The 144,179-nt window shown below is 36.6% G+C and overlaps 2 pseudogenes; both read right to left on the reverse strand.

The window, feature by feature from the left end:
• Positions 1-46,602: 46,602 nt before the first annotated feature.
• Positions 46,603-96,619, reverse strand: LOC102918987 (large ribosomal subunit protein eL38-like; annotated as a pseudogene).
• A 35,700-nt stretch (positions 96,620-132,319) lies between these two features.
• LOC102909509 (translation initiation factor eIF2B subunit beta pseudogene) lies at positions 132,320-133,362 on the reverse strand (annotated as a pseudogene).
• Between the last annotated feature and the right edge of the window lie 10,817 nt (positions 133,363-144,179).

Below are 144,179 nucleotides of genomic sequence, written 5' to 3' on the forward strand. Positions count from 1 at the left end.
AGTGTGCAAATTGCAGACTTGGCAGAGTGACTAGATCAAGATTGTGTCATCATACATGGTAAAATGACATTGTAAAGGAGAAGCCAGAGAGCTCATCTGGTGTGGATATTGCTCTGTATGCTGTGAATGTGTTGCTCTGATTGGTTGATAAATAAAATGCTGATTGGCCAGTAGCCAGGCAGGAAGTATAGGTGAGATAAGCAAACAAGGAGAATTCTGGGAAGAGGAAGGCTGAGTCAGTAGACATCAGCCCACCATCCAGGGAGCAGCATGTAATGGCACACAGGTAAAGACATGGAATATGTAGCAATATATACATTAACAGAAATGGGTTGAATTTAAGTATAAGAGCTAGTTAGTGGCAGGCCTGAGCTAATGGCCAAGCAGTTTTAATTAATATAAACTTCTGTGTGTTTACTTGGGTCAGAGCAACTGCAGATTGGGCAGTATACACACACACACCCCCCCCCCCACACACACACACACACAAAAAAAAAAAAACCTTCTAGCTACAGTTCATCAGTCCCCTTTATCTTGATGTTCTTTAACTTGCTTGTATCTTGATGTTCTTTAACTCCTGGGTCCCTAGTACTGAGGGATAAATTTCTGTTGTAATAAGCTTCCTGATGGATGACAGTTTGCTATATCAGCCTGAACAGAATAAGACAGATGGCAAGAGCAACCCCTCTAGAAATGGTTAAACATAAGTGGCACACCATATTTATTTCATGACACACAATTGTGAATACAGTTGTTTTAGACTGTTCTCTTCCAAACTGACATTTCAAGTTGCATCTGGAGAAAACTAAAAAGTGATGTCTAAATGGATAATGGTTCTATCCTCATTTGGGGTAAATAGACATTTACAAATTATAAAGTACTGACTTATTTAAACTCTGTGAAAGAAAAAATCAAAATTAACATGTACATTAATGAGTGAAGAATAGGCATCTAAGAAAAGAACTCTGCATGGTATTCTCCTAGAAGACACACATGAAACTGAGAAGCAGATTAATATTTTAGACTCAAACATTTCAAGCTTTTCGTTGTATCAATGACTCAAAACCATATCTTGCTCAGAGTAGTAGAAAATAGAGTGACCTCCACATTTTAAATTTTTCATACTTTTTGTTCTGGAAAACATTCATCTAGTCATGATATTTCTCTACTATTATATTAGAAAAAACAAATACAGTGAGTGAAAGAAAAATAAATCCATAAAAGCACCTTTTTTTTCTTGAGATATGCTTACATTCTCAGCACAGTTCTCAACAGTTTACTCACACTAAATGCTAAGATGAAGGACATTACAAATATTGTGTTTAGTTATTTGTAAAGGATATTATTAGACTCTTCCTTTCTACAGATACACAGTATTCTCACTAGACCTTTACCAAAACAGGGATTCATTTTATAGAAACTGAGATGTTTAATCTTTCAACTTAACTAGATATCAATATAACTGTGATGGTTTGAAAAAAAGGTGCCCCCCAAGAGAAGTAGCACTATTAGAGGTATGGTCTTGTAGGAGGAAGTGTGTCACTGTAAGAACCAACTTTAAGGTCTCTTTTCTCAACCTTCATTCACTCAGTGTGACAGCCAGTCGACTTCCTATTGCCTGCAAGATACAGCACTCTCAGCTCCAGAATCACATCTGCATGTTAGCTGTCATGTTCCCCTTCATTATCATAACTGACTGAACCTCTGAAACTGTAAGAGAGTCACCCTCAGTTCAATGTTTTATTTATAAGAGTTACCTTGAATAGGGAGAAACAGACTGCTAGGGAAGTTCCCAGGAATCCACAAGGATGACCCCATCTTAGACTATGGGCAATAGTCAAGAGGGTACCTGAATTGGCCTACTCTGGTGATCAGATGGCTGAATAACCTAACTGTCATCATAGAGCCCTCATCCAGTGACTGATGGAAGCAGATGCAGAGCTCTAGAAGTCCAGTTGATAAGAGAGAGTAGGGATTCTATGAGCAATGGACATCAAGACCATGATGGGAAAATGCACAGAAACGCCAAGCCAAACTAGTGGAAATGAATGAACTGTAGATAAACAGATGAGGAGCCCCTGTGGTACTAGACTGGCTCTCTGGATACGTGAGACAGTTGTTTAGCTTGAACTGTTTAGGGGACCCACAGGCAGTGGGATCGGGACCTGTCCTTAGTGCATGAGCTGGCTTTTTGGAGCCTGGTACCTGTGGTGAGACACTTTGCACAGGCTTGGTGCAGGGCAGAGGGCCTGGATCTGCCTCAGCTGAATGTACCAGGCTCTGCTGACTCCTTATGGGAGAATTTGCCTTGGAGGAGGTGGGAATGGGGATGGGTGGACTGGGTGGGGAGAAGGCTGGGTGTAGGAAGAGGAGAGGGGAAGCTGTGGTTGGTATGTGAAATGAATAGAAAATCTCTTAATAAAAAATGGGAAAGTAAAGAATTGCCTTGGTCATGATGTCTCTTTGCAGCACTAGTAACCCTAACCAAGACATAGCTAGGAGAAACTTTTGCAGAAAGGAATGTAGGGATGTGTTTATGAAGGAATAGCTGGTGGGGGGAGACCCTCTTTGAGTGGGTGACACTTTGTGTGAGTGGTTCCAAAGCAGAACAGTTCTGCTTTCCTACCTGCTTCTTGGTAGTGACTCTATTCTGATGTTATTGCTGCCGCTGCCATCCTTCACTGACATCCAGTTCAGCTTCTTTGGTCTTCCACCATGGAATGAAGAGTAACAGCTCTACAGGTATCATTCACTCCTTCTGCTCAGCCCTGAGGCTGCTGAGGCATACAGCCTTGCAGCATGAATAACTACAAAGTTCTCAGCTTCTTCAACATGCACATAGCTATTGTTGCATTACTCAGCCCCACTTGTGTAAGCCAATCTAACAATACCCTTTTGTGACATGCATTCATTCTGTCCATTCTGTGAGAACTCTGAATAATACTGTGCTCATGGAAGATTAGTTCTAGGCTTTCCCAGTTTTGTTGCCAAAATCTGAGAATTTTCAATTTCCTTATATGAAATGGCATGGTATTAGATTAAACTTATATACATTTTTTAAACTTTAAATCATGTCTAGACTATTTGCAATATATTGCCATGTAAATGCTATGTAAATAGTTTTTGCAGTGCATTATTTAGGAAAAGATGACAAGAAAAAATCATTACATATTCAGTACACAATCACCCTTAAAAGTACTTTGGTGCTGTTGGTTGGTTAGATCTGTGAATGTGGAAGTCTGATGTATAAGACGTGTGTGTGTGTGTGTGTGTGTGTGTGTGTGTGTGTGTGTGTGTGTGAAGACCAATATAAGATATGCTGCCTGATTCTATTTTCCTGTGCTTGGTAAAAAGGATAACAAAAGCAATGCCTTTGACTCTCTTTTCTGCAAGACTCAAGTCCCATCCCCACAAATTAGTTGAGTATCCTTTGTTACTTGCTCCTTTTCCCTGGCTCTTTGGATACTTATATTTGGCAATGATCTTTCACTTTGTTATTCCTTTGAGTGGTTCTTAATCTTGGGTGCATATTAAAATACTGATGCCTGAGTCACACCCCTGAACTTCAGATTTAATTACTATGCTATGCATCTGGGCATAAGCTATTTAAAGTTTCCCAGGTGTTTAAAATAAGAAGCACAGCTTGATTAACACTCACTTGCATCGTCTTTGCTGATAACTTGCTTGGAATTCTTTGTTCAGGCTTCATCTGTAATGACTATGCTAAGATTTAACTTTTAAATTTTCCACCTGGCCTAATGATCATTAATCATTCGAGGATACAGTCATTCACTCCAGACTTATATAGGAATATGATGCTATATAAGAAATTCTAATTTACAAACAAATATCAATAAATAGAGTGGACCCTCAGAGACATTACAAGATAGCAACTAATGGCTATTAGAAACTAAACGGGCAACTACAGAAGCAATGAGATCTTGCTCTTTTCCAAGGTGTTGAAATTGTCTAACTCTAGATTTCACAATTTTCCCATGTTTAACCCATGTTAAAATCTGTGGCCACATTTATTTTCATATTTTACAAAAAATAATTTGTCCATTGAGTGGTGATTTCCTCAAGTCCTTCATGTAGCATTTGTCTACTCCTACTACTACTAACTATTCACTTCTCATTTTTATTTTTTACTTTTTCCTTTTTCCATTTTTCTTTTCTTTTTTTAATTTTTTTCTGGGGGGAGGAATTGTTTTTTGTTGTTGTTTTTTGTTCATTAACGTCCTTTTTATTGGCAAAAATTTAAGTAAGATCAAATTTGTTGTCATATTTGGAATAAAAAGAGTTAAATGTTTTTCTAACCACTAAGAGCATAAATGTACATACAAGCTAGAAACCTCAGGTACACTATTCTTTTTTTTTCAAGTGGAGATTTTATCTTGGAAGTTATCTGTTCCTGCTTTCCTTCCCCTTCAGACTCCCAGCATTTCCACTAAGGTTAAGGCTCCACTGAGGAATCATTAAAAAAAAAAGGGACTCAAGACATTTTGCACCTAGGTAACCAACAAACCAACCAAGCCAAACAAAAGCCAACTGCACAAAAGAAAGAGAAAAGTTTCCCTACTAGTAGGGACAGGTTCTTCCCAGCACCTAGGCAGTTCAAAAGATGTGCAATGGATAAGTGTCAGACAGGACCCTGACAATATGTTTTTCACCTGGCAATGCTTCAGGAAGCCCAGAGTCTCTAGAGCATCACTCCTGGGTTCCACTTCAGTAGCTAGGGATGCTGTGCTTGCTCTTGCATGTCAATACTTTCACAGAGGTTAGTGGATACACTCCCAGCTCAGGCTGATCTCACAGAAGTTCTCCTGGGCAAACTTTAAGGGCTTTGAAGTACAGTCCACTGCTGGCGTGCTGGATGTGGTTCTTGTCTGCTTGCTCCTTGACTCTCTGAGGTCATCACACCTGCAGGGCTTGTCTTCTGTCTGGTATTGTTGGCCAGGCATAGTGTCAGCTGCTTGAGGGCACAAGTTTTCACCTTCTGGAAAATACTGTGTTTGTTAAGATGAGTCATGGCCAGGTTCTAATTGTAGCTGTGAGCCATCTTCCAAGGTGGCATATCGGCTTGCTTTCTAAGAACTCCACCTTCACCAAACTGACATAAAAGCAGGAGACACTGAAGCCTCAATGCAAGCCATAACCATGAGGACAATAAGGACAGGGTTGAGGACATGGGGGATCTCACATTTCAGGAAGAGGAATGGTTATATTGGGGATCATCATGACTTAAGCCCCCATGGTGACCCTTCCACAGGTGGACTCATTCTTCCCATTTCATAGTGAGGAGGAGTAATATTTTATTAAAGAAAAAGATTTTCTTTCCTTTTACATACCAATCCCTGTTTCCCCTCCCTCTTCTTCTCCAGCTCCCCCTACCTCCCGCCATCCCACCATCATCCACTCCTCATAGAGAGTAAGGCCTCTCTTAGATGGTCAACACAGGCTGTTACATTGTGTTGGGGCTATGGCTAGCACCTCCCTCCTGTATCAAGGCTAAGTAAGGCATCGCACCATAGGGAATGGGGTCTAAAATGTCAGTTTGTGTACCCGGGATAAGTCCTGGACCCATTGCCAGGGGACTCACAAACACATCAAGCCACACAATTTCCACCCACATTCAGAGGGCCTAGTTCAGTCCCATGCAGGCTCCCCAGCTGTCAGTCCAGAGTCCAGGAGCTCCCATTAAATTGGGTCAGCTATTTCTGTGTTTTTTTCCATAATGATTCTGACCCCTCCCACCTTGCTCTTATAATCCTTCCTCCCTTTCTTCAATTGAACTCCAGGATCTTGGCCAAGTGCTTGGCTGTGGGTCTCTGCATGTGCTTCCATCAGTCACTGGTTGTAGGATCTATGATGACAATTAGGGTAGTCACCAAGTGCAGGGGAAGGCTATTTCAAGAACCCTCTCCATCACTGCTGTGAGTCTTAGCTGGGGATAATCTTGTGAATTCCTGGGATTTTCTCTAGCTGCAGATTTCTCCCCATCCCCTAATGGTACACTCTGTCAAGACATGACTTTCATTGCTCTCCCTCCCTGTCTCTCCCTCATTTCCCACCTCCCATTCTCTCCCCTTTCCTCCCTTCTCCTTCCCTCCCCTCCCCTCCCCTCTATTTCCTCCTCTCAGTTTGCCCAGGAGATCTTAACCCTTTCCTCTTCCTGGGGCGATCCATGTGTGTCCCTCTTAGTGTCCTCCTCTTTACCTAGCTTCTCTGGGTTTGTGAATTGTAGCCTAGTTAGCCTTTGCTTTGCCTCTAACAGTCAGTTATGAGTGAGTACATATTGTGTTTGTCTTTCTTGTTCTGGGTTACCTCACTCAGGATGATTTTTTTTTTTTTAGTTCTATCCATTTGCCTACAAATTTTATGATGACACTTTTTTTTACCACTGCAGAATACTCCATTGTGAAGAGAAGAATTCTAACTGCTAATTTGTCAGGCTGCGAGATTCTTACCACCACCAATAGCCTGATTCACCTCTTCCTTCTCTGAAGGCCTACCTCTTCTCTGGGACCTGGCCAGTGCTGAGACTAGCTCCTGGCAACACATAGTAAGCACAAACCTAGAGCAGATGTGATGTTCTGGGCAGATGTTTTATTTAATGATTTAGTGAGTATTGAACTCAGGACACTGACCATTCTAAGCACATAGTCTATCATTGTGCTACACACTCCAGTCTCCATTTCCTTTCATTAAAGATTTTCTTCTATGGAAATTTCAGTGACCATCTACTAAGAATTGTGTCACTTGGTCTGTTTCTAATGCCAGGCCTTTATCATGTTAGCTTTTCATAATACTGAACAGTGATATATTCCATGTTCTATATATATTTAATTTTTATTACTTTTAATTAATTTTGGAGTGCACACAACTATATATGTGTAAAGGTAATAGGTCAATTATCAGGAGCTAAGTTTCTCCTACATATTGGTCACTCCAGGTGATGAAACTCAAGGTTTCAGTCTTGGTAGAATGTACTTTTATCTATTGAGTCATCTCTTTGGCCAGCAATATTTAAATTCTGAATAAATTAAACACACATTGTATCATGAGATATTATTGATAAAAAATAATTCTTTTTTATACCCACATCTCAGCATGGGTAAGTTGAGGTAGACTAAGTGGTACATAAATTGTTTACTAAAAACATAATGTAAGCTTGGATTTAGTTTATCTGATTCATGCTTTGATGAATCTATATACATTTTAGTTAGTCTATAGTATCTAAAACATTATTTCTATGTTAATGACCCTTTATAAACATTTTTCTTTATGTCCCACTTATAAATTGTTTATCTTAACTTATGATAATAGTGTTCTGTTCATAAAGTCTTTTCCTATCACAATGAATTCAAGACTATTCCCCATTTTCTCTTCTACTATGTTCAGTATATATTGTTTTAGGTTGAGATGTTTGATCCATTTATAGATGAGCATTGTACAAGTGATAACTATTATTTTGGATTATTTAACATGCAGACATCTAGTTTGAGCAGCAATATTTGTTAAAGAAGTTGTCTTATTTCCCGTGTGTTTATTTTGCCTCCTTATCAAAAATCAGATGTGCATAGGTCTGTGGATTTATGCCTGGGTCTTCAATTCCATTCCATTGATCAACATTTCTATTTTTGTTCCAATATCATGCTGTTTACATTATATTAGTTTTGTAGTATAACTTGAAATGCAGGATGGTGACATCTCCAGCACTTTTTTTTTAATTATTCGTGATTGTTTTAGATGATCTGGGTTTTTGTGTTTCTATAAGAAGCTGAAAATTGTCCTTTTAAGATTTGTGAGAAGTTGTGTTGGGATTTTGATTGAGATTCCATTGGATCTATACATGGTTTTTGGTAGGCTGATTATTTTTACTATGCTAACCCTTCTGATCCATTAGTATGGAAGAGCTTTCTATCTTCTGATATCTTGTTCAATTTCTTTCTTCAATGACTTGGAGTTTTTATCATACAAGTGTGGTGATATTCTGTTATTTTACAGGTGTGGTGATATTGTGTTCTCCAAAATATAGTGCACCCTAATAAACTTATCTGGGGTCAGAGAACAGAACGGCCACAGTATTAAACATAGAGGTTAGACAGTGGTTGCACATGCCTTTAATCCTAACATTCCAGAGGCAGAGATCTGCCTGGATCTCTGTGAGTTCAAGGCCACACTGGAAACAGCCAAGCCTGGTAACTCAAGCCTTTAATCCCAGGAAGTGATGGCAGGAGGCAGAAAGGTATTTAAGGAATGCAGATGAGGAACTATAGCCTGGGCTATTAGGTTGAGCAGCAGTTCAGCTGAGATTCATTCTGGATGAGGACTCAGAGGTTCCAGTCTAAGGAAACAGGATCAGCTTAGGAACTGGCAAGGTGAGGTGGCTGTGGCTTGTTCTGCTTCTCTGATCTTCCAGCATTCACCCCAATACCTGGCTTCAGGTTTGATTTTATGAATAAGACCATTTAAGATTCATGCTACGTACAGGCTTGGTTAGAAAAATCCCAAAATATTTTCTGTTATTTGAGGTTATTGGGAAAGGTATTGTTTTTCTGAGTTCTTGTGTCCCAATGAGTGAGAGTCTCTAGTACTTGTGCTTCTCTTGGGACCTTTCCTTCTCTTGCTTTGTCTACTCCAACTTTGATGTGATAGTTTCTTTTTTTTTTTTCTTTTTATTTTCTTTTTTATTATTATTATTATTATTATTATTATTATTATTTTACAACACCATTCAGTTCAACATAATAGCCACAGATTCCCCTGTTCTCCCCCTCTCGCCCACCCCTCCCCCCAGCCCACCCCCCATTCCCACCTCCTCCAGATCAAGGTCTCCCCCGAGGACCGGGGTTGACCTGGTAGACTCAGTCCAGGCAGGTCCATTCCCCCCTCCCAGACCGAGCCAAGTGTCCCTGCATAAGTCCCAGGATTCAAACAGCCAACTCATGCAACGAGCCCAGGACCTGGCACCAATGCACAGCTGCCTCCCAAACAGATCAAGCCAAATGACTGTCTCACCCGTTCAGGTGGCCTGATCCAGTTGGGGGCCCCTCAGCCTTTGGTTCATAGATCCTGTGCTTCCATTCTTTTGTAGAGCAAAGGATACGGTCAACAAGGCAAAGCGACAGCCTACAGAATGGGAAAAGATCTTCACCAACCCCACATCTGACAGAGGACTGATATCCAGAATATATAAGGAACTCAAGAAATTAGACATCAAAAGGACCAACAGTCCAATTGAGAAATGGGCTTTAGAACTAAACAGAGAATTCTCAACAGAGGAATCCCAAATGGCTGAAAGACATTTAAGGAATTGCTCAACTTCCCTAATCATCAGGGAAATACAAATCAAGACAACTCTGAGATACCACCTTACGCCTGTCAGAGTGGCTAAGATCAAAAACACTGAAGACACTTTATGCTGGAGAGGATGTGGAACTAGGGGAACTCTCCTCCACTGCTGGTGGGAATGCAAGCTTGTACAACCACTTTGGAAATCAATATGGCGCTTTCTTAGAAAATTGGGAATCAATCTCCCCCAAGATCCAGCTATACCACTCCTGGGCATATACCCAAGAAATGCTCAATCATACCACAAGAGCACTTGCTCAGCTATGTTGATGTGATAGTTTCTATATTGATGCATTTTTTAAAAAAATGAATGAATGAATGAATGAATGAATGACAATGTAGCCAGTAGGGTAAAGGCTAGCAACTGACCTGTCACTTATACCTGCTGAGAGGGAGAAAATCAGTTTTCCAAATAGAGTGACACTAGATATATCAACCACTCCAAGACAGGCCTCATGTTCAGTAGTTGTCCAACATACAATCAGACACCACAGGTTTTTTGGGTGTGTGCTTTTATTTGGTTACAGTTTGGCACTTTGGCCTGCTAGTTTTCTGGTTTTTTAGGGAGGATACTTTGTTTTCTTGGTTTTTGTTGTTGTATTGTGCTTTTGGTTATTTTTTGAGAAAGAACTTAAAGTTGTATGAGAAGGGAGGGAGAAAGTATCTAGAAAGACTTGGACAAGGAAAGAATATGATCAAAGTAGCTTTCAATTTAAAAATAGTTCTTAATAATAAAATAGTTCAAAAATAAGTATTTCTCCTATTGAACATCTCTAAATAAATCACTCTTTATCTTAATCTTATGTTTGACATGTTAGGTAGCTTCAAGGTAATCATAGCTCTAAGGAATGGATTTAAAAAAAAAACAAGAATTTCCTTTCTTCAAATGTACAATTCTCAACTCTGCATAGAAATTCTCTGTATGTAATTAATGTCCCTATTTTGCTGTAGTTCAACATACATTTGAGGCTATGATAAACCTAAGTAGAGAAGATTCTTTTACATGAACTTACAGCAACTTAAAATATTGAATCTCAATTATGCAGTAAAATAGGGTGTTTTTTTTTTTTGATGTCTTAAAGAAGAAAGAGGCCATGTCAGAGTTTTATGAGATAATCTGAGTTAGTAAGACAATCAAATGTGTTAGGAATTAAAGAGGAGAAGATCCTAAAATGCATCTCTCTAAGTAAACTACTGGAAGGAAGGAACAAGAAACTGTCATCAAGCAAAGTTTCTGGAAGGAAGAAACAGAACTTGGTAATCAAGTTATTTTGGGGGAAAAGAAACAAAGATGGACTGCAGGGCATCTGACTTAGCTTTCCAGCACAATGACCAAACACCAGACAGATTCAAACCATTCTGTACTTGTGCTTTCCTTTGGTCAACCAGCTCACAAATAACCACACAGAGATTTGTTATTAAAATTATGAAAGCTTGGCCTTAGCTTAGGATTTTTCCCAATGAGCTCTTAAAACTTATCTTAACCTGTAGCTAGAGTTTTCTTGCCTTGCCCACAGTCAGGACAAATCTTTGTCACCCGCCAGTCCCACAGCTGCTCAGACCCAACCAAGTAAACACAGAGACTTATATTGCTTACAAACTGTATGGCCATGGCAGGCTTCTTGCTAACTGTTCTTATAGCTTAAATTGATCCATTTCCATAGATCTATACCTTGCCACGTGGCTGGTGGCTTACCGGCGTCTTCACATGCTGCTGGTCATGGCGGCAGCTGGCAGTGTCTCTCTGCCTCAGCCTTCCGCTTCTCAGAATTCTCCTCTCTCCTTGTCCCACCTACTTCCTGCCTGGCCACTGGCCAATCAGTGTTTTATTTATTGACAAATCAGAGCAATTTGACATATAGACCATCCCACAGCATTAACCTGCTTTTATTAATCTACAGTCTGCCACATGGCTCGGTTACCTCTCCTTTACACCATATGTCCCGACTCCTCAGTGTAACCCTGGCATCTCTCACATGCCTAGATTCATTCTGAGTTCCTCTCTCTCCCCAGAAGTCCCTCCTACTCTCTCCTGCCAACCTACGGGCAACTCGGCTCTTTATTAAACCAATCACAGTGTCACATCTTCACACAATGTAAGCAAATATTCTGCAATACCATTATTATGAACAGTATGGCATGACATTTCCTATTGATCTTAAACTACACCATGATGACATACAAATTCAATCCTATCACTTGTTCCTCGGTTTCTCATGGCTAATACTTTGGTCAGTTATCCCTAAGATCTCCATGCATTTCAGGACACAATTTCCACAGAACTCTGAGGTAAGTCCTTCTGTATTGTGTAGAACAAACCTGAAGTTGATGAGGGAAATCTTCAGGTTTGTTATGTATCCCCTCTAGGAGAAAGTGGTTATTTTTCAGCTACAGTTTTAGAGCAGGTTGATGAAATGCAGTTTTCACAAATAAGGCTAATTTGATTTGGCATTCTATAATGTTTAAGATGATTAGTTGAGGAGAAATTGCTTACAAGGGTATTGCTAACTCTGTCACTTGGTAAGAATTATAAGGGGATAACCCAGGCCAGTTTTTCTTAGTGCTGGCACCCAAGTGTTCATACCCTATTTGCAATGCAGATCCCTAGACCCGGGACTGCACAGACAGTGCTGTGTTAAACTCAAGCTACTCTTCCCATGTTAGGGCCTCAGGGCATTCAAAGAGGTCCGATTTATCTAGAGCTCCAGCTCTAGTTCTAGCTTTGTTTACATACACCTGACAACTCTATGTAGTAATTAAGAGCCAAGGCACCTCATTAGTTCCAAGTTAAGTGAAATGGAGCAATCACACCATCCTGCTGTAACAATAAAGCTTGTCACTCGCTTGCAGTATAAATGCAAAGGCAGAGGCAGAAGCAAACCCTTGCTTTCTGACGTGTTGTTTTCCTTTCATTTTCTGGAGGATTATTCCAAGACACATTAAGCTTCCCGTGGAGGTCTTCGAGGTACAATAGCTGCTCAGAACCCTTCATAAGGAATGGACCTTTGGTTGACCATATTTTCTGTTTGTGTCTTAATCGTAAAAGCAGCACAAGAATGCTGGAAACTTCTGAAAGAATTAATTGTTATAGCAGGTCTGGGGGACTATTTAGTATCAATTAGATCAATGTATCTAATGTTAGCAATTCTGCTGTGGTGGCATTATTAAAAGTTAAAGCTAAAGGCTTCTTAGTAGTTACATTTCAAGATATTTTATTACAATTTAGCCATGGAACATTTTCTAAGTGCTTTTTATAGCCTGTGCTGTAATTACATTTTGACATGTTGCACTGCACCATACTTGGAAAACTATAAGTCCTGCAGCTAATTGATAATTCAAACCATTATTGAGCTAATGAAGCTGGTCTTAGACATCAGTTAGATGGTCATCTAATTAGCTTTTTAATATCTGTTTACCAGATGAGCGGAGAGTAGACTCAGGGTGATGGTGGGGCAGTGAAGTTAATAGGAGAGGAGATAAAGGGGATGAGGCATATTCCAGCAATAGATAAGGCTTCCTAATAAACCTCTGTAGCACTCGGAAAGGAGAATTTCTTCTTTTCCTTCCTCCATCCAGACTCAGCAAAGGGCAGTGGGTAAAGCCCAACCCTGGCAAATGATTCATCAATATTTACTACCTTGAATTGAGCAACTGGAGGCTGAAGGAAACTAGCACTGCAAAGTTTTATGAGGTGCAGATAAATCCAATACTGTATTTTTGCAACATTACCACTTTGGGCTGTGTGTTTGGGGGAATGACAAATAGTCTTTAGTGCCTTCGTTATTAAGTGTAACAATTATGATAATGGTGATAATGTTCAGTGAACATTTTCTATGTGCTCATGGCTGAGCTAACTGTCTCGACTGTGTTTGTTCATGGTGGTGTTATGGCAACTAAGTTAAGGGTTCTTGTTTATGTATAAATGAGGCAAGTTAGATTTGCAGCCTCGTACACAATAATCCAGATCTATGGAGCTAGAATGGGTGAGAGGTCATACCTGAACTATGAACCGTAAGTTTCTAAATTTACAAATCTGTGCCATGCTGCCTCCAGTTCTGAAATGGTCCATGAGCCAAACACTAATCAAAGTAGCTAACCCACTGCATACAGAAAACTCACTGCAATTTAATCAATTGTTCCATTTGTTGTGCCGAATACAAATATATTCAGCATAGTTAGATTTGGGCATTAGTCACATCACAATCACTCTATTTCTCTCTTCTATACGAGATAGCTGTGTAAAACACAAAGGATATCCTTTTATGATACTGGAAAAATGACAAATTGGCAGGTTTGTTCTAAATATAAGTCATTATTTGCCCTCAATGCCACAAACTTAGTTAAAATTCAGGTATTAGGCTAACAAAACAGTAGGAAATTTAAAACATCAAGGCTGATAACACCAAGCTTTATTATACGATTGTGTCAAATACCCAAATTGTATTTTAAAATTATATTATATTCAGTTCTAAAAGATATTGACACAATTCCATTACATAATATCATTCTGACTGGAGAAGGAAGCACACTTGTACCTTTATATTAGAAACTAATACACGGAGGATCATGAAAATAAGTAACTTTGTGAAAAGCATGACCAGACAGTGGAGGAATTCAGGTTTGCCACCAGCACTCCATCGATGATTCTGATCTTAGAGCTGTGCCATCTTTCTGTTGGAGAACTAGCGAACAGTAGAAAAGCAACTTGCACAGCATGCTATACTTCTCACTGAAGCCTGTATTTATTCTTGGTGGAATACTTTATAATTTACCTCAATGACATGAAAAAAAAAAAAAAAGCCTTCTTCCCCTGAGCTTTTTTTTTCATCCATCTTCTGGCTTCGTTCTCAATCTCTGATTCTCTTATCTTCTTCCCATCCTGTCAATAAATTACGGAGTCAGTTTTCCTGCATTTTGGGAATTTGTACAAGTCAAAAACATCTCAAGTGAAAAATACAGGAGCCTCACATGGAAAAACTATACCTTCTTGATCATTGCATACACCTGCTGCCTAAGTATAATAAATTTCCTTTTTCTGTTTTCTATTTATAGGAAAAAATGAGCAGAGGGCACAAATAACTCTTATGTAACAACTTTTCTCCCACCCAAGACATGTTTCATTACTATTATCATGTTGTATTAGTATAGTACATTATTGTTCACATTAATGTTACTTCGTAAGGGTCTGTGATTTATCTTTGCTGTGCACTATTGTATTTTCACAGAATCTGTGTTCATTACAATAATATCCCATTTTCTAACTCTGCTCCTGCTCTACTCTGGAGTCCCTAGACATATTGCCTGTCTTTATATTTCTGGTTTTCCTGTAGGAAGATCATATAGTTTGAACCATATAGTATGTGTATTTCATACATTCTCATTTTTTCTGAATATTTACTGAACATATGTATGTGTTTTTCTGTAGATTTCTCACTTTTTTAATCAATGAATAATGTTTGATATCTGAATATATCACTGTGAATGAATTTATTTTAGAATAACAGAACCAATAAGACTTGAGTTTTGGTTGGGAGAAGACAAAAATGCCAGGGAAAAGGAAGAGGGAAGAACATAGACTCAGGGAGAATTAGGGAGGTTGGTACTTAAGGAATAAACTCATGAGATTTTGAAGATGGACATGTTCAAAATCTCCAAACATTCTACTAACAGGTGAAGCCTCAGGGAAGTACTAAATTTGGAATCTGCATATGTTTTGGTAGCAGTTTCCTCTTTCTCCAGAAATACCAGAAGAATTTCTGTGGAAGCCTTTGGAAGACATAGTGATCATCCATGTTCTGGATCAGAATCTGTTTAATGACCCAGTCATGAAACAATCTTTTCTAGAATAATGACTGACAAAATGATATCGTTGTTCTTCGAGGTTAGTCTTGAGGTTGGCAATCAAACACTGTCCATTCACTCATAAAAGATACTTTTATTGCTTGTAGCTTTTGCAAATCATGAACAAACCAATAAATCATAAATACATGTGGTGTTTCTGTATTAAATTACATTTTCAGCTTAACTGAAAATGCACTCAGAAAGGTCCCTGCCAGATAATTTGATGATTGCTCTCTGGGAATGTTCTTTTTTATAAATGCATACAGGATCACTTCATATACTTACTACTTCTATAAATTTTATATGCAGACACATCATAGATAAAAACTTTTTGTTTTGTTTTATTTATCTCCTTTTTCATACATTTAGTACTGATTAGCATATTTTGAATACTCAAAGTTAATTGAGTAAATAATAAATGAATCAACTGAAAAAAAGGTAAAAATCTTCTAATTCATGGTGCAGTAGAATTTCATCTACATGTTATTGTTCTTAATTGCCACAAATACATTTAAAACCCAACTCAGAAGATAAACATCAGTTCCTCTTCTAATAGCTGTTTGCCTTTGTGAATCTTTGACTTGCCAATCTTTCTTCTTCTGTATAAATCATGGGAATTTGGTTTTTCCTTATGCCAATTGTCTTCTGCCACACATCTGCATTTCACTCTGAATAACATTCTTCAAAAGCCTTTTTATCTTTTGAGAGTATTCCCAAGATGCACCACGGAAAATTTAGTTAAGAGGCTCTCTGTTTATTTTTAACTTTATACCGACTTCTATCCACAAATGTGCAATCTTTTCCCTTGTCCTTGTGGCTTTTTCTTTACAATCCGATTAGGTGTATGAAAAGGTAAAATGCGTTTCAGAATAGTAAATAACATGACTTAAAGTAGATGTAAAATAACCCATTATTTCAGAATCAAGCAAATGAATTCTTCCTCTCCCTTCGATTGCTGGTTCATTTGGGAATTTATCTGAAGAGATTTGTCTGCAAGAAACAGAATAAGCTAGAAAGGGGATAAAATAAACTCTGGAAACCTTATTTCAGCATTTAAAAAAACTGTCATCACAAACTCATCCTAGGAGACACATTTCATTTCTTAGCAAGCCTTTTGGAAAGGAAAAAAGTAAATCAACACTTTACTCATTGTTTTTAAAACAAAGTTTCATGTTTATCATTGATCAGTGGGTAACAGTAATGAGTTTTAATCTTGCATTGTTTGCTCTGTTGAAGTATAGAGGACTTTCCAGTGTTCCTTTTTCTTTCTTTCTTTAAAAATATTTTTATTTCAGTTTTTAATATATATTTTGAACATATTTTCCCCTGCCCCAAGACCTTTCAGATCCTCTCCTGCTCCTTACCCTACCAACTTTGTTCTTTCTCAAAAAACAAAAACCCAAGAAACAACAAACCCCCTCCAAAGCCAAGAAAACAAAATAAAATCACACCCAAAAGGAAAACAAACAAACAAGCAAAAACCCCCACAAAATTGTAACCAAATAAAAGCAAGCAAGCAAGGGCACGCGCACACACACACACACACACACACACACACACACACACACACACGAAATAAAGAAAAAAGAAAGAAAGCAATACAAACAAAGGAAGAAAGAGAGAGATAGAGAGAGACAGAGAGAGCAAGGGAGAGAGGGAGGGAGGGAAGGAGGGAGGAAGGAAGGAAGGAAGGAAGGAAGGAAGGAAGGAAGGAAGGAAGGAAGGAAGGAAGGAAGGAAGGAAGGAAGGAAACCAAATAACAGCAACAGAAACACCTGTAGAGTCCATTATATGCTAGTCAACTACACCTGAACTTGAGGCCTGCCATGGAGTGGTGGATATACCACTGGTCACTCTATTGAATAAAATTGATTTTCCCTCTCCCAGCAGGTATAGGTTACAGTTTGGTTGCTAACCTTTACCTTAGTGGCTAGGTTCTCATTCATCATTCAATTCTTTAATAATACAAGATAAAAAAATAAAATGCTAGTAGTGGAGAAGCAGTGAGAGTTAGAGTTCTGGAAGCCCAGACATGGCCAAGTTGAGTCTAAAGCAAAACTCCATGACAATGACTTTCTATTTAGGAAACATCTATGGGCTATCTAAGGACCATGAGACCAGTGAACAGTGTATCAGAATCTATGGCTGATTCCTAATATGCATGTGGCCCTTCCAGAGCTTCAAGGAGCTGTGAGCCTAGTCTTTCTTGGGTCAAAGGCTTGCCATCACACTCCTTCCTCTAAAATACTATGGTTACAATGTTTCCCCCTCGTTTCTCACTGTATTAAAAGCACTCAAGAAATATTTGCAATTAAACTTGTAATCTTTGTTTAGACTTAAGTGATCTGGATTGATTATTACTAATGTAATTTTCTGGCTCATAAATCTAGACATCCTAATTCAGAAAAATAGAACACATTCTGATAAATAGTTTTCATGATTTCTGACATAGAAAACATAATAAAGATTGCACATCAAAATCATTTCTATTATTTCTGTCATAGATCTTACAAAGAGAAAATTATAAGATGGATTTCTGGGTTCAGAAACTGTGATGTATATATAGATGATAGATATGCAAAAATACTGCACATTACATGTCCACATATGAACTATTATATAGACTATCACTAATACTATTCTATTGCTGTAGTAATTTGTGAAAATGCAGTTAAATTTTGTTAGAATATATATATATATATATATATATTCACATATATGTATGTGTGAATGTGTGTATATATGCACATAATTCATGCTACAAATTTCCATTCATATATTTTTAAGTTTATAATTAATAGTTCTTATGTTATCTATATCTGTGCTTATCTTTATATATGTAACACCATGAAAGCAATTTGTGCTGAAGACATTTTGATATGACGTTTCAAGAGAAAGAATTCTAACTCAATTTCTAAGATGTTAAAACATACAAGATTATCATTGTTTCATATAATGAATAAAACATTAAAGGAAAGCTATTTCAACATATAGTTTAAGATCAACAAAGTTTGGGAGGAAACAAAGAACTAAGAAGTGATTTTACCTAATTTTTCTATATGTATAAAATCAACATTTAATAGGTAGGAATTTAGCATTTAAAACTCCTACTATAAGCCTGCTTATGTATTTTATGGTAAATTCCCATATTATTGATGATATCATATCTTGATTAATGTTGATTTTCATATTTAATCGGGGATGTTTCGACATTCCTGGGGTAGTAGAATCCAGATTACAGATGATATAATATACTTTACAGATATTTTTAAAGAAAACACAAGTGTCATGATTTGTATTTGTTTTCTGTTTGATGATTAAGACAAGAAAACTATGTAAGTGACAGTCAGAATGAAACACTGTCTATTGGCTTGATAAATATTATAAAATCTTCATTGCTCTGTTTTTATGCCAACTATAAGAACTGTAGTGTCATTTGATTGACAGAAATTATACTTTTAGGGCTGGAAAGAAGAATCTGGATGGAGGTAGGTAAGAGTATTTGCTGATCTTACAGAGGATGTAAGTTCAATTCCCAGCACACATGTTAGGGGGCACACCCCTACCTGTAACTCCAGCTTCAGGGGATATAACAATATCTTCTGGCTTTCTTGGGTACCCACACTACAAGGTATATAGTCATACAGAAACATACACATAAGTAAAATACAAATAAATCTTAAAATAAGAAAGCACAGTAACTTGGTCTTCATTTTTAAATCTTCCTTAATTAAGATGGAGTGGGGGTGGGTTAGGAGGGGGAGGCTTGGGGGAGTGGGAGGAGGGGGATCTTTGACTGGTGTGTAAAATGAATGAAAACATTTCTTAATAAAATATTTAAAAAATAAAATAATTCTAAAGGAAAAAAAGATGTTAATCAAAGCTACAACAGAAGATGGTATCCTAAAACATCTAATTTAACAATTTAAAATAATTCCACCTATTATTCTAGAATTTTTATCTATTATCCCAAAAAGGAACAACTCAAAAAGGATTGATTCTGTTCATACTAGTTTTATACTTATTTAGAAAGAAAAAATATAATTATTTTATTCCAGAAAAATTTCAATTTAGGCTACAAAAGGAGAAATCATTATGCATATAAAGAAAACATAATTCATCTGAGGAGAAAATTGTTTCTGTCACACTGAATTAACCTTAGCAATTTTGACAAAATCAATTTTTTGTAATATCACAAAACCTGTTATTACAAAGTAGAAGTTTCTCACAGCATGTAACTTAAAACTAGCTTTCCATATGTTTCATATGTTCAGATACCAAGTATTGTAAAACCTAGTAGAGAATTTCATCACCTCTGAATTTTACTGTTTCCAGCTTGTTTAATCTTTCTGTTACAATGTTACAGTAACTTCCAGTAACATAGTAGTCAAAATATATCAGTGTCTAATGTGTATCTAAAATGCTGTGAACTAAAATGCAAGCAAAGTACTGTTCTTAAAATACCCAACCCTCAGCTGGGCAGTGGTGGCACATGCCTTTAATCCCAGCACTTGGGAAGCAGAAGCAGGTGGATCTCTGTGAGTTCAAGGCCGGCCTGGGCTACCAAGTGAGTTCCAGGAAAAGGCGCAAAGCTACACAGAGAAACCCTGTCTCGAAAAAAAAAAAAAAAAAAAAAAAAAACCCAACTCTTACCTACATTAATTTTCCCCTTTTAGTAAAGACCTTTTATTTTTTAATGCATTTTTTGAGGCTTTGTCTCTTTAAATTTCCAAGGTAGATCTTAAACTTAAGATCAAGTACCCAAGTACCTAGGGCTACATTCCTATACTACTGACCAGATAGAAATCTTTCAATATAAAATAAACATGAACTACTTTTGAGAGCTTTCAAGACATTGATCAAAAGTAATGTAATTGTATTTCTCCCTTGTCCATCATAAAACCCATATAATTTAATCAAATCAGTTTTATCCCTACGTTACACTGCATTTTAAAACTGCAGACTTTATTTTTTTTCTCATTGATATGTACTCTATCCTATTTTCCATTGGTCAAAATTCTATTATTATTTAATAGCTTCTCTGAATATCAACCACTTTAGAATGATCTCTAGACATATATTTTCTATAACTCTTTTATACTTTTAAAACTCTATAGTTAATTTTGCAAATTCTATCTGCCTTTGTACTTATGTCAAGCAACAGTAGTATCTTTCAAAATTATTTAAGTAAAAAAGGAAATGTGTCAACTGACATTAATTAAAATACTCAAAGTACCTGCTTCTTTAACATAACCATTAACACTGAATTCTCATAACTATGAGTTCGTTTGTAAGATAAATTTATTGTTAATATTAATTACTAAATATTTCTGAATTATTTTGAAGTATTTTGTATATGTTGATAATCCAAATTATGGATTAGTCATTAAATTTAAGAGGATTAAATACAATGACTGAATATATATATATATATATATATATATATATATATATATATATATGAAATAAATAATATGGTACTGGTAGCCAAACAGTGTGGACACAGAGGAAAACAGTACAAGTCAACTTCTATTGCCCATATCTATAACTCAATGGTGTATTCAAACAACATCATATCAGGTACTTAGCTGATCTTGGAATTGTAGATTCTGCTTATTCAAGATACCTCCACTATACAAATTTCCCAGTTTTTCATATTTTTGAAATATAGGGCTTATTAAATTAAGTCCCAAGGTCAGAACAGCTAATATCATTGTTTTTTTTTTAATTCACTTGTTTGTACCAAATTTATGAAGTTAGATTGACTAAATGACATCAAAATGCCAAAGCATCAATCAAGGTGCAAGGATATCACTCTATCTGCAGTATGAATTCCTTTAGGATATGATGATATGATAACAACAGATGCATAATTGGAGATGAATCTCATCTACTGCAGACTGAATATTTTGGAGGAAAACACAAGATTATCATTAAAATGAAAGTGAGTGATTCCAGGAAAAATAGCTATAGTAGGGACCTCTTATCCATATATTGGTGAAATTATTATGGCCACTCCATGTAGTTAAAAGGAAGATTTATTTAGTGGGTAACTTACAAAAAAGGGAACAGTAGGTTGTGGGGTCTGGGGAAGGTGTATCGAAGTCCAGCGGTGTTCTCTGGAGCTCTGCTTGGTCCACCTCTACCTTCTAGGGTCCCAGAACAGAGCGAGAGCTCACCTATCCAGGTCTCAGGTCTCCAGGCGCCTTCCCTGGCCCCGCCTCATAGGCGTGACAGTTGCTAGAGTCTCATTAGGGGTTGGAACTTCCAGATCCAAGCTAGAGTGGCTACCCACTACATCCATATTTTAAACAATCTTCAAAATAAGAACTTGGTTAATGTGTTAGTTTAATGATTCTGCTGATAACGTCAAGTGCTACCAAGACTGGCAATGAGTTTGTTGTCAAGGACTTAGGTGGTGGAAGAATAGAGATTAATTTCCATAAATTGTCCTCTGACAGCTACTACTGCTCCATGGCACATGTGCCCACCACTAAAAAAAATTAAAAGCAACCATGATAGCATAGACTATAGCTTTCTAGTTCTGAAAACCTAGTGGATTTAAAACAGCATATAGTAGGGAGTATTTGTCTAGTTAATATTTGTGCAGAATACAATTTCCAATCCCTTCTTTCAATAAATACTGTAATTTTAACCATAGAATAAAATTCCCAAGGCTTGGTATGTACAGTACTTACACACACCACACAAACACATCTTTAGCTCCAGTGAGCTCATTTGCAAATGTGACTACAGAATAGAATTCCATAGGCATAGTATGTTCATACTTTCACACATCATGAGAACACATCCACAGGTTCAATGAGCACATTTCCAAATAAACAATAGTTTTGAACCCCCTACACATGTCGTGTGTGTGTGTGTGTGTGTGTGTGTGTGTGTGTGTGTGTGTGTGTTATGTGGTATATACTGGCGGTCATGCATAGTAAGGCCAGAAGACAGCATGTGCTATGCTGTACTGTGGTATGCTATCATCATCAGACTCATTCCTTTGAGATATAGTCATTTGCTGAATCTGAAGTAGGAGACATTTAAACTAAAGTTGTTGACCAGTTGGCTCCCAGAATTTCCCTATCTTCCTTCCAGTACTGGTGTTATAGGTACATAAATTATGCAATGCTTGTTGCTGTGGGATGGTCTGTATGTCAAATTGCTCTGAAAGGTCAATAAATAAAACACTGATTCGCCAGTGGCCAGGCAGGAAGTAGGTGGGACAAGGAGAGAGGAGAATTCTGGGACGCAGAAGGCTGAGGCAGAGAGACACTGCCAGCTGCCACCATGACAAGCTGCATGTGAAGACACCGGTAAGCCACCAGCCATGTGGCAAGGTATAGATTTATGGAAATTGATTAATTTAAGCTATAAGAACAGTTAACAAGAAGCCTGCCACGGCCATACAGTTTGTAAGCAATATAAGTCTCTGTGTTTACTTGGTTGGGTCTGAGCAGCTGTGGGACTGGCGGGTGACAAAGATTTGTCCTGACTGTGGGCAAGGCAGGAAAACTAGCTACAGCTTGTACTGTGTGCTGGGGATTTTAACTTAGATACTCATGGTTGTGCAGTATATGTTGTTGTTCACTGAGCAATCTTTCAGCTACCTTTTTATTTTTACTGTAAAGAATTGTGCAGCTTCTCACAATACTTATGTAATAAACTGAAACAATGTGAACTACCCTTTTTCTATCTTAGGGAATGTGAAGAGATATAATGTCCATCACAATTCCAAGCATCACATTAGCATTCATGACAGAACTGACCACAAAAAAAATCTGATTATATTTCATATATATAGCTTTCCCACATCCAGTTGTAGCTCTAGGAGAGATAAGAAAGTATATACGTCTCTTTTAAAAACCTGTGGGGAAATAGCAAAAGAGAGAAGAATGTTTAGGATGAAGAATTGTGAGGGATAATCTGTAGCTGAAAGTTTTCCTGTGTCCCACCTTGTCCGCAACTGCTCAGACCCAAGTAAACACATAGAGGCTTATATTAATTAAAACTGCTCATCCATTAGCTCAGGCCTACCACTGACTAGCTTTTACACTTAAACTCAGACCATTTCTGTTCATCTATATGTTGCCACATTTTTCATGGCTTTACATGTGTGCCATTACATGCTGCTTTCTGGATGGTGGACTGGCGTCTCCTGCTCAGCCTTCCCCTTCCCAGAATTCTCCTTGTTTCTTATCCAGCCTGTAATTCTTGCCTAGTTACTGGCCAATCAGCATTTTATTAAACCAGTGTAGGGAGATTTTAACTTTAGCATAGTAAAACTACATATAACAAACAAGAATTACGGTTACAATATGTAGTCTATTTGCATTTTGTAAAATTAAAGAAAATATTCTATTTATCCTAAATTTGTGAGTCTAAAGTTTCATATCTACCTTATCTTTTATCATAACCAAGGAAAATCATAATTATAACTATCTAGTCTTCAACTACATCAAAGACCTCAGAAGGATACAATATTACCTAAGTAAACAGGAAGAATATTGTAAGCAACTTTCAAAAATTTATAATGACAGAGACAGCTGTATGCCTAGACAGCCATCCAATGTTTTTCTGCAATGTTGGGGCATCCATCTTCAGCCTATAGGTCTAGAGTCTCTCAGTCACTTCTCTCTGTATAATATCCATCTTTATCTAGCTTATTTTTATATTACTTTTATTGTCTCTTTAAAGACTTTATTTTTTAAAACTTATTTCATATAACTGTCTATAATGATTTTCTTCTCTTTTCCAAGCCTGCGTACATTTTTACACATACTGTAAACCATTTAAAGTCTTGTTCCATCGGAATCTGCCTTATTATGAATCTATTTCTTAAAACTGCAGCATTACTAGGACTGAAATGGCAGCTTTGGTTGCTGGCTCCACCCACCTAAGCTTTTCAATATGGTGGTGGTATGTTTACTGCCAGCTCTGTGAGTCTAGTGTACCACCAACTCTCAGAAGCAGTGGGTCTATGCCTCCATTAAAGCAGCATGTAGCCCAGAAACCTCTTTATTTGTTTTTTTTTTTTTTTTTTTTTTTTTTTTTTTTTTTTTTTTTTTTTTTTTACTAGCAAAAGCTACATCTGACATGCAGCACTCTGTGAAGCTTGGAGACACCACTGTGTACCATGACATGCAGAACCCATCACAGAATAGCTCAAGCCTGCAGGCTATGGTTGGCCTGAGAGATACAACTAGGAAGCTGTTTTTAGATTCCTTTTAGAATCTTTTTAAAAGCTTTGTCTGGTTTTAGGTCCCACATTTTGGTGCCATTTGTAGTTGAAAGTTTTCTTGTGTCCCACCTGGTCTGCAGCTGCTCAGAACCAAGTAAACACACAGAAGCTTATATTAATTAAAACTGCTTGGCCATTAGCTCAGGCCTACCACTGACTACCTCTTACATTTAAACTCAGCCCATTTCTGTTCATCTATATGTTGCCACCTATTCCGTGGCTTTACCTGTGTGTCATTACATGCTGCTTCCTGGATGGTGGACTGGTGTCCCCTGCTCAGCCTTCCTCTTCCCAGAAATCTCCTTGTTTCTTACCCTATCTATACTTCCTGCCTGGCTACTGGCCAATCAGCATTTTATTAAACCAGTGTACAAAAGCATTATTCCACAGCAACAATCCTTATTGTCTACTTAATAGGATTTAGAATTACCAGGAAAACAAATCTCTGGGTATGACATTGAAGAGTTTTCTAACTAGGGTAATTGATGAATCAGAAAGATCCACCCTAAGTATTGGAAGCACCATCCCATAAGCTTCAGTCCTGCACTGAATAGCAAGAATGAAAAAGCCAAGCACCAGTGTCCATTACTGAATGTGAATGTAAGGTAATCAACAGTAGCCTCAAGCTCCTGCAACATCTCTATCAGGATGGACTATAAACTGGAACAATGGGCCATAACAATATTACTGGGTTTGTCCAAAAATGAGAAAGGTAATTGATAACTACCAAGTATAGCTTTGATTCTTCTTATCCATAAGAAGAGCTGCATTGGACTGTGGTAACATTTATAGTTACAGAATATGAGGAGGGAAGCTAGAATCGGAGGATAAAGTGGAGAGGGGAGGGGAGGGGATGATGGGAAAAAAGGAAGAAGTATGAGGAAAAACAGATAAAATAAGAGCCATTTGAGGGGTCGTATAGAATCTAATATAGTAGAAGCTGTCTAAAATAAATACATATAACATATATGGAGGCAATCTCAATTAAATTGCCAAATAATTTGGGAGACAGAGCCCTAACTGGACATCTCTTGTCATCCAATTAATCTTCCAATGCCAGGATCTGTTTATAAATGATTGAGATGTTGGACAAAGTATTCCTATTGAAACTCCCAAACCACCCAGGCTGTTACTAAAACAATAGGTTGCTCTTCTTAAACTAATGGCAAGGGGCCTTTGCTGAAGACATCTGCAATACAACTCATTGAACATGGAGAAGTAGAGCTGGTGCCTTCATAAACCCTTTACTCATATGTCCTTGTATCTTTGCTAATGGGAATTACTCTTCATGCTACCAAAGGAGAAATATAAGCACCAACCCAGTCACAAACCCTTTAATATGCAATGATATCCTGCCTGCAAGATATTCTAGGCTAATAGTAGCACAAAGCTGGGGTAATAACCAACCAATATCTCATTTGATTGTGACTGCAGGCTTATTTCATGAGATGGAATACATACTGACACTATGGGAACAATCAAGAACTAAGACTAAATAATCCTAGGACCTAGGGTAAAACCAAATACCAAATACTTCTGTTAAAAAATAAAGAAAAGAAAAAGGATCAATAAAATAACTCCTAATGACATTCTGCTATATTCATAGCTCAGTGCCTTGCTCAGATATCTTGAGAGAGCTTCCTACTGTAGCAGATGGAACAAATGCAGAGACCCATATCCAGACATTATACAAGAGTGAGAGAGCTTGAAACACCCAGGCCTAAATAATATGTCTTCACCAAATTCCTACCATCTGGCTCAGGGAAATATTGCAGGATATTTCATCACACTATGAGCCCTGAGATTGTGTTATTTACTGTTATCTTTCTAGGAGAATAAAAACATCCAACTAAGGAATCTGGAGACCACTGGACAAGTGAAACAGAAGGACAGATCATCATTAAAAAAAATTTCCCAATAAAAAGATTAAATTGGCCAAATGGTATCATTCACCTCCAGCTGACTGGCCTGAAATTCCAGCTCAGAGCCCTGACTAGCTCCAGCACCCATCCCACCATCTTGCCTGAGTTGTCCCTTCCTGCCACACAACCACCTGATGTGGTCCCGGGGCTGGACAATACCTGTGGAAGCTCCCTTCTTTCTTTCTGCCATGTAGCTGGCTCACCCATGGTGAGTTCCTAGATGCTGTCTCTGCTGTCCTCTATAGCTATCAGTATCAAATGGTCTTTTTGTGGTCCAGTTCAATTAAAAATCCAAGCTGGCTTTGGGGTTGGAGGTGGCTCTCTACTTCCCTAAATCCACACATGCTTGTTAAAGGAAAACCCAAAATCTCTATCTCATTATCAGAAGAGCCACCATGTCAGTGTCAGCTAAGTTCCTACAGCTTTTCTGCAGCTCACAGCAGTTACCATCAAAGATCACTTGGCTGCCCAAGATCTAGGACCATGTTAGTGTCTGAAGGCCACAGTGCCACTGGGGTTGTGCCTGCACTAAGTAGCCTGCACTGCCATCTGGGGCAATAGTGACATCCAGGCCCAGCTGATGCTGAGGACCATGTCTTGGTTCATGTTCCCACTGTAGCCAGAGGTTGGCCCACCCTGACATCTACCCCATCTACAACCTGCTGGAGTTCATGAAGGGACTGTGGAATGAAAACTGAAGGATCTTGTAGATGTAACCAACCGTCTTATTAAATAAGAAACACAGAAACAATGTAAAAGAGAAAGCCGAGAAGTCAGAGCTCAGAGCTAAAATCTCACCCTTCCTCCTGCTGTCCCAGCTTCGCGAAAAGAGACCTACTTCCTGTCGGTTCGTTTTTTTAAAATATGTTGTTCTGCCTTCTCATTGGTTGTAAACCCAAACACATGACTGCCTCGTCACTGTCTGAATGTACAGCCCCCTAGGTCTTAAAGGCATATGTCTCCAATGCTGGCTGTATCCCTGAACACACAGAGATCTTATGGGATTAAAGGCGTGTGCCACCACCGCCACACTCTTGCTATGGCTCTAATAGCTCTGACCCTGAACACACAGATATCTATGGGATTAAAGGCGTGTGCCACCACCGCCACACTCTTGCTATGGCTCTAATAGCTCTGACTCCCAGACAACTTTATTTATTAACATACAATCAAAATAATAATTCAGTACAATTAGATTATCACCACAGGATCTCCACAACTCAGAGCAGTAGTGGTATATCAGAGAGGAGTTTTGGTGCAGGTTCAATGATGAGTGTATACTAGAAACCACAGGCCTTGAAACAGACCAGTGACTCGTTGCAATGAATATTTGCAAGTAAAGCTGATTGGAAAAGGTGTATACTGTGTGACACCTTGGCTCCCAATACCACAAGGACTTAAAAAGAGATGTTGAAGAGCTAGGAAAGATGGTGGACCCAAGAGGTTTTTGTTATTTTGTTCTGTTTTGCCTTTGATTTTTTCCTTTTCTTTTTGTTTGTTTTGTTTTGTTTTGACTTTTTTTTTTGAGGGCCACTGAAGTTGGGATAGTAGGATATGGAGGGACTGGGAGGTGAACAGATTTCAGGTGCATGTTATGAAAATCCAGAAAATTCAATTAAAAATATGTTAAATATTTTAAAAAAAGTAAAAAATAAGCTGCTTTTAAACTATTTATGTATGTTATAATAGTATTCTGCAAGAGGACTAACTAGGTAAACCAAGCAATACCATTTTTCAAATGAAACCTGGGTGTGAATAATGCAACATTAATAGTGTCATAAGCTTGAAAATGGCATGTAACTTCTCTCTTTCTGCTGGTTAATTACTAAAATTTGAATCATGAGGCTGCCTTTAAAAAGTTATTGTAAAAATCCATTGGGATAATAAAATTCAAATGCAGCATCAGACAACACTCAACATACCATCAATTTTCTATAACTTACATATATCATTTTAAAGACAATCACAGAATATTTTAGTATGTACAAAGTTGAGTTTTCAAATTATATTTGTTTTTCCATGGCATTTTCAAAACTTCTGTAAAACTGAAGAAAGGGCAGAAGCAATTTGTAATTGATTTTTGCAAAAAATTTTACATAAATATTTAAATATTTTTGATTATTAACTTACTCTCTACTTTTAGGATTTTGTTGATTATTTTGAACTTATGTATGTTACTATTTATATTATGCAAGGCAGATTAATTTAGGCAAACAGACAACAGGTATTAACACAGGGATAAAAGAAGTTGCTGTATTCTTATTTTGCAAAAACTATTTGCTGCTTAAAAAATTCCAGCATACAATATTACTACAATTATTCTTTAGAAGCTGACTAACAGAATATGCATGTAATGGGCATAAAACTCTTTCAGAAAGCTGTGGGGGTTCAAGGGAGTTTAAAATGATATTAATCGCAGCACCATGAGTCTGTGAAGTGCTCTAAAGTTTGCAGAGCTATTGCGTATTAGATCTTACTTGACTGTCATTGAAGACTTAGGAAGCATGTAATGTATTCCTCCTCTTGCTCGTGGGGAAAAACAAGGTTCAGAAAGACTTTAAGCACTGATGAAGTTCACTAATATGAGAGCTGAGATTCTGTGGCTGAAACCCAGTGCATTAGAGGTTAAGTTAGCAGACCCATGACAGATCATCTGAACTACTCTGATTCTATATTTTATTGATAAAATTAGTATTATACTAAGACTAGCCTCAGAAATGATGGCTTAAACAACATACACTTATTTCCTATAAATCTGGTTGCTGTGAAGTAAAAAATAAAACCCCCTTCATGTGCTCTTCCCTGGGGAAGACTATTTCTCCAGCTTTCAGAATTCCTTTGTTTGGATAACTCAGAGTCCAGCATAGGAAGAGGTATTGCCTCTATTTCCTGATATTTACAGACAAAGTGACCTCAGACAGGTGAGAATGGTGTTTATGTTACAGGGATCACAGATTATCATCTCCTGGCTGGCTCTACTCACAGATAAGATACAATATGAATCATTTTCTGGCATAAGCATGTATTACTCATTACCTACGTCATTTTTTCCTAAATTGTAATCTCTGATAATGCCCTCAGAGTTTGTTACAGTGATATGTAGACACTGAACATGTTTCACCCAAAGAGTTTAGGAAACTGAGAACAAAAATCTATATTCTAATGATGTCAAATTTACGGTCTGGAATGTTGGAGTACATGTGGAATATCATCAGTATTCCAACTTGGACTTACTAGGCCATTGCTAGAGCCCTACAATGTGATTGTATAATGAGAAGACCAAAGAACTTGTCCATTTGACCATAGCAGAAAATCCGGTAAATGTTACTTTAGCCCAAGCAAGAAGAGCAGTGCTGTTTACAAAATTCAATCCCTGTCTGTTCTGCCCAAGAGTAACATTGAATTATGGGAGTACACCATCACATTGACCAGACACAAGGAAAAATGCAGCACTGAAAAGATCCCTGTGAAGGAGCAATGATAATATTACAGGACTCTCATATATTATAACTTTTCAAGAGATTAGATGGATTTCCCTGCCTCAGTGTGATGTATTGACACTTGACACTACTTTTACCATCTTTAGGTTCTGAAAACTACATCGGATTCTATGGTCATAAAACAAATAAGTCAAAGTTGATATCCAGACCCTACACAAACATCATACCAGAAGATAGAATCCCCTCTGGATTGTGATCCACCCATTCAACTCTGGGACACTCTTATCAAAACTCATAAAGCTATGCAGTCATCTGATCAACCTAACTTTTTATGAGACACATAAAAAGGACTAAAAAAAAATGATTGGATATGTTAAATTCTAAATAGAGTCCATAAAAGTGCTTACTTGAATAGGCAATATACCAGTGGTAGGCCTAAGCCAGAAAGGATATAGTTACTCATGGAGGAGACCCTACTATGACTAGGCAACACATGTGGTTTAAGTGCCTGTGGTTCTGATCTGATGGTGTGACTGAGTCTTCTCAAAACAACATTAAAATTATAAATTCTTTCTACATACTGAAAATACATTTATATCATTGGAAAACTATTCATTAAAACATTAAGAAAAACAAAAGTAAATCAGGCCATATGGCAGATTACACAATACATTTGTTAAATAACTTGAAATGAGTGAAATAGAAATAAATGTATTAAAAGAATCCAGGTAATTGGTGAAATAGATGATGAAGAACTTGAATTTAAGATTACGTTACTAGATATCAGCTATTCTCTATACTATACAATATTACTTGATATATACAAGTAAACATACTTCTGAATTTGTACTTGCCTCAGTTTCCTCATACAAATCACAATACCAGTGCAATTATCACAGATATTTGTGTAGGTGTGTTGGTTTGCATAAGAATGCCCCCCCTTCTCATAGACTCTCATATATTTGAGTACTTGATCACAATTTGGGAGAATTATTTGGGAAGAATTAGGAGATAGGGTCTGTTGGAGAAGATATGTCACTGAGAGCTGGCTTTAAAGTTTCAAAATACCACTGCCTTTTCCAGTGAACTTGCCATTCAAGAGCTGACCTGTCAACTGTTCCTGCTACCATGTCTTCTTTCCACCATCATGGTGTCTAACCCTCTCGTTTTAAGCCCAAGTAAGTGCCTTATTTTATAAATTGCTCTGGTCTTGGTGGTTTAATCACAGCAATAAGAAAGTTACTAATACAATGATAATTATGCCTAACACATGAAGCAGTTAGGACAATACCTGTCTCACAGTAGCCAATATGTATTTCTGGCATTATTTCCTCATGAAAACATCATGAAGATTACCAAAGATGTGTGAAGCATTTTAAGTAAAGGTTGCCACTTATAAGATACCAAGAAATGTTAGACCAGGCGGTGGTGGCTCACGCCTTTAATCCCAGCACTCGGGAGGCAGAGCCAGGCGGATCTCTGTGAGTTCGAGGCCAGCCTGGGCTACCAAGTGAGTTCCAGGAAAGGTGCAAAGCTACACAGAGAAACCCTGTCTCAAAAAAAAAAAAAGAAAAGAAATGTTATTCAGCATTTCTGCCTCCTCTTCTATATCCCCATTGAGGGTTTAAATGGCTTTTGAAAAAGTAATTCAGTTTTAATTTTGATAACTCTATTTATCAGAAATTTCACTCCCAGTATTATATATTGTATATTGTATTTATCTTTGAAATCCAGCCTTTTTCTTGTTTGATTTGTCTGGCTAATAATAAATATAGATTTTATTTTTTTTATTTGTTACAATGTCTTGGGAAAGTTGAAGGCAATGCATTTTTTCATATTAGAATCAAAAGGAGTATCATATACACCAATACATGTAACAGTTTATGAACTCTGAGAAAATCCCCAAGGAATTAAAATAGAAAATTTCTGAAGTAATTGGAAGAACATATATAGGTGTGCCCACAGGCTGGAAAACTGAATAGATATTCCTTAGCTTCAGGCAATAGAACATTCTTCCATATTTTTCTGGTATCTACAGTGTAGGGAAGGTTCCTATCAATAATGAGTTTCACAAGTTTATATTGTAATTTTATTAGTAAAAGTGGATTTTAATTTGGTTTGTTCATAAATGTATGTTATATACTTTATTTCCATATCATATTATAGAGGACCCTGGTTCAGCCTTTCCCATTCCCCCTAGTACCCTCCTTCTTATCTATTAGCCCCTGAATCCATTCCATTATCACATCATTCTTCACCCTCCTCTATTTTTCTATGTCTCCTTTTTCCATACAAAAGAGAGAAGAAATAATTGTCTTTCTGAGTCTGGCTTATTTCACTTTATATAATGATCTCCAATTCCACCATTATTATGAAAATCATATAATTTTATTCATTATGAATCTTTACATTAGCAAACTATAGTAATCAGGAATCTCTTGCAGAACAAAACTAAAATAACACGTGTGTGAACACACACATACACACATAGAAATTCATTAAATCATCTTACTAGATTTACATCCAAAATGTCTTTCTTAAATCCTGAAGATCATCCTATTAAATTAGAATCAGCAGGAAATTTAGAACTCATATCCCCCATTCTCTGTAGGAGTTTAGAAGCTTGATGTCAATAAGAATCAATTAGTAAAAAACAGATGTGTATCACATTGAACAAACTGTACTAATGCCCTTCAATATAGTGCTTAAAAATTCTTATGTTTTGTTATGGTGGAGTGGAGTATAAGCAATAGTCTTGAACACAATCTTCTTAGTTTGTTTTAGTCCACCTGAAGGAGTTTTTCTCTGACACAAGCAATAATGCCTATTTTGTCATGGCAACTGTGCCAGAAAACATTTTGACCAGAATACTAGGCCCCAGGAAGTTAATTAATCATTTAAAATATATTTTGTCTATAACTAATTAATATGAACAAAACTGTTAGGAAATCATTTTGTTTTAAAAGTTCCACTAAGACTATTTGTAATACTTAGTATAGTTGAGGTCCTCAGTGTATTGGGGTAATGTGTACATATCCTTCTTAAAGTCTTATTTTTTGTGTGCCTATATAAACTCAATCTCCTTAAATTATGAATGTTAATTTTAGTCTATATGTATATAAGTTCTATTTTAAAAATACTTCAGTACCTTGCAAGATGACTCAGTAAGTAAAGGCATCTGCAACCAAGGCCAACCAATTACTTTAATTTCCAGAATCACATGGTAGGAGAAAACTGACTCATGCAGGTAGTTCCCTAACATTCACATATATGCTATGGCCATGTTATCACACTCTCCCTCCACATGCAAACAAATAAATGTGGCAATAATATTTAAGAGCATTCATATAAATGAAGATGAATGTTCTCTTATTCTACAATTTATAATACTGTACAAGAGAGAAGGAATAATCTATGAAATCAACATAGTTCAGAATATTTTTAAAGTGCATTTGTCTAGAGAGTGATTTTGGAAAGGAACATCCCTGGGGCTTCAGGTATCTTTAAATAAGAGGACAAATTGATCAATAATATCAAACACTGTTTCTTAAATCAGACTGCTTATCACAATAATCTTGCAACATTTTTGTTTGTTTAATAGAGTTTCTATGCAATACAAGCATGAAACAGGTAGGAAAATCTCTCTCTTTTTCTCTCATCTCGATTTAAAGAATTGTGGCTTATTGCTATAAGATATTATCTATAGGTGAAGAAACATAGAATAGTCAAAATGCTAAGAATGTTGAGAAGTGGACAATGGAAGTGAAAAAAAACAGAAAAATATTGCTAAATACTAGTTTGACTTCACATTATAAATTCTGAGTCATTTTCATGTAACATGTCCTTTAAAAGTACTCCAAAGTCATTTTAATATCCCTTGTAAATAATCTATTAAGCCTCTGTCAACTCATTCTTTTGGTCACCAATAGTGTAGGTAATAGACATTGACCTCATTATGAAGATGGAACCTGATATGCAGGGATCTTGGACAGGTGGCATTTCTAAGGAAGAATCTTTAATGTGAGTTCATGTGCTGAAAAAAAATTTAATTGTGCTATACCTAAGAAACTCTGATGAATAATCTTTCCAAACACTAAAATTCCAATGAAAACTTAAGATCCTCAACTTCATTCTGCTTTTAAATATAATTTATAATATACTTTATGCTGCACTAAAATCCATTGTTCTTCACAGTAACTTTCATCTCTTGTTCTCTCTGCTCACAATCACACTTGCACAGGAGACAAATGTCACTGGCTTCATTTCTGTTTTAAAAGTAGCTAACTCTTTAGTATTCCAGGATATAGATAATTCTAAATGAATTTTATTCCCCTAAGTCTCCCTTGACCAATTTCACTAAAATTTATTTATATTTTTATTGCTATTTAATTCCTTTTTCTTTTATGTTTGAAAATGACAAGGACTAAGACCATTGTCTTTTATTTACATATAGCACTCATTAAGAGGGAAGAAAATGTGAAAGCTATATTACCTTCTAACCCTGGGTTTTGTAACAGAAACCAGCATTAACAAAATTGTTCTAGAAAATGGCCAATTGGCTTTTGGAAGGAACAGTCATTCAGGACAGAATTGTCAGTACTTAGATTTAGCCCTGAGGAGCATATCTTAAAAATTATTTCTAACAGATAACATGTAAAATATTGATTTATAAATGAACAGAAAAAATATACAATGAAAGGGTAAGGAAGAATATTCTCTATGACATTTATATAATTGAGATGCAGTAGAAAGTCAATCTCCATTGGGGTTAGAAAACAATGCCCTCTAAATTAACATGAGCAAAGCTCAAATGAGCTCACAGAGACTGAGGCAGCATGCACAGAGCCCACACAGGTTTGTGCTAGGTCCTCTGTGAATGTATTATGGCTTCCAGTTTAGTGTTATTATCAGATTATTGAGTGTGTGCTCTGGGATGTTCTGTATGGCAAATGTGTTGCTCTGATTGGTCAATAAATAAAATACTGATTGGCCAGTGGCTAGGCAGGAAGTATTGGCGGAACCAACAGAGAGGAGAAAAGAAAGAACAGGAAGGCAGAAGGAGTCACTGACAGCTGCTGCCAGGAGAAGCAGCATGTGAAGTTGCAGGTAAGCCACAAGCCACGTGGCAAGGTATAGATTTATGGAAATGGATTAAAGATATAAGAACAGTTAGCAAGAATCCTGCCATGGCCATACAGTTTGTAAGCAATATAAGTCTCTGTGTTTACTTGGTTGGATCTGAGCAGCTGTCGGACTGATGGGTGACAAAGATTTGTCCTGACTGTGGGCAAGGCAGGAAAACTCTAGCTACAAGTGTGCAAACAAGTGGATCTCTGTTTGATGTGTCTTCTCTTGGGCACTTTTTTTTTTTTTTTTTTGGTTTGTCCTGTCTAATTTCAATGTGATAGTTTTTGTATTATTTCACTGTATTTTATTATGTTATATTATAAAAAGAAGGAAGAAAAGCTGGGGGTGGGAGGAGGGAGGGAGGAAGGAAGGAAGGAAAAAAGAAAACCTAGCCACTACTAGGGTAAAAATTGAGTGAACTGTCATTTATACCTGCTGAGAGATGGAAAATCAGTTTTCTCCAAAGAGTAGATATATCAACCACTCCAGGGCAGACCTCCTCTTCAGGAGTAGTTGACCAACATATAACAAACTCCATAGTTTTGTTGTTGTTGTTGTTTTTGTTTGCTTGTTTGTTTTGTGGTGTGTGCTTTTATTTGATTGTAATTTGATGGGTGTTCTTTGTTTTGTGTTTTTGTTTTTATTTTTGGGTGGTGTTTTGTTTCTTTCTATTTTGGGAGTTTTGTTGTCATATTGGGTTTTTTTTTTTGAGAAAGAACTTAAAATTTGGTAGGTAGTGAGGGGAATATGACATGAAAGAACTTGGGGATGGGAAGAATATGATCAGTTTATATTTAAATTTAATAATTGTTTTAAATAATAAAAATATCAAAATAAAAGGTTATTTTCACTTTAGTGAACTTTTTATCATTTCTAATGGTATGCTATTAAATAAAATAAATACATACCATTCATATCGCATGACTATATTTTGTGAAAGTTCAAAAAGTGTTAGTTACTCTGAAAGTATTGATTCTAAGTAGATGTTCAGATAACTAATAAATGTTTAAAGCCCTTTATCCACAAAATTGTCATATCAAGCTCTAGTGACATAACAAATAATAGAAAACAATATAAGAAAAGGAGAGCTTTGGATTGCACAGTCTTATATGTAGAAAACAGGTAGACATAAGATTGAGCAGCTGGTCACATTGCATCCACAGCCATGAAACAGAGATGAATTCTGGTTCTCAGGCAACTGCCTTCTTTTCAGTTCAGAATTTCAGCTCATAGAATGATATTTCCTTAATTCTATTAACTTAACCTACATAACCCCTCAAAGACATGCGCAGAGGCTAACTAAATCTAAATAGTGACTCTTAAACAGGTCCTGAGGATTGTTTCCAAATGATTTTTGTTCTTTGAGAGACTTAAAGAAAGGGAAAGAGTCAAGGCTTGATTCCATCTCTTGTTTGTCTCATCTACTCCCACCATGGAATTTGAAACATACTTTCCAGAGGGAAGTGTGGTCCAGGTGGGTATGTAAAAGAGAAGTGATGGCTCAGACATTATCAGCATTCATGGAAATATAAAAATAGTCATAATTGTGAAATGATGCATTAAGAAAAATTGTGATGATGGTTAGAATGAATACTACAAAGATTTTAAAAACTGGTTCAAGGTGAACCCAGATATTGTAGTTTTACTCTATTAGACATATAAGTCCATTCTCTCTGCTTTACAGATTAAATGAAAACAGTTCTGTGGTAATATATTGTATACCCTAATAAACTTGCCTGAGGATCAGAGAAGCAGAACAGCCAGCCACTATTTCTTACCTCTACGAAATAATCTAAAGATGGTGAGTTCCTGTTTCCTCATGCCTTGTATACCCTTCTCTGACCTGCCATATTAATGCCTTAGATTAAAGGTGTGTATGCTTCCCAATCAAAGTCATGAGATCTTAAGTGCTGGTATTAAAGGTGTGTGCCACCACTATCTGACCTCTATGTCTAATCTAGTGGCTGTCTCTGTCTTCTGATCCTCAGGCAACTTTATTAGTGTAAACAATATATCACCACACAGTTTTCTTAGTAAACTTGTTTCCATCATACATTAGTAAAAAAGCATGTAGAGGTAGAATAAGAATCCTAAACCAAACATTCTCAGTTCTAGAGTGATTTACACCTATTATACTTGCATTGTAATGACAAAATGTTGTTACTTATGGAAATCTACTTTTAAAATATAATGCTATGAGTGAAAGGTATAAAATATCATTCCCAACTCTAGTAATTAACTAAAAGTAAACATATATTCAAAATCATTTGTTCTTTATGACTTTGAAATCATGTTGCTTTTAAAGTCAATTGCATAATTAATGCAGTATTTATATATCAGACAATAAAAAACATCCTCTACTTAAAAGCTATTTTGCTAGTAATCCTCCTACTAATGAGTTATACTCATTATTCAACAATTCCTTATATTTCTCAAAAGTCCTTGAGTCCAAATCTAGTTGTAAATTGAGGTCCTCAAGGTTTTAGAAAGATAAGTCGTAAAACACTCTGCTTGATGAAGTATCGCGTAAACTGGGATATTGCCCATTGTGTAATATTTCATCAGCAATCTACAGAGAAGCTTGAAGCTATTAAAAGAACAGTGAATATAAATCAATTAATGTTAGTTCAAATCTATAATTTTTACCAAAAATGTTCATAACTAGGTAAAATATATACAGTTCTGTGTATTTCAGAATTGCCAGGAAATGATTATGGACTTAACACATATACTTCATTTTCATTTAATCATCTTTCCTAGGGTATGTGTTTTGTAGTTACATGATATCAACATCACTCATTTTAATAGTTGCATATTATTCCATTTTATGGATGTACCTTAGTTTATTGCTGGTGATAAAAGTTAATTGTGGCTATTTTTCAAACTAATTTCACCTCTTTCATCTTTCATATGCCTTTTATCACCTATCTAAATCTGTATGTCTCATCACTCAAATTACTTTTATTATATCATTTCTTGGAGATGTGCCTAACATAATAATTCAAAAATTGTTAGTCTTCCTGAAATATGTTATGTGATTTCCCATATTTGTGGTCAAAAGTGTTACTTTTTCTGAAGGAGACTGTATTATATGAAATTTTGAAGGTAGGTTACCTTGGATTCTAAAAAAAAAAAATCTCTGAAATAGACATATGGCTTTGGACAACTCAAACTATTTTGGAGTCAATCGTTGCTTCATCAAATTTCAGCATATGAAACAAATAGTTTATAGCAGATTCTGGCTATACTACACAATGCACAGTTTTTGCAACATCTTTTAATAACATGGAAAACACAATAAATAACATGTTACATTAATGTATGTTTTGGGTGTGTGATGTGGTATGGTGTGCATGGATGTGCATATGACTGTAAGAAGGCTCACTAACATGTGTGTAGTTGTGCATGTGTGTGTGTGCATATGTATTCATGTTGAGTCCCAACATAATATAAGAAATGGAGATATCCTGCATCAAACACTTTTACTAAAACACTTGAGAAGCTATGCTGACACTTATTGTTAAAATATATTCAACTATCACACAAGGGACTTTAGTGTAGGAGGTTACATAGACTCTTGTGTAATCAAAGGGCTTATAACTTTTTCAGGAGTGTTTGATCTTTGGAGGATGGGTTTGACTAAGTTAGGGAGAACAAAGGTCCATGATTGCTCTTCAAGGTCATTTGCTATATGGACTTTTTCTGTCTGGTCTATATCTCATCCTGAGATTGTTGTTTAACTGTATTGTATAGAATGTTCCAGCTTTATCTACATTCTCTAGACTCCAACAAATAAGGAATGTAGCTCCTTAAGAGGATTCGGAATTCAGAGTCGAAAGTGTTGCTGGCAGACCACACTTCACAAGGTAGAACCACAAGGAAATGCAGTCTGTCTCAAGCAACTAAGTTTATTAGTGTTTACTGATGGATGATGTCACTCTGCATGCTGTGAATGTGTTGCTCTTGTTGGTTGATAAATAAAATGCTGATTGGCCAGTAGCCAAGCAGCATTGTGGATTCCTGCCACAGTACACAGAGACAACTCTAAGCCACACAGTATGCTGCATGGTGGATTTAGCTTTTGCTAGAGAGAGAGAGAGAGAGAGAGAGAGAGAGAGAGAGAGAGAGAGAGAGAGAGAGAGAGAGAGAGAGAAGTTTTGGGGCAATATGCTGCTGGATGGAGACACTGCCTCCCAGAGTCCGGTGGTGAGCATGGTTCCCCAAAAGCTGGCAGTTAAACATAGTTCCACCATGTTGGAAGGCCGAGATAGGTGGAGCCAGCAGACAAAGCTGCTATTTTAATCCAAGTAATATTGCAGTTTAAAGCAATAGATTCACAAACAAACAGAATCAGATAAAATAAACCTCTAAATGGTTTACAATGTGTATAAACATATATATAGGTTTGAAAGAGAGAAGAAAAGGAATATAGACAGTTATATAAAAAAATAGAACCTTTTAAAAAATAAAGTTTTCAAAGAAACAATAAAAGTAATAAAAACAATAAGCCACATAAAAATGGATATTACGTGGAGAGTCTGAATTGTGTTGTCTTTGGGATTTTTAACTATACAGAGACATTTGATTGTAAAAGCTGCTGAGTTAAATCAATATGTATATTTTAAAAATATCTTGATTTCAAAATTATGTCTAAGGATACAATGCTTTGGAAAAGAGGCTAATGGGGAAATGTCTTTCTGTAAGCTGTGAATATGTGTTGCTCTTATTAGTTGATAAATAAAGCTGTTTGGCCTATGGCAAGGCAGCTTAGGGGCAGGCAGGAAATTCAAAGAGAGAGACAAGAAGAAGGCTGAGAGAGACGCCAGCCCATCATCCAGGGAGCAGCATGTTATGGCACACAGGTAAAGCCATGGAAAATATGGCAACATATAAATTAACAAAAATGGGCTAAGTTTAAGTGTAAGAGCTAGTTAGTTGGAAGCCTAAGCTAATGGTCAAGCAGTTTTAATTAATAGAAGCCTCTGTGTGTTTACTTGGGGGACATAGGTGAGAGAGATTAGTCCCGATTCCCGGCAGGCCAGGACACAGAAAAACTTTCAGCTGCAGGAGGCTCTATTTTTGTTTCTACAGAAAATAAGAACCTGTGGATTGCTTCCAGGCTAATATGGTTTGGCCAGTCAATCCCCCCAACAAAAGTCTCTGATGATACCATGGCCCAGATGATCTAAAATCCAGAACAGTTTCAAGGCAAGTGGCCCAGACAATGCAGCCTCACAGACTATTCCAGTCAAGACCATAATTCTTAATTTTCTCAGGATCCCCATAAGAATATAGCACCCTTTATCAGCAGAAAGTAACCTAGAAAACTGCCCACATTCCCAAAAAATGGATTATGGATGTTTGTCTTTGTTTAGGTTGTTGGTTACAAATTATTATGGGCCGTGGTCAATATCTTTCTAAAAGAAAAAAGGGGATATGATATGAAAATATAGGCTGCAGATATGATAAGATAAGAGGGTGGATTGTTGAATCTCTTTTAAATGGCAACTTATTGAAAACGTTTTACATTGGTATAGATTTTAGTTTATTGATACAAATTTAAAGTTAATTTTGTTATGCTGTATGTATATTTCTACTCTTGTTTAAGGTATTATGTTTGTGCAGCTCATTTAAATTGTAAGGGATAATTAAGAAATACAGATTAATAATTATGCTTGTATGATAGTCAAATTCATAGTCATGTTAAGTTTTCTAGGTATACAGAGATTTATTTCAAAAAGGTAGGTAATCTTCAAATACTTGAAAGCCCTACAGAATATGGCATTTAAAATGTTTTAAGAACTTTGACTTTCTAGACATTGAGACATGTCTGCTTCTGGCAACACCAATCTACTTCAAAGAAGAAAATGGGCATTGAACAAATGCATTATAGAGTTTGCTTTCTTTGTGGCAAAAGTTAGCCACTGAGACAAAATGTGCCCTTGCATCGACTGCTTAATATACTGTATAAGCTGGACATGCAGGACCCTTAGGAAGGTTACCACTGAAATTTGCAAGATGAGTTGGTCCTTCAGGTTCCTGCTTCACAGAAGAAACTGCCAGACATTCCTGAGGACACAGGAAAAAACAACTGAGAGACTCTAGACCTGTGGGCTAAAGATGGATGCCCCAACGTTACAGAGGAACTTTGGATGACTGTACAGGCAGACAGCTGTCCCTGATACTCTAGATTTTTGAAAGTTGCTTGCAATGTTTGTCCTGTTTACTTAGGTAATATTGTATCCATCTGAGGTCTTTGATGTAGTTGATATAGATAGATATAGATATCTATAGATAGATATAATTATGGTTTTCCTTGGTTATGATAACAGATAAGGTAGATATGAAACTTTATACTCACAAATATAGGAGAGATGATAGAATATTTTCTTTAATTTAGCCAAATGCAAATAGATAAGATATTATAACTGTAATTGTTGCTTGATAACTTTTTGTTATGTACAATTTTACTTTGTTAAAGTTAAAACCTTCCTTTTAAATAGAAAGAAAAGGGGAAATGGTGGGTGATATCGTTCTGCATGCTGTGATTTTGTTGCTCTGATTGGTTGATAAATAAAATGCTGATTGGCCAGTAGAGAGGCAGGAAGTATAATAGGGATAAGCAGACAAGGAGAATTCTGGAAAGAGGAAGGCTGAGTCAGGAGTCAACAGCCAGACACAGAGGAAACAAGATGTGAAGGCAGAACTTAAAAAAGGTACCAAGCCACATGGCTAAACACAAATAGGAATTATGTATGGGTTAAGTGTAAGAGCTAGTCAGTAATAAGCTTGAGACAATGGCCATGCAGTTTGTAATTAATATAAGCCTGTGTGTGTTTACTTCGGTGTGAACGGCTATGGGAACAGCAGGTAAGAGCTTTGTCCTGACCAGGGGCCAGGCAGGACACAGGAAAACTTCAGCTACCGTTTACAGGTGTTATTGTTAAGAAAAGTTCAGGGAATACATAACATGCTACAAACAAAGGAACTTGTCTTGTGGGGGCAGTTACAGTTTGTAGCTCTTTAGGGAAAATAGTACCTTGTTTCTTTGCGATTGTGTTGGGTGTTTGTTGTTTTTCCTTTTGCTTTGACAATGATTAGCAACATTGCCCAGACTAGCCTGGAATTTCTGGCTTCCATTGATCCTCCTTCCTCATTCTCTTGAGAGACTGATATTATAGGCACACAGCACTATATCCAGCTCTGACTGTACTTGCTTTTTTAAAGAATGGGGCTAGCCACAGGTGGGCTACAGTCATCTAGTAATTTACCAGATCTGAGCACCTCTGTGGATTGAATTAAATAAACTTATGGAACTTTTTACCCTAAAATTCTAGAACTTGGGCAAATGAAAAACATAAAAAAATGCATATAAATTATCTGTTCCTGTTATTTTATTGAATTGTAACTTAACTTAAAAAAAGAATAGGAAACTACAGTTTCAAAAAAAGATGAACGGCTTTTCTTTTTGGTTGAAAAGACATTATTTTTAATGTATTCCAAGTAGAAGAAAAAGCTTTTTGATTTTCTCCAAGCAACTTATAATGAATATACAATTTCAGAAGTTGAAATTTGTTAGAGACTTGAAAAGAATTAATGCCAAGAAAAGGATTCTCTTAATTTAGCTTCTCAAAATATAATATTTCTTACATCTCAAATGTGCACATCCAGATAAACTCAAGTGATTATACAAGCAAACAAGAATAAAAGCTATATAAAAGCAAAGTATTGTGTGCCAAATCCAGAGATTTATTTTACTTGTTTATTTTTGCTAGGAAATAGTTGTCTGGAATAATTGTGGCAATATGCAGCTTAAATATTAAAATACATGGGATTGTTGCTAAAACCTAACTAATTGTTAGATCAGAAACCTGAAACAAACCCTATTGTACTGTATGGTTTAAAGTATTTAAATGCTTTTTGTTTGCATTAGGTATAATAAACAGTTATACGTATGTGGGTCCCTCAATTTTTTATCATTTAGATACTAGGGGTCTAGAAAATTCAGGCTACTAAGGTTACCAAACTGGTGACATTAAAGTTACCTCAATAAGTCAAAGAACACAATTCATAGATGACAGAGGGTGAAATTTACAGAGAAATTTTAGCATAGATTTCAGGTGGGACCTTAGGAGGAATAGGAAGTTGGAAAAAGAGAGAGAAAATAAAGAGACTTGTATTGTAGGAGAGAACCCAGGAAACAGGCGACCAATGACCAATTATTCTAGGGATTTTTAAAAATGACTTATGGCATATGAGATATGAGGAGAAGGATGAACTGGTGGGTTAAGTTGTCCCAGAGGTGATCATTTAGGATATAACAAAGAAACAGGAACTAGGACTACTTCTGGCATTTCTTGCTTCCAGCAAGAGAACTCTGGGAGCCATTCTTGAGTATCCTTGCTGCACTTCATGGCTTCCCACGGCCTGTTCTCATCACTTTAATACCTCTGTGCAATGTATAATTCAAAGCTCTGCTTAGTAGTTTCCTTTCTTTAAACATTTCTCGTGTCTTTGTGCTTGGAAAATTTGAACTTCTCTCAGTTCCTTACAAAATAATTCTTATGGATTAACATAACATATGATTGAATAATAAAAAGGTGGTACATATACACAATGGAAATTATTTATGGAAGTCACCAATCACTCTCCAAGTGGATTTGAGGCATGCTTCACAGAAGTGACAAGTCTGGTACTGTAAACGAGGTCAAAAACACATGGCTATAGAAGCCATAAGCAATTGGCAAGAACTAACTACTATTATTTAGCTAAGCTGACACAACATGAAACTACCTTCTAAATATTTGTGTATATACCTTTATAGACAAAAAAAAATCTACTGTCAGCCTGAATCAGAGAGCCCCTCTTTAATGTCAAAGGCAATGAATTCAGATACCTATAAGCTGTTCAACGTGCTAAAAATTAGTGACTATGAATGTTTGTGGCTTGGTGAACATTATGAACAAGGAGCAGAAGAATTAAGACCATAGAATATGGAGTCGTCTTCTGGGGGTGACAAAGCCATCATAGTCTTGAACTCAAAGAGTAGTAATGCATCTGCATAATGGTGGCCCTGTCGAGAGTTATCATAACTGTGAAAGAAGATCATAGGTTACAATTCCTCACTGATGAGCCACACTATTGCTTCATTAATTTAATTATGTGGTTTATGTTGATTTTGCCAACTTTACAATTGCATTAATAATGGGTATTAAGTATATTCCAATACCACTTCTTATTTAAAAAAATATTTTATAAAAGATAATTAGTGTTATAGAAGAAATAAATTTAAAAAAATCATATAAGAACTTTTTGCTATGAATTTAAATACATCTCCTAGAGTTATTTCTAGCTTATATTAGACATAAAGCATATGTTCATAAAAATTCAGAGTAGTTTAATAAATACTAGCCAAGAAATGGAAATAACCTAAATGCCCTGTAACTGAGGAATAAGGTAGTACATCTATAGAAGTAATTTCAATATCAAGATCAGAGTGCAATAAAAATAAAATCTACAGGAAGGTGTACTATAAAGTCTGAATTCTTCAATCTATCATTGTCTGTTGGAAATTAACTGAGATATAAAAGACAAGCAATTCTATGCAATGCCAGAATCTGTAGCATCTCCGACTTCAGAAAAACAAGAAAACAAACAACAAAGTTCACATTCTTTAAATTTTAAAATAAAAAATCAAATAAATACTGCATTCATTATCTAGATATACAACTGCTAGTTATTTGTATAAGGAAAATAAATGTATGTATTCATTTAAATCCTAGCACACAAATTTTCCTGGCATCCTTTTGTGTAAAAACCATGAACTTAAATAACACAACACTCTGAAGGAAAATATATAAACAATTTTGGTGTCACCAAATTTAGTGTACATAATATTAGTTACAAGAACATATGAACTACTGGTAAATGGAAATATATGTATGAATCCCAAGCAATAAAATTTATGCTGAGGGGGAAGAAGCCAGAGAATAAGATCCATTTCATGAATCTATCTATATTAAATTCTAAAGCAATAGCAACAACAACTACAGCAAACATTCTGATCAATAGTAACCAAAACATTTCCCTAAGGACACGAGGCAAGTGCAACTTCTTCTAGGTCTTATGTTTAGGAAAACACAAAGAAGAATTTATAAAATGACAAAACAAAGTCTTAGCCAATGCTATATATGTTTGTTATCTTATTTGAGTATTGTTTAAAATGATTTTAATGAAATTATACATGTGTATTTGCTGCATATGATATCTAACCCATTTGTGAACTACATGCACATACAGTCTATTGTGTCACTATTCCTTATGCTTTTTTTAAATGAATTGAAAAAAATGTTTACTTCATTGTAACTTTGGAGGAATCCATTCATATAAATGTTGTATGTATAAATTGCATTGAAAACTTTGTTACACATCTTGAGATGACAATGAACATAAGTTCAACTATGAGAAACGAGCTGTTAGATGTAGAGTCTTCCTTGTGAATAGAGAAGAGGTCATTTCTCTGTCACTTTTTAAAGTGGATTTGCAGCCAAGCTCCTAGATTGAAGCTGTTTTCAGAATTTATGTAATTTGACAAATGGATGCAGACTTTGATAAGTTTATACAAGATCTTCCCAAGGAAGATTATTGTGGTGTGAAAAGTATAGATGTGTTAACATTTTATCAGCTATCAGCAATGTATAAGATCCATTAGCATTTTAGAAAGGTCTTTACAGGAGTCTAATGAGCATCCAGTATAATTTTATCTTTGAAAAATGCTATTTACATCTTCTGAGTCTTTACAGATGTGAATCTCAGTAATAATTTACACTTCATTTTGTTTGTATTTTTTTCTGAGACAGGATTTCTTTGTGTGTATTCCTGAATATCCTCAAACTCTCTGTAGACCAAACTGACCTCTAACTCAGAAATCCACCTGCCTGTGCCTTCCTTCTAGTGCTTGGATTAAAGATACAATAACTTTCATAACTTAGACTTTCATAAAGCTTCACTAAATTATCTTTTATTCCAAATTAAACTACCAATAAAGATGTGAACTTGCAAGGGCCCTTTTTGTTCATGCTAAATTCAGGTATTATTAGCTAAGCAAAGGTGAGTGTGTGTGAATGCATACATTTGCATGCATGTCTGTTCAACATAATCTGTAATACTGACTTATGTTCAGTAAATTTACAATGAGAGACATATTCAGGAAACGTCCCTTGGAATTTGATTTTGACATGTTATGAAGATTATTAACCATTAATCCAACATTCATAAAACACTCAGTTAACTGCCAGGCATACTGAAAACTCCATGTAAATGGCTATTAAAGAAAGGAAGTCAACAAACAGTTAGGAAAATATATAATTTGAATCTACTGTTATAATTATTCATGCTGCTTTTAATTTGTATAATTGAGTTGTTTAAATTCAAGGCCTGCTGCCAAAAATGATAGACCAGAAAATAAAATTTTACTTTCTTTCTTTGTTTCTTTCTTTGTTTCTTTCTTTGTTTCTTTCTTTGTTTCTTTCTTTGTTTCTTTCTTTCTTTCTTTCTTTCTTCCTTTCTTTCTTTCTTTTTTTTGACTTTTCAGGGTTTTTAGTAAAATAATAATAATAATAATAATAATAATAATAATAATAATAATAATAAAATGCAGAGGTCTGGTTCATTTCAGTTCCTTTGCTATCAAACCAGGGGCCAGGGAGTGCTTAAGCCTCTCTGCCTTCTCCTTGTCTGTGATGACCAGGCTGGAAAGGTACCAGCTTCAGCAAACCTTTACCTTCACATTACCCTTGTCCTTCTTCATCATGACAGGCTTGGCATCTTTCTGCTGGGCTGTGGGCAGAAAGTCTTCAGTTTCTTCTATTCTCAGAGGCCTGGAGAAGGAAGTTTGGCACTGGCGACTTCACAGCCTCAAGATCTGAAGAGAACTGAAGAAGCAAAGTGTACCGATTTCATTATTGACATCTTTCCCCTTTCATGAGGTCCATTGCGGTCAAAAGTGTAGCGGTAACGCCAGCATTACCGACACCCATTTACCATGTCTGAGCGAAGGGCTGCGGATTAAAAAATAGAGACAAGAGACAGCGAGTCATTCGTATGATTGGATGTGGAATGCCGTTTATTGAAAGAGGGAAGAAACCTTAAATACATACAGGCTTACAACACAAATGGAGGAACCCCCGAGGGCAGAAGTTCGCTACCAATGGTCTACATTCCAGACCCAATGTTCTACATTCTTGCATCTAAGTTGTTAACGCCCAAAATGCAGGATACACAAACAAGGAACTTCCCTAAAGCATTCAGAAGGGTGGATACCGGCAGGGAATCTGAATAGGGAGGACATCTGATCAAGGTCAAGCAAGCAAGGCTGCAGCCACTCCCAGTCGGGGGCCAGGGCCCATGGCGCCCACACAAAAGACATTCACATTTCAGCGCTTCTGTCAGTAGATACACAGTTCATTCTCAAACGGTTCTCTGTCTTTAGGATTTTCTAAAATTCAACACGCTTGCATGCAAATGTTTGCATGCACAAACACTCACCTTTGCTCAGCTAATAATACCTGAGTTCAGCATGCACAAAAAGGGCCTGTGCAAACTTACAACTTTATTGGTAGTTTAATTTGGAATAAAACAAAATTTAGTGAAACATTTCTTGAAGAATTTCCAAACTCTTCAAGATTTTTCTGGGCCATTTTTTTTATTACTCTCTTCTTTTCAGTATTACACATAACATATTTTTAATTTCCTAAGATTAAGATGGACACTATTTCTCTCTCTGTCCCGACAGACAAGGAAATAGTCACACAAAACTTCTCTCAATAAATGTTCAACCTAATTCTTCCTCACCTTCAGTCATGTCCCAGCCTCACTGTGTGTCTGGGTAATGAGAGAAAAGTGCAGAAAGCCAATTTGATGCCACGTCCTGCGTTTATCACCAAACACTTCTCTAAAATAAAAGCTATTGATTCTTACTTGTGCTTATCACTGCAATTTGCACCCTAACTATGTAATCAAAACAGTTCCCTTCCAGCATTTGTGTGGCAATCATGTATCATTAATGACACTCAAGATAGCTTCTCATAGACGTGCCTTAAAAACTTCAGTCAATGCTTATAAATAATTTTGGAGCAGAAGTCGCTGATAAAGACAGCTTATCAGGAGGAAAACTGTCATTTATCATCAGAAAATAAGGAGATGAAAACCTGTTATTTATATATAACATTTTAAATGAAACCATTCTTTTTTTTGGCTCAGTTTTGTAAACAAACAGTTTCAAAGACAAATGACCAAAAGGGAAGATTCATCCCCCCCCCTTTTTTTTCTCTGCCATAGGAAGATGAAAATTGACTCTGTACTGATGTGTCCCATCTCATTATTTACGAACAATTTTTACAGCTAGATCTAGAGCATTTTTTGTGAGAACTAATTTATAGCTAAAGGAAATAAGCAACTTATTTTGTAGAGTTATTTTGTTACTCTAGTAAATTGCCCCAGAATGTCTTGAAAATTAAAGTATTTTTACATTCAAACTTCACCTTTTTCCTTAATCCTTCTGCTCAAATCTTCGTCAATCCATTGACATTTCGTTTGTCTGTGTAGCTCCTGCATTCATAAATGGCTTTTGTGTTGACTGGCACCTGCACAGCATGCATTTGCCTTTCTGCCATAACAGCCAGGCACAGAGGCATGCAAATAGATTTTTCTTGCCTAAGTAATTCACGAAAAAATATATTATTTTGTTCCTTTTTAAAGAGTCTATCATGTTTCTGACAGCCCTAAAACAGTCTGGTTTAAGACCATTTTTGATGTTCTTCATATATAAATACAGGATATTTTTACCCAATGTTGATCCTTTCATACTTTTACTCATTATCTTATTTAATTGGTCTATTGGAATTCTTATTTCTTCTAACACACATCTTACTATGGTGTTTCAGGAAATCTCTTCCATTGTTCTTTTTTAGTGTACCAAACCAATGAAATCATCAAACCCTCTTTACACCTATACAATAAGATTCATAAAGCATAAGTGTTATGAATTCTATAGAAAACATTAGTTTTAGTAGTATTCACTGTTACCAAAGTTTTGGCTAATAAAAGAAACATAAATTTCATGTTTTTTTCAGATATGTTGTAGAACCACCAGATTCAAAATTTTAAAGCACTCAAAGTTCTGAGAACAATTTGCTGACCTCCCAGCAGTTTCTGGATCAGAAAATGGGCAGGTTTTTGCAGAGGTTTAGGTTCAGACAAAATGGGTTTACATAAACCTTGCATTATTTCCCAAACTACACCCAGACTTATTTAATGTAAGACTTGGAAAAGGATATTTAAATTTTCTGAGCTGGATTTCCTTATCTTTACACTTAAATTAATACTACTTATTTATATGTAAATTTAATTTGGAGGACTGTATTAAAACATAATTACTGAAGTTCAATGTTTCTGAAACAGCACTTCTCAAACCTTATAAACATCCAGTCACTTGAGGATTTTTTTTTTTTTTTTTTTTTTTTTTTTTTTTTTTTTTTTTTTTGGTTTTTCGAGACAGGGTTTCTCTGTGTAGCTTTGCGCCTTTCCTGGGACTCACTTGGTAGCCCAGGCTGGCCTCGAACTCACAGAGATCCGCCTGCCTCTGCCTCCCGAGTGCTGGGATTAAAGGCGTGCGCCACCACCGCCCGGCTGAGGATTTTTTTTTTTAAAGAGGAGTTTTTTCACTCATAATTCAAGTCGCAGGCCATCATTGTAAGACAGACCAAGGCAGTGTGAACTTAAAACAGCTAGTGACATCCCATCCACAACACAGAGACGACAGCAATGAAAAAAATGCATGTTAGAGTCATGTAGGAGACACCTAAGGATTCTGATAGGATATAGATAGCAGCTCAGTGTTTGGAGAGCAGGACCTAAGAGTGTGTGTTCCCAGCTGCTGCAGGTCATTTGTCTCTAGGTAACAAATTCCTGGGGATCCTCATTCTGTGGTATCCACACTGTGTTTATACTCATTGATTTCTTTGCTAGCCAATTGGTTTTATTTTTAACAAAATTTCAAAAAGTATCACCTCAAAGTATACCACTATTCTATGCTCAATATTTCAAGCTGTTAGGGGAGACTTTTGTAGTTGGGATTTTATGCTCAACTCCCCTAATCTGCTAAAAGATGAAATCTACAAATGGAATCTAAATGTCAAGAAGTCTGTCCTCAGAAATCCCATCTCCTTTGGGAGGATATCAGATCACAAGAAAGGGCCTAGAAATTGGTGGGACTCCTCAAGAACTTTTGCCTTATGCCATTGGCTATTCTTGTAGTCAATTTATTTCTCGCCTAAATCACTCCTCTGCCCTTAAATTACAATATTAACTCTGTTCTCTCCTATGACTAGAAGAACATAAGTTTCCATATTTCCTTGGGTCTTATTTTACTTACTTCTTCTTTTTAAGTTATAATCCTGTGAACATAATAATTTTGTTTGATTTGCTTCTAATAATCTCCTGTCTCTTGTTGTCTTTCAAATAATTAATCTAATTCTCAAAATACAAATATTTTCTGCCTTTTAAATAGAAACAAAATCATAAGCTTCTACATATAAAAATTATTTTTTCAGGATTAGAGGGAGGGGGAACTGTATTTAGATTATATTGTATGAAATTATGTTCAATAAAAAGAAAATTGTTTCTTCAAACAGTGTATTTTGATCTTATTCTTTCCCCATCAACTCCTCCAAGATGCTCCCAACTCACAATGCACCCAACTTTATGATCTTTCTCTTTCTTTTTCTCTCTCACAAAAAAAAACAGTGAACACAGCACCCAAAACCAAAAATGAAAACTGACAGATTTCAAAACAAGAAAATTAAAAATACAAAAAAGAAAACAAAACATAAAGTACACACACACACACACACACACACACACACACACAAAGGGGGAATCCATTTGTTGTTTGCCAACTACTCCTGGCTACAGGCTCTGCCCTGGTGTGTATTTGATGTCCCCAGTGTCACTTCACTGAAAAAAACTGATATTCAGTTTCCCAGGAGCTTTCAATCACAAATAACTTCTTGGTTAGGGGTGGTATTTGAGATCACTTCCCCCATTTCAGTGCTAAAATATTGTGTGGTTTGAACTTGTGTAGGTCTTGTGAATGATGTCACAGTCTCTGTGAGTGCATATGTATATCAGTCCTGTTAGGTCTCGATGATTCTGTTTTCATGGAGTCGTCTACAACCTCTGGCTGTTACAATCTTTCTACCACCAATTCTACATAGATCCATGAGCTCTAATTGAGGGATTTGATAAGAACATTACATTTAGGACTGAGATTTGAAAGTATCTCACTCTCTGCCCATTGTCCAGTTGTTGATCTCTTTATTGATTAGCATATACTGCAAGAAGAAACATCTCTGATGTGGGTTGAGCAATTTTCTGCTCTTTGGTTATAGTAATATACTATTAGGAGTCATTTTATTGCCTTGTTTCTTTAATAGAATAATAGTAGTAGCTTTTTCTTAGGGCCATAGATGATCTAATCCCAATATCCTGATCACTTTAGCCATTTTATGTATGAATTCCATGACATCTTTTAAATTCAATTAAAAAAGGGTTGAATACACCCATAACTTTTGTGCCACTATTTCATCAGTCTATCTTGCAAGAAAGTCTATTTGCTAACCCATTCTTCTCAGTGGAACACTTTACTTGCTTTTAAACTATCCTTATCATAAAATTTCATATATTTCTAATATGCAATATGATGTTTATATATGTATGTGCATGTAAAATGACAAGAATACTGATGGAAGGAAACAAATATTTCACTTTGCATAGCTACATATTTTATATGTATGTGATAATGCCACCTGTATTTTTTAGATTTTCATGCCCAATACAGAATAGTTAACTGTTGTTGTCTTGCCTATGTTAAATATGGAAATTTTAGTTGATATTTATGACTACAACTTTATATTCATTTCCCAGCATCCCTTTCTATCTCTATACATATGTCTAGTAACTATATTCTATACCCAGCTTCTACACACAATTATCTCCCTGTATTTACAAGTCTAAATTTGTTTTCAAATAGCTGCAGATCTTAAATAATTTAAATAAAATGACTGTAAAGAACATACACATAACATTGCATTTCAGAGCTAGAATTTTGAATTTTGTAAATAATACATGTATTAATTTTTAAACTATGTATTTTATCCCCCCCCGTGTGTGTGTGTGTGTGTGTGTGTGTGTGTGTGTGTGTGTGTGTACATGCATATGAGTACTCACAGAGAACAGAAGTCAGAGTCTGATCCCCTGGACCTGCAGTTTAAGTGTTTGTGAACTATGTGATGTAGTGGTAGTTGCTGCTAACAACTCTGTTGCCTTGCCAGAGCAGCAAACATTCCCACTGGCTGAACCATCTCTTCAACATGAAGTGCAACAACTTTTAGACAGCATTTATGTTGTACAAGCAATTGTAATTAAGCTAGAAATAATTTTAAAGTACACGGAATGTTATGTGAAGGCTATATGAAAGCACTATACCATTTTATATATGGCACTTAAATAACTGTGGATTTGGGTAACAATGGCATATATAGAGAAAAATTACTCTTGAATATTGAGGGGCAGCTCTATTTAACTGCTTAACATTCTGCCTATAACTGAGATTATAAACATTTTCCTTTCAATATCAGCCTCAATAAACATTACTCAGTTCCTAGAAAATTAATTTATGCTCTTAAAAATAACCCAGTCCCCTTCTTTTGAGGCTAAATAGTAATCTACTGTTGGCATGTATTATATTATATTTATTCATATATTATCAGGCTTAGATGTGTCCATCTCTTGGACATGTGAATAATGCAAAATGAACTTAGAAATGAAAACATGTCTCTAAACTACTAATTTAATTTTTAAGAGTATATATGGATTTAATAGTTTGAACATATTCTGAATATTTTGAATGAACATGTTCATTCTTATGTTCATGTACCAAACAATTATTCCCAGGTGGTGGTGATATTATGGGAGGGTCTGATAACCACAGCAGTTTGAGCTTAACTGAAGGAAGTTCATCATTGAAGACATATCCTTCAGAGCTATTCTATCCCTTGGCCTCCTGTTGTTGCTATTCTATCCATGGTGAATTGAGTAGCTCTTATCTGCCACATCCTATCTGCCATGGTTGATTAAAACTATGACTAAAGCAAATCTTTCTTCCTTTTATAGTTCATGAGAGGTGTTCTATCACAGTGATGTAAAAATAAAACAACCACCACAAAGAAATGGTACAAGAGAAATAGTCCTATGGTGATAACCTGGCCATGTGATTCAGAAGTCATTGGAACTTTTCTGTTGGAGAATTTGGAAAAGTTTGTAGATGATGGCTGGAAAAAGATGCACGCAGAGCTTAATAGTGATCATTCTGTCAGTTCAAAGACAAAATGCCAAGAGGAATGAAGACATAAAAGCATGTGCTAATGTAGTTTCAGGAGAGAATAAGGACCATATTGGGAACTGGATTAGAGTCTCTGATAACACATTCTGCCAAATAATTTGTCCACAGTTGGTCCACACCCTGAGACACTGAATGAGATTGAGTTTAAAGGTGACAGTCTAATAAATCTATTGGAAAATACAGGAGTGCAGCCCAGCATCCAGGCTGCACCTTGAGTACTGCTGGCTGATTTTAGCTAATTCTACAACAAAAATATGACGAACTGCAGGGTAGGACAGTCTGTACAGCCTACAGTTTTCCCAGAAAAGAAATGTGTATAAAGTTGTGTTCAATAAAGGTATAGCTGATTAGTAGATTATAGAATCAGGACATTGGGAAAGAGTTGCTTTCCTTGTTGTGGTAACATAAAGTCAAATAAGAAACAATTTATGGGACCGGGGCTTATTTGTATCATAGTTGAGGGATGCTGTTCCCGGTATGCTCATTCAGATCTTAGTGGGTCAGAAAGCAGTGAAGGGGGAGTGACAGATCTGTCCAGAGATGTAATTTCTAGGTGATTCTAAATCCAGTAAATCTCCCATTGAGGATTAAGCATTACAGATACCTCCAAGGCATCACAGAAACTGGTCCAGTTCTATTCATCGCTGGCACACATGCAAGAAGTTTTAACTCCGTTGGAAAACTTGATCTTGATTGTGGTAATTGCTTCTGGAGGTTACTATGAGCTCATTGTTACCTGGAAAGGGTATTACCTTCATTCAGCCACCTAGAAACTCAGAGGTCACTGTAGTCATATCTCAAGAGGCCAGAATACTGTACAAGGTAAGACAGATTTTGGTGTTATGCATGCAATACTGATTTTTCAGTCATGTAGAATGTAAAGGTTTTGTACTCAAAAGGCTTATTTCATATTTCACATGAAGGTATTGGAGGGCAGGTAATGTGTAGCAGGATAGATAATAACAGGCATTCCCTGGGATTTGGTCTGGGAGAGAGGACAAAACTTCGGTGGAGGATAGAGTATACTGGTGATGTCAGGAAGTAGGTACATCTAGTGAAGAAATCCACAGGTATTGAGGGATTTATTAAGGCAATTCCATGTAGTTGAAAAGGAGGTTTATTTTGGGGGCTAACTTACAGGTAGTAGTAAAGTGGTTGGTTACAGGATCCAGGAGAGGTGAGGTGCTGTCCAGCTGAGTTCTCTGGAGAACTCTGCTTCATCTACCATCCAGCATCCAGGATCACCAGGAATCAGACAGACAGCACATCTAGATCTTGGGTCTAAAGGACTCCTGTCTCATCCCCATCTCAGTAGCTGGTCATAGGTAGGCGTGACAGTTACTGGAAGCCTCTTTGGGGGTAGTACTTCCATGTCAAAGATACACATAGGCATTCAAGGATAAGCCACAGGAGTTCATTTTATCCAATCAAGCCAATTGGAGCTCATAATACAACACTGCATGACCCAGATGCTATACTTTGAATTCTAGATTTTTTATCTCTTCCTGTGTTTGATTGTTTGAGGAAGTGTCTCTTAGTGACAAGGTGGACCTTTGACTATAGAGCAAGCTGTCTTTGAACTCAGGGACTTCCTTTCTCCAGTCCCTATGTGATGAGATTGCAAGAGCCAACTGCTACTTAGTAGATGTGGTGCTGACAAACACAGGACCTTGAATCATCTAGGAGGGCACTCTAACCACTGAGCTACATCCTGAGATGAAATCATAGGATTTGATGTTTTTGGTGTTAGGTTTGTCTTTTTCCCCTCATTCTTGTCTCTTTTCTATGTTTCCATTCTTCTCTTTTTGACAGAAAGTTTATCCTATGATAATTTATATTAAAAATAAAAATGAGTTATTTTTATTCTGCAGAGAATCATAGCGTCATAACTCTCAAGGGCAACCTTGAATTTTGACTCTAAAGAAATATTTAAGCTCTTAAGACATCAAGGGCCCTTGGAACTGGGTCAAACTCATTTTACATTATGAAATGACCAGAAGACTTTATGTACCAAGAGTGGACACTCATTTGAAGACACAAATGCCCTTCATAAATTAAAATGTTAGAAGAATTATTCTTCAGATGATTACATTACTTTGGAATTATCTGGAGACTTAGAAGATGGGATCTAGTTTGAGAAACAGGTGAGTGGAAAATGCCTTCAGAGGATGTACATGGTTCTAACTATCTTCATCTCTCCTTTTCCATACCACTATGGGATGAAGATATTCATCTCCCCTCTTCCTTATCACAGTGACATGAAGATCTTTATTCCCCACATGCTTTTACCATCATATTGTTCTTTGTAAGCACATTCAGTTAAATGAAAATGGAATCAACCTTCTGAAACCTCAAATCAAAATTAGTCTTTCTGGGTAAATGAGATGTAATGTCCTGTAATTGCATCATGCTGAGATGGCTACAGAAAAGGTGTCTTTAAAGGCCATCCATGGCTACATAGCAAGTTAAAGCCACTCTGTGTGTATAAGACCGTGTTTAAAAAAATCTATCTCTATTAGGTTTCTCATTACAGGTATTTTGTCGCTTAGATATGAAGAACAATTAATACATTTAAGAACAAAGATGATTAATAACATCATTTATAATTTTTGATAAATTGGTATTTTTTTATTTATCTTATTCGTTTTTATATACCAACCACAGATCCCCCTCTCATTCCTCCTCCCACCACTCACCACCTTCCTCTCCCCTCCCCTCCTCCTCTCTTCCAACAGGATAAATTCTCCCACGGGTGGGACAGGTAAGCCTGGTACATTCAGTTGAGGCAGGACCAACCCCCCCCCCCCCCCCCCACACACACACACAGACACTTTATCAGGGGTGAGCAAGGTGTCTGAGCATAGGTAATGGAATCCAGAAAGCCAGCTCATGCACCAGGGATAAATCCTGATCACACTGCCAGGGGCTCCTCAAATAGACCCAGCTACACAATTGTCCCCCATATACAGAGGATCTAGCCCAGTCCCATGCAAGTTCCACAGGTGTCGGTCTAAAGTTCATGAGTTCCTTCAAGCTTGGTTCAGCTGTCTCTGTAGGTTTCCCCATCATGATCCTGACCCGCCCCACCTTGCTCATGTAATACCTTTTCCCTTTCTTTAACTGTATTCTCAGAGCTTGACCTGGTGCGTGGTTGTGGTTCTCTGCATCTGCTTCCATCAGTTACTTAATGGAGGCTCTATGATAACAGAATATTTATCACTCTGATTACCAGGGTAAGCCAGTTCAGGCACCCTAATCATTGTTGCTAGTAGTCTAATCTGAGGTTGTCCTTGTGGATTCCTGGGAATTTCCCTAATACCAGGTTTCTCCCTTACCCCATAATGCCTCCCGCTATCAAGATACATTGCTCTCCCAGTCTGTCCCTTCCCTAGTTTGACCATCCTGTTCCCTCATATTCTCATTCCTCATCACCTACCCTCTATTGCCCCCACTCATCTCCAGTTTACTGGGATTGGGATCTCCTCTGTTTCTCCTTCACAATGTGATCCATGCATCCCCCCTTAGCATCCTCCTTGTTTCCCAGCTTCTCTGGAGCTGTGGGCTTTAGTCTGATTACTCTTTGCTTTACATCTAGTATCCATTATGAGTGAGTATAAACAATGTTTGTCCTTCTGAGTCAGAGTTACCGAACTCAGGATATTTTCTAGTTCCATCCATTTGCCGGCAAATTTCATGGTGTTTTGTTTTTTTGTTTTTTTTTTCAGCTGAGTAATACTCCATTGTGTATATGTACCATTTTGTTTATCCATTCTTCAGTTGAGGGGTGTGTTTGCTTCCATGTTCTGGCTATTCTGAATAATGCTGTTATGAACATCGTTGAGAAAGTGTCCTTGTGGTATGCTTGAACACTGCTTGGGTATATGCCCAAGAGTGGTATCGTTGGCTCTTAAGGCAGCTTGATTCCGAATTTTCTGAGAAACTGCCATACTGATTTCTAAAGTTGCTGTGCAACTTTGCACTCCCACCAATAGTGGAAGAGTGTTCCCCTTGTTCCACATTCTCTTATACATAAGCTGTCATCAGTGTTTTTGATCTTAACCATTCTGACAAGTGTAAAATGATATCTCAGAGACATTTTGATTTGCATTTCCCTGATAACTAAGGATGTTAAACAATTCCTCGAATGTCTTTCAGGCATCTGGGATTCTTCTGTTGAGAATTCTCTGTTTAGCTCTATAGCCCATTTTATAATTGAATTATTTGGTATTTTGCTGTTTAGTATCTTGTGTTTTTTTATATATTTTGGAGATCAACCCTCTGTCAGATGTGAGGTTTGTGAAGATCTATTCCCATTCTGTAGGCTGTGGTTTTGTCTTATTTACTGTGTCCTTTACCTTACAGAGACTTCTCATTATCAGGAGGTCCCATTTATTAATTGTTGCTCTAGTGTCTATGCTACTGGTGTTATATTTAGGAAGTGGTCTCCTGTGTCAATGCTTTCTAGGCCACTTCCTACTTTCTCCTCTGTCAAGATCAGTGTACCTGAATTTATGTTGAGGACTGTGATCCACTTGGACTTGAATTTGTGCATGGTGACAGATATGGATTTATTTGCAATCTTCTATATGTTGACATTTGTTTATACCGGCATCACTTGTTGAAGGTACTTTCTTTCTTCCATTGTACAGTTTTGGTTTTGTTGTCAAAATTCAGCTCTTCATAGGTGTGTGTATTAATGTCAGGATCTTCAATTCAATTCCATTGGCCCATATGTTGATTTTTATGCCAATACCAAGCAGTATTTATTACTATAACTCTACAGTATAGCTTGAAATCAGAGATGGTGATGCCTCCAGAAATTGCTTTATTGTAAAGGATTGTTTGAGGTATCCTAGGTTTTCTGTTTTTCCATATGACGTTGAGTATTGTTCTTGCATCTTTGTGTGGTTTTGGTATCAGGGTAACTGTAGCCTTGTAGAAAGTGTTTGGCAATGTTTCTTCTGTTTCTATTGTGTGGAACAATTTGAGGAGTATTGGTATTAGTTCTTCTTTGAAATTCTGGTAGAATTCTGCACTGCAACCACCTGGCTGACCCTGGGCTTTTCTTTGGTTGGGAGACTTTTAATGACTTCCTCTATTTCCATAGGAGTTATAGATCTATTTGAATTTTCTATTTGGTCTTCATTTAATTTTTGTATATAGTACCTATCCAGAAAATTGTTCATTTCTTTTAGATTTTCCAATTTTCTGGAGTACAGGTTTTTGACTTATAAACACGATGATTGATGATTCTCTGAATTTCCTCATTGTCAGTTTTTATGTCCCCTTTTTCATTTCTGATTTTGGTAATTTGGATATTCTCTGTCTGCCTTTTAGTTAGTTTCCATAAGGGTTTGTCTATCTTCTTGATTTTTGTCAAAGAACCAAGTCTGTATTTCATTGATTCTTTGTACTGTTCTCTTCCTCTCTATTTTATCAATTTCAGCACTCTATTTGATTATTTACTGGCATCTACTCCTCCTGGGTGAGTTTGCTTCATTTTCTTCTACTGCTTTCATGTGTGTCCTTTAATCGATACAGTGAGATTAATCCAACTTTTTTATGCAGACATTTAGCGCTATCAACTTTCCTCTTAGCATTGTTTTCATAGTGCCTCATAAGTTTGTGTATGTTGTACAATCATTTTCATTGAATTATAGGAAGTCGTTAATTTCTTTCTTTATTTCTTCCTTGATCCAGTGGTGATCCATTCAAGCATTGTTCAGTTTCCATGAGTTTGTAGGCTTTCTGTAATTTGTGTTGTTGTTGAATTCTAACTTTAAGGCATGGTAGTTCGATAAAATAAGGAGTTTATTCCAATTTTTGTGTATATGTTGAGATTTGCTTTGTGATCAGTTTTATAGAAGCTTCCATGAGGTGCTGAGAAGAGGGTATATAGTCTCTTGTGTTTGGGTAGAATGTTCTGTGAATGTCTAGTAAGTTAATTTGAGTCATAATGTCTATTAGTTCCCTTATTTCTGTGTTAAGTTTCTGTCTGGCAGATCTATCCATTGCTGAGAGTGGAGAGTTGAAGTCTCCCACTATTAGTGTGCAGGGCTTGATATGCTATTTAAGCTTTAGTAATGTCTCTTTTACATATATGTGTTCCCTTGTATTTGGGGCATAAATGTTCAGAATTGACTTCCTCTTGATGGATTTTTTCCTGTGATGAATATGTAATGTCCCTCTTGACCTCTTTTGATTAGTATTAGTTTGAGGTCTATTTTGTTAGATGTTAGGATAGCTACACCAGCTTGCTTCTTAAGTCCATTTGACTGGAAAGACTTTTCCCCACCCTTTACTGTGAGGTAGCATCTTTCTTTAAAGTTGAGTTGTGTTTTTTGTTTGCAGCAGAAGAATAGATTCTGTTTTTGTATCCATTGTGTTAGCCTGGGTCTTTTTATAGGAGAATTGAATCCATTGACATTAAGGGGTATTAATGATCAGTGATTGTTAATTCTTGTTATTTTTTGGTGGTAGTGTTGTGTGTTTCTTTTCTTTGGGATTTGTTGTTGTGGGATTATCTATTGCCTGTGTTTTTATGGGTTCATCTAACTGCCTTGGGTTGGATTTTTCCTCCTAGTGCTTTCTGTAGGACTGGATTTGTAGATAAGTATTGTTTAAATCTGGTTTTATTGTGGAATATTTTATTTATTCTGTCTTCGGTGACTAAGAGTTTTGCTGGGTATAATAGTCTGGGATGGCATTCATGGTCTAAAAATGTCTGCATAATGTCTGTTCAGGATCTTCAGACTTTCAGATTCTTCATTGAGAAGTTAGGTGCTATTCTGATGTGTTTGCCTTTATATGTTACTTGGCATTTTTCCTTGAATCTTTTAATAATTTTTATTCTGTATGTTTAGTGTTTTAATTATTAAATGGCGAGAAGACTTCTTTTTGTGGTCCAGTCTGTTTTATGTGCTGTAAGCTTCTTGTATCTTCATTGGCATTTCCTTCTTTAGGTTGGGAAAGTTTTCTTCCATGATTTTGTTCAATATATTTTCTGTGCCTTTGAGTTGGTTTCTTCTCCTTCTTCTGTCCTTATTATTCTTATGCTTGGCTTTTTTACTGTGTCTCAGATTTCTTTTTGTATTATGGCTTCTTTGGCTTTAGTATTTTCTTTGACTAACTAATCTATTTGCTCTATTGTATCCTTCATGACAGAGATTGTCTCTTCCATCTCTTGTATTCTGTTGGTTATGCTTCCATCTGTAGTTCCTGTTCAGTTACTCAGATTTTCTATTTCCAGTATTCCCTTAGTTCACATCTTCTTCATTGTTTCTATTTCAATTTTCAGGTCTTGAACTGTTTCCTTCACCCTTTTTTTTTTTTTTTTTTTGGTATTCTTTGCTTTCTTTAAGGGATTTATTGATTTCTTCCAATTTTTTTGTTTGTCTTTTCCTCAATTTCTTTAAGGGAATTTTTCATTTCCTCTTTAAAGGACCCTATCTTCTTAAAGTCATTTTTAAGGCTGTTTTCTTCTGTTTCATCTACATTGGGATATTCAGGTCTTGTAGAAGTAGGTTTTGATGGTTCCATATTGCTCTTTACATTGTTGAATGTATTCTTGCACTGATATCTATCAATCTCTTCCTCCAATTGGTGCGAATAGAGTCTGTGTCTCAGGAAGCCACTCTTGGTCCAATCAGAGCTCTTGGTCCAATCAAAGCTGATGGAGTCTGTGTCTTAGGGAGCAGCTGTAGTCTCAAAGGATGGGTGGTTTTGGAGGGTGGATTGGGGCTTGTAGGCTACAGGGTCCAGTGGGGGATGGTGGAATTTGGGCCTGCCTTCAGGAGTCCTGCCTGCTGGCCTGCAACTGGTTGTACCCCTGGGCCTAAAGCCTAGAGGCTGGGGTGCTCAGCTAGGACAACAAAGACTTCTAGTTTAATTTTTTAAGGAAGCCTCCTCCCATATTCACTTCTGTTACAATCATAAGAGGTGGAAAATAATGTTTCACTATTGTGTATTCGTATTATCATGATGACTGGCCATATCACACTACCTTCCAAGTACAGGATGACCAATTTTCATATCTTCTTTAGAGAAATATCCAATCAAGTTATTATTTATTTCTTTACAATGAAATTGTGTGAACCCCTTCCTTATATATTTTTATGGAAATATATTATCAGATATGTAGTTTGCAAATTTATATTCAAACTGGAGATTTGTTACCTGTTTGTATTGAATGTTTTTGTTGTTGATTTTTTTTTACTTGCTTTGCTTTGCTGAAAAGAAGTATTACTTTAGTTTGCTTTTATCTTACTGCTTGAGTTTTCCTTTCATTGACTGTGGCTTTGATATGATAGCCAGAAGATCACAGTCAAGGCCAATGTCAAGAGGCTTTTCCTGTATGTTGTCTTCAAGGAGTTTTATGGTTTCAGGTCATGTCTTTAAAGCTTTAATCTTTTTTGACTGGATTGGATGTGGTTTAGATCTCCCAAAAGAATGGACATGTTTCAAAAATCAAACTTAGGGTGAAAATAGAACAGAAGAAAGAATTTTGCTACCAGGGACCCGGGTTCTAAACAAAAGAAAATATTGCTTTAAAGGAGCTTAAATACATTTCAGAAGACAACAGAGACAGACGTCTGCAATAATATTACCATCTGGCGAAAGAGTTTACACCTCGGGAAATTTGGCAGAGGCAAACATAATTTGAGATTGTTTGTGCTGCTCAGACTTTTTCCCTTTGTGTTTACTTTCAGATGCAATGTAGACAAAACAGTGCTGGGAACAATAGGGAAGGTGACAGAACAACAAATCTCCTTTAGAGAAAAAGTGATAAGCTACAGGCAGGGGAATGCTGAGAGACAGATGAAGTGGGGTGAGGTAATCAGAGGGAAAATTGCTGCCTGATGGAATGCAAGCAGCAAGAACCTCGTTTTCTAAAATACCCATTGACTTTTTACAGTTTTATAGCATTTGGGGCTTACGTTGCATGATATCCATATAGTGGCGAGCTGACCCTCTTCTCCCCCAAGAAGTTATCAGTTCTCTGTAGAAAAGCAATTCTGTGGCTGTCTTGCCAAAGATGAACTCATGCATCAGTGATGTGGGCAGAGGTGGCCTCCCAGATAGCATTCTGAAAAACCCATAAATTCTTCAAGGAAGACTGTTCCTCTATGTCTGTCAGATTCTATTATGCCCAAATCAGACAATTCTATTTGAAAACTTAAAGTGGTCTGGAAAAGTATCCCAAGGAGCATAAAAAGGATAAAACTATAAAATCAAAAGTACCAAGGAGACAGGATATTTTATTATTGTACAAAGGTCAACCAGAAAGATTTCGGGCATGCCACCTTCAGTAACAAAGCAAAGTAGTACAATTTAATTTATGTCTGGGCTATATTACACTGTCAAATTGATATGAAGCTTTATAATTAAAGGGCAGTTTTTAAAATTGATTTTAAACTTTTTAAGCAAAAGCCCCAATCTGGGAAAAAAAAAGGAAAGAAAAAGAAAATTATATGAAATCTAATAGTTCTAGGATTATGAAGAAATAAAGCAACCTCTGCAAGCAAGTCACAAGTAAAGGCAGATGTTTTCTGTATTACTTAATTATAATCGCCATCAGCCTGTCACATCTAAATGTGCAACCTATACATCCAAGCAAGAATTCACTCATAAAAAAGGTGGATGCTTCGCTTTGAATTTGTCACAAGTGTATGATAGTCAGTGAACAGATGAAACTGTCAAAATAAATAAAAGAATTACTAATTTTAAGTAGAGGTACAGTGGAGTATAGTAGTTAATCTATGGGAAACTAAACCTGAAGATGAAATAAATTTTAAAAATGTAGCTTAAATTTGATTTCCCTGCTTCCCTTCCCTATGGACGAAAGTTTTCTTTTAACCAGTGATGATGCAGAGCTTACTGGCTTATGAATTACATTTGAAATATGTATGTAAACATTACAGAAAGTTTTACATGCAAACTTTTAAAAACTAAAGTTCTCTAAGGAATTTTACTCTAAATACTACATATAGGCTTCAAATAGATGGAAGGCCAGCACTTTCCAAGAACAACACTAATAATTTATTTGATTTTATTTATTCTTTTCTATATTGCTTTAATTATTATAATATGCTAAATTGGGAACACAATTATGATTAGAATACTGAGAATAAAGTTTAAAGAGATTATTAGAGCTACTAAATGGACAAATGGATGGATCTAGAAAAAATCATCCTGAGTGAGGCAACCCAGACTCAGAAAGACAAATATGGTATGTACTCACTCATAGGAAGATGCTAGATGTGGAACAAGGATGACTGGACTGCTACTCACATCACCAGTGAGGCTACCTGGAAAACGGGACCCCAAAAAAGACACGGAGAAATGGATGAGATCAACATGAACAGCCTGGTCATGAGAAGGAGCAATGAAGGGCGACGGTCGAGGGAAAGAGAGTAGGAGATCCTAGCTGGATCAAGAAAAGAGAAGGAGAACAAGGAATAGGAGACCATGGTAAATGAAGACCACATGAGAAGGGGAGGAATCAGAGAGCTAGGGAGGCCCACGGAGATCCACAAAGATACCCCCACAAAAGACTGCTGGCAATGGGCAAGAGACGGCAGGAAATAACCTACTCTGGTGATGGGATGGCCAAACACCCTGATAGTTGTGCCATAAACCCCATCCAAGGACTGAGGAATCTGGATGCAGACATCCAAGGCTGGGCCCCTGGTGGAGCACTGGGAGTCTAATTAGCGAGAAAGAGGAGGGTTTATATGAGCGAGATTGTTGAAGCCAAGGTTGGATAAAGTACAGGGACAAATAACCAAATGAATGGAAGCACATGAACTATGAACCAAAGGCTGAGGGACCCCCAACTGGATCAGGCCCTCTGAATGGGTGAGACAGTCATTTGGCTTGATCTGTTTGGGAGGCAGCTGTGCGGTGGTGCCGGGTCCTGGGCTCGTTGCATGAGTCGGCTGTTTGAATCCTGGGACTTATGCAGGGACGCTTGGCTCTGTCTGGGAGGGGGGGACTGGACCTGCCTGGACTGAGTCTATCAGGTCGATCCAGGTCCTCGGGGGAGACCTTGATCTGGAGGAGGTGGGAATGGGGTGGTGGGCTGGGGGGAGGGGAAGGGGGGCGAGAGGGGGCGAGAGGGGAAGAACAGGGGAATCTGTGACTATTATGTGGAACTGAATGTTGTTGTAAAATAAAAAAAAGACATTGTGATATTAATATTATAAGTCAAAAAATATTGAAAGCTAAGGTAATTACCATTATGAACAAATAATAGAATTCTACTTAATCATGAAACCAATAGAGGCATTTACATTTTAATTATAGACAGGAAACAATATAATATGATCACTGTTTTTTAAAAATACAAAAATAGTTCTAGATAATTCAGTAAGGGAGAAGAATAAAATAACTCAATCTTCAATTTTATAATGGAGCATTATCATATATAAGATATTTCTCTTGTGATAAATCTTTAGAAAATGGATTAAAATAATTTTAGATATCGGAAGTTTATTCACCTGTATTTGAAAAGATAAACATGTAGAAATTTATATCACTTATGTACCATAAAATGCAACATAGTACCAAGTAAAAGTAGCATTTAATAGCAGCAGAATGACAAAATTCCACAAAAAATATACACAAACAGTCACACATAACAAAACATTAATTAGATAACCAATCAGTGTATTCTTCCAGCTGGTTAGCCCTTAAAACATGCATAGAAGTAACATTTTTACACACTGATGAAATTTATGTATTTGATAACATATATGTATATATATATATAACAACAATTAATGAAAAAATAATTCATGAATGAAAAAGGGCAAGAAGTGGCATATGTGAGGATTGAGAGGCAAGAAAATGAAGTGGGGGAATTATGCAATTATATTATAATCCAAAAAAATAAAAGTAACAAATTTTAAAAGCATTAATTATATGAAGAAATAGAAATCTTTTATTGGGAAACATAACAAAAAAAGAGCCTTTTTCAATAGTTCTCTTAAGAATATGATAGTCAATAGCTGGTTGTCCTCTACATACCCAGGTTTGGCCACTTTGGTAAAATGGTATTGACCTCCTAGGTATTTTTTTGATTGTGCAGATAGCTTCTGTTCTTTTCTGTCCACTGGAACATATAGGGGAGTATTCCCAAATAACTATATCTAAATTTTCCCTTTCTAAGTTGCTTTTCACAGGGCATGAAACAATTACAACTGTGCTGTGATTTGCTCAGAGTTCCTAGAACCATATCTGAATTCAATAGTACATTGTAAACTAGAGTTTTTATTTGCTTTTGCTTCCATTTGTGTCCACCCTTTATAACATATTTATGTAGAAGTAGCCAAATAATTCAACCTGGAATTCAGTGTGTCCTTTCCAAATATTAGAAAATACCAAAAAGCCAGTGGGATAATTTGTACTTCCAAAGTGAAACAAGATGATGTTTGGAATAAGTCATCCATCCATCCATCCATCCATCCATCTATCTATCTTTCTATCTATCTATTCTATCTATTCTGTCTAACTATCTGTCTTGCTATAATTCTTCTTGATGAATGACTTATTTTGCATGTCTTGCTACATTTCTGTGACATGATACTGTAGCTAGAGTTTTCCTGCCTTGCCCACAGTCAGGATAAATCTTTGTCACCTGCCAGTCCCACAGCTGCTCAGACCCAACCAAGTAAACACAGAAACTTATATTGCTTACAAACTGTATGGCCGTGGCAGGCTTCTTGCTAACTGTTCTTATAGCTTAAATTAATCAATTTCCATAAATCTATACCTTGCCACATGGCTGGTGGCTTACCGGCGTCTTCACATGCTGCTGGTCATGGCGGCAGCTGGCAGTGTCTCTCTGCCTCAGCCTTCTGCTTCCCAGAATTCTCCTCTCTCCTTGTCCCACCTACTTCCTGCCTGGCCACTGGCCAATCAGTGTTTTATTTATTGACCAATCAGACCAATTTGACATACAGACCATCCCACAGCATGGTACCAATGATCCTGATGTTCCCTAGAAGATACCATGACTGTGAATATCAAATAAAAATCTTCCTAATTCTTTTCAAGCCCCAAGCAACTAGCTTGTGTACAAATACCTTACTATTTGGGATTTGTTAGATTTTTCAACTCTTTTTTCATTTTGCATACTGATCCCAGTTCCCCCTCCCTCCCCTTCTCCTGAACCTCTCTTCCCCTCATCCCATTCCCGATCCACTTATCAGAGAAGGTAAGGCCTTCCTTGTGGCATCAACAAGGCCTGGCATACTAAATTTGAGGGTCTTGGTCCTGCCTCAAATTAGAAAGACTTTTTACCTCTAGGAATCCTCACCCTGAAAGGGGCCAAGCTCCTGTCTCCTCCCCACCTTATTACTTCCTCTCTCTGACCAGCCATATCACTTCCTGTTTTCTCCTCCCATGTTCTGAGATTAAAGGTGTGTGCTACCACTGCCTGGCCTCTAGTGGGCAGCTCCCCACTCTGATCTCCAAGCAAGTGTTATTTGTGACAGCACAAACCAAATATCACCACAATCATGTGTTTTAGATAGGCAAAGTAACACAGCTTCACAGAATTAAACACATGCAACATAAAAGAATGCAACACATCTTTGCATCATTAAACAAATGTTCCATAGCATAAACAAATGTAACACATCTTAATATAATATTCTACAGTCATTTTCCTCATCTTTCAAACTTTTACAGAACATGTGGCCCTTCATTCTAATAAGTGTCCTTCATCCAAATTATTTATTTTAGATGTACTTATTATTAACAGAACATAATGAAGTGTTAATTTGTTATTTATTTTATGTGAATAGGCCTTTTGTCTTCATGTATATCTCTGCATCACATATTCCTGGTGCCTGACAAGAGCAGGAGAGGCTATCAGATGACCTGGGACCAGAGTTATAGAAGCTTGTAAGCTGCCATGTGGGTTCTAAGAAGGAAACTTGGGTCCTCTGAAAGTACAACCAGTACTATTACCACTGAGCAGGCTCTCCAGCCACTAACAGGATACATTTAAAGATGCAGTTGTTACTTTCTAAATGTATTCTGGTTTAGGAAACTAAAATATTCCAGCATAAATTTTGGTTTACCATTTAAAAGATAGCATGCCTCTGACAGATTTTAATTTTTCTTAACTCCTGGAATAATTTCAAATAGCTAACAATATATTGAGTTGGGAAATAGTATGGTGCCTCAATACTTTGCTTTTAATTAGGATTTAACTTAATTAACATTCTTAAAATGTTAGAATTTCAAGAGCTGTTTCTAGTAAGTAACTAAGAGTAACATCAAGTGAGAAATAGTCTTATGTTTACATCTTTGTCTGTGTTGTGTCATACATTACAGCCTCTGTTTAAAGCAAACATTTAATTAATTACTAAAGGATGAGATAGCATTCGATTAATGATTTAAAATAATTATCTGATTAAGTAAATACTTCTAAGATAAGCTCTTAAAGTATTTTATTGTTGTTGACAAAAGAGAAAGTCAGAATCGAGTGCAGAAGCAAACTTATTACAAAAACCCTCATTTTTGAGATAGTTCCTCAGATAAGAAATGATAGATAACAACTGCAAATAAGCAATGTTTCTCTTTAGAAAAAAACTCCACTGTGAGTTAAATATTCTCATGAAAATGAAAGTGGAAGATTCAGTGGAAAATTTGTAATGGAAAAACATCATTTCATTTACATTTTTAAATTTCACTGTGATAAATGAAGGAACAATAGCCAGGGGGACCAAATGGATCTGAATGCTAACAATGGACTGCTATCAATTACTTTTGTACTGTTATTTCCTCCTGTCTATTTCCACTGGTCAAAGCAAATGGTACCCATTGCTCAGTACCATTCTTCTGGATACCTGAAATCAAGTTACTTTTTTTATTAAGAAGTTTTCTACTCACCCTACATATCACCCACAGACTCCTCCCTCCTCCCACCCCCCAGCCCTCCCTCCCAAGCCACCCCTCATCCCAACATCCTCCAAATCAAGGTCTCCCATGGGGAGTCAGCAGAGCAAACCCAGGCAGGTCCAAGCCCTCCTTGCCACACCAAGGCTGCCACACCTCAGGCACCGGGCTCCCAAAAGCCTGCCCATGCACCAGGCATGGAAACTGACCGTATCCAGAGGGCTTAGTCCAGTCAGTGCCATGGGAGCTCCACAGCCACTAGTCCACAGTTCATGGGTCTACACCAGTGTGGCTGGTCATCTCTGCACATCTTCCCATCATGATCTCCATATCCACTGCCCGCAGAATCCCTCCCCTCTCCCATCGAACTGGATTCCTGGAGCTGAGCCTGGCACCCGGCCGGATCCCTGCATCTACCTCCATCAGTCACTGGATAAAGGTTCCATGATGACAGTTGGAGTATTCAGTAGAGCAGTCCAGGAACCCCCTAGATCACTGCCAGCATTCCAAGGTGGGGTCATCCATGTGGATTCCCGAGAGCTTCCCCTGCACCTTTCCTCTTCCCACTCCCATGATCTCTTCATCTATCATGGTATCTCCTTCCCCGCTCTCCCACTCCATCTCTGCTTCAGCTCGACCCTCCCATTTCCCTATGTTCTCAACCACTATTCCTTGCTCTCCTCGACACCCCCCACTCCTAGCCCCCTCATGCAGATCCCATTCACTTCTACTTTGCTGGGTTATCCATGTGTCCCTCCCAGGATCCCTTCCTTTCAGCTAGCCTCTCTCAACACGTGGGTCATCCCTTGTCCTACATCTAGTATCCATTTATGAGTACATACCATGTTTGTCCTTCTGAGTCTGGGTTACCTCACTCAGGATGATATTTTCTAGTTCCATCCATTTGCCTGCAAATTTCATTGGTTTTTTTTTACTGCTGAGTAGTACTCCATTGTGTATATGTGCCACATTTCCTTTATCCATTCTTTAGTTGAGGAGCATCTAGGTTGTTTCCAGGTTCTTGCTATTTCAGATAATGCTGCTGTGAACATAGTTGAGCAAGTGTCCTTGTGGTAAGATTGAGCATTCCTTGGGTATATGCCCAAGAGTGGTATAACTGGGTCTTGAGGAAGATTGATTCCCCAATTTTCTGAGAAACCACCATACTGACTTCCAGCATGGCTGTACAAGTTTGCATTTCCACCCACAGTGGAGGAGTGTTCTCCTTGCTCCACATGCTCTCCAACATAAGCTGTCTTCAGTATTCTTGATCTTAGCTATTCTGAAAGGTGTAAGATGGTATCTCAGAGTCATTTTGATTTGCATTTCGCTGATGACTTAGGATGTAGAGCAATTCCTTATATGTCTTTCAGCCATTTGAGATTCTTCTGTTTAGAATTCTCTGTTAAGCTCTGTATCCCATTTTTAATTGGATTGTTCAGTATTTTGAAGTCTAGCTTTTTGAGTTCTTTATATATTTTGGAGATCAGCCCTCTGTCAAATGTGAGGTTGGTAAAGATCTTTTCCCATTCTGTAGGCCTTTGTTTTGTCTTATTGACCGTGTCTTTTGCTCTACAAAATCTTCTCAGTTTCAGGAGGTCCCATGTATTAATTGTTTCTCTCAGTGTCTGTTCTACTGGTGTTATATTTAGGAAGAGGTCTCCTGTGCCAATATGTTCAAGACTGCTCCCTACTTTCTCTTCTATCAAGGTCAGTTTAACTGAATCTATGTTGAGGTCTTTGATCCACTTGGACTTGAGTTTTGTGCACGGTGACAGATATAGATCTACTTGCAGTATTCTGCATATTAACATCCAGTTATGCCAGCACCATTGGTTGAAGATATTTTCTTTTTTCCATGGTACAGTTTTGTCTTCTTTGTCGAAAATCATATGTCCATAGGTGTGCAGATTAATGTCAGGGTCTTCAGTTCAATTCCATTGTTCCATAAGTCAGTTTTTATGCCAATACCAAGCTGTTTATGTTAATGTAGCTCTATAGTAGAGCTTGAAGTCAGGGATTGTGATGCTTCCAGAGATTGCTTTATTGTACAGGATTCTTTTAGCTATCCTGTTTTTTGTTTGTTTGTTTGTTTTTGTTTTTGTTTTTTTCATTTGAAGTTGAGTATTGTTCTTTCCAAGTCTGTGAAGAATTGTGTTGGGATTTTGATGGGGATTGCATTGAATCTGGAGATTGTTTTTGTTAGGATTACCATTTTTACTATGTTAATTCTACCTATCCATGAGCATGGGGAATCTTTCCATTTTCTGATATCTTCTTTGATTACTTTCTTCAGAGACTTAAAGTTCTTATCATACAGATCTTTCACTTGCTTAGTTAGAGTTACCCCAAGGCATTTTATATTATTTGTGGCTATTGTAAGGGATGATGTTTCTCTGATTTCTTTATCAACCCATTTATCATTTGTATATAGGAGAGCTACTCTTTTTTTTTTTTTTTTTTTTAGTTAATCTTGCATCCTGCCACCTTACTGAAGGAGTTTATCAGCTGCAGGAGTTCCCTGGTAGAATTTTTGGGGTCATTTATACATACTATCATATCGTCTGCAAATAGGGAAATTTTGACTTCTTCCTTTCCAGTTTGTATACTCTTGATCTCCTTTTGTTCAGGTTACTTTTAAAATAACTACTAAGAGTGAGACTTTTGACAAATCCATTAAAATAAACCAATGAAAAGATCCCTAATTCCACACTAGACAAATATTTCTCCCTTCATTAGTTCTTGGGTTTGTGAAAATGATTCTGTGCCATGTTTGATGGAACTTTTGGCAAGATAAAAATTTGAAGTCCCACACATCCCCTTCTCGAACAGACTTTGCCATTGTGAATGAGCCAAACATTGTTTCTCCTCTTGCTAAGGAAGAGATTGTACTGGTCAAAGATGAACCTTTAATTTTGGGTTTTAGTTTTCTGATTCTATGCATGTATGGTACAAGCAATTCATCTAGTTCTAAATGATCATTTCTTTAGAAAGAGTATCAAACCAACACAAACATTTTTTATACATTATATTAACATATGGAAGAACAGGTGGAATATAATGAGCTATTTTCTCTTGTTGGAGGAGTATATATTTCAAAGCTAGGTGGAAAACCCCTGGAGATACTGTTTAGCTCAAACACAAGCATTGCTTATGAACTTTCCCTCAAAAAAATAAAAGTAATGAAGAAAGTCTCAACAAACATAGCTTCAAACAGTCTTCTTAAAGCTACATTCTACAACTTGATTTCTTCGTTTTATATCTTCCTATAAAAACAGAAGTTGTTCTCAATATACTACTCTAGATTCATGAAATGAAATAACCAGGCTATTCTATTTCCTCTTTCAAACACTGAAAGTACAATTTGAGTTATTGTTACCAATTGGCAGTATAAAGTAGTGAGAAAAGGTGTTTTCTTCTTTGATAGTCCCATATCCAGCGCCTCTATCCATAAAAACATGTGTATCTGGTTTCATTTTAATAATCAAACCTCCATCACAAACAGGGCATCCTACAATTCAATTCAGTTCTGTCACTGACTTGTGTCTGTGCATACCTCCTAAGCTCACCAAAATTCCTACCACTTCAGATGCCAGTCACAAGAGGTGTGTCCCCATATTTCCCATAACTTCTGTCTGATGAAACTACAAAGCAAAGGTTCCCATGATCTACTTTAAAAGGACTTTTCCTAGAACAATTTAAAGATCCCACAAAACTATTTAATATTTCTAACTTATGGTATGGGGAAATTTCTGAGGATAAAATGAGAAGTCCTCAAAGAGACAATGAATGCAAGGTCAGTAAGATTCTGCACACTAGAACCACAGTCCTGTGGAGTTAGGGTGGATCATTCTCCCAGTACAGCACATGTTCACCAAACTGGAAACTCTAAACCCAAACCTTACAGTTAAGAGCATTTAGTTGAGGCCTCACTGCATATGAATGGTGGATTCTTGATTCCTTGAGCATTCCTGACTTTTCTAGAGGATACTAGATGCAGCACAATGTCTTGAACTTCTAACCATGGCTAAACCTTGTTTCATCCAGTCCCCAATATAGTAGACCAAAAAGCGACCTTACAGAAACGAAGGATCTGTCTCTCAATCAGGAAGTTACAAAGGAACAGGGAATTAGGTCAAAGATAACTATTTGAGCATATCTTTTTAGCACAACTATATTCAGGAAACTTTAAAGTGTTTTAGGAAGTAGAAATGGAAAAAAGCAACCTAATTACATATTTCTTGTAATGATAATATCACAATTGTATAATCAAGAGTTGCATACATATTTTATGTATTATCTATTTGTAAAATCGTGGATGTCATATATTTATTATTAGCACTGTGAATTTAAAAGGGGTCTGACAAATTATTTAAAGATCATGTGAAATTAATTTCCCCAAGTCATGAATTTATCATCCATCTACTTAGGATGAAACAATATCATGCAGTCCTCTGAGACTTTATGTGCAATATTTCATGGGGCCTGAAAATATTTGCAGGTCTATTCTGCAATGAACTATGAGTGAGTACAGCTAGAATTGGAAACTGTAACTCAGTCAAAATAAAATACAATGAAATCAATTATTCTAAAATGCCAGTGCGTATAGTGGGAGGAAACCACTGGCGTTAGATTGGGGTGGATGGAGGAGAGCTGGGAGTAAAAGAATGCAAATTGTTGTCTCCAGAACAGAGAAGTTTGTTGATCAGAACTGGAAAGCTACAGCCTCTCAACCGAAGTGGAGACTGTGTGCATATGGCATGAATGCTTGGGGTTTTTCCAGGATGGAAAGGGGGGACTTCATTTGTGGGAGAGTCCATCTAGAGGTTTGGTGTGTGCCAAGGTGTTGGAGCCTGTCCTAAAACTATTTTACTGATTATAAATTATGTTCTGGCTAAGTTTTTAGTTGTGAATTACCAACATCCAGATCATTTGTTTAGACACTATTTCTCTTGTTTGATGTTTGCTGAGATTTTTGGTTTTACCAGTGACGGTGGTTTTCTTTTTAAAAGTCATCTTTTTCCACATTGCTGATAGAAAACTTAAGAACACATGCTCCAAAAAGGCCCAAGTGATTTTAGAAAAACCTTTCTATCGGTGAAAAATGTATCTATGAATTGAAATGACGATATGTATATAGAAATTTAGCATGCATCTAATGTGACAGTGAAGTGGAGTATACCAGTTATGTTGAGAAAAGAAAACGAAAACCCAGGAGACTGTCAGAGAAGTCGCAGCAGATGGCCCAGCTAAGCCAGAACAGGCCAATTAAGGTTGACTTTAGAGAGCTTTACCCCTAGAGGACAGAGGAGAAAGGACACGGGAGGCCTTCTGCCTTCAGTGACTGTTCAGATTGCAGAGCTGTGAGAAGCAGGTCCTGGGGAATGGGGATGCAGCTTTCCTTTTCTGCACTGTGATCAGCATTCAGAGATTCAGGACTACTCTGAGTGTTGCTTTTATATTTCAAAAGAGCACAGATGAAGCCAGATGCCCTGCTGGTTTGTTTTCATTTAGTTTCCATTTACTCTCTAGGACTTGTCTTTTTAGCAGCCCTGGTACAGGATTCCTCCACAACAGCCCTGTAGAAAGAGGACCCAGTAAGTCGCCAAAGAGTTTTCAGTTTCCTCTTAGAGTTGGACTGAATTGATCTTGAAAAAAGAGACCAAAACTGTGTTTCTAAATATCAATAGCTTCACTGAGCAGGCTCTCCCTGCTCTTTAAAAGTAGCTGGGTGAGAGGAAAAGGAAAGAATCCAATGATTGGAAACAAATTTGAGTATGCCTGGCATACCATCACAGACACAGACAAATTGGGTAATTATTTTTACAAGGGAGCAGGGGTACTAAATTTTGAATAATGATAAGTGTCTGAAGTTAAAGATTTGCAAGGTTCTAATTTTAGAAAAAAAAGTTATTTTTAATACTTTAAATTTAATTATTTGATAACTTCATACATGTATATATTGTCTTTGGGTCATTTTTACCCCTCCAGACTTTCTCATAGCTCTCTCTTTCCCCTTCCTATTTAATCTATTCTTTTTCTCACCATGTCCCTCTCTTTCATGTTTTTATTTTCTTATGACCCAATTAAACCCTCAAAATAGTACCTGAATTTAATTCTTTGGTGGTTAATAAAAATATAATATCTCCTATGACCTTAGGCACTGAAGGCCACATTTAGGTCTTTCCCATAAATACCCAGATACCAAGGGACAAATTTTATAAGTCACCATATACTCAGTGTCACCTCTGAATCTAGGAAATATGCCAACCAACCAAGTCCATAATCACTTCCCAAAGTTTGGAAACTCTTCAGTATACTCTACAGCAGAGCTGAATTCACTCCACTCTCGCATGTTGGTTTTTGTTGTTGATATTCTGTTTTCCTCAATTAAATGCTTGTTGTGGATCACATATATTCTGACTTAAGGATGAAAACTACTCTGAACACAATAACGTGAAAAGCAATTGTTATACTTTTGGTGTGTGTGTTCCATCTACTCACTTCCACTACTCTGGTGCTGGGTGACAAAGAAAAGTCAGCTTCATGAATCTTCAAGACATGTTTCTGTGAAATTTGCTAATTTTTCAATATTGGCCACATCATATCATTCAAATTCCACTTAGAGAAAAGAGCATACATCCAGGACACAACTATAACTTTGGATTGCCTAGTCTGTGGCAAACGCATGGTAAGATCATTTTAAATAGTGGGTTAAAGTGCAAAATTGGTGAGTTTCATATCATGGCTGCTATAGGTCTCCTCGCTAATTCCTACTTCAATGCAGGGTAGCAGACAGAACGGACTTCCTTCTTCTCACTGAGACTTTCATCTGAATGTCACTGTTTACCAATGTATCAGGACAGGTGTCTCCTTTTATAGTGCTTCATGGAATCTCTACAGAACCTTGCTTCTTTCACCTGGGAATAGGTTCTGCCATGCCAAGGCAACTGTAGATTGTGGCAGCTGTTTACTGAGAGAAGTGTCATGAAAAAGCAGATTTGTCTATATCTCCATTGCCTTTCCCCTTTGCTAATTCTGCAAATTTACTCTGTGCTGTGCCAAGAAAATGCCATCTGCCACCTTTACGAAAAGCAATAGTTTCCAACATAAATAAGCAGTTTCACAACTTATTGGTAGGAACTCATGGAAGTAAAATGGCAGTTAGGAAGGAAGAATACACAGTTTACATCTTGACATCCCTCTTTAGTTGATGCTTTTGTATGTGCTTGCTTCATAAAACCATCTCTTAGCAGGCAGTAGAGTATTTCAAGATCATCATCCCTTCAGGAGAGCAAAATTACGGTCTTAAAGTTAAATTAGTCTCTAGCACTTATATTTACGTTAAATGACCATGTGTGAATGGAGCAAATACCAAAGAGACTCATAAAACAAGAAACTTCTTCAAATTTCAAGTTCTTAATTGCTTTCCTAAATGCCCCAACAGAAGATTTTTATAAGAATCAAACATTTCCAGACTTCTACAAGTGATTCAGAATTGGAATAAAGCTTTTATGGAGCCTGAATACCAGATAATAATGAAGACAGACTTCAACTACAAATAAGAATATGATTTTTCTGTAAATTATATTACCATATGTTCACTCATCAATATAATCTAAAAAATGGGTGATTTTGCATGTTACGTGATATTGAAATTATAAAAGTGTTCATGGAGTGTTTCTATGTGTTATGTTGTAACTTAATTAAGTCCTAGATAGATTATTGACATAAACTTCTCAAAACTTTATCACTTCTTTCAAATTATTTATGATTCTAAAATGAACTATATATTTTGCTAGCCTACATAATTTGTAAATCCATGCATCAGAGACTACCATTGAATTTCTTTACAACAGGGAATCATTTTTGGATCCAATAAGACCACTTGGGTAAAAGTATTTTGGAAAAAAATAAATAATGGACAAATTTGGATTGTAATTGCTATTTGTTATAATATATAAACAGTTGAGAGTTGGCCTGCCAATAGGTACTGTTGGAGTTCACATGACAAAGGACTTTGTCAAAAGGGTAAAAACATAAAGTTAACCTTACCCCATCCAAGACTCAGGGAACATTGTGAAACAAGGGACTGAAGGAATGTGAGAGCCAGAGGACCAGAGGAGAAGGAGAAGAGCTGTGAAATGCCACACTTGATGCTGATCTACAAACCACCTCCCAGAAACTTGGAAATTGATGCAAAATTGATACCATGCTAGAAGACAGTCAAGTATTGATGGGGTAGGCTTCCCAAGTCACTATCCTTTGCCTGGGAGCCATTGACAGCTAATAGCTGTTGGATGAAAAAAAGACTTTATTTATATAGCTACTTGTAGGTTATCTAAGCCCCAAAAGATGACCCCACATTCATTTAGATAATGATAAGCAATAATTGTACTAAGGGGCATTCATAGAGATGATGATGATGATGACAATTCAAAGAAAACAATAAATATTGAGTATGAACTTAGAATGGAGATTAAGCTTGTCTTTCCTTGAGCTTGAATCCCTACCTTCTTCAATGAATCCCCAAGTCATGCCAAAGTAAAACCACTAAGTCAATGACAGGCATATGTTTAAAATACTAAAATGTGCATTTTATAAATAAATCATCATTTAACAAAGTAAACATTTTTACTTTATATAACTATAAATTTTGCAATAATACTTTTGTAGTAATTTCTAATATTCTGGAAACCACATCCAGTTGTTCTTTCTTCTTGTAGAAATCTCTACTTTTACCCTGGTAAGAGAGTCTTGACCTCAGTTCTCTATTCAGTGTATTTCTATAAACAAAGACAACAACTTCTATTCACACCATTTTGTGCAGAGCATAGAGAAAACAGACACAAGTCCTTCAATGCATGTAGGTGGAGAAGACAAATTATTACTACCGAAAATTAATGCAAGTATCCTTATAAAATGTAATGAAGGAAAGATCTCTGGGACCACAAACAAACAAAAACAAAAACAAAAAAAACCTGTAAAGTGAGTAGATTTTACCATTTTCAGTTTCTCAGTTGTGATATATTTATAGACATGAATTAAGTGCTCACTGATTTCTGTTTTTCTTATTGTGTCTTTCTTATCATTGTTTTCCTTTTCCATACAGCTTGTATTTGTCTTAATCATTAGTTAACTTCAATGAGAGCTTGTTTCCTGAAACCATCTTCAATATCATTTTTTCTCTATGTCTCTCTCTTTTATCATTCTTTTGAGACAGGTTTTCTGTGTGTAACAGTCCTGGAACTTGCTTTGTAGACCACTCTGGCCTCGAACTCACAGAGATCATCCTGCCTCTGTCTCCTGAGTGCTACAATTAAAGGCGTGCACCACCACTGTCCAGCTATGTCTCTGTTTTTAATACGATTATCTACAAAATACATATCAAAACTATATCTTAAAATTATCAACCACTTTTATCAGTTTGGTATGAAATAACAATTCCTCCATCAAATGTTATTCTTACAAGTATTTTAATTATAGACACTAAATTAGGCCTATAAGCAGCAAATCTCTATAAATTTCTTCCATTCTATAGATCATCAGAGTACAGCATTAGGTGTTGTCACCTCTGCTATGCCTGCTCCCTTATTGTATACAAATAGTGATATGTTCAGTAGACCATTAGCTGTCTCACACAAATCATGATCATGATAGGGTTCTGTATGGGATCATTACCAAATCATCCCAACATTACTGTGAGTGTGTACATCCTAGGCTGGACATTTCACTTCTATCCTAAAATTTCATTTCTTTATTCAATAAATTGCATCAAAATCGAGGTACAACTAAATTAGAAAATCAAGTTTTTATCTGGACCAGCAGATATTCCTTCAGTGGCAGAGTCCTGAGAAAGAGGAGCAGGAGAACAGAAGGTTAAAGAGGATAAACAATAAAGAGGATAAGAAAGTTTGGGATCAGGAGTTCTTACCTGAGCTGTGTCTTTTGCCAAGCAAGCTGATTAAGAAGTACAGCATTTTATGTACTGTTACTGGAGAGAAATGTGACAGAGTCAGCAGAGTCATACCCTGGGACTAAGGCAGTGAGAAAGGAATCAAACAGTGTTGCAAAGAGGCATACGGGGCAGCTGAAGAACATTACACACCAAGTGCACAGCAGCCTGGAGACTGAAAACCATAGCTGCTAAGGAGGGGAAGAGGTGGGTGTCCAAGGTCTGAAGTCACAGCTCTCCCAATGCCCTAGCCCCAGGCTATTACTGGCTCTGCCAAGCATGTTTCTGGTTTTGAGAAGGAGCTGTTTTCATTCCACGTATATCTGGGCCTCAGGGAAGTCTCAGTTCACCATCCCAGCCCTCAACGAAGTTCCATATATTTTGCTACTTAAAAATCAAGCTAAATGATCAAAGTGGGATCAAAACCATAGTCATGAAGGGAAATTAATGTTCTGAGGAAGAGCCTTTATAATACTTTTAAAGCAATATAGCAATTCGTTTCTAAGTATGTGTAATTTATTCTATATCTTTATTCTGTTGTAGTATTAGGGCTTCTTCATACAGAATTTTGGAGGCACTAAGTAAAGATTTGTGGTTGGTGTTTGCTGACTCCTGAGATAGTTTCTTATACAAAAGAGAACAATGTAGAACATTCCAAAATCATAGGGAAGCAAAAAAATCAATAATAAATGTTCTGTACTGTCTAATAGGGTGGAGAACACGATCACAAATGAAACACTCTCATAAGCAATGCTTAGATGGAAGCATGGTATGACTGTAGTCTTAAAAAAAAAAGGAGCCAGGCAGTGGTGGCACACGGGAGGCAGAGGCAGGCAGATCTCTGAGTTCAAGGCCAGCCTGGTCTACAAAGCAAGTCCCAGGATAGCCAGGGATACTCAGAAAAAAATCTTTCTTGAAAAACCCAAAAAGCAAAATACAAAGGATGTGTCAATGTAATTAGACAGGAGTTGAGGTGATATAAATATGGTTTCATTGAGTTCATCCATGTGGACAAACACTCTCTTAATTGTGTCCCAAGTTACTGGTTAAATTTAGAATATAATTGTGTTGATGAGACAATTTCTCATTAAAGCCCACATGGCAGACTCAGAAGCATTGTAAAAAATAGCATACTTTCAAAGGAAATAGGAGCAAGAAGGATTGGAAGCCAGGCAGAAAAAACAACTGAGCGATAATTATTGGAATGAAAAATGGATGATTGTCAGTTCTTCCTGGAAAAGAATTTTTTTTATCTTTAATGGAAGTTCCTTGATAAACTTGTATGCAAAGCTACACAGAGAGTCAGAGCACTGTAAATTCTACACAATTGCAATATATTAATGAATATTATTTTCTTCTGAGCATCAGAAGAGGAAGATAAAAAAGCTTCTGGTATAAAAGGCAGTGTCACATCAGCAAGAGGCGTCTCAGCTGAATCAAGGATTACATCAGGGTAGAAACACTTATACTAGCAGTTTTCACATTCATATACTCAACACGTTTCTACCATATCCAAGGACCTGCTTATTATTAGGTTAAAAAAATAATAACTGGTTGGACAAAATCCTTAGCTATATGGATATTTTAACTTGTATAAGAAGAAAGATAATAAAATATATACAGAATGGTAGAGTGGATGAGTTATAAAGGGAATAGGAAAGGATAAAAGGATAATAGATTGTAGGTCCAAGTGGGTGGGCATAGCATAGTACTTTATACAAGTGATCATGAAGGACCTTTCTTACAATGTGGTTCTTGAGCTCAGTGTCAAAGGTAGAACTCCAGTGATTCAAGCAAGGTAAGAGATTTTGTCAGTAACCTGAAAAAGATTTTAAAAAAATCATATCATGGGTAGATTGTATAATATAGAAAGGAAATCTATTTTGTAGTCAAAACATTTAGCTTTCCGAAAGTGAAATGAAAAATTTCCCCTAGGGTTTCTGTGAATACAAGGCTACAGGCAGTGGGCAAAACGTCATAGTGTGAATTTTTTAAGAAAAATTTTTCCTGATCCACATTTCATTTGTACACACCTTTGTTTCTAATATCTGTAAGGGTCAACACAATGCTCATTTTTTTTAAGGATCAAACTTGGTACAATATAAAATTTACAGAATTTAAAAAAAATGTGAATTTTTTGTTGTTGTTTCCCACAATTATTATTCTGGAAATACCTCTGATCCAGTGTCCTAATGAGAAGCGGAGAGACATTTGACTGTATTTGCTCAGCCTGGATAGCATCTGTGACAAGTGCAGTGTGCCTGCAGAGATGTGTGGATTAAGTAGCCACACATGGAAAGATAGGATAAACCAAGAAATCCTGTTAATTCAAAGGAAAGGAAAGAAAACATACTCTAGGTTTTACTCCTAAATTACAAATCTACTCCAGCTACAGAAAACACGATTATTTCCACTAATGTAGTACTCTTAACAATTCTTTATTTCTTAACAAGGCCCAAATTCCCATTAGTGAGAAGAAAACATTGTCGCTGACACCAGGCTAACGTCTGAAGTAAATTTCCTCTGATGTGACTAAATTAATCTCTTACTATAATTATCCTTTGACCTAAAGTTACTGTCAGCTTTTGACATTTTCACCCTAGAACTATTGTCAAACAAATTGGTTTGAATAAAAATTGAATACTGTTATTCTTGTAGTTCTGACTGAATATCTGAACACAGGCAGTCATAATACCTAAGAGATAGACAGCAGTCCATGGTCACGACCTTCTATTCAGGGAAGCACTCTGGCAAATTATCATTACTCCCTCTTATTTAACAGAAAGCAAACAGAACAGTTTTTAGAATCAGGCTGAATGAGGTTAAAAGTCTGTTCCTGCCACTTAGAGTTATATGAAATTGGGCAAATGAGTCATTTTTCTTCAAACCTTTTTCTTCATATGTTGAATGGAGTTACTAATATGTTTCTCCAAGGACAGTTGCAAGAATCACATTGATACAAAGTTCCAAGGCCACATCTATAAGATACGCCAATTTCTTTTCTACTATCTAATTTGCTTCAATAGCCATATGAATTAATATTGGTGCAAAGTGCACAAAATTATAGTGCAACTAAAATATTTGCATAACAAAATCAATTACAGATGATGGGGGCTTTTTAATTTTAATTTTATGACTGTATTTGAAGGTTTCTGTCATCACTACACTTTTTCTAAGTATAGTCATTATAAACCATCATTTTTGTAAATTCTTGCCAAATACATAATAAATTGCAAAACAGTAGAATGCTATAGTAAGAAAGTTGTATGTTTAGAATAGACTGTAAGCCCAGGGTAGTTGTCTAATTATACTATAATTATCTGTACTCTGTTATAAGTAGAATATAATTTAGTATCAGTTTCATGTCAGTATTTTATGACAGAGATTCCCATCTTCCAATTTTTCTTTCTTATTTTTAAATTATCATAATTTAAAATCAGGAGCTTTCTGTATTAAATCATTAATTCCTGACTCACATATAATCTATAAATAAAAAATGTATTGAATACACGTGATATGAAAGCATGGGGACTATTTTATAGAAGGAAGGGGACCAGCAGTGGATCAGAAGAATAGTGGTGGCCATTGAGGGTGGGAGATGAATAAGATCAGAGCATTAATGATATATATGATAGAAAGCATCATAATTAAAGACCAACTTTAGTGACCTTAACCTCATTCATGAAATCTTTCTTAAATTTTCCGAATTTACCCAATAGTGTAAGTTTCATCAGTACCTTCATTTGCATACTCTCTGTTGACCTCACCCAACTCCAAAGGATGGTGCCAAAACTGTGGTCATACAGATGACCCTGATTACAATCCATGTGAGTTGCACAATAAAACCAAAATCACAGATGTAGGAAAGGTGCACGCAAGGAGGGAGTAACTGATATAAGGTGAGAAGAGAAGAGAGAATGTGGATTAGACCAGTGGTTCTCAAACTTCCTAATGATTATGTCCCTTTAATACAGTTACTCATGTTGTGGTGACCCCCAACCATAAAATTATTTCATTGCTACTTCATAACTGTAACTTTGCTACTGTTATGAATAATAATGTAAATAGTTAATATGTGCCCCCAAAGTGATGACAACTTACTTGTTAAGAAACTATGGTTGAGACTATCCAGAATATACTATATACATGCAAGAAATTGTCAAAGTACTAACAAAATAAGACATCAATGAATTGAAAAGAAACTATAATGACATTCACCCAATCATTCAGCAGCAGGCAGACATATTCTCATCTCTCCAACTACCTAGGCTAAAAGTGGATGTAAAGAACATGACCAAAGCATAATGTGTGTATAAAATGAAATTATAAAAGAATAAAAATAATGCACTCTGATTAGAAAAAAAGAAAAATGTTAGGAATTTGGATACTGGTAAATGTAGCAAACAAGGCCAAAAAGGACTCTAGGTGAAACACTATCTCAAACTATCTGAATGTTATCTTAAGATGCAAGTGTTGAGGGAAGGAGAGCTTAGGGGAGCGGGAGATCCCAGCTGGATGAAGAACAGAGAGGGAGAACAAGGAATAAGAGACCATGATGAATGAAGACCACATGAGAATAGGAAGAAGCAAAGTGCTAAAGAGGTCCACAGAAATCCACAAAGATACCTCCACAATAGACTACTGGCAATGGTCGAGAGACAGCCCGAACTGATCTACTCTGGTGATAGGATGGCCAAGCACCCTAATTGTCGTGCTAGAAACCTCATCCAATGGCTAAGGGAACCAGATGCAGAGATCCACGGCCAGGCCCCAGGTGGAGCTCCAGGAATCCAATTGATGAGAAAGAGGAGGGTTTATATGAGTAAGAATTGTTGAGACCAAGGTTGAAAAAAGCACAGGGATAAATAGTCAAACTAATGGAAACACGTGAAGTATGAACCAATAGCTGAAGAGCCCTCAACTGGATCAGGCCCTCTGGATAAGTGAGACAGTTGATTAGCTTGATCTGTTTGGGAGGCATCCAGGCAGTGAGATGGGGATCTGTCCTCAGTGCATGTGCTGGCTGTTTGGAACCTGGGGCTTATACAGGGACACTTGGCTTACCGTGGGAGGAGGGGACTGGACCTGCCTAAACTGAATCTACCAAGTTGAACTCAATCCTCAGGGAAGTTTTTGCCCTAGAGGAAATGGGAATGGAGGGTGGGCTGGGGGGAAGGAGGGGGGGATGGGGGAGAACAAGGAAGTCTGTGGCTGATATGTAAAATTAAATTAAATTATAAAATAAAATAAGATGTGAATGGACTAGGCATTGGTGGCACATGGCTTTAATCCCAGCAGAGCCAGGCGGATCTCTGTGAGTTCAAGGTCAGCCTCTTCTAAAGAGCAAGATCCAAGATAGGCACCAAAGCTACACAAAGAAACCCTGTCTCAAAACACCCCCCCAAAAAAAGATGCAAATGGAAAACATCTATCTATCTATCTATCTATCTATCTATCTATCTATCTATCTATCTATCTATCTATCAACTATGTATCTATCTCTCTCTATCTAACTATGTATCTATCTATCTAACTACGTATCTATCTCTCTCTATGTATCTATCTATCTATCATCTATCTATCTATCTATCTATCTATCTATCTATCTATCTATCTATCTATCTACCTATCTATCCATTTAAGGATTCCTTAGGTATTCTCAATTGCAAGGCATCTAAAACAGCATAAAGACATTTTTTAAATAACTCAACCTAAGGAATTACATCCTAATAAATGGTCAGAAACATTCAATGACTTACTATGCTTTACTTACCTAGTGAGAGAGAAATACGTTCTCCGGTTTAGAATTTTTCAATTTTATGCTTGTTGTATCTTTAAACTAAAGTTGTTTCCTGTGCCTGTGTTATTAATTATCAAAAACTTAAAAATGACATTTTGCTATCAAGTTTCAACATTGTTTCATGAAGACTTTTAGGAAATGGATGACTTCCATCCAATCACCCTCCCACTTTCAATACTCATGAGTTTACTCTACTGTAACAATTTAAAAAATGTGAGCTTACCTTATGTCTGCTAAACCAATCTTTCTCATGCTTTATCTTAAAATAATTTGTTTATGTATAATTACTTGTAAAGAAAAAAAAGGGCCAATTATACCTAATTTCTTTTTGATACTACCACAATGCTACTTATGTTCTTAATCCTAAAATCAACAGAAATGTTTTGTGTTGATTACAACAATCATTTTCCAACAGAACATAATTGTTGGTAGCTTTTAGTATAAATATATCCCCTCTATAACAATGTTGAATTATGTTCTGGTAACCATTAGTTAATGTTATTAATAAAGCACAAATATGAATGGATCTTTAAAAGAAAGTTTCTACACAATTTGTTACAGGAAGTGGAACTGAAGAGGTGAGGTAATTTTTGAAAATATTGAGAAGATAGAAATTATCTCAAAATTATAGTGATAAAAGTTATCTAAAAATCATTGAATGAACTCCTCATTCTTATCATTCTTCTTTACCTTTTTCAAGATATTGAATACCTTGAAGGCATTATTTCATATGTTTATGAGATATAAAATTTGGGTACTCTAAAGTCAGGAGAGAAAAAAATGTTTCACTGAATCATTTCCAAATAACAATTTAGTTGTTCAGTGATTGGTTAGTTTTTCTAATCATTAAAGCCATTAGTTATCACTTATAATACTTACTAACATAGCTGTTACAAAAGCATTGAAAGTCTTCAGTGAGCAAGTTTATAATTAACTGGAGCCATTGTTTATCTGTTTATTTGTTTTCAGCACTGAAGATCTAGCCCAAGGCCTTGACATGCTACTTAATAATTTTCCTCTGAGCTATATCTTCAGGCTATCACAGGTCAAGCTAACAAAAAACTTTGAATATGATTCCATTACAATATTATTTGGCATGGCCTCACTGCTGAGAGTGCCAGCTGTGGTGTATACACATAGAATGACAACAGACAACTAATGACTTCACAAGTTGCTATAGAATATTAAATTATATCAAAATAAAATATAACTGAAAGTTGATCAAAACGGAACACAACTGTTATAATTAAGACATTTTATATCTTGTAGCTGAAATATATATTTGAGTGTCTTAGAAAATATCAATGAAAGGAATAGCTTGTCAAAAATAGTTTATTGTGTGTAAATTTATCCACTTGCTAGACATCAATTTTACAGTTATGAATACATACTGCTATGATTCTAAGGATGAAAAAGCTTTGTGAATGTAGATAGTAAAAGTGATCCTTTGAGAAGCTGAAATGAGAGTTAATTGAAGAAAATTGGTGAAGCTGACTAAGGTCTTAAAAATAAAATTTCCCAAGCATAAAAGGCACACGCCTTTAATTCCAGCACTCGGGAGGCAGCTCCAGATGGATCTCTGTGAGTTTGAAGCCAATATGGTCTACAGAGTAAGATCCAGGACAGGTACCAAAACTGCGCAGAGAAACCCTGTCTTGAAAAATAAAAAATAAAAAATTCCCAAGATAGAAAAAAATTACAAATATGTATCTCTAAGTTTTTAATTAAAGCATACATAACGAGCCGGGTGGTGGTGGCACAGGCCTTTAATACCAGCACTCGGGAGGCAGAGACAAGCAGATCTTTGTGAGTTTGAGGCTGGCCTGGTCTACAGAGTGAGATCCAGGAAAAGCACAAAGCTACACAGAGAAACCCTGTCTCAAAAAACGGAAAAAAAAATACATGACCATATTTTTCATGAAGAATCTCTAATCCTTTTACATAATAATGTTGAAATTTCTTTCATTAGAAGTATAAAGTTACAGTATACATTCATTATTTAGTTCTTGAGTAGTTTAATTCATATGCATGTCTATATGATGCCAAACCCATTTAATGAAAGCTAGAAGATAGTGTCAGACTTTAGATCCAGCTCACTTTGTACTGGACTTCTTTCCCTATACAATCAAGGAGTGACCATAAACAAAATAACTTCATTTTTCAGAGATGGCGAGAGCTTGAAGCAGTCGTGGCATCCATAGTCAAAACCATAAAGAATGAATGCACGATCAGTGCTCAGCTAGTTTTTTCTAGTCTTGTGCAAATCTAAGCCTCCCTGCCCAGGGAATAGAACCACCCATATTGGGCAGGGTCTTCTCACATCAATTAAAAAAACTAAAAAATATCCCAAAGGCATGCTGAAGATAATGAAAACTTGATAATTAAAACTGACCATCAGAGATACAAATGAGAAAATAAAACTCAGGGAGGAGTATCCAAAGACCATGCAGTTTAATAAAATTCATATTTATAAAACTAAGTTCAAAAATAATGAAATTACATATCTAAAATTGGGTACTCTATCTTGAAATATAAGGATGTGATTTGACAAATGACTTCTGATTTTAAACTCTGTAATTGTTAAATGACACTCATCTGGCTGGACATAACATATGTTCATTCATTTGGCATATTAGATTCAAATGAAAAATGTCCAACCATATTCTGGCACTAAAATTTCTATGTTTGGCCCACAGCAACTGCTTATTTGCCATAAAAGAATGAAAAATTCATGGTCTCACGCTGAAGTTCTGGAGAAATTTACTGTCAAGAAATAAATCAGACATAGTGTGCATTCAACAAGGGTCCCAGGGAAAGAATGCCAGGAATGATTCTGGAAATTAGAGATGCTGTTCCTTAAATCAATCACAATCCACTCACTCAGAGAGTTAGAAAAATACTCTATGTCAATTAAAATGGCATATAATTAAAATGTGTGAAAATTCTGTGCTAAGAATCTCAACCATGGATTTTCCTGAAGGAGCAAATTTAGAGGAAGTGGCTAGGGTGAACTGTATTGGTCCATGGAAGACACTGGCTAAAGGTGAATGTGATGATGTCAGAAGCAAGACAGCAATATTGAAGGATGATGTCAGAGGATCTGACTAGAGAAAACACAGACTTGTGTACAAGTTTATAAAAAAGACCCTAAGCAAAACATTTCATAGTGACATAGATGGGGATGAAAGGCAAAGACAGACTGCTGGGTTTATTATGCTGTTAATCTTGATCAAGGCAGTAGCTAAGTGGTATACTACTTGTCTGTTATGCAGGAAGCTGGCTTTGCTCCCTAGTAATTGTGTTTTCACCTGCCTTTCAAAATTAGCACTTTCTCAAAATTCCAAAGTGTGCCTTAAGCTAAAGAGTCTATTTGTTGAGAATGACCAAATCCCTTCTGTCCATGACCTTGAATTTTCTTTTACTTTATCTCTTTTTTTGAAACAAAGACAAAGATGTTTCCTGAAAATGTTCGAGCAACCCATGTGAATAATTTATACTCTGTACCAACTGACTAAAAATGACTGTACTTTCCATGGAGTACTCTGGCATAACATCAGAAGAAATTTCCAGATGCTGATTGAAATGTGCCCACTAGATAGTGTAAGGAAACTGTGCATCAAAATCACAGTATTTGTGGAATAACCAACCACCATTGTGTCAATTCTTTGACTCGTCAGTAAGTCACTTCCTAGCAGTAGACCTATGCCTAGAGAAGTTGAAATATGCATGAGTAAGGTGAGGATAGGGTGAATTTCCAAAGCACTTAGGAGGAGAATTAAAATTGCATATTGAAAAAAAAGTCACAAGGCCATCCTTAGCTGAAGGTAAGAAATAAATATATTTTAGAAGTAAGAGAAAAACAATGAAAGCATGAAATTTGCAGGCAAATGGATGGAACTAGAAAAAATCATCCTGAGTGAGGTAACCCAAACCCAGAAAGACAGTTATGGTATGTACTCACTCATTGGTGGATTCTAGATATAAAATAAAGAACAATCAGACCACAACCCATAGAACCATAGAGGCTATATATATATAGCATGGAGGTCCCTAGGACGACTGTGGCATATAATAAATTTCAGTTTTACTCAATTATTGAAAAAAAAATATAGCCAAATGAAAGGAAACACATGAACTATGAACCAAAGACTGAGGGGCTCCCAGCTGGATCAGGCCCTCTGAATAGGTGAGACAGTTGATTGGCTTGATCAGTTTGGGAGGCATCTAGGCAGTGGGACCAAATCCTGTGCTCATTCCATGAGTTGGCTGTTTGAAACCAGGAACTTATGCAGGGACACTTGGCTCAGTCTGGGAGGAAGGGACTGGACCTCCCTGGACTGAGTCTACCAAGTCGATCACAGTCCTCGGGGGAGGACTTGTCCTGGAGGAGGTGGGAATGGAGGGTGGGCTGGGGGTAAGGGGAGGGCGTGGGAGGGGGGAGAATAGGGGAACCCATGGCTGATATGTAGAACTGAATGGTATTGTAAAATAAAAAATATATATCACAAAAAAAAAAAAGAACAGTTAGCAAGAAGCCTGCCATGGCCATACAGTTTATAAGTGAAAAAAAAATAAAAATAAAAATAAAATAATAAAAAAAAACATAAAAAAAATAAAAAAAAAATAAAAAAATAAAAAAATAAATGTTGATAAACTCAAAAAAAAAAGAAGTAAGATTTAGTGACAATTTATTTTATATTTCCCACTTCCACTGCTTTCATTATGGTGCCTAGCAAAAGAAGATGTCAAACCAATATTGGTATGTAAGGAGATACCCATACACTTGGAAGACTGTGGAGAAGATTATGCAGACTCTCTTCTGGGAACCTTGAGGTGATCGGTTTGATATGTTGACTCCACCAAGCACCTGTCTGCAATGGGTTTCCAAACTTTTGGGCTTAGGGACTCCTGTAGAGTCTTTAAAATTATTGAAGCTTGAAAAGCTTTCAATGTGTGTTTGTAATCAATGCTGAAACTGGATACTACTGATGAAAAAGAGTTTATTGTATGCCTGCCTCCTTAATTTGAATTCTATTATATTGGGAGAGAGCTATTATACTTTGTGCTAGTGTCAACATTCCACAATTTAGAATTACTTGAGTAGGTAACTTCACCTGAAGAATTGGCCTTATTAATGGGGGAAGACCCGTCCCAATTATTGGCAGCACCTTCTGGCAGGAGTACATATAAAAAGGTATTACAGATTATTCTCCGGCCTTCTGTTCTACCTCTTGCCCCATTGTTACTATTGCTGCTAATTCCTTCTGAATATATATATATATATATATATATAAAATATACATATATGAATATATATTATATACATATATATTATATACATATATGTATATAATAAATTCATAATAAATTATATATATTATATATGATCAGAATTTATTAGGTGGGAATAGTCACACACTGGAAGTATAATTGTAACTCTTTTATATCAAGACTTTAAAAAAAAAGAGCAGTTTAGCAACCTGTCAATCTAAAACTTTTAAAAAGCAAAAATTGAAAAAAAAGCAAAAATGACTTGTAAACATAAAAAAGAAATAAAAATGTATATATTTTATTTATTATAAAAGTAGATTTGATATATGGAAATCTGAAAGGATTGGAGGAGTTTTCTATGTAGTCCCCATCCCAAAAATTTAAAACATTGTTCAACAATTGGATATCTCCAATCTTATATCCCAAACATTCTTCTTGGAGACTTCAAAGAAAAAAAGGAAAAAAGAAGTATATAACCAAAAGCTGAAATAATCATAGCATTATGTGTTTTACAACACAGTAGCATAAACTAATAGATTTGAATATCTCTTTATCTGAATATAACAACACAGATTCATCCTATCTCATGATTCAAAGAATCATAGAAAGTATTTATTATACTTCAGGTTAAAAGTAGTACCACTTCTATAATAATCTTATTAGAAAATGTTGTAGGGTTGACATTTTGACACTTAGTGAAATCAGCTGATTTGTTAAAAAAATTTCAGACTGAAGTATGCTTTACTAGAAAAAGAATAGTAGAACAACAAGGCCTATAGGAATTACCAAACAAACACATCAAAGTAGGACTGATACACAAACTGTTGAAATTCAGTCTTAATGGTTGCAACAAATAAGTGGAGGCACATTGTTTTCAATTCTGCCTAAATTGTATGTAATTAGCAGATTAGGACTGAACACTAGTGAAATTAATTATGCTCAATATGATATTTTATTGGTGTTTGTGGACATGGTTTACCTATAGGCAATTAAGATTTATCTTCTGCAATAATTTCTAAGCATAGTCACAACATCACAATATTAGTTCTTTATTGCCATGTAACACATTAGCATAAACACCTAAAATCACAAATCTACTAACCTACACATAACTTAGCTGGGTTCTCAGGTCAGATTCCTGGAACATTGCATGAGAATGTGAGACTGTATTATTAGGATAATTAATTTTCTTATATCTATAGAAATAAAGATCTGGCTTCTCCTTGGTTGTCATCTAGAAACTTTCTTCTAATGCTGGACATATTCTAAAAAATACTCACTTTTCTCAGAGACTGTCTACAGATGAGGAGTAAAAACCAATGCAAGTCAAGGAATCAGTTCTCCCTACAAGGTGAATATGTTGAGTATTTTGTCATAAGACAGAAAACTGACAAACAGAATTACCAAAGATATATCCCAAAGAGGGGATACTTGGAAACCTGCTCAGTGTCTTTCTGTACATTCACCAAAATAACACAGAAGGTGCTACGTCTAAATACCATTTAAAATGTGAGCTTTCATATGGAATTTTTAAGAAGTCAAATAGCCATTTCAGTTAGCTATTAGATAACAACTGTAATGTGTTAGAAACAAATTTTAAAATATATTTTATAAAAGTTACGAAACATGTTAATAAAAATTAGAGTGTATTTCTGAACACATAAGATTTTCATATTTTTACTCTTCAAATGTTCTCACAACTTTCCTAATCAGGAATTTTAATGACTATTTCTTTCAAATCTTGAAAGTTCACTTCAAGGAAAGACTTTGCTCAAACAGAAAGGTGATAAAATATTTAACACCCTTTTCATAACCACTGAAAATCTGTATCATTAGGAGGAACTTTTAAAGAATCTAACAGCTCTGGCTTTTCTTTTTTGATATAAAATATAGAAGGTTCTTGCGATAATGCAAATTAATTTCAAATTCCACAGGCTTTTTAATGTCAAATATATCAAATAGATTTATGTAGTTCCAATTTGTATAACATGTATATATTTCTAGAAAGTCACTCTGAAGTTGTCTGACATGCTACTACAATGACAGAGAAAACACAGAATGAAAAGGTTTATCTGGTGTTGAATTGTGAACTTTGCCCACCAGAGCCTCTTAATCACAGCTTGGAGCTGAATGCATGAATTCCTTGAATCCTTGGGACAAGGTTGCTCCAATATCATTATGAGCCCTTTTTCCTACCAAAGTGAGTTTCACTGTTTAGTACAAGTCTCTGAGAAATAAACCAATTTACTTCTTCTTTACTACATGTGAAGTTTAAGAATATATATATTCCAGCCTTCTCCTTATGAGTTAATTCCCCAGTTAAAGGCTTAGACACTGCATGGTTTATGCTGTGTTATAAGACTTTTAAAGAATGAAAAGTCAGATAAATTTTACCAATTTATTGTCTATAGGCAGTCCCTACCAAATCACACTTGCTCCAGAACCCCAAGGGCAAGCAAGACTCAAGAGGAAATTTGCCTTTGAGCATAGTTTATATTTGCAATCTGTCATCCATCAGCTTAATACTAACATAGCTCAGATGTCATTTAAATGAAGCAAGAGAGCACTCAGGATTGAGAATTTGAGAGAAGCAATGCATTCATGGGAGAAGCTTTGTACTATAGAGGAGAGTAATAGAAATTTGTCACCAACTGACATAAGGCACAGAAACTTTGAAATCTTTTGAAAATTTCAGTGAATATATTTTCACTTATTTTATTTTAGTAATATAAGCAGATAAATACTTAAGAAAACAGAAAACTGTATGTGGTATACATGTAAGTGTAAATAAGCATAACTATGGCTATGATGCTTTTACTTGCATACTATCCAGTTGTAATTAGTTTTATCATTTTTTTAAATGGTCTTTTTTTATATTTACTTTATTTTTAATTCTATGGTGTGTGTATGTGTGTGTGTGTGTGTGTGTGTGTGTGTGTGTGTGTGTGTGTGTGTGTGTGTCTCATAGGACATGCACATGTGAAGATAGGTGCTGATAGAAGCCAGAAAAGGACATTGCACCTCTGGAACTAGACTACTTCATCCCAAGTTAGCTCTTTTGTGAGAGCAATACATGCTGCTAAGCACTGGGCAACTTATGTATGTACTGCAAATGGGTGTTAACCAGACATTTCTCTCCTACCTCCCTGTTCCCAAATTCCTGGCAGCCATCTCCTAAATAATTGACCTGGAGGCTTAATATGAATTATAAATGCTCAGGCTGTAGCTCAGGCTTATTACTAACTAGCTCTTACAATTATATTAACCCATAATTCTTAATTAGGCTTAGACACACAGCTTGATAGCTTTTCTCAGTACAACAGTTTCATCTGCTTCCTCTGTGTCTGACAGGTGACTACTGGTGCTGACCTTCCTCTTTTCAGAAATCTTAATTTGGTTGCTCTGCCTATATTTAACAATTGGCTACTGGCCAATTAGCAATTTATTAAACCAATTTGAATGACAAATCTTTACAGTGTACTAGAGGATTATACCACAGCAAATTGGTGTTACTATCCTCCACAGTGCAGCTAATTTCTTCAACTTGGGTTCAAATGTTGCACATCCCAGTCTCTCTTGCAGTTAGATGAAATCAGGAGATTTGATTCTAATCAATGGCATTCACTTTGTCCATGTATGACATTTTTTGACCAGAATTATAAACCAATATACAAGTTTGCAAAAATCAGTATAGCCAATTAACCTGAATTTGTTGCTTCCTAACATAAATATGTTTTCTCACAGTGATTGAGACTAGGTTCCTAGCAATTCTTGGAGTTTTTTGCTTCATAGCTGTTTCACTCCAATCTCTGCCATGATCCTCTCCTGGTTTTCTTTTCTATGTGTCTCTTTTGTTCTCTCCAAGTGTTAAATGAAAACCATTTGTCAGATCTAGAGATCAACCTAAATATAAGGTAATTTATAAATACATAATGTAGTTTGGATTTTTAGAGAGAGGGTTTCCCTGAATAGCCCTGGTTGCCCTGGAACTCCCTCTACAGACCAGGCTGGGCTCATACTCACAGAAATCCTCCTGGCGCTGACTCCTGAATACTGAGATTAAAGTGTGCATCAACATTGCCTGCAAATTTATATTTTTATTCCTACTGACACAGTGTGTCACTAAGTTCTAGGACAGCCTTGAACTCTCAGTTCTCAGACTCACCTTCCCAAGTGCTGAGAATATAGATGTTCAATCAATGCCCACTATCTGGGCATTTCACTTTCATCTTAAATGTCTCTGCAAGATTAAATAAAAGTATCCTGGATTATGTCACACTCTAAGGCCATACCAGATGGAAAGTTTGAAAGGTTGTTATTCACTGCACTTCAATAGCTAACTCTCCCATGAATTATATTTTCCTTGTAGGAACACAAGAAGCTGATAGCCACTCTGCAGCTAGCAGATGACAAACTTTATCCTGTATCAAAATCATCTGGAGAGCTTGTTAGAGCACGCAGAGTGCTATCCCTGTACCAAAGATTTTGATTTACTCTCAGAGATGGAACCCTGTGTTTGTTTGAGCAAACTCCCTTGTAATACCAGCACTACCATGTCAGCAGACGGCATTTTGCAAACCAGTGTGTGTGAGGGGAAAACACAAGTAAATCACAGTATGGAAGTGAACAGGGGCATACTTTCATTGACAAAGAATTCTATGTTTAAATATAACCTTACGTTACACAGTATACTTCTGAAATACATATTATGTGTTTCTAGGTTACCTGTTCATTCTTAATATAACATTGACTAAGTTGCTACAGATTCCTTGAATATTTTAATTCTAGTAGAAAGACTAATTCCCCTTACTTTTCTTTCTCTAAAAGTTCTTGTCATTTTATGCTTATGCATACAAACTCAACAGAAGTTGTTTTTAGCCATATTTGAAATGTTTAAACTCTCTATTAGTTATCCAAATATGTTTCAATACAATTAAATAGCAGTTTGGGGAATACTGTTGTCTTAAGAGGACTGAATTTCCCAAGAACAAGCATATTTCTACATTTGTTTGATATCCTCCTGCATTCTTCAGGAGCATTTTAATATGTTTATCATGTAGATTTGGATTCATTGAGTATCTCTTGTGATTTAAAGTGATTTTTTTCTTTCAATGGTTCTCTCGGTGTATATTTTCCCCTAAATCATTGTTCTCATATAGAACAGCAATTCTCATGTTCACATTATGTTTTCTTTTTCCAGCAGCCTTCATCAGCTTTGTGTTTTCTCTCTCAGTCAATTTTAATAACCAGACATTAGAACACACCATCAGGAAATAATGATAATTTTGTTCCACTTCTATCAATACCTCTTCTGTTTCTTCCAGTCCACTTGCTTCAGGGCGTTGTCAAATAATGGCAGTCATTATTGATCCCACTCCCTGTCCTCTGAAAAGAAGATGGCTTGCAAAGCTTAAATATTCCTACTGGACAAGTGCTAAACATAAATTTTAGGATGAACACATCTCTGTAGTAAATTATCAAAGAAGCAGATGTCCTGAGTATTTGCCATAGGCCAAAAGCTTTCAAATTAGAAAATTCGGTGAATTCTTCAGATAGGTTACTGCATTATTCAGAATAGAATCTGTACAACAGATAGTAGAATGTGGGTGTCCATGTTTTATACTACATTTTATTTATTTATTTTTTTGCATTTTAAGACAAATACTCTTTTATTTCTGTTAAACTGGATATACAATTATTGTTCCCTAGGCAACCAACTTTTGCTTATTACTACAGTTTCACATTAATAAAACACAGATGGTGAAAAGACAACTTTGATTGTGAAGATCTAATTACAATAATAAATAAAATAATTTATACAAGTTTCCTTTTTTTTCCTTCTGACTTTTCTATAAGGATCATATCATTAAAGCCCTATAGGGTTGTTTTGGCTTTACCCTTAGGAATGACTCTTGATTTGTTTTGTTTTGATACAGAAGCAAATTTTGTTTTTTAAAAGTGCCTGATGGAGAATCTATACTGTACCCCCAACAGGTAATGCACTAAGTGAACAGCATAATCTAATACCCCTCAACTATTTTCTGGGCAATTTATATAGTAAAACATGTAATAAAAAGTCATGGTTATCAGACACAGGCAGTATCACTTGCCCTCACTGAATTACTTCAAAGTGCTAACTGTAAAATCCTGGCTGTCTCTGAGAAGGGGTCATAACTGCTTTGCTATGGTGGGTTTTATTATTTTATCCACATTCCCTTTAAGAGTTAAAGACTAAAGACCTGTAGTGAATTTTCTTGACTCTTTAATGCTTTCCTCTACCTTGCCTCAGTCAGCTCCCACTGTGGTGGTATTGTGTTCCCCAAAATATTGTGTACTCTAATAAATTTATCTGGGGTCAGAGAACAGACAGCCACTAAATACAAAGGCTAGAAAATGGTGGCACTCACACCTTTAATCCTAGCATTCCAGAGACAGAAATCCCTTTGGATCTCTGTGAGTTCAAGGCCACATTGGAAATAGCCAAGCATGGTGACACACACCTTTAATCCCAGGAAGCAAGTCTTTAATCCTAGGGAGCGATGGTAGAAAGCAGAAAGATATATAAGGCTTGAGGACCAGAAACTAGAGGCATTTGGCTGGTTAAGCATTTGGCTGGTTAAGCATTCAGACTATGGAGCAACACAGTTCAGCTAAGATTCATTCTGGATGAGGACTCAGAGGCTTCCAGTCTGAGAAGACAAGACCAGCTGAGGATCCAGCGAGGTGAGATAGCTTTGGCTTGTTCTGTCTCTCTGATCTACCAGCATGGACCCCAATATCTCGCCTCAGGTTTGATTTTATTAATAAGAACTTTTAAGATTCCTGCTACATCCCACTGCCTGATTGTAAGGAGAAAAATCCCTGAGATCATGGAGTTTTGAGTCAGTGATTCTCCAGCATACAGTGTTTGACACTAAATACTTGCTTTTCCCTCTATATCCCTATTATCTATTTTTCATTGTTACTTTTTAGGTTTGTTTTTTTTTAGAATATAATAACTAGATCAATCCCCCTCCTTTTTTGCCTCCATACTCTCTCATATACCTCTATTTCTCTTATTTAAATCTATAGCCTCATTGTTACATGTAAATATATGTATACATATTTATATTCCTAAATATAATATGCATAGTGTGTATATTATTTGTATTTATGGTTTTCACAGCTTACCTTTTGGTATTGAATCCAACTGTTGTGCTCTTTCCTGGTAAATCATTTCTACTACTCTCAGAATTCCTTAATTTCCTGAAGTTTTCTACATAGAATTTAGGCCCATAGTTTCCCCCATCCATATTGGCATGTCTATTAAAGTTGCCATTGCTCAGCTCATGCCTAAGCACTTAGGTTGATGAAACTTTACGAGTGTAGATTCTGATGTTTCTAGGAGTCACAATTTCACTGTAAATACCTAGATTCTCTGGCTTTTAAGGTCTTTCTGCCTCCTCGTCTACAATGTTCCCTGAGCCAATACCGTCTAACCAAAGCCAACAACACCAGGCATGAGAAGCCCTTTTTCAAGTGATTGTCTAAGAGACTTCCATGAAAGTTCAGGCTATTTATATTGTTCTTAGTTGCTCACCAGAGGTGAAAGGTAAGTTTGTACTACTGAAGACACCACACACTTCAGATGTTAGATCCAGAAACCCCTGAGTTGGAACTGACCTTAAAGCCTCCTCCCTGAGGATTATTTTCCATAGTTCCAGCAGACACCATGCAAGCTTCCAAAGGAGTTAAGTATGTAATCAAAGTCTTACCCAACTCTGATACCTCTGGATCACAACAGCCAGCATGGCACAATAATATCAATGGTTCACTGGTGACATGCATACCTTGGCAAAATCCAACAGCTTTCTAATTGGACTTAATTCCTGCTCACCAAAAAGAAAACCATGCCCAGTAATAGAAACCTAACCAACTACTCAGAGCTAGTTAAGTCATGCATCTTGGAGGAGAACTTACAACCACTACTTACTTAACCTGCACAATCCCTATCTATATTATAAATGTTTCTCCTTAAACACACAGATAAGTGTAGGTCTCCCCCCCCCCTCATCAAGGAAACACTTCTTTGCAATAGATTGAGACCATTAAAGGAAACCACTAATAATCAAAATGCTGGGTTGTGAAGCCCAGGACCAAGGAGAAAATTAGAAAGAAAAAAAAACTCCTTAAACTCTTTTTAAAACCCTCAAAATTTAGAGTTTTTCAGTTAGGGCATATATGTTATAAGAGGAACATTTTAACATAGGTCACATTTTAACTTTATCTTATGTATTATGTCATTGTAATTGATACCTTCCATTTGGAATGTTAATCTCACCTTCTTCCTGGAATTTTGTTTCTAGTATGTTGTATCTGAGATTATAATTGTTGAAAATTATGCTGTTGTTTTTCTTTCCAATATCATTCTGTCATAATATTTTTTCTAAGCCAAATTAAAATTGTGTGTGTGTGTGTGATTTATATACATATGCCAGCATACAATTGTCTTTTATTAATGGTAATGGATCCTTTACACCTAGCCTACACATATTGTCTATCATATTTATGTCACATATATGTTATTGATATATTGCAATGTAAATATTTGTACTGATTTGGAAATGTTGGTAAGAAAACTAATTATTGCCTACAGATAGAAAAAGTAATTATTCAGTAGAGAATTCAATTTGTGGTTCTTTGAACCCATGTATGTGCTTTCTTATATTTAAAGCTACAGCCTGGACATGAGTGGGAGCAATGAAGGGCGAGGGTTGAGGGAAAGAGAGTGGGAGATCCTAGCTGGATCAAGAAAAGAGAGGGAGAACAAGGAATAGGAGACCATGGTAAATGAAGACCACATGAGAAAAGGAAGAAACAAAGAGCTTAAGAGGCCCACAGAAATCCACAAAGATACCCCCACAAAAGACTGCTGGCAATGGTCGAGAGACAGCCGGGACTGACCTACTCTGGTGATGGGATGGCCAAACACCCTAATAGTTGTGCCAGAAACCCCATCCAAGGACTGAGGAATCTGGATGCAGACATCCACGGCTAGGCCCCAGGTGGAGCGCTGGGAGTCTAATTAGTGAGAAAGAGGAGGGTTTATATGAGCGAGAATTGTTGAAACCAAGGTTGGATAAAGCACAGGGACAAATAACCAAATGAATGGAAACACATGAACTATGAACCAAAGGCTGAGGGGCCCCCAACTGGATCAGGCCCTCTGAATAGGTGAGACAGTTGATTGACTTGATCTGTTTGAGAGGCATCTAGGCAGTGGTACCAGGTCCTGGGCTCGTTGCATGAGTTAGCTGTTTGAAACCTGGGACTTATGCAGGAACTCTTGGCTCAATCTGGGAGGAGGGGACTGGACCTGTCTGGACTGAGTCTATCAGGTCGATCCCAGTCCTCGGGGGAGACCTTGATCTGGAGGAGGTAGGAATGGGAGGTGTGCTGGGGGGAAGGAGAGGGGGTCAGGAAGGGAGAGAGCAAGGGAATCTGTGGCTATTATGTAGAACTGAATAGTATTGTAAAATAAATAATAATAAAAAAAATGCCATCACAGTTAAAGGAGATAATATACTTTATTTGCTTAGTATAAGACACAGAACATTCAGGATGTTTAATTATGCATACTTCCTGCCTTCTATTTAAAACTAAACCTCATGCCATGACAATGAAGAGGGATTGGGTGAGATCATTGGAAACTTTTATTTGTTTTTCTTCAAAGTTTGTTCACACTGAATAAATCTTCTTTCTCTGCTTTTCACTATTATTTGTCATTGTGATTGGCAAATTGGCAGGGGTAGGGGAGTATGGTTGAGCTTAGCCGATTGAGGCTGCCAGTGACCAGGCTTTGATCTGAAAGCTCCATGAACCAGAAGACATCAATTTGGTTCACAGTTAAGTTTGTATATGCTCTAGTCTTTCTCTCGTATTTTTTTAATAATTATAAAATGGCTACCAATGTGAATATAGGAAGACAGAAAGGGTTTAGATACCTCAAATTTGGCTAAACTGTAAGCAAAAAAAAAAATTATCAAAGTCTGTTTTGTAGTTTCCTTTGGTAAGTAGAAACTGAGAAGTCAGGCTTGTGATCCTAAGTGCTCAAATGACTTAGAGAACATAACTTAGAGAACAGAGTCAGCAAGGATTCAATTGGATAAGAATCTAATAAAATTATTGAAGTACTTTAGTATACAGAAATTTTTGAATTATGTGTTTGACATGTTAAAATTCCACAGTAAAATTTTAATCCTTAGGTTATTTCTTGCATAGCCTTATTAGTTTTCCAATAAATTGAATTCATAATGAATTATTTTAAATTATATGAAAAGATTTTGATTTTAATACTCACATTACTCTATTTTTTATTAGAGGAGAGTTAGAGGCCAATCCCAGAAATATTTATAGCAAAGCTTACATTGATGTGAAAGGAAAATCAATGGTTGTAAATATATTAATCTCAGAAAATGAGAAATCTATTTACTAGTAAATGAATCTATTTATTTCAGGTTCTTCTTATAAAATCTATTTATTTCAGGTTCTTCTTATATTTTGAATATTTATTTTTATTTATGTATATTTCTGTGTCTGCCATGTGTGGGTGTGTACCCACAGAGGAAAACAGATTATGTGAGATTCCATGAGCTAGAGTTTCAAGAGGTTGTGAGCTGTAAATCCAGGTCCTAGGAACTAAACTCATGTCCTCTGGCAGAGCAGCAAATGCTCTTAACCATTGAGCACTCTTTCCCATCCTTGTTTTTAAACTCTCTTGCAAATGCTTCTATGTTTTTCATAATAGGACATCGGGCATAGCTAGTGAGATATTTGTGGACTGAAGGTCATTGAGGATCAACCATCTTTCTTATGATAGGCTATTGATAAAACCATAATCTGAAACTGCAGGGCTTTCCTTAGTGATCAAAAGAATGAGAGTAAAGCCAAATATCTGTCCTCAGGTAGAGACACAGCATCCTAAAATGCCTGAAATATCATGAGATTACTATTTAGAAAGATACTTTCTGAGAAAAATAAAAAACCATATCATTGTGCCTTCCTTTAAGAGTTAATTCAAATGGGGGCTGTGAAGACAGTGTAGTCACTGAAGCAGAGTTCATTCAAACCACAGAACACACCTAAGCCAAGTGTAGTGATGCAAGTATGTAATCCCAGAGCTGGGGATATAGAGACAGGTGGATTTCCGGAGCTTACTACCAGCCAGCCTAGTCAACTCAATGACCCTAAGTCAATGATGTGTGTGTGTGTGTGTGTGTGTGTGTGTGTGTGTGTGTGTGTGTGTGTATATATATACATATATATATATGGAGAGAGAGAGAGAGAGAGAGAGAGAGAGAGACTATAACTAGTTCAAATGCTATCAATTACCTGAACACAAATGCTTTTTAGGGAGGCTGTCTGTTTTAGGGACTTCAGAAAATACTGTAAAGTCAATCAACACATGCAGAACAACAGCACAGTATGCTGTCTAGATGCTGCCCTTGCTCACCCTTATTAATGTCTTTCATAATTTTAATAAACTCTGTTGATCCTTTATACTAAGCTCAGGTCTCATTTAAATTCATTTGAGAGTTCACAAGAATTGGAGAGCTGAGGATAGGCAAATTCAAGATCCTAGAAAAATACACATAAGAAACAATATTGGTTCTACATTATTGTGCAGTTTGAATCTGAATTCTTGGTCTATAGATGGTGGCACTCTTTGGAAAAGATAAGGAGGTGTAGACTTTTAGGAGCTGGTGTGGCCTTGGAGTAGGTATGTTACTGAGGGTGAGCTTTGAGTCTTCAATAGCCCTTGCAAAGCAGTCTCTCTCTCTCTCTCTCTCTCTCTCTCTCTCTCTCTCTCTCTCTCTCTCTCTCTCTCTCTCTCTCTCTCTCTCTCTCTCTCTCTCTCTCTCTCCCCTCTCCCCCTCCCCCTCCCCCCCCCTCCCCCTCCCCCTTCCCCTCTCCCTCTCTGTAATTCCTGTGGATGAGAATGTATGCAAAGTTCTCAGCTACTGCTCAAGAGCCATGTCTGTCTGCTTCCTAACATGATGACCATGGAATAACCCTCTAAAACTATAAACAGATTATTTCTTTTATAAGAGCTACTTTGGGCATCCTCGTGGTGTGGATCTTGCTAAGCAAACCAATGTGGCCTGAACTCACAGGTATATGCATACCTCTGTGTCCTAAATTCTAGAACTAATCATGTAACTTCAAAACTGTATTACAGTTTTTGCACATAATATATCAAAACTTTGCAAAGTCATTAATGGCTTCATTATCATTTTAATGATTATATAATCTATTATGCAGATGTCCTATATCAACACTTCTCTTATTATAAAAACATGGAATACTTTCCAACTCATCACTTAATATTAACAGTTCATGAATTCATATTATTTTTATATTCTGTAGATTTTTAATATCTTGTTTTATTTTGAGGTATGGAGGACAGTGTGCCAAAAGTTATTATCTGGGGATAAAGAATATGAAGTTCTGATGGATCCCTATTATATTGCCAAATTGCTTTGTCTTTAAATTAAGCCAATTGATACAACCATTAGCAATAAATGAATATTGAATTTTTCAACACCTTTTATGGCTGTGGATATAAATCTTTGCTATTTAACAGATGGAAAACAATCTTCCTAATTTATATAATTGTGAATGTTAACATTTTCTTAATATTCATAGTCCATTTTATACACTGAGGAAAAAGTTTTCTAGATTCACGCCATCACAAAATGATAATTACAACTTCCATAATCCCATTGTTTAGAGGTCACTACTATTAGTATTTATAAATGTGTCATTGTTTACATGCAGGTGGCCTTGAGCTGTGTAAGAAGGTGTCCGTGTAAGCCAGAGGGAGCAAACTAGCTAAAAACCAATCCTCTCTAGTTTCCTTTTAAGTACCTGCCTTGTCGTCCCTCAACTGTATGGACTGTAACTTGTAAGATTAAATAACTTTTTTTCCCCAAGGGGCTTTCGGGTAAAGTGTTCATCCCAGAAACAGAACAGCAAACTAGGAAAGAGCATACCACTCCATCTAACTATCCAGCACTTAGGAATATGTATCTACATCTATCTACATATATGTTTACATTTCTAGATACATTAGTTATATAATTCAATAAATAAATTATGTTATGAAAAGTAAAAATAAATATTTAGTTAGCAGTTGGGATTTACCAAGAGTTTCTCCAAATGTTTTATGAAATGATAGCTTTTTGGGACTTCTTTGAGAAAGAGGAAAGCTTTCCAATATACTTGTTTTCTTGAAGTATGCAGCATGCTGATAGAGGCAGTTTTAAGGTTTCACAATAGACTGACCAGTCCTCACATCTCACCCTCTTCTTCTTCATTCGCCTTTCTTTTCTTCTGTTGAAGGAAATGTTGAACCATTGTGCGTCATGATGAGATATAACACCCATGAATGATGGCTCTCTTATTTATACTCAAGATTCCTAGAGGGAGGAATAACTGTGACGAGGAGCTCTAGGAAGTAGGGAAAGGTGTTAAAAATGCAGAGCCAGGTGGATCTCTGTGAGTTCAAGGCCAGCCTGAACTACCAAGTGAGTTCCAGGAAAAGGCGCAAAGCTACACAGAGAAACCCTGTCTCGAAAAACCAAAAAAAAAAAAAAACAAAAAACAAAAAAACGGTCTTTCACCCATTGTTTTCCATACACATGCATTGAAAGTTTACAGTATTAACTTTTTTTGGATATCAAAGTGTTTTATTTATACTTGATTGAACAACAGTGCATAGACATGTAAATTAATAGAATGCTGCCCCATACCACATCTACTTTAACTTACCATGCATCCCTAAAATAAACTTCGCATATCTATATCCCATTTGTAAAAATTTGGTACTATACATTACATCCCACCAATACTTGTGTGTGCGGTACGTGTGCATGTGCGTGTGCGTGTGTGTGTGTGTGTGTGTGTAAGGCACTTCATTGACTGGGCATCTTCCCAGCCCCCTTGACTATTTTTTTTTTTTTTAGTTTTACTCCATCCTAAACTTTATTTTTTTCTTTATTTATTAAGAAAATTTTTATTCATTTTATGTACCAACCACAGATCACCCTCTCTTCCCTCCCTCTGCCCCCCAACCCATACCTCCTCCAACCCAACCCCCATTACCTCCTCCAAAAAGGTATGACCTTCTTTAGGGAGTCATCAGAGCCTGGTACATTCAGTTGAGGCTAGTCCAAGTCCCTGCCCCTACATCAAGACTGTGCAAGGTGTCCCACCATAGGTACTGGGCTTCAAATAGCCAACTCTTGCACCAGGGATGAATCCTGATCCTACTGCAAGAGTGCCCCTTAAGCAGATCAAATTATACAACTGTCTAACTTATGCAGAGGGCCTAGTCCAGTCCCATGAAGCCTCCATAGCTCTTGGTCTCAAGTTCATAAGTTCCCACTAGATTGGTTTGTTTGTCTCTGTACATTTTCCCATCATGATCTTGATGCCCCATGCTCTTAGAATCCCTCTTTTCTCTGTTTGACTGGACTCCTGGAGATTGGCCTGGTGCTTGACTGTGGATCTCTACATCTACTTCCATCAGTTACTGGATGAAGGGTCTATGATGATAATTAGGCTATTCACGGATCTGATTACTGGGGTAAACCAGTTCAGGAACCCTCTCCACTATTAATAGTAATCTAAGCTGGGGTGATTCTTGTACATTCCCGGGAACTTCCCTAGCACCAGGATTCTCCCTATCCCCATGATGTCTACCTCTGACATGGTATCTCTTTCATTGTTCTCCCACTCTGTCCGTGTTCCAGCTGGACCATCCTGTTACCTTATGGTCTCATCCCCCATCCCCTACCCTCTATTGTTCCACTCACCCCCAGTTTACTCACAGAGATCTCATCTATTTCCCCTTCCCAAGGCGAAATGCATTCCTCTTAGGGTCCTCCTTGTTAGATAGCTTCTCTGGAGCTGTGGTTTGTAGTCTGGTTATCCTTTGCTTTACATATAGTATACACTTACGTGTGAGTAAGTACATACCATGTTTGTCTTTCTGAGTCTGGGTTACCTCACTTAGGATGATATTTTCTATTTCCATCCATTTGCCTGCAATTTTCACAATGTCTTTTTTTTAACTACTGAGTAGTACTTCATTGTGTATATGTACCATTTTCTTTATACATTCTTTGGTTGAGGAGCATCTAGGTCATTTCCAGTTTCTGGCTATTACAAATAATGCTGCTATGAACACAGTTGAGCAAGTGTCCTTATGGTATGATTGAGCATTCCTTGGGTATATGCCCAAGAGTGGTATCATTGGGTGTTGAGGTAGATTAATTCCCAATTTTCTGAGAAATTTCCATACTGATTTCTAAAGTGACTATACAAGTCTGCACTCCCAACAACAGTGGAGGAGTGTTCCACTGGCTCCACATCCTCTCCAACATAAGCTGTAATCATGTTTTTGATCTTGGCCATTCTGACAGCTGTAATATGGTATCTCAGAGTCGTTTTGATTTGCATTTCCCTGATGACTAAAGATGTTGAGCAATTCCTTAAATGTCTTTCAGTCATTTGAGATTCTTCTGTTAAGAATTCTCTTTTTAGCTCTGTAGCCCATTTTTTAATTTGATTGTTTGGTATTTTGATGTCTAGTTTCTTGAGTTCTTTATATACTTTAGAGAGCATCTCTCTGTCAGATGTGGCCCACCAACACATTTGTTAATGATATTGTATCATACATTTAGTGTTTATCTTTACTTGATTTTGCATTTTTGGTTAATAAAAGTGTAAGAAAACCACAGTAATTTCCAAAGCACCTGCATAAACTTGAACGTCTATTACCATTCAATAAAGTGCCTCATTATTCTGTAGCTAAGCCAGCACTTGATACTGTAAAATTTCATTTCTACAAACTGAAATCAATGTTTAACTATATCTCTATTCATCATATTCTGAAAACCCCTAACTTTTACTAAGTATAAATCAGAATATATGTAGATTCTGCTTGAATAACAAATTTTAAAAGATGTAAAACATCAGACAAAGTAGCATTGATCTAAAAGAGGACTTTTGCTGATGAAAAATATGAAGTTTTACAAAGTTAAAACATGGTGCTGGGAAGATATCTCAGAAAGCATGATGACCTAAATTCTATCTTTAGCACTGAATTCAAAAGCTAGGTATGACATTATACATTTACAATCTCAGTTCTGGGCAAACAGAAGAGGTGGATCACAGAAGCTCTATGGCCAGGAAGCCTTTGGTGAACTCCAGGTCCCAATAAGAGCCATTGTTTTCAAACCAAGGTGATGGATCATAAAATGTGACATCTATAGTTAACCTCTGGCCTCTACACACATGTACACACACACTAGCACCACCACCACCATCACCACAACCACACACATACATGAACATTCATACAAACAGGAGTTTTTTCACACACACATGCACACATAAAATGACTGTACAAGCCATAAGTTACTAGCAAATATTTTAAGAAGAATAAATAAAACTAATACAATGAAATCCAAGTACTCTGAAAATTATGTTTATTAATTTATTTATGGATGATGAAAACTTATAGACATAATTTAGCTAACAGAAAAGACTATAAAATAAATTATTACAATAAAAATGATCTGAATATGTACATAACTATCTTAATAATGAACTGTCATAAGAAAGTGTTTTTAATTCCTATATCTGTCAGAGTTTTACTCTCTTCCTTCTTCATAATTTTTAGCTTTGTCCATTTAAAATTTTTAATAAGTATTTCAACCCTAACAACTGGAGCTTTGTCATCTACATAGATGTGCCTAACTGGCTTAATTTTAATAACAGGCATTTCTGTGCCTTGTGCCCACAAGCCTTGACATTTGACACCGTCAAAGGGATGTAGATTCACAGGTCAACTTCTGGATCCATCATGAATACGTAGACATACTCTCAGAGTAAGCAGGTGAGTAGGGTACAAGCAGGAGAAAACCAAATGACAATGACTTTATTAGATACAAGTTTTGCTTTGCTTTTTGATCAGAAACATCACTGCCTGACTCTTTCACTTTAAGGGAAGGTTGTGTGAGAGGCTTTGATGGCAGGCTATATTCTTTGAGATTGTATTTATACCATTTTGTCATTGACACTTTCTTTATGTTTTAAAAAGGTAAATATTACCTAAAAGGAAATTCTTTTAAATTGAGGGTTTTTTCTACTTTAAAAAAGTATTATTGAAACTTTATCTGGTGAATTTCAGAATAATTCAGTGTCCACTTTTTACACTGAAGTTTCCTCAGAGAAACCATTAGGTGAGATTGTCTCATTGACTTTATAGTGGTATTTCCACAAAATACTTTAGATTGTTGTCATTTAGTACTGTGAAATAAATGCATATGGGTACTTACATATACTAACTGAATATATAGGTTTTGTAACTGTATATATTTTTCACATATGTATCTATCTGCACAGTTTAAATGTATGTATGCATTTTTGTATGTCATATAACTGTGAATGGACAAACTAACAAACATAGAAAAATCACTATTGTCAATGGAAGACTTCACTTATTCACCCACATATACTTGAATATTTTCAGAATTTTGAAATAGCATGTGTATCACTGTAGTGCATTCTGCACAGACTTTTTTCATGTGGTTAGGATTTTTATCAGGTTTAAAGGTTATTTTATTCTGATTAATGGTAGTAGCCAGGCATATGAAATGAATATCAGAGAAACAAATGTTTTAGTTGTTGATAAGTGCACTACCACAAGATAATTTCAGTCTCCTGTTCTCTGCTTTGTTCCTTTCATAACAATTTGTAACTTTTTCATTCCATGCACATACATGAATGCATACCTGTTACATAACTAAATATATGCACACATTTGCTTTTATATATTTTATCTTTTAATTATATATAGAAAAGTGAAGGAGTTCCCTTTGTATGATTATTACTCTATCTCAAGTCCTTGTCTACTCACTACATATTGATCATGTGCTTACTATGCTCCATTCTGTTTGAGAGAGCAGTATGTACAGAAGCTAAAACTATAGAGCCGTGTTGAAAACTATGAGCCAGGTAATATGACAAACACTTTATTGACCCTGAAATCAGCCTGCTACCCATAGCAAGATCCTGTCACAAATCCAACAAAATAAGACAAATCTAACATTCTCTGTTTTTCAGACCACAGTACATTAGAAAATAATTTAGGATTACCATCATACAGTCATGTTTGTTAGATTTCAGCTATAGTTTGCCATAATTCATCATAAAAACCTAAATGTAACAGAGGATTTTATTCTATTGTTTTGTGGCCAAGACTACTAATTTATCACAATACTGTGACCTCCTGTAACAAATTTTAGAAGAGAAGTGAAACAGAGAAAAGACAATATTTCCCTACTCACAATACAAATACTTTTGCTCAGTTTACCAAGTTCTTCAAGAAGATACAAATTAAAACAATTTTCAGAGCAGTTTATACTATCTTAATGTGAAGATGACTCTGACTTTCTGATACCTAGTAATGATAATTGGCTCTAATGACTAGAACTGTGGTCTCTTTCTCTGGACATGTGCAACAGCATGCATAGGGACAGGTGCATGGATCTGTGGTCCCTTTCTCTGGCCTGTGCAAGGAGATGTGTGGAGGAAGGTAAATGAATATTCAGTACTTTTCTTGGGATATGTGCAATGGCATGCAGGGACATGGGTGAATGGAGCTGTGGTCCCCTTGGGGGGATATGTGCAAAGACATGCATGGAGGCAGGTGTATCAAGGTAAAAGGCCTTAGGTCTGACACGTGAAAGGTAATGCTGGTACAAGAATACCAATCTATGTCCTTATATCCTAATTTAAACATTTGAGTAATTTGCAGCATAAAACTGTTCTGAATTTATACATTTTTCTTTTTCTTTCTTTCTTTGTTTGTTTTGTTTGTGTCAAGACAGGGTTTCTCTGTGTAGTTTTGGTGCCTGTCTTGGATCATACTCTGTAGACCGGGCTGGTTTCGAACTCACAGAGATCCGCCTGGCTCTGCCTCCCGAGTGCCAGGATTAAAGGAATGTGCCACCACCGCCCGGCTCGATACATTTTTCTAGCAGTAATTTTAGTAGTCTTGCATGTATCATGATGGGTATAAAATATCTCTTCCATTAGTAATTATTATTTTAAAAATATTGCATAGTTCTAGAATTTTGCAGTACTTATTGATTTCATGTAATTTTTTAAGCTCCAGGATTCTAGAAAATATAAATCACTGTCAAAAAAGCCACAAATTTGTCAAATGTCTTTATTTATTCATAGAACATTTCCTCAAATGAATATTAAATATTATATTTTATTATATTATTATTATATATTATATATTTTAATATTTAAAAATTTCATACAGTCTTTCCCAATACCTAAGTTGTCTTTGTGTGAAGTTAGAATCCTTAGAGTATCAGGGACTGTAATTAATAAGACCAAATGATGTTATTTTAAGAATCGCAATATTTTTTCAAGATTTCATATAAGATTCAGTCACTATTTATACCCATTCCTGCATTCTGCTTGGACTTTTTCTTTCTTTCTCCAGGTTTATTTCTATGCTTTGAAGTTGGGTATTGCTACACACTTACCTTATTATATTCTTTTATTTTCCTTTTATTGAAAATATATTTTATTCTTATAATAGATTCTGATTATGGTTTTCCATTCTTCTCTACCCCCTCTCTTATCCTCATTTACTCAAACATTGCATCTTGTTAGAAAACAAATAGGCATCTAAGAGATAATAAGAAAATACAATGTGATAAAACAAATCAAAATAGGATGAAACCAACATCAAAAGGAAGAGAATCCAAGAAAAGACATAAGGAACAGATATAAACTTAGAATCCCACTGGTTTGTATACTCAGGAACCTCTTGAAAACATAAAACCAGAAGTCATATACACAAAATACTTGTAGGGTAATTAATTTAAAATAAATAAAATGAAAAATAAATTTAATGTAATAAAAAATAGATAGGCAAAAAAAAAAAGTCCTGACATGATTTTATGAGACAAGAGAAATTGCAAAAAGGACATTGAGTGTGTTTTCTTTTGGCCATCTACTGCTGTGCATGCAGCCTACCCTTAAGAGGAGTGTTTCCCCAGTGAGATTTCCTTAGAGAAAATTAAATTTCCATTTGCAAGTGGTATCAACTGTATATTGCTTCTGAGTTAGGGATGGGGGCCATGTGTCCACTTTCTTCAGCTTTAGGACCAATCAAGTGCAGACCCATATGCCCTGTGCATGTTTCATCAGTCTCTGTGCATTCATATGTGCTTCTAAACACATCCTGCTGTGTTTAGGCCTTGTTGTGTTTCTTAAAGGTGGATTTTCTTATCTAGGGATATGGCTCCATGTGGGCATCTCACAGTGTGATTATCTGTAACTCACCCATCAATCTCTCTACCTTGCTGATTTGTAGGACTACTTGTTCAGTGACTGACTATAAGAAGTTGTTGATATTCCAGTTTTGCTGTTAAGTTGAAGTAGTGACTTGCAAGCTTTTTATGTATCATGCAGGAAACTGAAAACTTGAGAATCTGTACATACTAGCCAAACAGAGTGCTGCCATGAAAAAAAATGCATGGGTTACTTTAAATAAAGCTTTAGCAAAGTAGTATTATTTAAATAAAATATATCTCTGGCCTGATTGTTGGATATAGAAATGTATCTTCATGGTTATCTTTAATTTGGATTTTGAGATCAGAGAATTTTTTCAATGATAGAAATAATTTCATTTAAATGACCACAGAATTACATAGCTATTAAACATTTGTTTATTATGCACACACAGATGAGAATACCTGCAAATACATCTGCACCCACACGCAGATTACCCCATAAGTGTACATATACATATAAACAACCACACATACAAGATTTGATAAAAACTGCAAATATTATCACCACCACCATCAATTCATCTTTGTCAACATCAATGATTTTCTTTGTTTTGTTGGTTGGGTTTTATTTTTTGTTTTTTTACATTTCATTTTATTTTTAAATTTTAAATTCTGTGAAAAAAAGTATTTTTTCTACTCTATTTTTTCAAAGCACTTGATACTGGGTTCCATTAGAACATTTTGTTGTTATTTAAATTTATTCTTTTTCAATTTCATACATGAATATAATGTGTTCTAATTACTCACCCCTCCCTTTCTATCTTCCATCCCTTTTAGCTTTCCTATTCCTCCCTAAAAATCCCTAAAATTTGATAGGAATGACAAGGTAAATTGAGACAGTATGACCTTATATATACTCTTCAAGAAAGAATAATGTTAGAAAAATTACAGAGCAATTTGTCCAGACTATAATTTGCTAAAGGCATTTAAATGAAAAGTGAAGAGCATGTGATACAGAACAGAAGCATGAACAATATGCTTGTTTGTAATCAACAATCATCTTTTATGCAGCCTGTTATAAAGTGTTACAGACGGGTGTCTGACAAATTGTGCTTACCATTTATTTTTTTCTAAAAGAAATATTAAAATAGCATTGTATGATGTACATGCTAACCTTTTCAAACATAATCAGAACTGTTCAGAGTATACTCCTTAAATCAAGTTTCTACTACTTCAACAAAACTTCTGAAGTAAATTAAGCTATAATAACAGTTAAATTTGGCATGTGATTTTACAGTTTTCAGCCTTGATAGATTGACCTTGCTGTACTGCAGTTTGTGGAGAGGCCAAAAATCCAGTTAACAGCACATGGTAAAGCATATAGCATATCTTATCATATCAAAACTGATAAATCATTATATTAGAACAGAACTTATTTGTAATGTATTTAACATGTGTGATAGGGTGCTTTTATACTTACAGGCCTGGTAAAATCCTTATCAAATTTATGCTTTTAGATACATATTTCACCTCCTCAATAATAGTTTATGTCTGTGATCAGGACTTTCACGATCTATTCACTTGACAAAGGTCAAGCATACAGTAGCTTATTATTAACCCTAGCTGTTATCCTGTACATCAGGTCTTCAGAAGTTTTCCTCCTATGTGACTGAAACTTTGTCCATTTTTACGAATATCTCCCCATTATCATAATCCCCAGACTGTGATCATGACAAACATTTATTTTCTCCCTTCTGAGTCTATGTCTTTAAGATTCTACACATAAGTAAGATCACTTGAGTGGTAAAAATATATCTGTATCTTGCTTACTTATTTTACTTATATGATTAACACAGACCATTTTTCCTTTAAAAAGTTAAGTATCTGTAATACATTGAATAGTCATTTCACGTATTTCATATCTTGGCTACACAGATAATGTGATTATGAATATGAATATACAGATATCTCTCAATGACTGATTCTTTTCCTCTGTATTTGTATCTATGAGTGTGAATTGCTGAGTTACATGGCCTTTTTAAGTTCAGTTGCTTGAGAGATGACTATATAATTTACAGTAATAACTTGTTATTAGCTGAGATTTTTATCTCTTTTCCCTTTGGACATGTCTCTTAACAAGCTTCTTCCATACTATCCAATGCTCGTCAACATAGTGAACCCATGTTGTTCTGTAGCAGACTCAGTCCTGCTAGATGTTCAGGTTATAATTTATTTGGGCAACAGCAGGTTTTTATTATTTAGTTATTTATGTATTTAGGACTGATTAGGTATTTACACATAAATATATTTATGTAAAAACAATTAATAAAAACAGTGGAAACAGAATTTTAAAAAATACTCCAAACTGGATATTATCCATACATATATTGTTGTTCTAATTAAACAGTTTTAATTTTTCTGATAAGAGTTGTGAGCATGCTTTTATATGATTAATTGTTACAGACATATACCTGAGGCTGTGTTGTGCTATTTTACTAATAAACATGGCATATCTGGCTGAGTGTTTGTATTTGAAGTGACTCCTTATTCAGTTGTGTGAGTCTTCTGTTGTCTTAACATGTGTGTTGTTTGAGTGGGCGTCAGACTGATTAGTGAACTAGAGATAGGATATTGTTAGCACGCTTTAACAGTGTGGGCGTCAGACTGGTTAGTGAACTAGAGATAGGGTATTGTTAGCATGCTTTAACAGATTTAGATTTAGGTCCTTTAAAGACAGCCAGCTTAGAAAGGAAGGGGGCAGCTACAGGGTCTGTCACTTCCTTCCTTCACTGTCACAGCTCCTGTAGGCAGAGGAGCCAATAGGCGGGTTCTATCAGAAACCAAGACTGTCTTCTCAAGTTTTATACCTGTAGACTGAAATTTGTTATTTAAAAACTGCATGGTCAGGTTCAAGAGATCTTCATGTACTGGAACCCATTTGTTTCAGCTCTAACAGAGGTTTATTTTTATTATTTTTATTTTGATGAGTCTCAATGCATATTGTCTTTTTTAAAATAAATATTTTTATTTTATAATTAATTTAATTTTACATATCCGCCTTGGATTCCACTGTCCTCCCTCCTCGCACCCACACGCCTTCCCCCACAATCCACCACCCATTCCCACCTCCTGCAAGGCAAGGTCTACCCTGGGGATTCAGCCCAGCCTCGTAGATTCAGTTGAGGCAGGTCCTGTCCCCTCCTCACTACACCAAAGCTGAGCAAAGTGTCTCAGCATAGGCCCTAGGTTCCAAAAAGCCAGTTCATGCACCAAGGATAGGTCCCAGTTCCACTGCCTGGGGGCCTCCCAAACAGTTCAAGCTAATCAACTGTCTCACTTACCCAGAGGGCCTGGTCCAGTTCCATTGGGGGCTCCTCAGCTATTGGTTCACAGTTCATGTGTTTCCAATAGTTTGGTTATTTGTCCCCATGATTTTTCCACTCATGGTCTCAATATCTCTTTCTCATATAGTCCCTTCTCTCGTGCACCGATTGGACTCCCAGAGCTCCACCTGGGACTTGGTCATGGATCTCTGCATCTGCTTCCATCAGTCACTGGATGAGAGTTCTATCATGACAGTTAGGGTATTCAGCCATCTGATCACCAGAGTAGGTCATCTCAGGCACTCTCTTGACCATTACCAATAGTCTATTGTGGAGGTATCTTTGTGGATTTCTGGGGACCTCTCTAGCACTCTGCTTCTTCCTATTCCCATGGAGTCTTCATTTTCATGGTATCTCTTTCCTTGTTCTCCCATTCTGTTCCTGATCAAGCTGGGATCTCCCATTCCTCTAGGCTCTCCCCCCCCCACCTTTGCCCTCCATTACCCCTACACCCCCTCCTCAGTCCAGTTTGCTCATGTAGATCTCATCCATTTCTCTGTCATTGGGCAATCTCTGTGTCTTTCTTAGGGTCCTCTTTACTAGGTAGCCTCCCTGGAGTTGTGAGTTGGAGTCTGGTTATCCTTTGCTTTACATCTAGTATCCACTTATGAGTGAGTACATACCATGTTTGTCTTTCTGAGTCTGGGTTACCTCACTCAGGATAATTTTTTTTCCTAGTTCCATCCATTTGCCTGAAAACCCCCTAACAGAGGCTTATAATACTACTTTGGATTTACGGTTATCTAGATCACTTTAATTGTGGTCACAACAGCTCTTAATATATTTTATGGCTCCCCTTTTGACACGGTGTTTAATCCCAGGAAACAGTTTTATGATCTGTTTCAGGACTTTTGCTGGACATGTGACTATGATATTTTCATTAGTAAAGTCTTCAATCTCCTAAACACATCCACCGGGTTAATTTTTTTTAGCATTAAAGGAGCAAATAATCTTGATGGACATGTATGGTGAATGTTGCTTAGCATGTTGTCTTCCGCTACTTTTCCAATCTCCAATCTTCCCTCTGCACAAGAGAACAAGCACCTGTTGATGCATCTATTCCATCCCCACTTACACTGTGCTTCAGAGTCTGTCTCCACAGCTTCTTACAGGTTAGCACACTCCCTAGATAATGGCATTCTGACCTTGAACACTCATTCAAGATGGACCAATTTGGCTTCTAAGAGCTAAATAATTCTATTGGCTTCTGTTTTTTTTTAAAGAGTTTTGTTATTATCCCAGGAGTATGAATAGAGAAGTCATCACTTCAATCTCTTATCTCTACTCCAGACTTCTATTTCTTCTTAAATAGACTCCTCTCCTGACATTCTAGATCAGCAATTCTTACTCTGTGGGTTGTGACCCCTTTGGGGGTTCTGTATCATATATCTTATATATGATTCATAATAGTAGCAAAATTACACCTATGAAGTTGCAACAAAAATAGTTTTGTGGTTGGGGGTCACAACAACATGAGGAACTGTATTAAAGGGTCATAGCATTAGGAAGGTTGAGAGTGACTCTTTATCCTCTTTAATTTTTTAAATTAATTTATTCATTTATTTTATATCCTAACCACAGTTTTTCCTTCCTCCTCTCCTCAAATTCTCTCCCCCTACCTCCTCTGTGCCCCACCACCACCCAAATCCAATCCTTCTCTGTTTCTTTTCAGAAAGGGACAGGCTTCCCATGGGTATCAACAAAGCGTGGCATATCAAGATGAGGTAAGACAAAGCTCCTCCCCTCATATTAAGGCTTGGTCAGGCAACCCAATATGAGGAAAGTTCCCAAAAGCCTGCTAAAGCATCAGGAACAGGCCCTGCTCCAATTGCTATAAATCTCATAAATAGATCAAGCTGTAAAACTGTCTCACATATGTAGAGGGTCTAGGTTGGTCCCATGCTGGCTCCGTAGCTATCAGCCCGGTATCTGTGAGCACCTATGAGCCCAAGGTAGTTGTCTCCATGGGTTCCCTTATGAGGAACTTGATCTTCCTGGATCTTACAATTCTTCCTCCCTCTTTTCAACAGGATTCTCAGAGCTCACTCCAGTGCTTGCATGTAGATCTCTGCATCTGTTTCCATCAATTACTGAATGAAGACTCTCTGATGACAATTAGGATAGTCACAAATCTGATTACCAGAGATGGCCAGTTCAGGCTGCCTATCCAGTATTGCTAGGAGCCTTGCTTGGGACATTTTTGTAGATGTGTGGGAATTTCCCTTGCACCAGGTTTCTGCCTGACCCCGAAATGCACCCCCATCAAGACATCTCTTTAATTACTTTCCCCCGTTATCCCACCCCTAATTCTATCTGTTATGTTCCCATCCACACTGGCCCCGAGCTTCCTGAGAAGATCTTTTCTATTTCCCCTTGTCAGGGAAATCCACCCATCCCTTTTTGGGCCCTCCTTGTTACCTAGCCTCTCTGGATCTGTGGTTACCCTTTATAAAGAACTCAAGAAACTAGACATAAAAAAAATCTAATTTTAAAAACGGTGTACAGATCTAAACAAAATTTTCAACAGAAGAACTTCAAATGGTCGAGATACACTTAAAGAATTGTTGAACATCCTTAGCCATCAGGGAAATGCAAATCAAACCAAATCTGAGATTCCATCTTTTACCTGTCAGAATGGCTAAGATCAAAACTATTGACAATTTATGCTGGAGAGGATGTGGAGCAAGAGGAACACTGTTCTACTGCTGGTGGGAATGAAACTTATACAGCTACTTTGGAAATCAATATGTCAGTTTTTCAGAAAATTGGGATTCAATCTACCTCAAAGCCCAGCTTTACCAACTTGGGCCATATACTCAAAGGATGCCGAATCATACCACAAGGACATTTGCTCAACTGTGTTCATAGCTGCATTAGTCATAATAGACACTGGAAACAACCTAGATGTCCCTCAGCTGAAGAATTGATAAAGAAAACATGATACATTTGCATAATAGAGTATTACTCAGCTGTTATAAACAACGACATCATGAAATTTGAAGGCAAGTGGAAGGAACTAGAAAAAAATCCTGGGTGAGGCAAACCAGACCCAGAAAGACAAACATGGTATGTACTCACTCATCCCCTTTTATATAATGCAGGATATATTACCCACAGTGATCTTTGCAAATTTGCAGTGCTACTGCTGTTTGAAATTCTCAAAGATTCTCTAGTGCCTTTAAGATGTTGCAAGAAAGACTTAATGTGACCACAAGTGTTAGAGCAGTGTGACTACCTCTTGTCCAGCACCTTCCATTTTCTCTTTTGCAAAACTAGATTTTCTACGGAACATCGTATCTTCTCAGCTACTTGAAGCTGCTAAAGCCAAGTTCAAGGCTTTCCAGAGTACGTAGTTTGTGTTCTCTGTAATTCATCTGTCTTCGATTAAATTCTACTTGTAAGGTGGATTTCCTTCTCTAGTCTGCACTGTTGATAATCCCAATAGATTATTGTCTCAGTGCTCAGATTATAGAACTTCCACCTGCTTTAATTCTTAAGAAACTATTGTATCTGTTAAAATTTTGATAAAAGAAATTAATTTTTAAATACTGTTTAATTATATGGTGATATACACAATACTAGTTTTTTCCCAAATACTTTCATTTTTTGTATACATCACAGAAAAGACTCAATAAAATATTTATATTTAAAACATTATTCTCGGAATTTCTAATTCACAGATTCTCTTTTCTCTATTTCTCTCATATCTTCATTCTCTCCCTCCCTCCCAACCCCCCTCTCTCTGTGGGGTGTGTATGTCTGTGTGTGTGTGTTTGTGTGTGTGTGTGTGTGTGTTTCCACTCACATGTATGCATTTACAGAATGAGTGAGGAAAAGAGTCATGTAGGAGTGAAATAAGTGATTATGAAGTATTGTTATTATATTGATGATTCCTATTCATTCTAAAGTACATCACTGACCTCAATAAAGGACTCTGTTAGACATTTTTACATGTGTTTTTAATTAAAAATATGATAATTGGGGCTGGAGAGATGGCTCAGAGGTTAAGAGCAACCACATGGTGGCTCACAACCATCTGTAATGAGATCTGGTGCCCTCTTCTGGCCTGCAGGGATATGTGCAGACAGAACACTGTCTACATAATAAATAAATAAATCTAAAAAAAATATGAAATTTGTCTTTATTTTTTCTATCAGTTTACAGATGTCAATGATATTGTTTTAAATGAAATAATATTTTAGCAAATTTTTGTGTTATAATTCTTGAGAGCCTCTCTGTGCCTGAGCATAATAATCTGCCATTCCTGATGGAACTCTGTTAACATTATTTTCTATTTGGTTCAGACTATATTCAAATATAAAACCAGAAAATGTGAAAAGTAATTATGAATCAAATGACAGTAAACACACACAACTTATGGGGCATAAAGGTGTCTCTACTGTTCTGCAGCAAGGATGTCTTATCTGTTATTCCATTCAAAACATTCATATGAAATCCACAGTGCTTAAGTTAACTGTTTACAACATAGTAACTTTCAGCCTAGATATTTTAAGGGATTCTAACCCAGATGATGTGCTGGGTAAGGAAGCACAGACCTACCTTAAATCATATTGTCCCTTAGAAATTAAATCAATTTACTATCTTTATTTTGCTTTGTATTGTATGGAAACTTTTGCTGAGTGTGTTGGTACATTCCTTTAATCCCAACACTTGAGAAGCAGAATCAGATGGATATGTGTAAATTTGAGGCCAGCTTGGTCTACAAAGTCAATTCCAGGAAAGCTAGGACTAAGTAGAGAGACTGTATCTCAAAGAAAGTCCTAAATAATAACAACAATGCAATACAAACAAAATTTGTAGCTGGCTGTGGTTCACATCATTGATCTCAGCACTTAGAAGGGAGAGGCAGGTGGATCTTGGCATTTGAGGTCTGACCTCAAATGATCTACAGGGCAAGATCATAACTAAACAATGTGAGATATATTTCTTAAACAACAAAATAATGTTATAATATGACTCTTTGGTATGCAAGTAATACTATTTAATATTCCATAAATGTTTCTACTAGTGTAGCCCCCACAATCACTGGTAACCAGTGGGAAGTCTATTACTTTTCATAGCATGTTTCGAGAGGTCATAAGACAATTTTCAGGAATGAGTTCTCTCTTCCTAATGTGTGCAACCTGAGCATGGGACTCAGGCTTTCAAGGAACAAGTGTTTTAAATGCTAACTCTTCCAACTGGCCCATTCTTACTTACAGTCATTGCTGTCATCATTGTTATGTACTGATTAATTTTCCATTGTTATGAATGAATACCTGAGAGAACAGCTTCAAGAATGAAGGGTTTATTTTTGTTCATGGCTTCAGATGGCTCAGTCCATGGAAGTTTCACCTCAAATGCTTAGGCCAAACATTATGGCAAAAGGAATGTTTGGATGAGTCTATTTTCCCCATGGCATGTATGGCATCGAAAGCCAGAAGGGGATAGTGCACAGGAATATTAGAAATTATTTCCTTCTCCTAATAAAGACACACCCCCATAAATATCCCAGAACCCTCAGAGAATAGCATCACCAACTAGAGACTAAATGTTATATACATGAGCCTCTGTGAGGTACTTTATAGTCAGCCCATAAAATGTTATTGCTTTCCCCCAACATCTTCTATTTTCTACAGTAAATTACATGTTGTTCTTTATTTACCTATAAAACAGAACTTTGGAAAATACTGTTCTGTTTGTTACTATTAATAATGATTATGAACTTGGCAGCATATAGATTTGCCTAGGTAAGAAACCAGTTAGTATGTCTGTAAAAGAGTTTCCAAATGGCGTTAATTGGTGTGGAAATATCTAATCTTAGCATTAGTGGCACCATTCCATTGGCTGGGGACTTGAACTGGCCTTACTAGGAGGAAAGAAGTAAGTAGCATCAGTATTCACGTCTCCCTGCTTCGTATCTGCAGATCTCATACTTGAGTTTCATGTTTCTTCTTCAGTGACTTCCCCAACATGATAGACAACACCATCAAACTATAACCAAGCTAAGCTCTTCCTACCTTAAGTTGCCTCTGTCAGGAATCTAGTCATAGCACTCAGAAATGTAAGTAATGCATTATAATTTCATTAAGGCTTAGAAAGACTAAATTCACTAAAAAAAAAACAACTACTTGATTAATAAAGATTAAAGTTTTGGTTTAAATACATTTCAATCAAATGTCCAAACTTGTGTTCTCATCAATGCTGTCCTACTCGGTTTACATCATAAGCTATAAACATTGACTCTTGCATCCTCTAAATTATGTAGAAAAGTAGAGAACTAAGAAAATCATTCCTAGCAACAATCTCACTTTCTCACAGAAATGGACAAGTTGTTTTCTTCTTTAACTCCTTTTATTTGGATTGTTCTATTCTGAGGCTGATATTATGAAATCTCAGATAGGTAACTGGCCTTTATTTCATCTTTCTGATGTGTTCTCAGAGAGGCAACTCTATATGTACTTGACCTTTTCAAGGTGCTGCAGTTTGATTGGATGGCTGCCTCTGTTATCACCTTTTACAACCTCTACTTTATGTGAGAAATCAGGGTGGATTGGGGAGCCAATCAAATACAGAATATTGAAAAGGTTACAGCACTGCGGCAGACTACAAGCTCTTCCGGACTGCAATGGTTATTAACATTCAGGGTCCTCATTCCCTCGACAAAGATTGTAATAAGAACAGATGAGGCCAAGGTGTGGATTTTATCCTTTTGACAATCATCAGATAGGAAATGGTTGAATCTGGAGGTCTGTGTCACCCATTCTTTTTGTTACTGAGCAACCTGTTAATAATCATGTGCACTGACTCCAGGGTCATGAACAGGGGCCACGTTGACATAAATCAGTCATAAGGGTGCATCTTCCTGTGCTCTGCTTTAGGCCACACTTTACTACTGTAATTGCCTTTTTTTTCCGTGCTTTCTCTCCCTTGTCCTATTTCTGCATGGCATTTAAAAATGAAATTGGCTTTTGAAATACTGGCTTCTTTATTTTTCATTAGAACACAGGCTTTCTAATAGAGTCAACCAGAAATGCCATGAAGTGGTTGGTAGAAGGATATGTTAAAGTCTTATTAAATACATAATCAACCTTACTATTGAAAGCAATACAGGATATTACATTCAAATGGCACAGGTATCATCTATTATGTGGAGTCTAATTTCTATTGCCTGAAAATATACTCTGTTTATTCAGTTTGGAAAAAAATATGTAACTAGAGATATTTTGATATTAAATTTTGTTGAAAGGATTACTTGAAGTTTTATTCATTTGGTTGATTTTCTGAATTTGAGGATCTCTTATATTTCAAAATGTTTTGCAAAATGCCAGAAGATAAATATTACCTGAACAATTTACATATTACTTTGTTGTGGCCTTGTTAAAAGAATATGGGAAAACATTCATATTTGGGACACAGCATATTAGGATGTGTGTGTGTGTGTGTGTGTGTGTGTGTGTGTGTGTGTATATATATATATATATATATATATATATATAAAATAATTGATGCCACCATTTAAATATCTGATTAAAGAAGAAAACAATCAAGTATTTCTTAAATATTTTTGTATTGTTCAGTGAAACCAAGAGTTAAATAAGCAACAGTACACAGTGGTGTACTTTTCTTCCATGTAGCGTTCCTAACAAAGTATGTATTTCTGTTTAAATTATTGATGCAATAAATCTTTCATCTGTCATCCCTTCATATGGACTTGGGAAAAAGTTTCTTGTAACTTAATTAAATGTCTGCTTAGATGTTTTTCTTTTCAACAATTTCTGAAGTTTTCTAATCTTGGTGAATGGATGGATGCTCCCACGGCTGTGCCTTAACACCTGCTGCTTTGGGTTCAGATCTGCATTGTTGCCATCACTTCCTCATAGCTAGACATCTTCTCTTAAATCCAGGGCATCTCAGCATGTGGAAGGCACACAGAACTGTGCAAAGCAGATCTATAGCTGACCAACTGCTTGTTACACTTACTATCATAAAAGAAGAAGGAAAAAGAGCAATCATTAAATAAAAATATTTCCCCTCCAGTAGTCCTAATCAGAAATAAGAATAATGTCTTGGGGTTTTTTTCTCCTATGACACTGAAAACTTCAGCTAACTCACTAAATTTATGATGTTCACTCATGTATCTTATGCAAATCTAACCTCTTCCATTTAATTATTTTCCTGAGGTAGCATGTTTAGTGATATGTACATATATGTAAATGCAAAAAGATGATTCCATAAAGACAGAATTCATGGTTATGATCTGAATATTCCAAATTCTGAATCGTGAGCCCTGGAGCGATAGTAGTAATAATAATGTTAAGTGTCTTTCTCCTGTTATGCCAACTTTGTCTTCTCAGCTGAAATTGTTTTACCTTCTATTTATAGTTCATGTAACTAAGCACAACAATATTCACAGTATGTGTTTAATTTTAAGTGATTGAAATAGCTCACAGTATGTATGAATAAAAGTTGGACCAAGAAGTCACTGAACTATAGCATTACTGGATTTCTTGTTCAGTGTCAGAAGTGTTATTAGAATTTTGTGTGCTTGGTCACTACATTTTACCAGCATTTGTTCTATACTTATTTCACTCTTTAGCAAGACCTTTCTATGTAAAGTAAAGTAATGGCATTCAGACATTCATCATTATGACCAAATGTCTAACATAGACTATTTAAAGGAGGAAAGATTTATTTTAATCATAGTTTCAGTTTGTCCATGATTGTGTGCCCCATTGATTCTAGTGAGGCACAACATTTTGACAGCAGACTACATGGAGAAGAAAACCATTTAACTCCTGAAGGAAAGAAGAGATCAAAAAAGGGAACTTGAAACACGTCACAGCATCCAAGCACCTACTTCCTCATATTAGGGTTCTAGCTAAAGCATTGGGAAATTTCCTCTGCCTCAGACCAAGCATTCACTGCACAAATAGTAGTGGAATTTTATATTTAATTTGTAATAGATGCCTACCAGGTAAGTAAGATTATGATAGTGCAAATTATAAACTCCACAAAGATTGGAGTTATTCCTCAAAAACCTGCTCTACTGTTTATAGCTTTTAGCAAATTTGAGAGGTAAGTCCTTAGGGAGGAAGTTAGGTCACTGGGAATATGCCCCTGAAGCAAAAATTGGAACCTTGGGCCCCTTCTTTCTCCTTATACTTCTCAGCTTTCAGGACCCTGGACTAATCTCTCCTTTTTTGATTCTCAGTTTGCATTACATCAACAAGACTTCTTTTCTGTGTGTTCCTACCAGGATACTCTGAGATATCACAGGTCCAAAGCAATGGAGTCAAGAAAACATGAAGTGCAACTTCTAATGCTATTAGACAGTGCTTTTCCTCTTTTAAAGCTGTTTAGCTCAGATTTTCATGTTCTAGTAATAGATAGATGACTAACATAGACACAGAAGGAAAATATATTTTGTAAATCACTCTGACAGAAATAACAAAGCATGACGACACTGCATTAACTTTGGTCACAGATCCACTTCAGAAGTTATTTTAGGAGTCATCATAGAAAAGTCCTATATTCTCTCATTCTGTACTGTATAATCAAACTAAGAAAGTATGGTACAATATTATGCATCTACCTCTTTCAAGATGTCCTCGACAAAACTCCAGAGATCCTTTAAATACAGTGCCTTACATGAGAAAATATATTTTTCAGATCTATTAGTTAGTGATCTTGGAGTATAACCAAAGATCTTACTTAAAAGGAAGCATGTAGGTCATGTTCAGAGGAAGAATGGCATTCTCACAAACACTAGTCAGAATGATGCCATGGCTGAAAGGAGTGTGAGCCAAGCACTGGAGATCACCTCTAGAGACCAGAGAAGGAAAACAGCAGATTCTCTCTTTACACCTGCAGAAACAACTCAGTCCAACAAACAACTCAGTTTTTAGCACACTGAAACTTATCTTGGAATTCTTGTCTTTTCAAAAATCTAAAGTGTTAAGCAATGAAATTGTCTGTAGTTAATCAAAGCAACACTAAGAAATTAATAGATGATTATCCCCAAAGAATATTGCTCAAAAATAAATATCTACTGATTTTGGGCAGGATCACTTATATTTTGACTGTTTGATAAAATACTTCTAACTATGTGTTGCTTTTAGAATATAATAAATTATAAACACTTTAAGAGTTGACACTATGTCCTGATATGTTTTCACATATAAAGCAACCTGAGCCATGATGGTACATACACAAATGCTTATTAAATGCATATTGAATTGAGGATTGTGGGTGTCAGGTAATTACATACAATGAAACTGACAAGATTCTTTATGGTTTATTTTCACCATTATGGTAAACATGAGAGGAATGTAGAAAATGAAAGATAAAAATTGAGTCAAGCAGCCACAAGTAGAAAGTGAAGCATACAGAAGTTAGTTTGTAGGAAAGACTGCAACCTGAATGATCATGAGCCAGAATTCAAACATAATCTGGTTTGCAGGGCTGTGTAAATATCTTTGGGTGGGATTCTTCACAGATAATACAAACACATCAAATTAAATTTAGTAAAAGAGCAAAGTAACACACTTAACTTGAAGAGAGCTGGCAAGGAATGTATTGTATCAGTGTTTCTCAGCTTTAGTGTGCTTATTTCAAAGCTCAGATCTCAGAGAATCCCCTACAGATATGCTCCAGGAGGGCCAATGGAATATGCATCTTAATAAGCATCCCTGAAGATTTGATCCAAATGATAATTGAATATCTTGTGTACTTTTTTCCTAAACAGAGGTAGGCACTCCCATGAAAGAATGTGAAAGACTGAAGCACAGAAATGAGCAGACATGGAACCCAGAAGAATGTCAAAGACACAGTGACTCACCAAAGTTATAAGCACACTGGACAATTTGGGATTAAAAAAAGTCAAGTTATGGTATTACGTCATTTGGAGTATGTATTAATATCGAAATTCAGCATTCTGTTCCCAACAAGTTAAAATTAAGGTATAAAATATAAACACCCTTCTAATCAAGAACTCATACTGTTAAAGTCTGGCCTATGAGTTATCCTGGGAGCTTGTTAGAAATTCAGAACCTCAGGCTGCATCTCAGAAAGAATGAACTATATTTACAATTTGTCTTGATTTCCCAGTGATGTACACACATGCAAAATTTAGAAAAAGAATGATTCAGAGACATACAAACTGTCTTCATTATTCAAACTGTTTTGCTTATCAACCAGGCTCCTGACAACTTGGTGGGGGTCAAAGAATCAAATCTACAATAAAATATATAATTGACAAGTCTTATTAATAACTTATAAGGATTACAAATGTTAAATATTAAGTACAATGCAGTATATATTTTAAAAATGCAGAATAATTTTGAATATTGTACCTTGTATTCCAATCATACTGTGCAAGAATCCATGAGTTGAATGTCTAAACATTTAAGAAAGCATTTTTCTTACTTTAATTTCTTCACGATGGCAAGTTTTTTTCACAGTGATTTAGCTCTTCCTCTGTAATTTTCTCACACATAAGAAAGTATAATCTTAAGCAGAACTCATATAAACTTTGTGCTTATAAAAGTATTTAACTTTGAAAATTTCAATGACCAGATTTTGATTCACAAAAATAAAAATGATGTGATAGTCTTGTGGCATGACATTTGACTTCACTCTAATAAAAATGATGTAGCTTTGGATATCTACATACACCAAATCTCAACTCTTCTATACTGTATGGGTGGAGGTGTTGAGAAGGGACGTTTTGTGGGCATGTAATCTATAATAGCCCTTTAAGATAGACAGAGTTCTTGTTACTTTACAAATCATACCTAGAAATCATTAGCTATCTTGAACTAGCTTTATGTTCATCTTATATAAGTAGCTACAGATGCATAGGAAATTACAATTACTGTGATGAAAAGTTATGAAGTAGAATAAAATGTTTAGCTTAATAATTTTAGAAAACATTTCAGTTATTCATAGCTTCCAATTATGTCTGCAAAAGTCTGTTTAAATACTTTCAAATGGAAGAAGTAATGCTATGGAAAAGAAGTTCAATACTGATTCATTTTAAGCAATGGATGACATGGGAAGATGGAGAGAATAAAGTCCTTAGTATCAGGATGCTAGTAATGTAACAGATGGAGCACACAAATAAATAAGAATAGAATACAAATAAAATCAACACTGAAGAAAATCTTTCAAAATTAATAGCACTGGGGAATTGTAGTGGTTTGAAAAATATGGTCCCCATAGGCTCATATGTTTGAATGCTTACTCACCAAAGAGTAGTTGAAATGATTCACTATTTTAAATGATTAGAAGAATTATGAGGTAAGGCCTTGTTGAAGGAAGTGTGTCACCAGTTGTGAGTTTTAAGTTTTCAAAAGTATATGCCAGGTCCAGTCTCTTTTTCACCCTGAAGATCACGATGTAATACCTAGCTACTACTCTAGCATTATATATGCCTCCATGGTCACCATCATAATGGTAATGAATTAAACCTCTAAAACTGTTAAGTGGTTTCTTTTATAAAAGATCCCCTGGTCATGGTGTCTCTTCACAACAATAGAACAGTGACTAAGACTGAAATCAATAAAATAACTTCCAAAGTACAGATGATACCTTTATTTGAAATGAATTTTAAAGTGATATTTACATTTCAAAAGGTTAAAATTAGGAAACAAATAATGTGAAAACCCTGAAATACGAATGGCTTTGCCAGTTGAGAAGCTCATGGAGAAATTCATGGTATACAATGCTAAAGGGAGTTAAGTTTTGTTAACATGATAATATATTACAAGGGATGAAAAACAGCCGTTTTATTATATTTATATTATTTTATATTTATATAATAAATAAAATGGCTATTTTTGCATGAGACTAATGGCATGTTTTGGAAGAAAAATTTTATGAACTGAAAAAGGTAATGACTGGAACAATCAAAAAATAAAACACAGTGCAGAAAGAGAACCTTAAAGACTAAAAGATTGTGACATTGTCAGGAAAAAAAATCACACAATTACTATATGAACTATTTGAATTTTCCATCTTGGACTAGAGACATAATACATGTTTGATGTAATGATTGTCCAAAGTAATCTAAGAAGCCAAGCTTCAAACACAATAAATGGGAAATAGGAGCATAATGAGATCAAATGGATATATGAAAGTATCAAAAGAAAGGTTTAAAAAACAAAAATGAAATGTAATACTTTATATGGAAAGAAATAAAGATAAGGCTGCCATGAGTTTTCTCAGTGGTGGTACACAACATAAACTAGAGTATCCACTGCTCTAGCCTTCTCAATAGAAAAAAAAATGCCAATATGGAATGTTGTCCAGCAAACATATCATTCAAAAAGAGAACATGCAAGAAAAAATTGACAGTTTTCTTCATAAACATGCTTAAACTGTGCCAGGAAAATGCCCTACCAAAAGAATGAAAGGCAATCTGGAAAGCATGAAAAAATATTTTAAAATTTTGTATCTAACAAGGGGTTTACACTCCATGACACACAGAGAAGTAGTAAAATTTAAAGAGTTAATTAATTTAATAGTCAACAACTAAGCAAAGACGGACTAAGGAACTGATAGATATTTTCCCAAAAAAAGATACACAATATATAATAAAAAGGTGGGAAATATCGATATAATTAATCAATACTGAAATTAACTATTAAAGTAAAGTTCCACATCACAGTCTTTGAAGTGTCTACACAAAAACAAAAACAAAAAAAACAAATTTTGAATATTGTATGTGGTCAGTAGAATTGCTGTGCATTGTTGTTTTGTAAAACTGAGGACCTCCATTTAGAATACAGGTTGAAAACTGCTCAAGAACTTAAAAACTATGATCAGGTGATTTTGCAATTCTAGTTATGAGCATAGCCACATAAGAATTTAGAAATGAGTTCGATAATCTGTGTGCTCTGAACATAGCCCTATATATGGAACAACTGTCAACTAATAGATGACTTCATGTGAAAAATAAAGTGGAAATCAGTAGTGATGACAGAACACGCAAGAACTTAACGCTCCTGAAGTGTCCATTTCAAATGGCCATGGTAATTTACAATGCTTAATCTTCACTGTCAACTGGATTGGGTTTATCACATGACAAACCTGTTTCTGGGTAACTATAAGAGTATTTCCAGAAAGGCTTAATTGAGGAAGGAAGAACACTGAATGTGAGTAGCACTATCTCTGGCCTGGTGTCATGGACTGTGAAAAAAGTCAAGAGGGAATGAAAGTACGCTGAAAATAAGTGTTCATCTGACCTCTCTTTGCTTCCTGACTTTGAAGGCAATGTAAGAATCCACCTCACTGTTCACTGTCCATACCTTCCATACCATGGAGGACTATTCATGTTCAATCAGCCAATATAAACCCTTCATCTTTTAACTTGCTCCTGTTGGTGTCATCTGTGGTGGTGGGGCTACTCAATCAAGAAGTAAACAATTATATTAAGGATCTTGTGAATGGAGTGGGTGCATGTATTTGAAGCATCTGGGAAGCATGTATTTGACATTTGAAACAAAGGAGAAAATGTTTAGTATCCTTATTTATTTTTAATAATATGGGTTTCTGAATAAAATAGTTTAATCAAATTATTGTATTGCTCTGGGTCGGAGTCTAAGAAATTACTAGATTGGGACACAAAAGCAAAGCACAAGAGAAAAGAATGTTAAAGAACAGTGCCTCAATATCTGCTCCTCTATATCTTTCTATGGCTATTTCTCATCTTTTGACCTTTTATTCATATTATGTATTTATCTCTTTCTGTATGGATGCACATTTGTGTATTGTTCAGCATGAATATGGAGGTAAGAAAGGATGGTGGAGGGATTTAGTTCTCCCTTTCCACAGCATGGATCAAACTCAGACCCTCAGGATTGGTGGCAGCAGGCATTTTTCAGCCATCTTCTTGGTCCTCATCTTGTCACTCTTGTATATAGCATACCAGGAAGTCTCTAAGTGAGTCTGTTTTGTATGTTAGAAATCAATCTTGCCTTTCTAATAAAGGCCCTTCATCAGCGAATCTCTCTGTAATGTTCTCTTGTCTTTCAAGTGCTAAGAGTGACATCCACTGATTTCTAGGACATTCTGTATTTCTCATCACATCCTCCTAGAGAGAACTTATCATGCATTCGTGTGTACTCCCATGACTATATTAAGTATTTAATTTTGATACTTATAATTTACTGAGAGTCTGTCTGTGTCAGGGGTATTTGAGTTCTTACCACTCCATCATTTTCCTCTAGATCACAGGCTTAAAGAGACTAAATTGAATGCCATTCTCTTTGTATTCACACTTATTATAATGCCTCAGATTTAGTATTGATTAATCCTTACTAAATCAAACCATTTATAGAACCTTTGAGATGCTGCCATTCTAGACTGTGCATAAATTCTGTTTCTATATCTAATATATCCAGTAACCTGTATTGTTTGTAAAATCCCTTAGTTGCAAAGATAGTTTAAAAGAGGATATCACAGGAATTCTCTAAAAGAACATACATTCTTCCTAGACTAAGGACTATGATTAAGTAATGTGTCCTTTTATCAAATAAGTTCACCCTCTACCTACCTATAGGTATTTTCAAAATATTTCCCCAACATTTTATGCAGCACTCAGCTTGCTAAGCATCATTATAACACATTAGCTTAAAATGCCGATTTCAAGTCAGAGGAAGATGTGTTCAAATGGCATTTCCCTGACTTTGAGCAGTGTCTCTGTGTTGTAACACGAATATTAAAATGTCTTATAATAAAAAAATCAGAGCCAGATATTGGGGTGAAAGCTGAAAGATCAGAGAAGCAGAGCAAACCACAGCCAATCTCACCTTGCCAACTCCTCAGCTGATCCTGTTTCCATGAATCCTCTGACTGAATCTCTGAGTCTTCCCCTGAAAGGGCATTAGCTGAACCTCTTTAGTTCCTATTTCCTCATTTTTATATACCTTTTTCTGTCCTGCAGTCACTTCCTGGGATTAGCGATGGGTTTCCCAGTACTGGGATTAAAGGTGTGTGCCATTACTGACTGTCTCTGTTTCCAGTGTGGCCTTGAACTCACAGAGTTCCAGATGGATCTCTGCCTCCTGTGATAGGATTAAGAGTGTGTGCCACCACTATCTGGCCTCTATGTCTAATCTAGTGCCTGGCTCTTTTTGATCCTTAGGCAAGCTTTATTAAAATGCATAATATATCACCACACTGTGTTGCAAATGTGTTTGCAAAACATTTTGGATATATTAAATTAATTTCACATATTTGAAAGGGGCTGTACTATAATACCTTTATTAAGTGTGGGCATTAAATGAAATGTATAGAAGAGATACCACTAGAGCAGCTACACATAGCCAGAAGTTTCTGTCCCTCCTGGTCACACAGTCATTCAGTCCCAAATAAACACACAGACTTATATTAATTATAAACTCTTTGGCCTATTGCTCAGACTTATAACTAACTAGTTATTACACTTAAATTAACCCATAATTCTTGTCTATGTTTAGCCACATGGCTTGGTACCTTTTCTCAATCTAGCAGTCCCATCTCACTTCCTCTGCATATGACTGATGACTCTATCTCTACCTGTCCTCTTCCCAGCATCCTCCTATTCTGGTCACCCTGCCTACACTTCCTGCCTGGTTACTGGCCAATCAGTGTTTCATTAAACCAACAGGAGTGACAAATACTTACATTGTACAAGCAGCAGCAGCTACCTGTGGTGAATACTCAAATATTTAAAATAAAATACATGTGCTACTATCTGGTGCTCACCACAAGAATATTTCTTTTAAAATTACACATATCAGTTTCCTCATGAAATTTAAGAGTCTAGCTGGAAAATTAAAACTCAACCATAAGAGACCACGAAATAACAATTCAACATAAGGACTCAATTTTACATTAAGAGTATGTTACTAAGTGTTCATAGAATGTGGGGATTGAAGAGATGGTTCAGTAGTTAAGAGCACTGACTACTCTTCCAGAGGTCCTGAGATCAATTCCCAGAAATCATATGGTGGCTTACAACTACCTTTAATGGGATCTGATCCCCTCTTCTGGTATGTAAGCATACATCCCAACAGAGCTCTGATAGCTTATAGAAAGGGAAAATTTTATAATTAAAATATCTCTCTCTCTCTGCTTTTATTGATTGTGGATTTCATATCATGCATTCTGATCCCACTTATCTCTCAGGCTCCTCACATCTGCCCTTTGTCTTTGCAATCTCTCCCCCAAATCAAAACCAAATTTAAAAGAAGCACCAAAAAAACAAACCAAAAAAAATGCAAAAGAATCTTGTCATGGAAGCTGTAGTGTGGCTCATCAAGACACACAGTTTATGCATATTTGCTTACAAATGTTCATTGACAAGAGTCATTGGTCTGGTTCTAGGTTTCTGGCTTCTGCTACACCACCTATAATGGGCTCTCATTAGGGCTTCTCATGGAGATCCTTTTGTTGTCCTGTATTGTAGCGTTCCTGTTGTTTGGGATCTGTAGATTTGTCCCCTTCACATGCTCCAACATAGATTCTATGGATATTGGCTGGTGTGGGCCAACTCATAACCCTGGTTCTGGGCCTGGGTGGTAGCTGGGTTGGTCAGCTCCCTAGCTTTCCCTCATCACCACAACCTGAACAAGCTCTCCATAATTGCCTCAGCTAGCTCACCCAAGGCAGCCTACAGCAAGGATTTAGTCAATGTATGTGCTCTGGGGCCCTCAGTTACAGGTATTCCTCACTTATATTGCCAGGGACAGCTCTACTGTTCTGCCCTGGCAAGGTGCAGGACTCTCTTACCTCATTATCGTAGGGTACATAAGAGGGGGAGTGGGGTCGGCTCTCTTGCTCTCATGCCTTTAGGGATGGCTCACCTGCTACCTGACAATGTGGTCACCTCTCATGTGCTAGTGTCTGACAATAAGCTAGCGGGATTACATGTCTTTCAAGGACAAATTGTGAAATATGCAAATCATGAAGACATAGTGTGGCAGTAGCAAACAGGATGTTAGAAACTATGGATAGGGCACTTGTGAAGATTTCTAGAGAAGCCCACTGGGTCTTTACCCTGATTTGGATTTCTCTGATAAATTAATTTCCACAAGTGTTGCACCCTCTGTATCAGGAAATGTCCCTTCTGGGACTCCTGTACTATCCTGCCTATAGGATCCCGGTCCCATGTTAATTTCATTTATTTGTAGCTGGCACGTTTTTAGTGAGCCCTTCCTTCACTCCCTTATCTCAACTGTGACTCATCCCCCTCCAACTTCTCGTATTCCTTTTCTGCATTAAGTTTTCTTCTCAGAACTTATCACTACCTGGCACACTGTGTATTTTATTCATTTTGTTTACTAAATGTTTTATGCTTCTAGAGGCAAACACTTCTACCCTTTTGCACAATTCCATGTCTCAAACCCTAGAGCCATATCTGACACTTGGTAAAGGCAGCAATTCACCTGCTGAAAAATTAAATTAATATTTGAATGACTCACAGAAGGAAGGAGAGCTATTAATCTTCATTTTGCCAGTTGGGAAAATCAAGGTTAATACAGATTCGGTAATTTATCCATGGTCACACAGTGAGCTAAAATGTGAATACAAGTTTCTCCAATTTTTGCTTTTTATTTTACAGCTTTTACACCTTCTACATTGACATACTTTCAATTATTAAAAGTAAAACCAGTTGAGTACTTATTACTACACCAATCCAGGTCCTATGTGGGAAATAAATAGGTTACTGAGACCTTAATTTTCCCCTTGAAGTCATTAATGTGAAGTAGTCAAGATAATATGGAGAGCAGCAATGACCATAGATGAGTAAGTATCTCTGTATTAAGATAGGGAATCTGGACATTGCAGTAAAAAAAAAACACAATTATACTACTATATTAATTACCTTTTTTTTTGGGGGGGGGAGCAGTTTCCAGTAGCTTTCATTGGCACAGCCTAGGAAAAGGTCGGGAGCCATTTCTGAGCAAACACCAACCCAGCGAAGAGTCACAATATGTGTAACACACCACAGAGCCAGAAGGTTCAAATTCCTGAAACAACACAGCCTGGTCACAAAGTGGCCCCCAAATCAACAGGTAAGCCCCGCTGCTCAGGTAGGACTCAGAGGGTAAGAACAGTCCTGGATGCATACCTCACTGGGGATGAGTAGGAAGGCAGGGAACACTGAGGTTTTCAGGCTGACTCTCTCCTCCCCACTGTAATAGCGACATTGTGTCTCCACTCTTCTCTGGGTCTAAACCATTTAGGACAGGCGGTGTCAGAGGATGTGGCCATCAGGATGGTAGAGTTCCTCGTTCATCAGGTAATAGATGTAAGATGGTGCATTCCCACCAGTGTTGGAGAGAAAGAGGGTAATGAGGTCGGAGTGGCGGAGACAAGTAGTCAAACACAGGACAGTGAGCACTGATCTTCTCTGTGAAAGGAAGGACTTCTTCAGGAGCCACAAACTTGTGAAATCAACCTTCCCTGGGGAACTGTGGATAAAGCTTGAACACGGGTGCACATACAATGAGTGGGGTGGAGTGGTGGTTTGCTGCCAGTGCCAGAGTGCGAGTTCCTGCCACCGTCCTCAGGGAAATGTTGGCTAGGATAGTCTTTGTACCAATGATCACCTTGTTCACTCTTGACATGACAGCAAAAATGGCAGCATCGGTCATGACTGTTGTCTCGATGTTTGCTTTGGACAAATTGACGGCCATTTATTTCATGACCCTGGCGGAAAGGTGCATACTTTGCAACAATGACACGGAACTTCCTCTTTCGGGCTGCCTCTTTAAGGAAGGCCTCCACTGTTCTAGAAAAGCCAAGGGTCATGATCACCTTATTGGAGTGGATGTGCTCTACAGCAATGTTCTCCGTTGTGCCTTCCAGCTCCACCAGCAGCTCATTAATCGCCTCAATAATGTTGGAGTTTAGAGGGGCATAATGGAAGCTGAAATCCTCCCTCAGGCTCCTGGAAGTCAAGAATTTGTGCAGGGACTCAGGCTGATCGTTCTCATCACTGTGTGGGTGCAGTCTACCATCATCCTCTTGGAGAATCTTGAGGACTCTCCTCACCATGTTTTCCACGGTGGTCTCGGAGGGCTGAGTGGTGGTCATCTTCCTGCCTTCTCTGGGATCAACTCTATCAGCTCTCCTGCCTTGCTCCAGTGGTGGTCCGGAATGAACCGGTGCAGCAGCCTCAAGGGGGTCCTGAGACTTGTGTTCAGAGCTGCGCTGCCTGCCATCTTGCTTCAGAGTCTCCATGAAGCCCTCTATCTTCCTGGAGAACTCTGAGACCTTTGCCAGGGCACCCGGCATCTCTACCTCAGTACCCCAACTTGCTGAAACCTCAACTATTAAGATTACTTTTTCATTATTGTAACAAAATATTTGATAAAGTAACTTGAGGGGGAAAAAGGCTTATTTCAGCTCACAGTTTGAGATGTATTTCATTTTATCAGAGAAGACTCATTTTATCAAGGAAGACATGGCTGCAATTGCATTCACATTGCATTTCCAGTCCAGGAATGGGCAGGGAAGGCTGGTTCTGAGTGCTCATTCTCTTTTTGACTTACTCTGGGGCCACAGACCATGGGATGGTGCCATCTAGTCTCAAGATGGGCCTTAGTTCTTTTGTTAAACCTGTCTGAAAACACCCTCAGACAAAACGAAAGCTGTGTTTGCTTGATGATTATACCAGTACTCATACTATGAGAATGTTACACTCTTTGAAGTACAAAAAGAACTCTTCAGCTAGATTCAGGACATTATGGAAGACTCCTTAATGAAGATGGCACTTGTACTGAGACCTGAGGAAGAATAAGAAAAAGTAAAGAGAAATAATTCAGAAAAAATAATAACATAGCAATAAGACCATAAATGAATAGCAAGGGCTGAAGCGATGGCTTAGTGGTTAAGAGCACTGGCTGTTCTTCCAGAGGACCTGAGTTCAACTCCCAGGCTCCACATGGTGATTCACAACCATGTACAGAGGGATCTGATGCCCCCTTCTGGCATGTAGGTATACATGCAGAGTGCTCCTATATAAAAAAATATATATAAGTAAATAAATGAATAGCAAGAAAATATACCTAGTTCATAGACAAGCTGAATACCATCACAGGAAAAAAATAATTTAGTTAAGCTAAAGGATTTGGGTTAGGTTGGGAGAAAAAGAAAGATATTTAATAATCTCACTGTGAGATAAACAAAGGCCAGATAACGCACATTTTTATTGAGACACAATCTAACAGGGCAAAGCACAATATTTTTTCTTAATTGGATGATAACTCCCTTGCTTCACTGACTACCCAAGCTCAAGGGTTAGGGGAAGAGAATATTGCCTACCCAAAATATTTACTTATATTCTCCTTATTACTGAATGTATACCTTCAAAACTGATTAATTTTAGAGAGTGGACTCTTGGAAATGATCTCTGTCAATGAGTCTACTTTATATATAAATTTATATATATATATATACTATATAATGTTATGATATGATACACATTTTATATAATGTGATATATAATATGTTTTTATATTATATATTGTATATTAGTAATTTGTTGAGAGAAATTAGTTATACATTTCTGCATGGAAAATTACCTTTCCTTTAAGGGCTTCAAAAGCCTATATTTACCCTATGCATAGCATATTCAATAGAAATCCAGGGAGAGTTCACTTGTGACCACAAGCAATTTTTTTTTTACTAAGAGTCTCTTTAGATTGATGTCAAACTATCAGCTATGACTGTGACCTCATCCGAAACTTTGTACCTCATAATTCATGTGGTCATTGACAGAGGTCATATTCTTTTATAGTGTTGAATAGAATACAGTCATCAAGCCCTGGTTTTGTGGTTCTCTCCATAACACAGCAAGCAACATGGAAGCTTTCTTCCTTATGAATAGAGAGAGAAAGGAAATTCCCTTGAAGGACAGCTGTAACATTTCTATGTAACAGTTTTGTTGTGTAATAATATCTACCAATCTTTGCTGCATTTGTTTCAAAACATGTTCAATGGCATTAGGTTTCTCAGAAGCATGAATATCAGGAGATGGACACTCCAGGGGGAAGTAAAATTCAACTCTTCCCCAGTAGGATGATCTGTCAACCTCAGAGATGACTTACTAACTGTTCTTCAGCAATTGAGCAGGTAGATGGCTGCACCACACTATCCAGTTGCTGCTTCAGAGAGTCTGTAGTACCACTCCAGGCAACAAGACTTCACAGCACCTTATCAGCCACACAGCAATGCTGATATCATCTGACTCATGTATAAGTATGAGCTTAGCCCCAACTCACAAATGATTAAAATGATCCATGTTTAAGGGACGCTATAATCTCAGTATCTGTTAATAAATGAGAAAATCCCCCATCATGACTTTCATAATGATTCCACTTGCTGCTTTTCTCACTCAGGAATAATTTATTTAGGCACATGAGAGCTAGGCAGATCTGTGGCCAGCTGTACTATACAGCTATATAAAAACTCCGGGTGAGCAGAGGTTAGAAGAGAGAGCAGGCAGCCAGCTTTTCCCAATTTATGGGAAACTTTGAATCCACCAAGACTTCATAGGCAATTGTTTTGTAAAGTGACATCCAAACAGTTGTAACTGCCAACAGCTATTTTATTCTTGACATCAATTTCTGAAAACATCACCTGTGAAAAGTTCAGCATTTAGCATTTCCTATTGTTTCCTTTTTTCCTTGAGTAGAGCACTGGTTCATGTGAAAAGTGCCATTTTAGGAAGAGAACAAATACTAATGACCCCCAGTAGGGATAAAAGGGTGCAGGGCACACAGGGCAAGACTATGGACATGGGAGTCAGGCGACCTTTGGACTACTTCTGGCAAACTAGGCAATTAGTTTATGTGAGCCACCACATATGATGTATACCATGAACGAGTATGACATCATTTGGTGGTTTGGAGGGAGAAACTAAGATGGAATTTTAAACTAAAAAATTATTGCTTAATGTTTTGCAAACAATACAAAAGAAAATGGGAAGGTTGTGCCTAGAATGAAATCTGAGTTTTTAACCTAATATGTTGAGGTCATTTTTTTTTCTGATGTGGCAAAAATGTGCAAACTCAAATAGTCTAATTTGGTGAATATCTACTTTCTTGACCACAATCCTCTGCCAGATGTTTTTCCCATAAGGAAGTTACCAGATCCCACCTTCACATGTTCTCAGTCAAGAGGTCATGAAAGGGTTTGAACAATTTGAATTTTAGCAGGTAATCACTATTACAATCCAATACAACCTTCCCCCAGACTTTACAGTAAAACATCTTTCTGTACACTATGACAGTTATGATCATTGGCTACTCGATGTTTTCTCCAGCTAAGACAAATTCCAAAATGGACAAAGAGCAACAATTCACCTGCCCCACAAACTTGCTACCCTTTACCCCTTCACTACATTATATTCCTGGTTTTATATTAATGTTACTTACAGTGATGAATGCTTTGGTACTATTTTAGGCTAGCTTAATTAAGTCTCTCTTAGGCATTTTGTCACTCTATACACATCTTCATAGCAATCATCATAGTAATAGTTAACTAATATCTGTAATCATATATGTGCAGTTTGTCTTCTCTTGAGTCTATAAGCTTCCATGAGTCAGAAACCTGATTGGTTTACTAGAGCCTGTAAAAATCACTTGAACATTTTTCTACTGTCAGCATTCCTTCGTTGCTTGTACTTCTTTGTCTAGTGTTGAGGCCTTGTGAGATTTCTCCCTCCCAGGTTAGGGTGTCAATTGTTGCCACCCTTGTACAGGTCATATATAGGCAGCCATGTTGGTGATCCTTTATAGGTAGAACTGCTGACATTTCTAGGAGACACAGCCTCATAGCAAACTCCTTCTTCCTTTAACCCTTAAAATCTTTCTGCCTCTTTTCTGCAATGATCCCTGAGCCTTAGGTGTAATGGAGTGGGTTCCACAACTCTGCATTTTGATCACATGATTTTCTGTAATAGACTTTTATCTATTACAAAGAGAAGTTTCCTTGATGTGTCATTGGATATATACCTATTTGTGGGCATAAGGGTGAATATTTAGTAGGTTCTTTTCCAAGATCCATTACTTCACTAACCATAGGTAGTTTGCAGGTAGCAAGTAATTGAGAGTAAAGGTCTTCCGTAGGGAAGAGAAGAGCAATTGGGTTTTAATACAAAATGGTCCTGAAAATGTAAACATACAAAAAAAAAACATTTTAAAGACTGAACAGGTTAACAATTTTTAAGAGGAGGGCATTAATTTTAGAAAGAACAAAGTGAGATACATGGGAGGGGTTGGAGTGAGGAAAGAGAAGGAGGGAAGGATAGAATTTTATGGTAATCTCAAGAAAACCTAAAAAAAATATGTTTTTTAAAGAATAAAAACCTAGTAAATTATTTACAAGTATCAGGAAGAAAGGAAATAAAAGAGAGGAAAATGAGGAAGGAGGAATGGAAGAGGATGGATGGAAGGAGGGAGGGGGAGTGTTTCATTAACATTACCTTTAATCTAATACAAATCATTCATGTAAACCAAAAATTAGAATTTTAGCGCTGAACTAGTTTGTTAAGTTTTGTTCCTTAGTCAAGAAGACAAGCACATCTCATGGGTGGATCAGTGAAAATGAGGTGGGGCTGGGGTAAAGGGAGCATTCAGGGAGGAGTGTGTGGTGACAGCCGCACAAAGCTGTGAACAGGGAAGATGTAAGTGGTGGGCTTTTCATTATCTGGTTTTACCACAATGAAATGTGCTGCGCGTTGAATATCTTCTAAGTTTTAACAGTGACTTTAAATAGCAAAGGTTTACACTTGATATGCTAATTGAAATGAGTATTTAACTTAATGTGAAAATTAAGATTTATCTAAGTTAACATAATTATATAGTCTGACCTCTGAGCACGGGAGCTATGAAAATACTCAGTAAGATATAACAGATGTGAATAATGTAAAGTACAGAAAGTATCTACTACAGAGAGCATCATCTATAAAGCCAATAGCTGTGGACACTGAGTCCCTTAGCTACTCTTAGCTGCTTAATTGCCACCCCAATATTTACAACAAAGGAGCAGAAACTAGAGGGCCAGTAACTTACGTCTAATTTACTATTAAAATATCTGTGTTACAATATGATCACTCCTAAATACAGAATCTATGGTCGTTTGTTCAGAAATGTTTACTACTTTACATAAAGCCAATCAAAAATGCAGCGATTCCATTACTAGACAGTAATTCAGACACAAGTGAAACATCCCTCATTTGCATGTTATCTGAGAATAAAATTTAATATTAAATCTTCTTGGGTGGAGGCATTCTTTGTAAGACTAATTGTTAAATGATCTTATTAATAAAAAAAAAAAGATCCAGTTATTGGGGTGAAAACTGAGAGATCAGTGGAATAGGACAAGCCACAGCCAACCTCACCTTACTGTCTCCTCAGCTTCCAAAGAGACCTACTTCCTGTATGCCCACACCTACATGCCTTTCTGTTTCTGCCATCTCACTTCTTCTCTCTGCCCAGTTATATCACTTCCTCTTTCTGCCCAGCTCTGTCACTTCCTGTTTGTCTGTACAGCTATCCAGACCTTTATGATTAGCTAGTGTTGGAATTAAAGGTGTGTACCACCTCAACTGGCTCTATTCCCAATGTGGCCTTGAACTCACAGAGATCCAGATAGATCTTTGCCTCCCAAATGCTAGGATTAAAGGTGTGTGCTACCATTGCCTGATTTCTGTGTTTACTATAGTGACTGGCTTCTTCCTCTGATCCTCAGATAAGCTTTATTGGGGGTATACAGATAAAATATCACTACAATTCTTAGTAGACATCACTTAATAAGCAAACATTGGATATTCTTTTTCTGTTACAATTATTTCTATAAACTCCCCAAAAGAGATAGATGTGGAAGCATAATCTGGCAATTCAAGCACTGAGAGGCTGAGGCAGGGGGATCTCCAGTTTGAGATGAGTCTGGGCTACACAGTGAGTTCAAATTCAGCTTGTACTGAATAATAAATAATAAATTACCAAAGAGCAAAAATTTCCCTCTTTTGAGGGAAATTAAAACGATTGAATCTGGAAGCAGAAATCACCATTTATAATTGTTGACCCAAATAATGTAGGGATCAGGAAATGAGCTTAAGTCATATTTCTAAGTTCATACAGAAGGTGAGGATGAACTTGCTTATATTTAATATTTCTTCAATTACACTATTACTTTAAATTGACACAACCAATTGTTGTTTGGGTGAGAGGAGTGTACTTTACATTTTTCTGGTAAAGGAAATGCAGAGAAAAATGTCCCCATACATCTTGTTTGAGAAGTGTTCACACTTCCAGGAAGCAAATGCAGGATATGATATAACTGTGAGTTATGTTTTGAGGAGTAAACATCCTTTTGAGAGCCTGAACATAGATAACTAATCTCAAGTGGTGTGTGTTGGGAGGCTTCTTGTTAATATGAAATTTAGGAAGACTTTGAAAGTTTCATGGAAATCCAGGAAGATGATAAAGTATTGGGTTAGATAGATGGTTCAGCAATTAAGAATGCTTGATATTCTGCTAGAGGACTTCAGTTGGGTTCCCAGCAACCATTTTAGGTGGCTCACAACCTCCTGTAATCCAAGTTCCAGGAAATGCAATACCCTCTTCTGGCCTTTATGGCTACCTGCATGCACATGCACATCTCTAGACTAGAGACACACATATTCTACACATACTCTTTTGAAAAGATAATAAATCATTATGGTAATTTGAATATAATTGGCCCCCATAATCCCATAATCTATTAAGGAATGGCACAATTAGGAGGTATGGCCTTGTTGGAGGAAGTGTGGTTTTGTTGAAGGAGGTTGGATGACAAACACCTATAATTCAGACCTTGAGGCTGGAGGGCACACCTTTCACTGGGCCACACCTTCTGATCTTCTGTTGGAAGTGTGTCACTGTGGGGGTAGTTTTTCAGGTCGTTTTATCAGGATTCACTCAGTGTGACTGTAAGTCAACTTCCTGTTGCATCTGAGTCAAGATGCAAGCACTCTGAGCTCCAGCACCATGTCTGGCTGCATGCCACCATGTTCCCCCATGATGGACTGAACCTTTCCACTGTAAGCAAGCCACCAGGATTAAATGTTACCTTTATATGAGTTGCCAAGTGAATTGATTGATGGGTGTGTTGAAGAGCAAACATGAAGCATTATGAAACAGATACTTTATTTACATTAATATTCAACAGATACTTTTTAAATGTTTTATTCCAGTTTGTTAATTATGTGAGTTGCCTAAAATAAAGTATTTAATAAATAGCAAAAATTACTTTTCAAATCATATATATAGTGGTAAATTGCTTCACCAGTGACCATGGGCTATAGGGCCCGAAGGAGTTGGTGCTTCTTTTTTTTTTCTGTTTCTTTTTTTATTTTATTTTATTTTATTTTATTTTATTTTATTTTATTTTATTTTACAATACTATTCAGTTCTACATAACAGCCACATATTCCCTTGTTCTCTCCCTTCCTGCCTCCTCCCCTTCCCCCCAGGCTACTCCCCATTTCCACCTCCTCCAGATCAAGTCCTCCCCCGAGGACTGGGATAGACCTGATAGACTCAGTCCAGGCAGGTCCAGTCCCCTCCTCCCAGATTGAGCCAAGCGTCCCTGCATAAGTCCCAGGTTTCAAACAGCTAACTCATGCAACGAGCCCAGGACCCGGTCCCACTGCCTAGATGCCTCCCAAACAGATCAAGCCAATCGACTGTCTCACCTATTGAGAGGGCCTGATCCAGTTGGGGGCCCCTCAGCCTTTGGTTCATAGTTCATGCGTTTCCATTCATTTCGTTATTTGTCCCTGTGCTTTATCCAACCTTGGTTTCAACAATTCTCGCTCATATAAACCCTCCTCTTTCTCACTAATTAGACTCCCAGAGCTCCACCTGGGGCCTAGCATCCAGATTCCTCAGTCCTTGGATAGGGATTCTGGCACAACTATTAGGGTCCAGTCATCCTTGTTCCACATCTAACATCCTCCTATGAGTGAGTACCTACCGTATTTGTCTTTCTGAGTCTGGATTACCTCACTCAGGATGATTTTTTCTAGATCCATCCATTTACCTGCAAACCTCATGATGTCATTGTTTTTCTCTGCTGAGTAGTATTCCATTGTGTATATGTGCCACAATTTATTTATCCATTTAGGGCATCTAGGTTGTTTCCAGGTTTTGGCTATTACAAACAATGCTGATATGAACATAACTGAGCAAGTGCTCTTGTGGTATGATTGAGCATTTCTTGGGTATATGCCCAAGAGTGGTATAGCTGGATCTTGGGGGAGATTGATTCCCAATTTTCTAAGAAAAGGCCATATTGATTTCCAAAGTGGTTGTACAAGCTTGCATTCCCACCAGCAGTGGAGGAGAGTTCCCCTAGTTCCACATCCTCTCCAACATAAAGTATCTTCAGTGTTTTTGATCTTAGCCATTCTGACAGGCGTAAGGTAGAATCTCAGAGTTGTTTTGATTTGCATTTCCCTGATGATTAGGGATGTTGAGCAATTTCTTAAATGTCTATCAGTCATTTGAGTTTCCTCTGTTGAGAATTCTCTGTTTAGTTCTAAAGCCCATTTCTCAATTGGACTGTTGGTCGTTTTGATGTCTAATTTCTTGAGTTCCTTATATATTCTGGATATCAGTCCTCTGTCAGATGTGGGGTTGGTGAAGATCTTTTCCCATTCTGTAGGCTATCGCTTTGCCTTGTTGACGGTATCCTTTGCTTTACAAAAGCTTCTCAGTTTTAAGAGGTCCCATTGACTGATTGTTTCTCTCAGTGTCTGTGCTACTGGTGTTATATTAAGGAAGTGATCTCCTATGCCAATTCGTTCAAGACTACTTCCTACTTTCTCTTCTAGCAGGTTCAGAGTAGCTGGATTTATGTTGAGGTCCTTGATCCACTTAGACTTAAGATTTGTGCACGGTGACAGATATGGATCTATTTGCAGCCTTGTACACATTGATATCCAGTTATGTCAGCACCATTTGTTGAAGATGCTTTCTTTTTTCCATTGTACACTTTTGGCTTCTTTGTCAAAAATTATATGTTCATAGGTGTGTGGGTTAATGTCAGGGTCTTTAATTCGATTCCATTGATCTACATGTCAGTTTTTATACCAATACCAAGCTGTTTTTATTACTGTAGATCTATAGTAGAGCTTGAAGTCATGGATTGTGATGCCTCCAGAGGTTGTTTTATTGTACAGGATTATTTTGGCTATCCTGGGTTTTTTGTTTTTCCATACGAAGTTGAGTATTATTCTTTCCAGGTCTGTGAAGAATTGTTTTGGTATTTTCATGGGGATTGCATTGAATCTGTAGATTGCTTTTGGTAAAAATGCCATTTTTACTATGTTGGTCCTGCCTATCCATGAGCATGGGAGATCTTTCCATTTTCTGACATCTTCTTCAATTTCTTTTTTCAGGGACTTAAAGTTCTTGTCATATATGTCCTTCACTTGCTTGGTTAGTGTTGCCCCAAGGTATTTTATGTCATTTGTAGCTATTGTAAAGGGTGATGTATCTCTGATTTCCTTCTCAGCTTCTTTGTCCATTGTATATAGGAGGGCTACTGATCTTTTTGAGTTGATCTTGTATCCTGCTATGTTGCTGAAGGTGTTTATAAGCTTTATCAGTTCCTGGGTGGAATCTTTGGGGTCACTCAAGTATACTAACATGTCATCTGCAAATAAGGAAAGCTTGACTTCTTCCTTTCCAATTTGTATCCCCTTAATCTCCTTATGTTGTCTTATTGCTCTGGCTAGAACTTCAAGTACTATATTGAATAAGTATGGGGAGAGTGGACAACCTTGCCTCGTTTCTGATTTTAGTGGAATTGCTTTGAGTTTCTCTCCATTTAATTTGATGTTGGCTGTTGGCTTGCTGTAAATTGCCTTTATTATGTTTAGGTATGTTCCCTGTATTCCTGATCGCTCCAAGACTTTTATCATGAAGGGGTGTTGAATTTTGTCAAATGCCTTTTCCGCATCTAGTGAGATGATCATGTGGTTTTTTTCTTTGAATTTGTCTATATGGTGTATTACATTGACAGACTTTCATATGTTGAACCACCCTTGCATCCCTGGGATAAAGCCTACTTGGTCATGGTGGTTAATTGTTCTGATGTGTTCTTGGAGTCTGTTTGCCAGTATTTTATTGAGTATTTTTGCATCAATGTTCATGAGGGAGATCAGTCTGTAGTTCTCTTTCTTTGTTGTATCCTTGATTGGTTTGGGAATCAGGGTTATTGTAGCCTCATAGAAGGAGTTTTATAATTTCCCTTCTGTTTCTATTATGTGGAACAATTTAGAGAGTATTGGTTTTAACTCTTCTTTGAAGATCTGGTAGAATTCTGTGCTGAAACCATCTGGTCCTGGGCTTTTTTTGGTTGGGAGACTTTTAATGACTGTTTCTATTTCCTTAGGGGTTATTGGACTATTTAAATAGTTCATCTGGTCTTGATTTAACTTAGGTATGTGGTACCTATCCAGAAAAATGTCCATTTCCTTTAGGTTTTCCAGTTTTGTGGAGTAGAGGTTTTTGAAATATGACCTGATAATTCTCTGAAATTCCTCAATGTCTGTTGTTATATCCCCCTTTTCATTTCTGATTTTGTTGATTTGTATTCTCTCTCTCTGTCTTTTGGTTAGTTTGGATAAGGGCTTGTCTATCTTGTTGATTTTCTCAGAGAACCAACTCTTTGTTTCATTAATTTTTTTTTATTATTCTCTTAGTTTCTAATTTATTAATTTCACCTCTCACTTTGATAATTTCCTGGTCTATTCTTCCTGAGAGACTTTGCTTCTTCTTGTTCTAGAGCTTTCAGGTGTGCTGTTAAGTCACTAATGTGAGATTTCTCCAACTTTTTTATGTGGGCATTTAGTGCTATGAATTTCCTTATTAGCACTGCTTTCATAGTGTCCCATAAGTTTGGGTATGTGGTGTCTTCATTTTCATTGATCTCTAGGGAGTCTTTAATTTCTTTCTTTATTTTTTCCTTAACCCATTAGTGATTCAGTTGGGCATTATTCAGTTTCCATGAGATTGTAGGTTTTCTGTAGCTTTTGTTGTTGTTGAATTCTAACTTTA

Source organism: Peromyscus maniculatus, chromosome 4 (genome assembly GCF_049852395.1).
Source record: "Peromyscus maniculatus bairdii isolate BWxNUB_F1_BW_parent chromosome 4, HU_Pman_BW_mat_3.1, whole genome shotgun sequence".
Lineage (NCBI taxonomy): Eukaryota > Metazoa > Chordata > Mammalia > Rodentia > Cricetidae > Peromyscus > Peromyscus maniculatus.